Consider the following 117,985-nt stretch of genomic DNA (forward strand, 5'->3'; position numbering starts at 1 on the left):
CCTTGTGGTTGAAAGGTTTGACTAATAAATAGCTATATTGTAAGACATGTTTAGCTATGTTTTCCAGTGGGCTTGTAATTTGCATAATAGGCATCATAGCACACTTGAGAAGGTAGCCACAAAAACAAAAAAAAGCATTCCAATGGGGATCAGCCCACTGATGTTTCAGCAGAAGGTTCTTACAAACACAGTTGGGATTAAGTTTGTAGATGTGTGCCACGCCCAAAGCTTTGGTTTTCACCAAGCTTGCCAAACATTTGGGCTCCACAGGCGAGACTAGAAGCAGATGACAGAAACACAGAAATCCACCGAAGAGTGGTTTACAGTCGTAGACAAAGACGTTACTATTAAGATGTTTGCATTACATCCTGCTCTGTTTCAGCTTTCGCTAAAAGCTTGTCAATCTCACAGCAACACACATGTTTTATGTCATTCATCCGTGGAGCACATTAATCCTCATGTTGCTCGGTAGCTTCGTACAACTTCCCTGTCAAAGCCTCATGCATTTTCACTCTCTCTCTCTCTCTCTATATATATATATATATATATTTAATTTATATATATATATACCCTTAATGAAAATGCAATGAGTAGGCAGAGAAACTGTGATTTAATGAAGAGGTGCTGAAATAATCATATTAATGTAATGTAATTAGTGCATTAGCAAAGGCTGTTCAGCGTCACTCAGTGCTCCAGCTGCCTTTTTCTATGCCCAACTGCTCAACTGTCGCTCAGGTAACCTCGACAACAGCCATGATTAATGAAAGAGGAGCACCTAATTTAGAAGCTTTGGCAGAGAGCAGGCAACAAGTGTGTGAGCATATGTGTGTGAATATGTGCTTGTGTGTGTGTAAATGCATGCTTGTGTGTGTGTGTGTGTGTGTGTGTGTGTGTGTGTGTTTGTGCTTTATGATTCCACAGTGTCTCCCAGTTTGTCTTGTCCTCCTTTCCCGCAGCACCAGAGGTAAACACAAAAGTCTGTCAAAGTACACCACACTGTGCGTGGACGTGAATGGTGTGTGAATGTTTGTGCAGACTTGTCTGTGTGTTTGGAAAGATGCATACACTATGTGTGTGTTGCATATGTATGTTGGGCAGAAATACATAGACATGTGCTTGTGTATCTGTACATATAAATATGTATCTTCAGGAAAAAAAGTGTGGCAACAGTCTAGACAACACAGATGCACCCAATAGAAATTAGAGATCTGCAGAGCCATCGGCCAATTAGATGCTATTATGAAAGCTGTGTGATACTGGCACACTCATACACACAAACACACACAACTACAGGGCCTGTACTCCATCATCTGTATAATTAAGGTGCTTTTCTCCTGAATATTTTAGTAAAATGTCTCTGCAACAGCGCAGCAACAGACCAAGACTGCTGCTCTGGCTGAAACCATTAGAAAGACATGCACACACACATCATTCCACTGACTGATGCCTTTGTGCCATAGAACATGTAGAACTTCACATTTTGAGCTTTTATACAAATAAATAAATGCAAGTTTCAGACTGAATGCTACACATAAATGAACAAACTTCATTGTTTTCATGGGGATGGATTTTTTTTTTTTTATCCCTGTGCAATGACGACAGTAGCATTGCGTTCTTGAGTTATGTGTTCATCCCCTGAGCTGATTATATTTTGGTGGTCAAAGGTCAAGGTGATCTCACAAATCTGCTTTTTGGCTTAATGAACATGATATCTTCAGAGGACCTTGAGGAAATGTCTTCAGATTTGGTACAAATTTTAATTTGGACTTGAGGAGGCCTCAACAGAATTCTTTCAAATATGGCATTCATTTTTACTTAGACCCACAGATAAACTGGTTAGATTTGTGTGGTCTGAGGTCAAGGTCACTGTGGTATCAATGAACATGTTTTCATTTTTTGAACATGATATCTCAAGTCTGCCTTGACAGAATTTCATCAAATTCAGACCATTTGTCATTTGGACTGAAAGATTAGTTGATTAGATTCCAGTGGTCAGAGGTAAAGTGACCTCAACCACAACAGCGGTGAGGTATTTCTCCAATATATTTAGCTTTACTTTTTTTTATAAATAGTTCAGATGCCACATGCTGCCCTACTTCCATTTGACAATGTATGAATAAAAATGCAAAAACTTTAGAAGTCGCGTTCATTTCTGCCAAGGTCTTATTTGGCATTTAATGTTTTAAAACCAGAGTCTGTGTGTGTGTGTGTGTGTGTGCGTGCATGAATCTAATCCTATAGCAGATGGAGGAGGAATAGTATCCAAGACAATACTGGCAGAAGGAACAGCATATCGTGAGATGGGGTTAAGACACTGTCCCTCAAAGATTGATGAGAGTGGATTCTGTGACTGACGTCTTCCTGTATTAGGACAGCATTCCTTCCCAGAAAACACAATACGTTCATTCACTTTATCTAATTTCCTCCGGCAGCACTTGGCTGCTGCTCTAGTGTCGCAACACTATGAAATGAGTTGATTATTACAGACAAATTAGTGATCACATATTCTGCCTCCAACAATTGTTTTTCCACAATTAAAATGATTAATCTTTCACATTCCCACATACAAAATTACTGCCGATTTAAATTCTGCAGAGAGAGGTGAAAGAGCGAGGGAGTTTCTGTCTGCTTGTTTGCATATTTGTGTGTCTCCTTGTGACAAAAACCTCAGTGCCAGCCATCAAGGAGACCAAAAGTTGTTTCCACCCTCTCTAATTACCAGCTCTTATGGTTTAGCCTTGTTTAGTTGTCCTCCGGTAAATAAACCCTCACATCAGACTGCTTTGTTTCAGGACTTTCCATGGTTTGAGGCCTTGGTGGATGATTGTATTCCCAGGTAGGACAGAGTGATACACTGTTTTAGAGGGATAACCAACAACAGCCATGTATATATAGTAAAGTGTTTATTATACTTATACTTTTTTCATCATGAACTGTAGATGTAGCTGTAGTGGTGTAAACATCAGCAAGGTCATGAAGGCTGTGTTCCTCCTGGTCAGTATTTCCCAGGAAAGGATTGTCAGTGTTGTGGGAATTTGTTGTGTCTGTCATTTTACTGGTCAACTAGTTTAAATTGGTTGGTATGCATTAACAACAATGTCCACCCTGGCTGAATCTGGAAAGAAGGGAACACCAGCAGAAATGTCCAGTAATTCCCCAAAGAAATCCCTGTAATTCCTCACGGTGCTGGTTTGAGATACCAGTGAATAAATGTGGAGGAAAATGATGTTGAAACTGTCTATCAACTACTACTGTGCATGTTGTGGTTAAGAAAACTCCCTCATGTGATGTAATATGCAGCAACGCTGAGAAATTCCCCACTTTTTGCTCTGAAATTGTCTTGTAAAACAAAAACCCTGAATTAACTTTTCAAACGATCATTGTCAGACGAGGTAAAGTACAAATTTTGGAAGAACCTGGAGGTTGCTCTAATGTGCAACACAGAAAACACCACAGCAATAAAGACAAATGTGAGATTTCCTGGTTCCTTTATGTTGTGACTTTGGATTCTGCTGAAACTGATGTATTTTTTGGCTCTTATTTACACTAACTAATACTATTTATTTATTTATCAAATTCTATTTCTATTTTTTTATATCCATGATTTATTCTCATTGTTTCTTCCTTGTCAAGCACTTTTTAAAATAGTTAAGAAAAGAACTTTACAAATAAAGTTTAATATTATTATTGTTATTATTATTCATTGTTTCCCAGGGCAGAGTATTTTAAACAGAAGGTTCTTACACTATGCAATAATCCTATGTTTTGTATTAAAATAAGCCCAAAACATTTACTCCCATCATGCTTTACTCTCTCCTCCCTGCCAGCCACTGCAGCAGCAGTGTGATGGGACATGACTGAGGCTGAATGTGGACAGAGAGTTGTTGGCAGTGGGAAGGAGGCCCAGCTCGGTCTCACAGGACCCAGTTATGGCAGGACGGTCGGTCGTTCAGTCCTATCAGAGCAGCCTCCCGCTGCATGGCCTCTCTCTGGGTGAGAGGGACACTTTGCCACATGAACCATAACCCAATTAATCATTGGTGCACATACAGAATAGAGAGGGGCATGTGATTTCTTTGTTTAAACAGACACACTCAACTGGACCCAGTTAAGCATAAACATGATTTTAATGTCCAATTCGAGCTCAGTTTCTCTGCCTGATGCAAAATTAAAAACTTTGACCTGAAATTGGTTGCAGAAAAAATGTGTATGTAATCACAGGCACCGACTTTCACTGTTTTAAATCTATTTTATTGTATCACTAAATTCCTGTAATGGGGGTAACAGTGCAGTTTCTCCAAAAAATACGTAAAGTAAAGATAAGACATTTTGTTGTAATACACATGGGTGTAATGTAAATTTGAAATAAATAGTGCTGACCTGGCCTGTGCAGTTTTCGCCAGTTTGAGAATCCTCTGCAGTTCTGTAAGAAAATAAGAGGACAAGGGAAGAGGCTGGAGAGCAGTGGTGCTGGCAGTGGTAAGAAAGCGTCCCTGGTATGATGTTTGGTGTGGGGGGATAGTATTACATGCCAGGGGCCTGCTGGCTTCTCCTCCTTCCGTGCGCTGTGAGTACGGTGGAATGTGCCGTCTCAGAACCACAGGGAGGAAGAGTGTACTGACAGCGTGCGGTAAACACACTCAGCCTATCTGCCTGTTTGTTTGTTTGTTGGTGTGTTACTGTGCAAGAGGGGCCAGGCCTTGGCAGCTTCAAAGCTGCTCCCAAGCAACATCTGTGCCGCGAGTTCAGAGCGCTGCGCACAGCCATGTCGGGGACACATCACATCTTACAATTGCAGCTCTAAATCAATATTTTCCTCCCATCTCACACTGGATTGTTCCACTGGCTGGAGTTCAAGAATGGACAAGCGCTCATTGAGAAGAGGGAGGAAAAATGTTCGAGTGGATAGACGGGAGGGACCCATCGCGTTTTTTCCGATTCACCACAATCAGAAACACATTTTCAGCAATTAGTCTGAACTAACTTGCAGGTTTATTGACTAAAAACACAGTGACAGTGCCTCTCAGACAAGCATATGAAAACAATTACTACTGATTATGTTTGACTGTCAGAATTAGGTTCCTCATATGCCACATTATAATCACATTCACTGTGGACACTTGTAATCACTCTCTTCTTTGTTTGACTGTCATTCTTCTCTATTGTACTGGGGGAAATATTTTAATTTGTGAACACTCTTGTGCAACTTCTAACTATTTAGTTCTCTTGTAAAAGTGCATGTGAAGTGTACCGGAATTTATATCAAGATTAAACGATGCAAGTAATCCCTGAATGCCTGATTTCATTTGAAAATCCATTATATACAAAATCCTGTCAGTTTCCCAGTTGTTTGCTGAGAGAGCTCCTCACTGAAACTAAACCCTCGTGTGTGCAAACGGTGAGTCCAGAGCCAGCAGTCTTTGAATTGATTGTCAGCAGTGGGGCCCTCAGTATTAATCTATTTCAGTGTGTAATAAGTGAATTAGTGGGATGTAGGAGATGATGTATGATGGAGGCTGGCACGTCTAAAACCTGCTGTAAATCCACATGCCACAGCCACTTAATAATGTGGCCAGAGACCTCCTGGCATCATTCTTCACTGTATCCATTGACGACCCAAATCTCATAAATCTCCTCCTGAGTACGTTGGAGCTGTGAGGTTGCAGTTAAGTCATTTGTTCTAAAAATATGAACATTAAATGCACTGTAAAAAACACACATACACACCAGTTAATTTTAAAAGGACTTCTGAGCACATTTCCCTCCACATAATATACTGAGTATGACAAATGATGAAAAAACAGTACTCCTGAAAATGCAGTAGCTCGTGAAACCAGTGTTGTAACCGTGAAAGTGTTTTTTTTTTTTTTTGCAGTATAATTTGTAGCCTCGACACATTTCCCCAAGTGTGTCATTCTGTGTTCCTGAAATTATTCTAAAACAAACAATATATATTTATATATGAAGCGAGGCCTATTGTGTTGACAAATTGCATTCAGGAAATTCAAAATTAAATATTTTTTTTGTAACCATCTCTTCAAATGTGAATATAGCTGTGTTGTTGGCCTCCGTGTGCGCCGCTGCGTTGTTTAACTTTTCCCATACGTCAGATGCCTTCCCAACCTCCAGCCTCCAACCCCCCACCACAACAGCTGGCCTCTCAGCGAGGGCCCTGACATTACACTGCCACCCTTTCAGTGTGGATCAAGTATTGTGGTGTCAGGACAGACCCAAATAGACCCAAATATGAGCACATCACATGTCCATTCACACAGCGGTAAATATAACTCTGGCCTTCAGTTGGCAATCATTACAACATGGAAAACAGTATTTCAAAGTTTTTTTTCCCCTTATTTTCTGAAGACACTGCAGGCTATTCATTGTATCTTGTATGATACTGTAAATTACATTTGACTTATTTTATTAAAATGAAAAAATAAGCATAAAAATAAGTTTAAAATGACCTCACTCTCTGGCTTTTATATTAAAAATAAAGGCAAAATTTCCTCCGTTACTTTTTCTGTGTGCCTTTCAAAAACTCACCGTAAAATAGAAAACAAACAACTGGCTTCTATTTGTTCCAAAATAAGGTTATAAACATGTTTTGTTTATAACGTCCCAGCAACAGTCCAAACTCTGGATTAAAACTGACAGGATCCCGTTGGCTGCTCCAGTTTTTTAGATTTAAAGCAAATGGGCTGTGCTGGTCGTTCCGCAGTCCAAATAAAACCGAGTCTTTCCTCGTGTTTGAACCAAAATCACAGAGCACTTTTTGCCTGTTTTATTAAAAACATCAGGTTCTTGTTGGCCCTTCTACTTCACTGTTTAAAAAAGGGAAATGGGGAAAAAAGTGAATTTGATTTACACTCACTATGTTGGAATAAAAAGCCTGTAGGTCCTGCCTCCATGTGCTGCACTTTAAATAAAGCCTATAAGTGACACGCTGCTGTACCAGCAGGTCACATATTTCCTTTTAACAACCAGAACCTATAACTTTATTATTTAACCAACTTCCTGGGAGAATAAAACAGAGGAATACAGCCAGTGGAAAGAGTGGAGGTCAACCTGATTGAATTATTAGAGTTGCAGGGACACATGGCGTTTCCCTTCTTGTTCCCAGATAGATCTCTGATATTTTTCTTAGCCTCCATAACAGTGATTATAGTGACTCAGATTACAGCTCTTGGTTTGACTTTTGCTGTAAAAAATGCTGGAAAGGCTGAGTTTTATTGTTCGCGTCAGGAAGACAGGACCGAAGCTGACCTGTGGTGAACTTGCGCGCTGTGTTTTTCAGACTCTGTAGGACCCAGCGGAAAACTGCTCCAGCCGGAGGGAGACGGGAGCGAGAGAGAGGGAGAGAGGCTGAGTGGGGAGAAGACGCTCTCAGATCAGTCAGTGGCTTCATGGAGTTATGTACCTCTGATCCGCCGCCATGGATTGCAATCCGCGATCACTCCTCTTCTTTTTACCTCTTTTGTTGTCCTGCGTTGTTCCTGCGTTCCCCATCATCTACCCCCCCAATGAAGGTAAGGGCAACTCTCCGGCTGCGGACATGTGCGTGTTTATTTGTGTGTGTTTGTGTGTGTGCGCTCCTGTGCACTAAGGCACACGTCGGGTCCAGCGGTGCGCAGACTTGCTACTGTCCAAAATTTAAGTGATAACAATAACAAGACGATCCAGAGCGCACGGAGGAGAGACTAAGAACCACCGGGAGCCGGAGTGTGATCAGTGCCAGACAATAACAAGACATGAAACTTGACAGCAGCTCCAGACACGGTAGCCTAATTTCGGATTATGTCGCGAACGCGGGGTTATTAGTTGTTTAAAATCGGAACTGAGCTTTTGGCGAAGCAGCCACCAACGCACACATGCATTGTTGAAGAGGATGTAAAGATGTAGAGAAACTCCGCTGTCTTGTGTTTCCACGAGAGGTTCATGCTGATGTGATTCATCCAAGAATCCGTTTGGGGTAGACGCCCCAGTTACGCTCACAGTCGCGCCGATTTAAAGGCAATAAATAGAAGATGAGCGCCCTCGCATAGTGCGTAAAAACGCGGATGGTTCTTTTTTTTATGGTTTTGACCTGAATAAACCCAAAGCGGAAGACTGTGCCACATGGCGATCTTGCAAACACACGATCCTATTTAAACCTGTAATGGTTGTATTTTATATATAACACAGATATGAAACCGATGTTTTATTTAAAAATAACTGTCGTACGGGTGATTTCAGTTCCCGTTTTTTCCCAGAGCAAGTTTCGCTCACTTCTTTATGTGGAGACCCGGCCGAATAAAGTCCACTCTCAGGACAGTCACTGCTTGAAACACGTGAAACTGTGCCGGAAACAAGTGAAACAACAGCATCCTATAAATTATGATTTGCTCAACTTTATTAAAAATAAATAAATAAACAGTACCACTTTCTTACGTGCAGTAAATACGTGTTGAGGCTTATAGGTGTTTTGTTGTGAGGTCAAAGTGGAGATAAATTAAATATATTAAAATACAAGTGAAATGTTGGCCCAAGTGACCCACACTGTAGGGTCACCGGGGAAATAATGAATACACAAAGTATGATAGAAGCAATCTACTCTCAGGTAATTAAATGAGTGGAAGCGATAGAAGACAAACAGACGAGAAAACCATGAAGTCACTGATGGTTTCGGAAGAGTTTGAAAAGTTTTGGCCTCATCACAACAGTTCAGTTCTAATCTAACACAATCGATTGTGTTGTTTGCCGTCGAGATATATTTTTTCTAATCCACACTCACCCGTGTTGACCAATAACCGAATATCTTGAACTTATTTTCTTTATTTTTTTATTTGAGAACCTAGTCTGTACTTTCACCGAAACTTTTAAATTACCTTGGGAAGTGTAAATAAAAACTTTGGTGATGTCCTCTGAACGAAAAGTTTGGTTGCATGTAAAATTCATCCAAAAAATAACAATACAAACTCAAGGGCTGTGTGTTTGTGCCATGGAGAGAGTGCTGCTCGCTGCCTGCTCGTTATGGAGCAACACATCACTGGTTTCCATCTGTCCTGGACAAGAAATGGATCGGGTGGTAAAAAAAAAAGTAAAAAAATAATAAAACATAATAAATAAATACGGATTAAGTCAAGGTCAACCAGTCCTGTGCTGCAAAATGTCTCCCTTTGCTCTGGGAAACTTTATTTCTTTACTTTGTAATAGCCGAGGTGTAAGTAGCTTATTGAAATATAAGGCTGATGGACGCAGAGCGGCTTATCAACGCGTTCAGCGCTGAGAAATAAACAAGAGCACATCAAATACACAACACTCTCAGAAAATATACAGTCATCCACTGGTGGGGAGTGTGTGTAGGCCTGAGTGTGCGTCTGAGAGGGACCCAGAGTGTGACAGAGGGAGAAAGAGCTAGAAATGGATAAATCGTCTCACCAGCTTTTAAGAATTAATTGTGTCAATATTTCATTATAAAAAAAAAAAAATCGCACAATTCGCATTTATTCCAGCACATACATCTGCCAGAGAGTGTCAGTATCGAGCTGCTCCGTCTCTACACACACAAATGTATACAGGATTTACAATAACCACCATCAGCTCTCGCTCTCTTCTCCAGCTCAGTGGTGGTGTCAATGCGTCCTCTTGCTTTGTTATTAGACAGATCCGCAGTTTTCATTAGCAAATATTAATTTAAGCTCAAGAGCAGAACAAAAAACTAACGTAAAGTGACTGCAGGAGTGAAGCCACCATACACGTGTACTTGCCCCTGATGGAACAAAGTAAATAAACTTAAATGTGATTACACGTTTAATAAACTGAGTGAAATCACAGTGAAAACACTCTGAAAATGGGAAAGTAGCAGATTATTTCTCTTACTGGTTTTATTAAAGTCACTTTTAAAGGCACCAAACACGAGGTCTTTAAATAAATAATATATATAATCACATATATAATTAGACACAGTGACAAGGTTGACAAATCACGAAACCTGAGTCTCTCTCTTTGCCCCCCCCCCTCTCTCTGTTATCCACGTAAAACGACGTGTGCAAGGTAAAATAGAGAGAGAGAGAGAGAGAGAGAGAGAATGAGCAGGTCAGTGTTCACATAGGTTTAGTTTTTGCTGATGAAATAATGAAATGACACTGGGAACTGAGCACAAAGAACATTTTTGCAAACTTTAAACCCCGTGGTCACAAAAAAGATTCGATAACACACTCGTTATTTTGTAGTTTATACGAAAGACGTATGTATAAATCACCAAATAAGCTGTTTGGCATATAAAGAAAAATTAATGGAAAACAAACTTCAACAGTATGACGGGATGATGGCATATTATTATTTTATTATTATTTTCCTTTCTATTCATAAGGACACCAGAAGTATGTATGTCTTCGCCAAACTCGGCTCTGTGCCTCGACCATTTTAAAAAGAAATAATATAACGTTTAATGTTTGGTTTTCATAAGGTCGCAATAAAACTGTGAAACTTCTGGGAAAGTTTGGGGAAATACAGAAAAAAATCGCTGCGAAAATCTTGTATTGATTAATCCCAAGTTTGGAGATATTATTACATTGTTTTCCAGATATAGTCGAAGAAAAAAACAAACAAACAAGTTGCGAGTGGTTTTTGGTGCTGTGCTGCAGTGTGTCTGTTTGCGTGGTGTGACACCGGCCCGCTGCGGGGCGTCCGGGAGGCCTCTGGTATTTTTAGCCGGCGGTGGGGAGGCTTGGCCCGGGGAGCCTGGCCCAGCGGTCCCGCTGGGACGAGCGGGGGTTTGTGAGCGATGGCACCTTTCAGAGGTGCTGGAAATGTGCTTACACACGCCTATCTTTAAAACCACCTCCTCTGCTCTGTTTCTACGTATACTGTATATTCACGTTTGTGTCTTCAACAAACCCTGAGGATGGAGGGATGACATCCTCAGTTTAACAGCAGGTGGTTTAAGATTCAGAGTCTGATAAAGACAAGGTGTGTGTGTGTGTCTTTGTTAGTGTGTGTATGTACTGCATGTGTGTAGAAATGTAGAATTATAGAGTCTGTGTGCAAGAGTGCTTTTATGTGAGTGCTCAAGTGTTTGCGTAGGTTAAGATAAAGAAAGAAGGAAAGAAAGAAAGAAAGAACGAGGAATGGGGGCAGAGGGGCTGGGCAGGCAGCAGCAGCAGCAACATCAGACAGAGCGACTCTGCACTTGAATAATTCATAATGGGAGGTGAACACTTCACCCTTTAACACAGACACAAGTCGCCTTACTTTGCCTGCACTGCGGCCTGCCAACCTTCACATGCACAGAGGCTGCACAGACACAGCCCATCCACTTATCACACACCAGAAATCAGAGGTTGTCTGTTCTATTCTATTCTACTCTATTCTGTTCTGTTCTCTTCTATTCCAGCATCTCTGACTGACGGCTCCTCCACTAATCCACTAAACATTTTAATTGTGTCTATAAGGCTGAGGATTAAATTTCCCTGTGCATCTGTTGGGAACCACTTTCTTTCATCGTGTTTTACTGGGGCTGTGTCAGTAAGTGGCACAGAGTCAGGGGGTGAAATAATTAAGGGTCCATCAGTTTTAAGTCTGTGCCAAACAGGACAGTCATTCAATGCCAGCCGTTACATTACGAGAACATAGACATGGAAACAGCCGCCCTGTGGATCTCTGCTGCAATGATTCATGTTAATATTTCAACACGTGCTTTGCCAAATGATACTAGGTCACTGTAGCAATTGACAAGACGAGAATTAATGCCACATGGCCGTGGACTTTAACTGCGTTTGGAAGGTGCCCATTGGGTTTAATGGACAGTTTATATGCAGTCCAATCAGTTTATTACTAAAAAAAAAGCTCTCTGGTTTGCCGTTTTGTTTTCTACCCTCCATTTTGTGGGGTTGTTTTGTGTGATTGTGTGTGTGCGATGGTGGCCTATAGGTATGTGTTATGTATTGATTCACCTGTTTCTACCTCTATGATGTTTTGCTCCCTCCCAGACAGGCTGACTCAGTTTGCTATTAATACTCCGAGTTCCCGTTTAGAGGCACTCCCTGATGGGGCAGGGACTATATGCTTGGCTGACGCTAGCTTGCTAACTGACTGTGTACGTGTGTGTTTCTGTTTGTGTGTGTGTGTGTGTGTGTGAGAGAGAGAGAGAACACAAGAAAAAGAAACAGCGAATGTGTCTTATTCTGCGCCTGATACAGTGCGCATGTGTGGGAGTATGTGCATGTTTTGGTGAGCATCTCAAGAGTGCATGCAGTACAAGTGGGTGTGTGCATAGCCTCTATATGTGTGTGTGTGTAATTATGTGTGTGTGTGAATGCTTTTCTCTCTAAGTGTGGAAGTGTTTGCATCATTTCGGGAGATGTGTCTCAATTTTTGTTCATGTTTTGTTTCTTGGTGTAATTTTGTATGATTCTGTGTCTTTTTGAAACCGTGCGCAGTCTGAGTATCCATGCATGTATTTGTGAGCATGCGTGTGTGCGTGCACGCGTGTGTGGGGGCTGACTTTCCCCAGCCAAGTGCAGCTGGAGGGGGCTTTTTCCTCCCGCGATATGAGAGCCATCTAATTTTCTGCTCTCAAATTCCCCCGCTCAGCTCAATTTGAGTGGTGGGCTCGGCTCGTTGAGAAATGTAAATTGGAAGCAATGGCCCTGGATGCTGAGCTGCTATTATCTGACATGAACAGATAGCTTCATTAGACTCTAATAGGAATGTGTCTACTGCCACTCAACTGGCTGAATGGCTTTAGCACGGCTACAGCTCAGGTGAGCCTCAATTTAGTCAGCTTTTGGAGCCTGGAATTTGATAATAAGTCTGTGTGTGTGTGTCTTATTTTCCCTGCTTCCATCTCAGGCAGTTTTTTTTGCCACGCTGGGTGATAGTTATCAAACTTGCCTGAAGAAAAGGATGATTTCCATCTCAACCTTTGTTCTGGTATGAAACAACAATTAGCTCATGTAGAGCGGTGAAATCACAGCTCTGTGCAAATGTAGTTCTTGCTGCTCGTGGGGAGTAAAAAATATCTTGACTTAAACAGTTTCCACGGTGCCACATTGGTCTTTCATGACCCACAACTCCTCTCTTTGACACTCTTCAGACATGTGTACGCTCTTGCTTACTGAAGCTTTGGATGGGGGAATACAGGGTGAATGGAGATACAGCTGCAGGGCCTTACCGCACCGCTGCTTCCTTTTGCTGTGTGTATGCTTTCATGGGTATGTGTGGGTCTTTTTTTGATTGTGTGTGTGTGTGTCATGAGCTGTGGACTGACTCCCGGCAGGATGAGGAGGAAGAGGCTGAGTCAGTCTCAAGTTCTATCTTAAAGGGGGAGACCGGAAAAGTGAAACATCATTGCAACTCATCCAGTTTATATTAGCTGATTATTTATCCTGTGCAGGCTCATGACGACATGTTTAGTCACTAAAAACACATTTTATGTTTTCACCCCTGTCCATTATTTTTTTTTCCGTTGGTTTGCTAGTTTGTAAGAAAGACTACACAAAAACAACAGAACTGATTTTCACGAAACTTGGTGGAAGGATGCTGCACAGGTCAAGGAAGAACCTAAAAAATGTAGCTGCGGGTCCAGATTAACGGACAGATCCAGGATTTATTTTTATTACTTTCTTTTACATTGCAAAAAAGAGCGTTTTTCAGACTTTTTTTTCCCATTTTCCAGGGAATAATTCATGCATCTTGATGAAAAAAGATCTGGCACATTTAGAAAACTGATATCCATGACAGTGTGAAATCTGGTGCAGCTTGATTGAATTTAAGGGGACTTTTGGGCCTTGCCTGGGGTACACACTCTACTGAGTGCCGTTCTGGTTAAGATATGTATCCACAAAGAGGCGTGGAAAAAAGCTCTTACACAAAGTTGAGTCAATTTCTTTTACTTAATAATAAAAAGGAAACGTGTTAAAACAAACATGAATATAAAAAAATGTACAACACATATTTACGGCGGTTGTATTACAACTTCTCACTGGGTAAGTTAGTTTCATCCTACAGTCACTTCTTATTCACAATACAGCAATTCATTATATTATTATTCTCAGTTTTCTCTTCATGAAATCTAGCGAGAAAGGATTAAACATTCATCTTAATTTACTTAAAAAATTATCAAAATTATTCCCAATACTTAAGTATTCAATTGTTTTACTAGAAGTGAAAGTATTGTCTAGTATTTGTACTAACCATTGCAGGAGAGGTGGAGGAATCCATGGAGCATAAGGCTGCCTCCACTTTCCCCACTCCCCACTCACAGTGTCGTGGTCCGTACTGACAGGTGTATTCGATGACAATCATTCACACCACAGCCATGTGTATATACTAAAAATAGAACATGTTGTAGCTTATGTTTTGTTTTCTTTGCTCGAGGAAGACACTATATGTCAGAGTAGATTTAACTGACATATCACGAGTTGGATCTCCTCACATGTGCACAAAAGTCGCCTTCACTCTCCACTGTGCACATGAGACTCTCGCCTGAGGACGTGGGCAACAATGGTGCAATTACCAGTATGGACACAAAAATATACCACTGACATGGCTGCTACTTTGGCACCGTGCCGTTCACCATATGAAACCCCTCTTTTTGTGAACCCCAAAGCTCCAGCTTGCACGATGTGTCACGCCATTCCTTGTCTTATTCGGTTCTGTTTCAGATTGCTTGTATTAGACATGGATTTCCTTCTCCGCTGCCTGGCTTCTGCTTAAAAAAGAGAGTTCTTGGCAGGACATACATGTAAAATTGTATTTCCATTCATTATAAATGGATTTAGTTTTTATTTTCACAGTGCCCAATTGAATTTCTGACCACCTCTGAAACTGGCAGCATGTGTCGAAAATTTTGATCCGGTGCTGTTTTGCTTCACCTGGGTGCAGTCCAGTCATCACGTGTGTGTGTGTGTGTGTGTGTGTGTGTGTTTGTGTGTGTGTTTGGCAACATGCAGCGGGGGTCAAGATGGGTCAAAAGTATGAAAAATAAACTGTGAAAAAACACTTCTCCTTGTGGTTTTTGAAATGTGGGCTCCACTTTAGATCAATACCTCCTCAGGATATCTGTGTTGTAGCCAACGTCCGGCTTTGATGCTTTACACAGCAAAACGGGAAGCCCTCGCTGTTGGTTAACATAGGATGTATGCTGTGTGTGTGTGTGTGTGTGGCAGCTGAGTAAACAGAGTCATGATCATTGCTCAAAGTTGGTGCTCCCTCCTGCGGGATTAGATAAGGGCTAATTGGGGCTAACAAGGACTAGACACTTATATGTTCTCTTTGTTTCCCCCTCTCTCTCTCTCTTCTCTGTCTCTCCCTCACTACAGTCAACCTGTTAGACTCTAAAGCAAGCCAGGGGGAGTTAGGATGGATTTCCTACCCATCGCATGGGGTGAGTATATTTTCCACCACTTCATCTTTTAATGTGCTCATACATTTGGGAGACGGAGCCACCTACACCGAGAGGAGGTGGGCTTCTTCATCCCCACTCCAGGATTTTTTAAAACTCCTGTGGGTCTCACCGTGTCAGGACGACCCAACAAGCCAAGTGCAGATTAACCCACTTTTTCTTTAGACATTTCTTTTGTGCATTCTCCATCTCACAGGTTAAAGGTTAAGCATTTGGCACTCGCCATATGGTCGACATGCTTAAGGGAAAATGTACTTCTGTGCCTGTTTATTTGAGTGTGTGTGTGTTTAAAGAAAGATTAAGGCATTAACGGATTTTGGGGTTGCGGGCACAAAAGCATCCACATATAAATGTCGATAAGCTTAGCCCCCTTTTTTATAAGTAAACATCACATCAACAACAGAGATGGCATTTTACTGCTGTTTTACTTGTTAATCCATTTGTTCCTAATGTGCATCACCTCATTCTGTCTATCACATGAACACAATCTCATCAACTTTTAACGTGACCTATTCTTTCATTTAAAAACATACAGTATATCAATTACATTCAAAGATTGTTTTTTTTGGTCAAATTTTATAGAATCCTTTATTAAAACACCTTTCATTATAAAACTAAAGCTGCAGCAACATCCTCCCATACATTTTGAAAAAAAAAAAAAAACCTATGCAGCCTCATCTATCAGCGTCTCTCTGCTACTCCCTCCAGTGGGCTCTCACTCAGTGTTTATTTGTTTAAGTATTTGGACTACTGTGCCTTGGGGCAGGCCCACTGACACACACACACACACACACATTCACATACAGCACACTTCCTTGTTTTTCCTTTATTAAGTGTTAGAATTACTCCTTGGCAGTGGCTTAAGGTAATCCAGTCATTTGTTCCGTGGGGCTGCCAAACCTTGTTTCCCTCGGCCATGTACAGAACTGGCACCGTCAAAACGCTCAGAGTTTCTTCACGAAGTTGAACCACAGATAAAAAAAAATTTGAAAGAAGAGAGAGGGCTCCATAGGAAAAACTGCAGGCAAAATGCATTTAGTCAAAAAACAATTGCAGGCTACAGGACAACTGCATGAGCGATTGAATGGAGAGATTGATGTCGTGCTGATAGATGTTTTTCACGTGTGAGCGAGTAGGAAAATAAACATCGATATCGGGGACATGATCCAGCGCTGGACAGTGGAATGTGTGCTGGAGGTTATGCAGCGAGGTCTGCTTTATTTCAAGTAATTTGCTTTGAACAAGTTCTGAAGAGAAAAAGCGTGTGATTGTACAGTTCATGAAAAAGCTGCCGGAATCGGAGCCAATGTCACTGTTGGATGAAAATGACTTCAGAGGGGAAAGAGAGAGAGAGAAGAGGACAGGATCAAAAGGATAAAAGGGATGAAAAGTGAGTGAGAACAGAGGAGAGAGAGAGAAGGAATAGAAAGGATGATTGAGAGACAGAGAGAGGGAGAGATATTGCTGATGATCAAGTCCTCAAGGTGAATCATCTGTAATTACTCACGTCATCCACTGACTGTGCTCCGATAAGCAGCCTGCCCTGGGAGACTGCTGCTCACAAATGATTTCTCATAATGTGGCAGCCCTCACACACACACACACACACACACACAAAGGGTCATTCACGTTGATGGTGAGGCTGCTGCTATTGGCCTACTGAGACACAACGTGCTCTGGTCAGAACAAATTAAGAGCTTAGCCTCCCCAGGACGTTCACTCCGGAGCCACCGACTGGCCTGTTTGTGTGTGTGCGATCCAGATATACTTTTATCTGTCTGGGAGGCAGCCTGATTGCTGAGCAGTGTCCAGGGGGCTTAGTCCTTCACTAAAGACTAAAGAGTGTTAAAGATTACATTCTTGCGTGCTTTGAAAGCATTCTTCAGCAACAAGCCAACACCCCAGACACTGGCTCTGCATACAAAATAGAATTAATGGGCACAAACAAAGTGAAGTCCATTTTTCATATAGGACCCAAGAGGGGATACAACGACATAACTGTTTTTGCCAGGACTGTTGTGTATTGACGTGATTCTTTATCTGGCGTTATTATTTAACATGTGTAAATATTAGACAGGCTATTGTTATTGTGGAAAGTTTAAAATAGTGATTAGAAACCACTTCAGTTCAAGTCTTAACCCCACATATTTCCAACATTTCCAACAGTTTTTTATTTTAAAGTAAAATGAGTTCATGCCAATGTTATAAAGCAAAGTGTTACTTTATTGACAAAATTAAGTTTTTATTTATTTGTTAATTTGACAATGACAATGCAGAGAACCCTTGTAACATGTTGCAGGAACTTTATACACATTTACTGCATGTATAGGATTTCTAGCTGAGGCTAATTTGCTATCTCTGTCCCTTGTAAAAGGGTATAATACATTGTTACATTATATGTTAAACCAATTGGTAGTGTCAGTGGGACTGCTCAATCAACATCCCAAGGAAAACCATATACAGAATTTGCTTTGTATTTCACTGTAATAGTAATATTTAACATGTTTAGGTTTATACTCTCCACAGGATTGTAAAAGTATTTTCTAAGCTATGTAACAATGGCACCCACTGAACTTTTGTGTTATGGTAAAGAAGCTTGACATCCATAGAGCAAAAAACACCAGCAGTCACAGTGTGTGAACTCTGCATATACAGTTGGGAACAATGAGAAATATTTAATACACACCCACACACATCCACATCTCACATTCCAATCCTCAGGTCTGGAAGAGGAGGGTGGGGGCACATGTGTATAGTTTTTGAGTCCATCTTTAGTCTGCCAGCTTTACTTCTGCTGCTCTTACAGACTACGTTTTCAACTTCTTTAGTCACCCAAGAGCTCTTAAAGCTTTCAGTGCTGTGCTGCCACCCTGTCTGTGAAATCAGCCTGACCAGCATATTCCCTCCTAACACCACACACACACATAGAGCGAGAGAACAGAGAGGTTCATCCACAAGGTTTAGCTGGCCAAGGCGAGAGGCTATAGAGAGGAGGAAGAGGAGGAGGAAACTCAAAGTGTGTTATAGATGCTTTCTTCTTAGTAAGACCACTTCTAACTCTGACTGACAACAAACGCATACACCACGAAATGATGTCCAACATTATATTAAATGTACCCTGTAGTACAAGAATATCCCAATCCATCCATCCATTATCTGTTCTGCTTTCCTTTGAGCGCTGCGGGGGGAGCTGGAGCTCATCCCTGGTCAGGTCTCCACCGTATCGCAGCCAACGTACAGAGACAAACAATAATTCACACTCACTTTGCCACTTTCACTTTTCACATCCCAGTTGTTCTTAATTACTCCTCAAACAATGAAAATGTTAGTTGTTATTACTAAAAAACAACCTAAGCAAATATACAGATATACTATGGATGTCCTATATGTGTACGTCGAATATGGAGCTAATTTGGAGCTCATGGAAAATACATAAAAGTGAATGAATTAATGAACAAGCTGGCCAATGGCCTTAAAGACACATTAAAAAACCATGTGAATTACAGTGCAGAGATGCTCCTCCTACACATCAGGAGGCTCTCATGCTTCCATCGTCCTTCAACAATTGCTGTTGACGTGTCCTTGAGCAAAGCATAAACAATGATTAGCGCTGGTGAGGCTCGGGGCCTGTTGGAAAACAGGAGGAGTGAGGCCGATGGGGAGGAATGAAGTGTGTGTTCAGGTTTCCCTTTGGTAAGACCGGCTGGTGAAATGTCCTCTGACTGATATGCTGCAGTTGTCGCGTCTGTGACCACCATGACCTCCGCGGAACCCGAAGCGTATAAGCTGCATGGCTGCATACTTGTTGTGGACACTCCAGTTTTTTAGTTCCAGCCCTCCTCTCCAGCTCTAGAGCTCTAATGGACAATTGTGAATTCATTGCATAACTATTTATTCATTTAATGCCTAAAAAAACTTACATGTAAGACAAAAAATATTAGGCTGTTACCAAAATCCCATCATTGAAATAAAGCCATTATTGTTAAACCTTAGAATCGATGGGTGATTTTTTAAATCTTATTCCCTAAAACACAACCAGTCAAATGCATTGTTAACCTAAACTGGTCCAAGAACTTAACTCCCATTGACCTTCATGTCTTTGAAGTGGGTGGACTGGCATGCTGACTCTGTGATTCTGAGACGTGCCTGTTGCAGTTAGTTTTTAACGTCCCGGGCGGATCGAGTTACCACAGTCCATTTTACTGTCCCTTTAGCTGACGCACTTACCTACAGCACAGATCAGAGAAAGGAGCTCACACCAAACTGTGCCCCAGCTGTGACCATCAGGCGGAGGGTTTAGGGGGGTGGGGTCAGAGGTTACAAGGACCGGTGTAGGGTCCCAGTGTTGTTATATATCAATTAGAGGGCAGGGAGAGGTGAGTTACGCCCCCCTGGAGAGAGACAAGGGGGTGGCTGCTCACTTTTAGACCTTTATTTATTCTGGTTGACACACAAACACTTCCGGACATTCCCAGCGGGAGTTGACTCTGCTGGCGGCAGAGATTCCATATATTTTGCTGAAAGCGAGGAGTAGAGGTCATAAAAGTTGGCTCTGGATTGTTTTTTGCTCTTTTAAGCGTTGTTGACTATCATTGTGAATCGATTAACATTGTGGCTTTTGTCCGGCAATCTGGATTCTTATGAAATACATGAGCAGACTAAAATTCTGATCTTGTGTCTGTGGTTTTTCATCAAATTCCTTGAAGTGGAGACTCATGGGTCCCATAGAATTTCCAGTCTACTTCCGGATCTTGAGATAGCTATGGTGGATATAGGATTTTTCTAAATCCATGACCATTAAGGGGCCACAAGATACACGGGGGGGGCAATTATATGTCCAACATTCGTTTATAATTCCGGATCCAGTAAGGTTCACAATTAAATCATTCCTTGATTTCTGGTAGATCAATATCTTTGATTCAAAGCCAGACATCGTTGTCACATATATATTATAAGTGTTCAGAAAAAGATTTCAGCTGGGGCCAGTGCCCCCCTCTCCCTGGATCCACCCCTGGGAGTTAGGAAATGATGTTAAGGCATTATCCCTTTTTTTTCCTCACACTCTTTTTCTCTTCAAGCGAAGGGCAGTTAGAAAAAACAAGCCCTGCCTAACTAAACCCAGGAAAGTGATTCAAGGTTGGAGGACTTCATTCTTATGATGTAATATTTGGCGGATGTGGGCGAGAAGGGTAACTCCATGTAATAGATGCTATCCTCCAGAGTGAGATCCTCACATCGTAGCGGAGGTCTCGTTTACTTTGGCTGAAACTTGCTCAAGTCGAGTCATCTTCTCTGGAAAAGGATGTAGCATACTTTAGACACACACATACACACACACACATGCATACACACACACACACACACCTGGGTTTGATTTTGAACCCTGTGTGTGTTTGCACTTGGTAAACTTCAGACCCCTCCCGAAGACGGCTGAAAAGTAGAGACCCATCACTTCTAGTCATTTTATATTTAGTCCGGTTGGCATCATTATGCTTGACATGAAAGTCACAAAGGAATAACACATTATAGCGGCTCACAAAGACATCTGCATATAATAGAATACACACATACATTCACATACATTCACAAACACCAAAGCAAACATACAACATTCTCACAGGGAACTGCACTATGAGGCCCCCTTTTCAGGGAAAATGCATGTTTATGCTGCATTTACATACAAAAAGGGATACGTCCGTTTCAAACGACAACTCTCACTGCCCACGAACTTCTATTAGTTCTTTGCATTGTCAAGTAATACATCCACTAAAGGGCAGTGCAGGTCCAAGAGTTTCTGACAACAACAAACGTGGCAATAGTGGAGAAAGTTTTGACAATTTACCTTTGTGCCACCATTGTTGAAACCATTTCCTCATGTCTAGTGTCGTCTCGCTTGAACTATTGGTTACACTGCCACCCGTGATTTCATTCGGTACGGCTCCATTTCGTCTGTTTTGTATTGGTAAGCTTTAAAAAGACGAGCACCAATACGGATTAGGCAAAAGCAGAATATGTACAGTTTGCATTTATGTATCTAATGTTGAGCATAAATGAACCTAAAGAGGAAACCAGTGAAATATTACAATACGTCGCTCACTAAGTGGAGAAGCTCTTGAAATAATGAGACAAAGTGCAGACACAACCCAGAGCAGACACTTCAGCCTGCTCCACTTTTTCTATGCTAGCTCTTATACATCATAGAATCCTGGATCACAAAACTTATACAATCAATTAAGTTTTTTCAGAGACATAAAAAATGTGCTGACAAACCCCAATGATTCTCAGAAGTTATTTTTAACAAATTTTATTTGCCTAATTCTCTTTTAAAGTAACTGTTATTGAAGTTTTAGACGGTGAAGTGGTGCATTTTTGTACAAAGTGCCAGACTCTAAAGACATTTGGCTTGGGTCAGGGAAAAGACTGTACTTCTGCTTGGAAATAGAAAATGTCCCCAGACCAAGATCTTTCCACAACCCAAGTTCTAAAACAAAACTGTAAAATGTGAACCATGCTTTAATGCTACAATGCCATGAATGAAATACAAACCTTTTGTCACTTTACTTTTAAATTTGTTCAGGAAGTTAATTCATATTTCTCATTTAACACACTTATTATGCATGCTTGCAAATACATATGTAAGAGTTGCAACAAACGTGATGCTTAATACTGTGACGTCCCAACATTATTTTACACACATTTCAACTTTCTGTGTCAACACCTTCATCACCATGAGTGTCCTATTTTATGTGTTTTTGCACCAAATGTGAACCTTTCTATTTCTGTATAGTCTTTTTTTAGCAGGTAATATTTCCATGGGTCACATCTGCACAAAAAGGTTACATCTCTGGTTGTGCTGCTTCCTATCCTGGAAGAAAAATATTTAATTTTAACAAAGAATAATAGACTGTATATGAAGCTGCAGCAGAGAATAGGAAACATTGTTTTCATTATGCTCAAGTAAGTACATTATCTTATCAAACATAATGTCAACAGCATCACTGGAGTCAGTGGGAGATCTTGTCTTGCCTCTCTGTTGTGTCAGATTCTGTCAGTTTACCTTTTTGCATGTCATCACATCATTTTTATATTTACATGTAACGCCGAGTGGTTTCACGTCTTAGCCGAGCGAGGTGAAAATGTTAAGTTCAGCTCCGCCTCTCTATATTTAGCCCCACTCAGCTCTGTCCACTCACCCCTGTTATTGTTAGCCCCACAGAGAGCTTGGACTACACTCCTGATGAATGAGGTGACGCTAAGCAAAGCATGACGGGGGAGACTAAACACCAACGGAATCACTCACCCCTCAAGTTTCCTCTCACTTTGTCTCTCCCTCCTTTCCTTGTTTTCCCGACTCGCTCTCTTTCACTTTTCTCTTGCCTCCTCCCAGGGGTGTTTCATTAACTTGGCTGTGAGATGAAAAGCAAGTGGCCATCCTTCAGCCTGAGAGCTCCTTGAAACACCGGACGCTCATAGATACGCTTTACTCCCACACACACACACACACACACACACACACACACACACACACACACACACACACACATACACACACATGTAATAGAGAACCAAGTCCTTCTTAGCTCGTCATTAATTTCCGTGTTCAGGCTGAAAGCACCTGCTGTGCCCGCCCGCTATGAGCCTCTAAACACTTCACATGAGCCTATGTGAATGTATATGTGTACTTGGGTTATGTTTCCATTAATTCCTGTGTGAAAGCGTTATTTCAGTCTATACCTCTCTAAAAGGTTCCCTTTCTCCCTCTTTCAGGCCTATACATCCATTCTGACTTTCACAGAAAGAAAATAGTAAAGGATCCATTTCCACTTCTAGACCCATTTCTTTGTCCTAATGTCAGTTTTAACAACAATGAGCCCAGTGTTTCAGGTGTTTGCCCATTCATCATCGCTCCGATTCACTGTTGATTTGCCTGGACACAGAAAGCCAAAGCGTATGATCAATGAGTCTTCCCGCTGTGTTGAATTCAAAAGGAATGACCCCAGCTTTCTTTTTTTTTTCTCCTCTCCTCTCTCATTGCTTTCTCCCAGTGGAGGGAAAATGTAAGATAGACACGAACGTTCCTGGTATACACTCACATCTGTCTATACGTCGTAGTTCCTTTTTTTTTATTTTGTTCCATAGTGGATTGAGCACGTTTCCTTCAGTAGCAGTAGTACTGTGATGCAAATAACCAAGACTGCAGCTTGAGAGTCCTCACTCGTAGAGAAAAAACATGTTAGTTAAAAGGGTGAAGAAAAAACGAGACGCTATGAGATTTTGTTAATTTTTAACAGTAATTAAGCAGCTTCACACACATTTAGCAGGATTGAGATGGTATTTTGTCTCTGAGATATTTTCACAGAGCCCTAATCTAGAAAATTTGGCTAAGGCAGCAAGTTTGCTTTTAATTAATTGGAGTAATTTATAAGAGATCTCGTAGTGTGCTTTTTCTTTTTTACCCTTAAATGTTTATTAGATGCTTAGTATTCAGCAAGAATCTGAATCTAAATAATTCATATGTAAATGCTTACAGGGTGGATATAACTTTATTTCTCTCTCTGTTATCTTCCCCTCTTTTCCTTGTATTCCTCCTTCTCTGACTCCAAATTCCCTCCTTCTTACTCACTCTTCTACTTTTCTCGACTTTCCTTCCTCGCCTTTCTATTCACCCAAAACAACTCTTTACCTTTCCTACACATTTTTAAATTGCTTCCCCCCTTTTATTCTTCTTTTGCCTTGACCCTCCTATAATTTCTGAAAATTTTGCTCTTACAACTCTGCCTTCTTCCTTGACAATCCTTTGCTGTGCTACTCCCCGTTTTCCCTTTAATCTGCCCTCTTTATTTCTCTTGTATTGGTTTTCTCTATCTCTTTTCTGTTTCTGTTGCTCCGACTCTCTGTCTCTCTTCTACACCTCTCCCTCTCTCCTTCTTTTTCAGTGGGAAGAGATCAGTGGGGTGGACGAGCACTACACTCCGATCAGGACCTTCCAGGTCTGCAACGTGATGGAGTACAGCCAGAACAACTGGCTCCGCACCAACTGGATCCCTCGCCAGTCTGCCCAGAAGATCTACGTGGAGCTGAAGTTCACCCTGAGGGACTGCAACTCCATCCCGCTGGTCCTGGGCACCTGCAAGGAGACCTTCAACCTCCTCTACCTGGAGGCGGACGACGACCAGGGCAGCCACTTCAGGGAGCACCAGTTCTCCAAGATCGACACCATCGCCGCTGACGAGAGCTTCACCCAAATGGATCTCGGCGACCGCATCCTCAAGCTCAACACTGAGGTGCGCGAGGTGGGTCCCATGACCAAGAAGGGCTTCTACCTGGCGTTCCAGGACGTGGGCGCCTGCGTAGCTTTGGTTTCGGTGAGGGTTTACTTCAAGAAGTGCCCATTCACTGTGAGGAATCTGGCCTCCTTCCCCGACACTGTGCCCATGGACTCGCAGTCGCTGGTGGAGGTCAAAGGCTTGTGTGTCAATCACTCCAAAGAGGAGGAGCCTCCACGAATGTACTGCAGCACAGATGGGGAGTGGCTCGTGCCTATTGGGAAGTGTCTGTGCAACCCAGGGTTCGAGGAGCGAAGCAACACCTGCCAAAGTAAGACTTGCCTTCTTCTAGCCATGTTTTTCATTTCTCTGCAACTTTCCTTGTCTTCTGCTCATTCTGTCTGTTGTCTACCTTTCTTAATGTGTGAACCTCATTTCTCTTTCACATCTATAACTACAGCCTGCATTTCTGTCCTTATTTATTACACCGTGTGTGATACATTGCAAGGTTTGCCAAGGCTGCAGAAGTGTTTGATGTAAAAACTGTCACACTTCATATCTGTCAACTGAGAACCTTTGATCTCAAATGTCCAACCTTTATGCAGCATGCATGTGTGTATGGGTATGTTTGTGAGTGCATTGGCGTATTGTGTGTGTGTGTGTGTGTGTGTGTGTGTGTGTGTGTGTGTGTGTGTGTGTGTGTGTGTGTGTGTGCCTTCAAACGAAGCCCAAAATCCCCAGAGTGATTGCGGAGAAGTTTGCGGTTGTACGTTTATATTTATCAGTGTTATCTGGGTCTTTGAGTTATAGGTCGCAGGCTTTGGTAGTTCAGTTGTAATCTTCTCTAGTGACACATCATTAGCTCTGGGAAGATCTTAACCAGAGGAGCAAGGATGGGACTGATAATGCAGAAGAAAGGAGCAGGGGCCGGAGTGGATGGTGAATAATGGAATAGTTGTGGCGATGGTTGCGGGTGTCAGTGGAGGCATGAGTGGGTTGACACTGGAGTCTGCAGATACTCAAGTCTCACCCCCAAAAGTATTTTGTTGCCTCGGAGGTGGTTGAAAAAGTCAAACAGTATTTGTCTGACGGTCTTTAATTTTCAGCCCATCCTGACTCTTAACCTTCTTTCCATCTGCTATATGATCATCACAAAATCTTTGCAGAGGATTCAAGGTTTCGACAGCTGATTGTTGGAGAGAATCTAAATGTTGCAATCATTGAAATCTCTGAGGAATGAACTCTGGCGCTTAATCTATGGACTCACACTGCTCCACCTCAAGGTTTTGCAATACACTTTGACTTTTCCTGTTTCTCTTCAACAACCTTTATATCCCCTTTGGGATCAAGCAACCGGTGGGCTCAGAGGTTAACCGTCACGCCATGTCAGTTTTAAAAACACAGTATAATGGGTTATAAACTTCCTAAATGTGTAAAGATATTTCATCAGGGCTTCACAAGACCATTTCTTTAAGACACTTCCTTCGTAACGGGACACAAACACTACAGAGCAAAATAAAACTATTCCACTTAAGAAAAACTAAATTTGCTTAGTGTGGCTTCTGTGGATGACAGCTTTCATCAAGTACACTCATTTCATCAGTGTAAGTATTTTCACATCTGTCCCACACAGCCAGTTTTCACAGAGCTCTGCATTCATTTTATATTTAAATACCACTGTGCATATGGTATGTTGCATAAAATGACAATAGATGCATGAATATATATATGTTTGCTTACTTCATGCTCTTCTGGTTTGTGTTTATGTATACTCTGTTTGATCATGTCCGAACTGCTCCCCGCAGCTTTGGCAGAGGACACCGAAGCACCAGCTGCATGTGCCATGAAACCCTCACTTTCTCTTTGTTGTGGCAGGATGCTGCGGTCCACTTCGTTCTATATGCGCCCCTCTTTTCTCAGTCTCAGCAAGCTCCACGCTAGAAGGCAAGAAATTAAAGAAGCCAAGATACAGCGTCTATTTGAAAACGGCACCTCTGCTGTTCTGCCGCAGCACAAAGTTAAAACTACGTTGCGTGTCGTTCCGTCTTTAGCTCTCTCTGTCCTAGTTACGGTAGCTGCTCCCAAATGCTCCTGTGTTCATCAACTGTCTTCTGTACAGAGCCGTGCCCGGTGTTAATTAAAGATCAAAGTGTGTCTCGCAGGTCAAGCCCCTGCTGTCAGGGCCGAGGGAAGCTCTTTTTCTGGGGCTGTGAACTCCAGACGAGCCTGTCGCACTGTCCAGATGTGAGGGGAAACTCAGGGGCAGCTGTGTCTCAAAAATCTCGTATGTACAAAATGTAAACTGGTTAGGTGAAATATTGCATTATAGACAAACAATGGCAACAAGGATTAGACTACACTACTCCATTGTTAGTTTTAAAATGCATCACAGCTTGTAGACCAGCAGTGAAAGCAAAGGATTACAAACACTTTCAGTAACAGGTCCATGTCATTGTCGGTCCAGGAGGAGAATTCCTCATCTTAGACGGTCTGGTTCCTGTTTACATGCCAAGTGTGAATGGGTAATATGAATGGTCATGTGATTTTAAGGTGCGTTAGTATAGAAGGGGATTTTTACTGATCTAGAGCTAAAAGGCTCATGTGGACAGAGTTTTATAATTATGTTAAGTGAAGATGTGATTTAAGATATTCTCTTTTATAAACAGACACCTCCATAGGGGAGCTAAACACCTTTAATCATTAGAATAGTAATAATAACTGTAGTGTCATATGTCCACATTCCATTTCACTCTTAATACAAAATATATTAAGAATATCTCGCAATTGAAAAGAAAGAATTGAGTGTTATTGCCTTGGCCCAAAAATTGGTTCTGTACTTTTTGTGTAATCCTGCTAAAAAAAACAGACACATTCCAGCAAGATAGGGAAATGGACAAATACAATATTTTGTTAAATCCCATGAATAAAAAATGTCACAACTTCAAGGCACAAATACTGCCATTACCCCTAAGAATGGGGCATTATGTAGACAAATGGCAGACCCCTGTCCCCCGTCCAATACCACCCTCCTTTTGCTTCCTGTCTCTTTGTGAATTGTGTGAATGTTTGGATGTATTTGACAATCTCTTATTAGTTTCAGAGAGGTCTAATGGACTCTAATAAGGTCTTATGTTACCCTGGAATGGGACAGCTGCACCAACAGGCCCCCACAGTCACCGCGTGCAGCCGCCGGGGGCCCCAGCACGCAGCTTGCTCTGCAGGCCCTCTATGTTAACAGATAGATGACTGCATGGGGTTAGGTCACCGTACAGGCAGGCGGCGAGAGAGATGAAAACATATTTACGGCGCTAAAACAGATAGAGGCAGGTGTCTAAACCACGGTTTCTCAAGTGGTTACATGGAGCAAGACCCACACACAGTGAGCCCCAAACCCATTGGGAAAGATTGAAACCAGATTCATACAAAAGGACTTCCTCAGGATACTAAGATAAAGCTGTTGTTTCACAAAAATAGTCAAACATATTTTAAAATTAATCTCAAACCACAAATGAATATTGAAGTGATTAAACATACATGCTGTCAGGCAGCAGCAGTAGAGGGTGTGGTGAGAGAGGTGTTTGGATTGAGTGTCGTTCGCTCTGAAGTCAGATGAAGATGGAGCACCTTTGCTGGATTTTTCATGTTTTGTTTTCTTTGATGAGACGTCTTCCACTCAGCTAAGTCTCTGTTCTGTGTGTGTGTGTGTGTTTGTGTGTGTGTGTGTGTGTGTGTGTGTGTTTGAGAGAGAGAGAGAGAGAGCATGAGAGCAGTTTCCTATGTTTATACAGACTCCAAAGTGTGTTTAAGGGCTTTAATAGAGTACACTCTAGTATTAGACTGTCATTATCTTGCTGGGTTGTGTATGTGTGTGTATGTTTGTGTGGTTGTGTGTACTGCAAGAATGTTGTTTTTTCTGTGGCGCCTTCAAACAAGCCCATGAATTCTGTCTGGCTTTGGCAATGGGTCACCATGTGTGAGCTGCCGTCATGGGAGTGTGTGTGTGTGTGTGGCTGATGTCTGCCATGTATATATATGTCATTAGATAGTTCACAGGACCAGGAGTATATTGCTGTGAACACATTTTGATATTTCATCATCCATATCGGAGCAGAACATGTCATCAGATCTTTTTTTCCAGGGCTGGACTCTGGACTTTTTCAGTTTTTCACACTGCTCGATGTGAATTCACGTGTCACTCATCGTCTGGATTACAGTATGTTTTGTGAGCGGGCTTCGGCCTTTCCGCGGAGAATGTGGGGCCAGATCTAATCTCGCTAAGCCGGTCTTTCATCTGTCATTAGAACGGACTGCAGCAGGTGAACTAGCTCCTATCTACCATCAGTGTGAAATTCCTGCAACCATAATTTGATCCTAAAACAGCAAACGGATGTCTGTCTGTCGAGTTTCTCTCTCTTTCGCTCTCTCTCTCTCGCACTTTCTCTCTGTGTGTGTGTTTGAGTGTGTGTGCATGTGCGTGTGCGTTTTGCAAATGCAAGCAGCTGTTCTGGTGTACGTTCAAGGAGAGAACCCAGGTTTACATTCCTGCTTGATTTATCAAGACACACAATCCCCGAACTTGCCAGCACCATAATGTTTATTGAAATTACACACATGTAGTAAATTTGTACACAAATGTTGGTCTTGCTTGGATATTTTGATATAAATAGAGGAAAACAGAGAATCACTTTTGATAATAGAATAAACTTATTTTTTCAAGGGTTAAAGAAAAATGTGAATTCTAATAATTTCTGCTCTAAAGATACGTGTTCTAAAATGATTTGCTCTTGACGACCACATCAACCTCAGAGCTTCCAAATAAGCGTCTCCTTTTTTTCTTCCTTGTTTGCTTCCTTCACTTCTTCCCTCCTTCTCTGCTCTACCCGATGGCCCGACGGTCTTGGACGCCGGTTCAAAGCCCGCCGCCCATCTCATGTCGAATGTTTTATATCACTCTCCACTCTCCTGCTTAAGTGATTTAGCTGCTGCCCTCATGCACAGACATGCTTGGCTCTCGCGCAGACATGCTGGACTCACATTATACATCTTTCATTGGGTTTGTCACGCAAGCCTCCATCAAGTTGGACCAATCGAATACTCGAGCGCAGCACGCCGAAAAAAGATCCAGCGTCTAGTTTATAATTTGATTTTATGAAAAGCTCTATTCAGCTTCAACAATATTCTTATGTCCCTGTAATGTCATTAGGATCGCTCGTATTGCCAATACCGCTGAATCTCTATCTCTATTTCATCTCATTGTTCTGGTTTGCTCGTCTCCCGGTGTGACGCAAAATCCACAGACATCCAACGTGGCTGGTGAAGGAACTCGTTTTAGCATGGAGCTCGCCAAAAGGGTCACACATACTTGTGTGATGAAGCCAAACCAAAGCTGAGATGCCTGAGAATATTGAGTTGGATTCATTACAGAGGACCACTGTTGCTCTGTTTCTGTCAGTCACCTAGTCTCTTTGTACCGTTTCAATAAATCCATCAATGCAGTTTATCACAGGAAGTGGAAACCAAAGATTTATTTATCCGTTAGTTTTTGTATTTAAGTTACAATGTTTTTAAGTGATCCAAATCATTTCTGTGCACCATTTCTGTGACCTAAGCCGTTTTCAGACATGAACTCTGAAAGTTTGCACAATGGGGTCTGGACTTTGTCTGAGGCGTTAAGGTGGGGGGTGGCACTGCATCCAGGAGGCAGGAAATAACAAATCAATCCCACTACAGAAACCACGTTTGTGGCATTATGACACAAGCGTCGGCCCATATCACCAAAAGCTCTTGAATCTCGTCGTCTTTCCAAGTTGCCATCTTCGTTCGGGTTATCTACCTGTATGGCTCCTCTTCATCCTGAGATATTTGTATTCTTTTAGTTTTTATCAGTTAGAAAGTTCACAAGTAGCACACTCAGACATTTGCGTTCTCACATGTAGATAATTTCGGTAAATCAACCGGTGTTCAGTGGATGTTTGAAAGCAGCTATACAGTCTAGATAATAAGCATCATAGCAAAAATGTTTTGGCTTTGTTTCCTTTCAATATGTATTGATCAAAAACCCATAAGCATTTCATCAACCCTGTACAAATGCCATTGTTGTGTTTATAGATTTTCTTTCTCTTTTTTCCTCATCCCTCGTTGTTTTCTGTGTTTGCTTGTGTATTGTTACTGCCAGACTGTTGCGGCTGAGTGCTGTGAAGTCATGGGGCTATTGGCTCCACTCTGGTCTCTTGGAAGGATTCTGTTTGTTTGTGTTGGCCATTATATAACTGTCCGGCTCTCCAGAAGAACATGTCAGTCCTACACACACACACACACACACACACACACACACACACACACACACACACACACACACACACACTCACATACACATTGAGATACATGCACACACACCACATCTCCACAATTGCAAAGACAGAACTTCTAATCTAGCAACAAGCAGACAGACACTACATCACTGCTCCTGATCTTGTCCTCTGTTGTTGCCAAATGTGTTTGCAAGTATTGTTTGCGTTTCTGTGTGTGTGAGTGCATCTCTGTATTGTAGCCTTTATTTATCTGCATCCTCGGAGCCATTGTTCCTTGTTCCAGCTGCACCCTGCTTCACATCTAGCTCCTCACATTCACAATGCAGAGCTGCACACTACAGAGGAGTGCAACAATGGCCTGTTACTGTTGAGCACCTTCATGGATGTTGTTGAGAGCAGGTGTTTCTAATAAACGTCCAGCACACATTTTCAAAACCAGTCCAAGTGAATCAATTCATGCTGACCTGTGTGTAAGTACGTGTTTGTTTGGGTGAATGAAGTGTTATACTGTACATTGCTGCGCTCTAGCTCTTGCATTTCATTGCACCAGTCTCCTCCTCTCTTGTCAGTTCAGCTTAGTGTGGAGGCTTTCTCTGCAGCAGCCCTTTGGCTGTGGGCTGCCTCCTATTTAGTCTTTTTGGAGCTGAAACGGGGAGGAGAGGCTGGGAGGAAGGACAGGGCCTGGATTGAATGCTTCACTGAGAAAGGTCTTGATTCATGGTGTCAACACGACAGTATATAAATTCCACAAATTAAAATTTCTCCTTTTCGTGAAATCACAACCCAACTTGAAAAACACATATTCTTACACAAATTCAAATGATTAAAACATATCTCTCTTAAATGGAATATGAGCAAAAGAACAGAGATATAGGCTAACATTATGATACAGTATCACTATATATTATGCAAGAAAAAGAAACAAAATTAAACAAGCAGCAAGGACAACCTGTGCACACCAGAGTTCTGCTCCTTCTAGATCCAAAATCTCGATTACCCATCTCATTGTTTCTTGAGAAACTGAAAACCCTTTTGATTATCACACAGATGTAACCAATGACCGCGCTGCAGTTGACCAAAACTTTGAACATTTCCTCCAAGTTTGTGTGGTTCTTCCTTCAGAATGGTTGGTTTCTTGCACAATATTCTCAAAGTCATGATAGTGGTGAGCCAAAAGATAAAGTATTTCATTATTTGTGAAACTTATACTAAAATATTGTTTAACAAAATGTCCCATATTCTTCATGTTGTTCCCATAATATCACTTTATTCATCATAATATGTTTTCAATTTCAACATTTCTGACTTTTTTCCCTTAAGCGACCTTTATACTCTATTGTACTGTCCTGAGAAAGAAAAACTTTTTGGGGAGATTTCATCAGAGACATCACCTCCTGTGTGTCAACTTGTATCAGATCTTGCTCTGTTCACCCACTTGACCTATAAGTTACCGTATTGTGCATGCAGTAATGTACAGCATGACTCACTTGGTGTGGTCCATCCCAAGTTCAAACTGACGTTTGTGTGTGTGGGTGTGTGTTTCCACTGCTGTCTAGATTTTTAGCACCTCCAGTGCTGTTTGACTTTTTGAGGATCCTCCATAACCTTGATGTGCAAAATAAAACGGAGCTAATTAAAACATGCTGAGAAAGCCCACAGCAACTCATACTGACTCAGAATTCACCACACTGCACCCGGGAGGGAAAAAAGACGTATGACTGGAGGGAGGGAGGGAGGGGGAGAGAGAGAGAGAGAGAGAGAGAAATGTTGAGCATAGCATTAATTAAAGACACCATTCAGCTGTAGTCTGAAGGCAGAATTTAAGTAAGGAATCATCCCGCATGTGCTCATATATAGTGTATGTTGTACACACATCTGTGTGTGTGTGTGTGTGTGTGTTATTCTGGCTTGCGAGGCCAAAGAGGAGGCCGTAGCCAAGGATGCGGGGAAGGTTTCTTCATTCAGGGTAATATTGCCTGTTTGCTTTTCTCTTTATGGGCCATCCAGAGTGGGCTGGGGGTTCTGGGTAAGCCTGTCACCCCTTGGCCCTGGTGCTGCTGGGACTTCAAAGCTGTTGGTAACCACAGGCTCAGGAATTCTCCTCAACTTTTCAACACACAAACACACAAATATGGGCACACACACACACACACACACACACACACACACACACACACACACACGTCTCAATGACTCTACTGACTGACTTACATTCAGTTCCTTCACAATAAGTTAACTACTGTTACTTGTCTTCATCTTAATGATTTACAATATGTGGACTTACTATTGTTGAAATAAGGAAGGGAAGTCCACATTATGTGATTATTGCAAAGACATTTTCCACCCCATAACATGAGTTATCAGTAGACCTTACACACACACACACACACACATAGATAGAAAGATGGGTCTTTATTTGTTAAAGAGGCCCTTGACAACTTCACAGTAGTGAGTCTTTCTGTAAGTGTGTTTGTGTGCACAGATGTGTGTCCATCTGTTCATATCCACATTCAGCCTACAGGTGTGGCTCAACACTGATGGATGATCTCTGTGGAACTACTTACTTTTGTGTGTGTGTGTGTGTGTGTGTCTGTGTGTGTGTGTGTGTGCGTGTGTGTGTTTGCGCGCATGCACATGTGTGTGCCTGTGAAAGTGTGTGTCTGTGTTTGTTAGTGTGTCAGTGGACAGACAAGGACAGAGGAGGATGGGCTCAGCTGGAAACGTCCTGTTTGACAGACACACTGAATGTTTGGATACACATGTAATGCAACAGGGGAGGGAAAGGAGGAGTGGGACTGGGGAGTCACTCCATCATGCCTGATAGATGAGAAGGAGCAAGCTGGAGAGGGAGCAGAAAGGGGCGTGGGGGCCGGGGGGATGGATGGAAAGACAGGAAGAAAGCAAGCTGACACTGTGATATGGACCCCTGATGAGTGCTTTTTTGCACAGAATGCCTGTTTTTTTTGATTTGTGTTACTACGATCATTTCAACATCCATTGGGTCCCCCTCTTTGTTTCAAGCATTGCTCCTCTAATTGTTTCCTTCATGCATTACTTTCAAATGCTCCACTAAGTTGTGGAACACATTGACTGAAATGCATTTCACCGTTTTCATTTATCTACATTCATATGCAGATAGCTGTTGATTGAGATAAGAACCAAAACCCAGACCCCAAACACCAACAAAAAATATCGCTGTTTGTGTTTTGTCTGGAGAAAAGAAGCTCTGTAGACTGTGACGGTGTACGTTGAACAGAAGGCGTGTTTTCGCAGGTCTACAGTGGAAGCCCCAAAATATTATCCGTCATCAGGTGTTAGCCGATGTCCTCAGAGATTGAGTTGAGACTGGCTGAGTATTGGTGTTTCACATCATAAATCTCTAACTTCTGGTGTTCTTGCATTGTTGTAAAGTCTGTTGACGGTCAGCAGTCATATCCTGCCAAAGAGCTTAACCAGTATAAGAATACCACTATTCATGATATGCCAACTGCTTCACTGATACATATATATGTATGTATTCAGCGTAAGCTTGTTTCACATTTTGAATCCAACACACGAATGGACATGTAACTGTAAACCCATTGTGTATAATGTCAGCTCTCCTTGGTGCTGAAGATGTGGTGACGGTGCCCTCAGCCGCAACCTCCCTCATATCTCGGGGCTGCGGCTGTCAAGTGTCTCACTTATCTGAACACGTCCTGCAGGCGTGCATATTGAACCCGTGAGCGGTTGTCAGACGCATCATCTGATTGTACAGCTGCGATGCGTTCAGTAAAGAGAGGCCTCTCGGTGTCTCTTCAGTTTTGAAACACCCGAGCGCCACCGCATAAATGTCTGTCTTCCAGCAGCTGTCTGATCTCGCTGTGTTGCCACATCACAGATGTCAGCGTAACCACCTTTCCGTCTCAACAAACACGGCGCTCTTTTAATGACAGCCGAGCAAAGGCAGCAGAGTCTCTCTTAACACTTTTGAGAGCAAGGCACAGCATGCAAATCTTGTGGCAATTCTGCAGTTAAATCTTGGCCATACAGACACTGATGTAATGACAGGTTAGAACTGCTGCACTCAACCGTCCAAGTGTTTTGTCACCACAGAAGCGCACAGTCACTCAGATGTCTTCACTTTCTCAGCAGCAGCCTGTCACTGCGACTCTTCTTTCATGTTAAATTATGTGACACTCATCAATACAACAGAACCGAGCCCAAACTGTCATTCACAAACTGAACATGCTGAGAGACTGACTTACTGGGAGGAGTGTAGGGTGAAAGTGTTGCATGGATTTCCATCCATTGTCTATCCTGCTTATCCTTTGATGGTCACAGGGGGGGTTGCTAGATCCAATCCCAGCTGACATTGGGCAAGAGAAGGGGTATGCTGACCAAAATTCACCAAGTCACCAAATAACCCCACCACCTGTGGACTGTGGGAGGAAGCCAGGGTGCCTGGGAAAATTCCATACAAAGACAGGGAGGCCATGCAAACCCCCAGCCAAACTGGGATTCCAGCTCTGAACCTCCCTTGCTGTGAGGCACTTTACCACCGTGCCCCCATGTATTTGAAGTCTTTTGTCCGTTTATCTTTTTGCTGATTAACATAATATTGGTGATTATATGGCACCACTGTTCGTATTGACCAGAATAACCGTCTCCTAATGCAGACCTGATTGTAAATGAACTCAGTGATAAAGGTTATATGATATACAAGCGACCAGACATCAGCAATTTATCTTCATACCCATCTTTCAATTTGTAAATGAATAGACAATGTATTAATAATATATGCTAACAGATATTTATTGCAGCTGCCTTCAGGAGCCGTGATCAAAACAAATAGCTGTGAACTAACCTGTGCAAAATTGATCAGTATAACCCACCTGCTCTGTGTTGCTGAATGTGTTTATATTCTGCTGGTTTGTTGTTGACCTTGCAACAGGAACCTTGGTGTTTTTATTGTTTGTGTCGTCCATCTTAATCAGGTTTGCAGGAAGTGAGGCATTGCAACTCCTGTGGGAATTGTGTGTGTGTGTGTGTGTGTGTGTGTGACAGACCGATAGCGAGAATGAGTGCTCTACATAAGTGTGGGAGACATGTCTATCAATATATATACAGGTCATTAGTAAAACCAAAAGTGAGCAGAGGTGAAGAGAGGAAGACAAAGTGCTTACCACAGCAAAAAGAGCTTCTCACTGACAGACACACCCACACGTTTTGAAATTTAATTTAAATATGCGTTAACCTGCGGAGTGCATTTATTTATGTCTATGTACTTCATTGTCTTTTCATTTTCTCCACAACGTCATGCACTGAAACATCCTACTTTCTACTTCTATAGATTAAGACATAATTTTCCAGAGTTTTCAGACTGTCTCCATTTTTCATGACACAGCCGTGGGATGGACTGATCTGCCTGTCAAGAGTGTTTCTCTGCTTTTGACTCAGGATATTGTGAAATGGATCAAAGGGACCTGGTCAAAGGCAAATTTTCACAAGTCTTGCATTTCTCGCATTAGAATGAAACGCTTTGAAAAGGCACCACTTGAGTTTTCAGATCCAGTTTCTATTGAACTATTTAATGCAGACAATGACAGAGCTTTCCCAGGTATCCTGTGCAATACCTTCCGACAGTAAAGGGCACTATTTGGCCTTTATACAGTGAAAGTATAGTGATGTTTTGTTTAAGGTGAGATTCATCTTCAAAACTGAAGAAAAGAAACTGCTCGGCTCTGGGGAAGCACCTGCTATAGGTGGGGTTCAGTTGTTTGTTACTATTGCTCAGAGGTGTTGGTTTTAAATTGATGAATGGTTTGTTGCAGCAGCTAAAGTATACTGGGAAAACCACAGTAAAAATGAGTTGACCCAAAAAAATCTCAAAAGCTCTATGCGTAATAGGTCAGTTGTTGTTTGTGACCCTAAAATATGACCTCAGCTGCCAGCATAAGCTTGAGCATGTGCCTGGAAAAATGATGCTGTGGAGAGAAACATCTGGAAAAAGCTTTTTGTTAATGGATGTTTGCCTCATTCTTTTTAGTTTTTTACTGAGAAGAACCATTTGAGGACGTAGCAGAAGCGGTAAAGACGTCTCATCTGGTGGCAGAAATGTTCGGGTCTCCAGGGCAGATGGGACCAAAAATATGGATCTACCGTGAATGCTGCAGAATTTAGAAATTAACAATCAAGTTTAAGTGGACTTCATTCTTGCGTAAATGCACAGGAAATACAGTTACTCAGTTCAAGTTATTTCTCAGCCGAGTCACTGATGTTACTGACAGCCCTGTCTCTTTCAAAATGATCCATAGACTCAGAATCCAGGCATCCCTGACTCCCACTACATCCAAATTCGATAGAGATAAAGGAAACGGTCTCTGCAGTTGTTTATTGCTCACTCTATCCATCCCTTCCCACGCCCAGGAAGCAGCAAGAGTGATGGCGTTTTACCATCAGCAATGGCAGCTGACTTAGACATAGTGTCTGATGGAATGACGCCCCCTCTGCAGTGTGTATGTGTGGGAATGTGTGCATCTGTGAGGGAGGAGGGGTTGGGTCCGTTTGCGTGTGAGACGTGCTCTAACGTTGCGTATGCATATGAGTGTGTGTCAGTTTGGGTGTGCTGATTAAAGGCGGTCAGGCCTCAGTGCTCAGGCCTTTAGCTGTCCCTGCACGCTGAATGCCAAACACAACAGAGCATGCCCAGAGCAACCAAGCATGGAGACTGCAACGCTAAAGCACACGGGACAAACTTAAAGGCCTGCAGCTGTGTGTGTGTTTGTGTGTGCGTGTTTCTTCTCATCTTTGTGTTTGACTTTATGTTTTTCATCGACCGTGTCAAGCAATCTAGATGAAAGCGGTTAATATTTAATACACTCGTTTTACTTCCCTGGCTTCAGGTGTGAAGTTGATTGTATTGCTTAAAATCTTTCACAATAATTGTCAGTGTCAATCTACCTTCTTTAAATCATTGGTTTTGCTCAGCCAAAGTTTCTGCAACTAAAAGGATCCAATCAATCACATCTAGATGACTATAGCTATGACGGGCCCCATCTTAGTCCTGGCACATAGCAGCAGTTCAGATAGGATCCAAGCGCTGTGCAGGTCTCTTGGCAAGTTTCACACTGATGCAGTTGTCATTTTTCAGTACAGTACCAACGTTGTTTAAAAAGCAAATGCACTTGTGCCCATCTGAGCACCCATGGGCGTGTTGGTGTTAAAATGAGGCGTGGTCATGCACATTATTTTATTGCTATTTTAAGGTTGCTATGATATCAACATGTGCCCACAGAGGTGCTTGCACAATGCTAGTACACTCTGCTTGTTGTTTGCATGCTTTCACTGTCATGCAGAGGCAGATCTGTTTCCTCTGCAAAGACGCCTTCTCCATTACTACCAGGCAAATCTGCCCTTACAACAGCAATGAGCAATGGTGTAAGCACAACATGGTTTTAAAAGGGAATAGGAGATGGCACTCTGACTGGTTTATTGCACATTATACACCCACAACACAGACATGATTAATTAAAAGACTAAGTACTGTTTGTTAAACTGTGAGTTGATTTGGACACCATGGGATTAAGACTGCACACTTAGAAAGATGCAATAGAGCCCTATTAGTCTCAGAATATTAGGAAAAGTTGGATACAAATCTAGTGCAACAGAAATATTTAACACTGCAGTGCAAATGAAGAATATGTACTTTTGATCGTTGTAAAGATGTCATGTAAATGTATCATTAATTGTAAAAACAACTTTCTGATTTTCTAGAGATATTTCTCTTATTATACCTAACCAGTAATTGTATTTACATTCACATCCAAGTTATTAAGTAAACTACATATATAAAAGAAAGACGTCTGTATTTTAAATGCATTGCCTTTTGATTTCGAATGAGATTGGAGACTTCTTAGCCTCAATCTTTAGGTTAAAGTTAATGAGTATGAAATAGTATAATCTTATGTGAAGTGTCAAGCTGGGATAGTGGTTCATGACATAAATGATTGTAGTTGATGAAATTATGACAAATGCAGGGTAGGAGGTTAAATAAGCGGCACCATCCCGGACCCTCAGCGCTGACTTTACCTCCCAGGTAAGCCTCCCACTTTGTCTGTCTTTGTCTGACTCTCCTCTCACAGAGGCTGGAATTAAGTGTCACTTATACCAGGACAAAGGATCCAACCTTTAAAGGTTGTATGATACTGCAGAGATGAGCACTGACCTTTCTTACAAATTACACACACTCACATACCCCCCCACAAAAAATAAAAAAATAAATACACACATATACACACACACATACACACAAATATGCACAGGGCTTTCGATGCAGAATGAAGATGAGCAGAGAAAAATGTCAGACAGCAGTGTCCAACAAGATTATTGTACTCATCATCCACAGATTTCCCACCTCCTCTGATTCATTTCCCTTCATCTTTCCCTGTTCAAATGGATGGCACCAAGCATTTGTCAAGGTGAAGGCAGCACGGCCCACGCCTAGTGATACAACCGACCAATTTTTCCATTTCTTCCGCTCCGCTAGTCTTTTGCGATTAAATGTTCAATTTCAGCACCTGGAGGCGATGCCAAAGTGCAAAGCCTCAAGGAATGGTAGAGAAATCTAACTGATTAATGCAAGACCTCCACACTGACTCCTGCATAATGCCCTGCTCCCCTGGCCGCCTTTGTATTGCTGTTGATGCAAACTGCATATATCTAGATGTGTGGGGACTTAGTCTGACCTTTTACTAAAACCTGAATTTCAGTTTTTGACCTCTACTTCTGATTTCGATATTTCGTATTCATGATATGATATGACACAGTTTGATCAGATTCTGCAAGAGCAGTTGTGTTTTTTCGTGTCCTCTGACCTCAACACTAAACCTGCAAGTCTGGTCAATTCCACTATAAATAATGAATCATTTATATTCAGTACTCAGCACAATTAGGCATTTGGTCTGTTGCATAGACATAACACGTCCCTAAAAGTGAAGCCAAAACATCTCAATCCCCCCTGGTGGCTGGCTGAAGTATGGGTCATACAGCCTGCCTTTTCAAAGTTAGCAGATGGGACATGAACCAAAACAAAGCATGCATCAAATACATTTTTCTGCCATTTTAGATTGCTTTTGTCTCACTGTATGTTCTAGTGGTCATTTATTTTAGTATGTTGGGTGTAAATTCGCTTTAAATTAAGTATTTGAGGCTATAAAACAGGGTGAAATGTCATCATTGACTGCTGACTCCAATGCAGACTCCAAACCAGCAAAATGGTGGCTTTTGTACTGTATTTTAGCTCCATTTCTGAATAGTGTAAGGTCGTCGTCCATCTTAAATTTGAAAGTAGTAAAGTATTGAAGCACTCTAAATGATTGAAAAAACATTGGTTATTAGTAAAAAAAAAAAAAAAAAAAAAAATTACATAAATTAAGTCATTGGTGAATCATACGTTTACAGATCGAGAGGCTTCATTTACACCACTCTCTCTTGAGTGGGGGGGTTGGTGGGTTGGGGGATGAAGGCTCGGTGCCAGGGGCAATTGAGGTGTGTGGTATTGATGAGATACCACTCTAATGAGCTTTAGCCAATTAATCCATTGATTTACATGTAAATGGCTCCTGAAAGGTTACTGGCTGTGACTGCCATCTGCATGCACTTAACCATGCTAATGTCGTGCTGAGTGACACAAACACACCATCAACACATGTGCAGACATGTAAGGGTTTAAAGAAAGAACATGAGACAGAGAGAGAGAGGATTGCACCGCTTTACTTTGTGAGCAAAATAAGGTGTTAATTACAAAGACTATAAGAGGACACACACCTTTTAATAGTGGAACAAACACCATATCTGTATATCATTGTGTGTTAATTATTTTCTCTATACATATTGTTATATAGTTGTTTAGAAGATATTTGTGTCGTTCAGTTGTAATACATTGAAAGATCTCTAGCTATTACTACTCTATGTAGAGCAACGCTATATCTCAAAGATGTTCCAATACAGATACCAGCATTGGAAAGGCTGAAAATCAAACAGCAGTTGCACTGTACTGCCACTGGCAAGTTCTGCTATAAGTGGAAAGAAGATAATTTAGATTATTATTATTCTTGAGGTCGCTGTTGTTTTACTGTTACTCTGAAAGATACAGATAAAGGTATTTCATTTTTATAAAATATGGCTGCACATAGCTATTGAAAAGTTGTAATTGTTTTCTTTTTAAGTTATGATTGCCAAACTAGATAATGAAAGAAGCTCAATGTCATTCGCTTGATGGCATTCGCTCTATGGCATTCACTCTATGGCATTCACTCTATGGCTAGTGTTTAACCTGAGCCAGGTCATACAAGAGTGATATCAACCATCACTTCCATGCAAGGTTAACAGGATACAGCTGTTAAAATAAGTTGTTATATTTCTAAATGCACCGGTATTGGATTGATAACTACATTCCAGGTATCAGAATCAGTATCTTGAAGGGAAAAATAATATCGGCAAATGTCTATATAATATTATTATTAAACCAACAAAGTTAGTGACTTGATTCCAAATCTTAAGGAATTAGGAAGTTTGTATTAGACAAGCACCAATAGGAATTAAATCTCTGGGTCCGAGGGGGAGCTGACGAGCTGCTTAGCGTAGCCCTCTTGAAGTGTGTTCTAGTTTTACAGTAATTAGTCTTTCACTCCATATCAATTTTAAGTTCTCCTGCTGATGTGGAGATGCCACAGTGAAGAATGTATCATTCTGGTTTGTTTAAAATGGGCTCTGTAAAGTCTTTGCTATTAAAACAATGCAGCAATGCGGAGTAGTGCTGTCAGCGAGCTAACTGAGTGGGACTCAGCGTTAATTACCACTGTGCTCGGCTTAACTGAGATACCCAGTAAATTGTCCCCAGGTGGGGAAAGAATAGGCTCTATCTTCATTTCTCATAGCTGCAGTTGAGCTAATTATTATGATGGTGTGTGTGTGGAAGTGAAATGTGCTTGAATAGGGTTTTTGTGTGTGTATGCGTGTTTATCGGCCATTTAAGTGTTAGCTTCTGTACGCGTTTGTGTGTGCGTGACTTGGTGTTTATATAAAATTTGGATCATATGTCTCTGTACATGTTCATGCATATCTATTCAGGGCATGTGCACGTGTGAATGTGTGGCTTCAAAGTGCTTTGTTGGCCTCCCCACTTCGGTTGTGTGTGTACATGTGTCTTTTTGTGTTTGTACATTCAAGGAGAGCAAGCCTGGAATTGGCGCATGCTAAAACACGCAACATCCAAAGCCAACAGTTCTGTTAAGTGAGATGTGCTGCGTTATAATGATGCCATCTATCACTCCCTTCATCTTTCCATTCCTCTATCCCTCCTCACTCCTTCATCACCGTCTCTGTGGCCTCATTAATTTAGCCTGGACTATTTATGGGCCTGTAAAAACAATAAGGGAAGAGAAGAAGGGTTTTACTGGCACGACAAACCTCATCTTTTCAGTGCATGGGAAAAAAGATGAGGATGCCTGTTGAGTTAGAGGGAGCACACCACATCACTTTCAGTTAATTGCACTAGATTCTTAACATCTGGTTAACATTGGACAATGTTTTCATAAATGAAGTATGTTTTTTTGACATATTAGAGCTCGTCTGTTTGATATTGTAGAACATAAGTGAAAACCAAGTCACTATACTGCACTTTTAGAAAGACCAAATTGTATTTGTATACCCATATACATTGCAATAATTCGAATGTAGTGGTATAGTACAGTGGTTAGCAATCTTGTCTCATAGCAAGAAGGTTCCCAGTTTGAACTTCGTGTGGAGTTTGCGTGGGTTCTCCTCTGATAATCCAGCTTTCTCCAACAGTCCAAAGACATGCAGATTGAGGTTAAATTCATTGGAGACTCTAAATTGACCGTAAGTATGAGTGTGAATAGATAGAAATACAGAAATACATGTATTACTATTATTTTATTATTCTGGTTATTTGAAACAAATGCTTGAATAACAGTACAATAGATTATGAAACAAAATGTCTACATTCAAAGCAATCGAATCAAATCCTTTGAAATGTTATTACCAATTGTTGTGCAAGTGTAAATAATCTTGAGTTGAAAAGTATGTAGTCTAACCTTTTTTTTCTTAAATTGATCTTTTAATATTTTTTTCCTATTGCTTCGCAAATATATCTGTTTCTTAATGGTTGATGGTTCAGTTTCATTAAATATATCCATCTATATTGTGACTTTTATGTTTTTGACAACCTTAGCCCATACCTATTGATACTTATATCACTGTTTTTTGTTTGGGTTTCATTGTCATATTGCTTTATCTAATCGAATATAGTAGCAAGGTCATACCGCTGCTGTGCGTGGACATTTGTGTCTTTGACCTGTTGCCTGTTGGATTATCCTTCCTGCTACCAGAAGTTTGAGGTTCAAGGGTTTTTGACCCTCGAGACTATTGTCAGCCGGTGAACTATGGTAACCTGTGGCCGCTGTCAATGAAGAGTATGTAACACATACTATAGGCCAGTCTATATGGGCTTGTAACAGCCTTTGAGGCTTAAATCATGGGGCCGCATGAGCTGAGGGAGCTCAGGGTCCCATTCAATGGGAGGCCACTCATACATACATACGTGCATACTGTCCAATGAAGGGCAAGGTGGGTTAGTCTGTATGGGGAAGTGGAGATAGATAGATAGATAGATAGAATATGAGATGCAGTTGGCTTTTTGTGTGTTTGTGCATCATCTGGTGCAGTTAATCTGTAATTTTCATGGGAACAAGATTCAGTGCACGCACATGCTCGATGAACACAAACAGGAATCAGGAAAGATCAAGTCCAACATTCATATGTTTGCACACATGCAATCATCCTATGTTCTAATACTATGAGAATCCTTGAGCAGGTTTCTTTTTAATGATGGACTGTTCTGGGTGGCTGTTGTTGGTGAGAGTGGGGGGGAATCATCCTGCTGCAGAGCGAAATACCATGTGTGCGCCCAGCGGGAGAACATTCCTGCTGGCCCCATGATTTCCTCAGGTCATTCATGCAGTCCTTATCCCCACTGTAATGGCATTGTCCTGGGGCTCAGCCGCGCTGCCAGGCCCCCCACGCTTCAGCCTTTGGCCTCCCTGACAGCACTGTCCCTCAGCTGCCTGTCAACCACGCCAAGCCAGGGTGGTTGACTGGAGGGAGGGGATGAGGCCACCACTGGGGCGTACGCTGCTCTCAGGTTATATGGAGACGATGGTAAAAATGATAAAGAATGCTGTTTAAATATGACCTACGGGATTATCTGATCAAAACCACGTTTCTTACGGGTTCTTGGGTCCATTTTGTGCTTTATTTTAATGCTAAAGAAGAAAGATTCACCCTACAACCTGGCGGTGTTGAACTTATGTGCTGTAGCTGAACTGAATGTTTAAATTGCCTGCATTTGACAGGAACTATGTTTATGACTACCAGCATGCTTCTCACTCCTACTTTTTTAGCATTGACAGCACCTTGGCACTGAGAGCTGCAGCACGTATATTCGCGGAATTCCTATAATAAAGTGGCAGTCACATAACAAAGCAACACCCCATTCTAGCGTTTGCAGAGCTAAATTGGGACACTGCCACTGTCACTTTACTTTGTTGGTAAGCACACACAGATTATGATGTGTGAGCCAAGCAGAAAAACACAGCGTGGAGGAGAGGAATCTGCTGCATAGGCGAAGTGGGACGTATAGAGCGAAAGCAGAGGAGGGAGGGCATCTGCCACGACTTATGAATCCAACAAAGAGTTTGTGATGGACATCTTTTCTCAAAGCTTCTCCCTCTCGTCTGCATTTTGTGTGTAAAAAAAAAAAGGGGTGTTCATCATTATTCAAGGACGGAGCTGATTAAAGGTGATTAGGCCCTGCCCATCCATCACTCTCGCCTTTCAGCCTGTCACTGGCCCCAGTATTAAGGGGCCACGCCAGCGAATGTGTGTCTGTGTGTGTATGTGCGTGAGGGAGAGAAAGACTGTACAGCCAGCTTTGTGCAGTTTCCAAATATTCACCATTACCCTAATTGCAAATAATTTCTCAAATAGAAAGAAACAACATACTCAGGCTCCTTAATAACGCTGCTTAATACTGAAATAATACACAAAAGCTTTAAAACTGTGGTCTAAGCTTAAGTGGGCCATGGCAGCCCATTCTTTACTGAATTCTTTAGTGGCCCTATGATGAATGTCCACGTTCTGCCTTGATGAATGGCGGCAGTGAGAGCCTTTATTCCTCTTGCCATTGCTCATAACATTAAGCCACAATAACGGTAAGCAACAGAAAACAATGGGGTTTTCTTTAGCGGGAGTAAATGAATTGGTTTTGCTGGTGTCCTATGTGGGAAATCAGACAGTGAGTCTTTCATCAACTGATAGACTGTGGGAAAAGTTTGACTAAACCTTTATGTTATTTCTCGTATCTGATGGTTTGATATTGTTTTTCTTAATTTCAAATTTCAAATAGAAATCTAGTATTACTAGCGAATGTGGTTTTTCTCAGGGTGAGTAAAACTTGTGAAACAGCATTTAGATGTTAATGGGACACTATAACTCTAAAGTTGATTGAAATGGTGTGAGGCGGGTTTTCACTGCAGCTTTTACAGAGTGTTGAGTTCACTTTCACGAGCTGTGGTCAGGGAGGAGGACGGGGAAGACGCACACTGGTCACTATCTGATAAAAAGACCCATACTGTGTGTGTGTGCACTACTGCTGACAGACATATAGCTTAAAGCTATGGGAAATAGCAGAAGCAGTCACCCATTCACATACATTCATTCATGTACCGCGTATATGCATTCATTCACTGTCGGCACAGCCAACATGGGTAACTTGGGTTTTCAGTAACTTGCCCAAAGAAACTTTAGATGGGAATTGAACCACCAACTGTTGAGTGGACGAAGCTTTAGCAGACTAAAGCTTTGTAGTAGTTTTTGTTAACATGTTTTTTTATGCTGCCTCAGTGGTCCAAATAATAACTCCATGGGTTTGAGGAACTCTGATGGAACTCACACACACACACACACACACACGCACACACACACATCCTGCTTTACAAGAGGCAAGAATGATTAGAATAGACAAGGTAATGTGTGAGGTACTTTGAAATAGCCGTTTGGCCATAGTTCGTGTGTGTGTGAGCGAGAGAGAGAGAGCAAGACAGAGCAGAGAGAATTTGCACAGAACAACATTTGAACTTGTAAGAATTCCTTCAGGGAAGACGATGACTGGATTCTGCTTCTTTTTTTTATTGTGTTCCCCACTGCGATGAGCCAGGGCTCCACTGACTCCCATTATAATGTTAGCCTTGCAGGGTGCCACGCTGGAAATACACTTGTGCTGAACCTGCACTTTTTGCAAGTGTCGCAAACCCCACCACCGCAAAATACCTGCTCACAGACCTGAGGGTTTAGAGTCAGTCATGACTGAGTTAAGGTTTTAGATTAATGCTATGGGATTGTTACATTTGTGGGATTTTGTATGGATCTGTAGGTAATTCTGATGTTAAAACTAAAGAAAAACATGTCATTTAATCTCCTCTCATCAATTTATATTATTGTCTAAGGTACTAATTTACAGAAGAAGAAGGGTGAGGATAACAATCTGTAAAATAAAAGTACTACCTGAGACAATAATACACATTGAAGTGGCACAGGAAAGAGTGGTTTTATTTCAGTTTTGAATTAGGGAAATATCATTCAAGCGATACTACTTTACAGAAGAAGAAGGGTGAGGATAAAAATCTGTAAAATGAAAGTACTGATAAAATGATATTTCTCTAATGCAAAACTCAAACAAAACAGCACTGAGCCACTTCAATGCTGACTTCATCCACGCCTCCTGTGGTGCTTGGATGCTGCTCATTGTTCTACTTATATCACAGATATATTTACATTGCAGTTTGTTTTCTGTAGGAGTTGCTTAGAAATGTCTTTCATCATAAACAGACTACATATAGTTTTCATCCTGTAGTCATTTCTCTTATTCTAAATTGGTCCCTTGTTGTTGCACAGAGCACTAATGGATATCCTCAGCATGGTGGTTTTAATGTGTGTGTTCTAAGATTAGTACAGTAGGTTTGTTTTGAATGGACCCATGTGAATATTATCCATGCTGGGGGGGGTCATCAGTGATGACTCGTCACTCTACACACACACAAACACGATATGTGCACTGCACGCAACATGTTGTCTACACACTCCGCGTAACGTTGTGTCATATCTGTAGGCCACACAGTATGTATGAACAACACATTCATATGGACACTCACCTGTACTTGTAAAATAAGTGACCTCTGAAATATAAAAACGTTTCCATGTGAGGAAAATGAATGATGCTAATTAACAATTTGCATAAATAGTTGTTTGACCCCTAGTGTGTGTGTGTGTGTGTGTGTGTGTATGACATACACTGCGGCAGCTGAGGATGAGCAGAGAGCAGGGGAGCCAGAGGAGAGTTGGGGAGGAGGGGGGTAAGGCGAGAGTCTTGATGTGTACTTGGATCGTGCCAGGATGTCTGGCCCTGTCTGTAGTTCACCTGCGCTGGTCTGTCACACACACACACACACACACACACACACACACACACACACACACGTTCAATGTCTTCGCAGGAATGGTTACATGCAGGGCACAAAGTAACGTACACAACACACACACTTCCAAGGGCACAGCATGCACACGTGCATTCTCTATCTCTCACTCATGCATAGAAGCTAAATCACATGATGCTGATTTATTGAGAGGTTTATCTCTCTCTCTCTCTCTTGCTCGCTCACTCTTTCCCACACACACACACTCTCTCTCTCTGTCTCTCTCGCAAACACACACTCTCTCTCTCTCTCTCTCTCTCTTGCCCTCTATCGCAAACACACACTCTCTCTCGCTCTCTCTCTCTCTGACCCAGTAACTGCTCACCCGGTGTTTCTCTTGCTCCCTCTCTTTCTCTGGCTCGGCAGGAACACATGGCGGGACACCCCATGGTGAGGTGTGTCAGTTGAGGAGTGATTTAGTGTCGCTCTGCTCCAACCACTGCTAAGACACCTGCCCAAGGAATCCTGCTGCACACACACACACACACACATATTTGTATGGGTGCACACAGATGCAACGCTCATGACGGACACACACACACACACTCACACAGTAGTTTAGCATTACACTAATTGCAAATAATTCCTCATGCAGAAAGAAAGAATTTTAGGAATCTTGGACACTGTCCCAGCATGCATTGAGTTGACGGGAGGAAACCATCCATAATAGTGCAATCTGATGATATTTAAATCCAACCAGTAAGAGAAGAAGTTATATCATCAGCCAATATAGACACAATCAGCATCACACAAAGCCCAGAACTTTGGGCAAGACAAATAACGTCCTGCAAAGGATATGTCAGGTGTGTAGTCACCGGTACACACTCCTGTGTGTTAACTATTGGAACCATGACCATCATTGTGTGGTACGCCATGCTGCGGTGGCGTGCTATTTCAGGTGCTCCTACGGGTCAGGGACAAAAGTCTTATGCAGTCGTTCAGGTTGGAGGACTTCCATAGGCAGGGAACTGATATTTCTTCCATGTGTGGACAGTGCAGAGGTGGACTCAAGTTCAAATATGCAGCCAAATAATGTCTCTTCCATGGAAAAATACTTCTTTCACTTCCATCCAATCAATGACAATACTATAAAATATATTTGATGGATATTGTCTCAAAAACCACAATTTATTATTCACAAAAAGTTCTTTTGGATAAGAATATTATTCAGGCTAAGGGATGTCTTCTGAGCTTCCATTCCATTTTTTTGCTATTTTGTTTATTTGCTGTCACAAAAGACGGAGCAAGGAAAGTTAGGTTAGGAGCGTCACTTGGGAACGTAAGCAAGCATCAAATGAGATGGGGATAATTTGAATGCACAACACTGCAAATGGAAGGGGCTGCAGCGTCGGCATGGAGCCGTGAATGTGATTATTATTTGTTATACGAAACCTTGATCAAATTGCCCTCTCGTTTTATCCTCCGCGGCATGCGGGGGGAATCCCATTAGCCACCTCTGGCTTGGGTGGCACAGAGGAATTCTCAGACCTTAACGAATAGATTGTGACCTTCCCGTCTCTGTCAGAGATTCATGGAGCGACGTTCACTTTCAAGGTGAAAAGTAATGAGATACATGTGAAATATTTGGGTTGGTGGGATTTAATGAGGTAAGGTGACGTAATCTATTTTTGCGTTGTGGCATGCCATGGTTGGGGAAATGGATAATTTGATGTGCATTGTAACTTTAGCTGGAGGACGAGTGTTATATTCATTGACCCGTGCGATTACACCTTCGACTTTGTGATTACTGCTGTCCACATATGCATTATTCACAATTAATTTAATGTAAGAAAAGGTCAATATATCTTTAGAAGCTTATCTTCATACAGCAGAAACCAAAAATTGGATAATTTAATTTATGGATTATATTTGTGACAGAAACGAAACCATCTATACTGCACCCAGTAAATAAATAGAAATAAGATCCTGGATCTTGATTTCAAAATATAAACTTAAACCAAATGTCCCTGTTTTCTCTCAGTATTAGATTTGCCCCTGCATCCATTCTACAGTCTGTTGTGCACATCCATGTGGGACTAACCCTGTTGGCAATAAGAAAGCCAGAGTGTCATGTTGTCTGAAGTGAGTGGAGCCCAGGGACTCTTCAGCATATGGCAGCGGCTACGTTCTGAGGCCTGTGTGCAGGTGTCTGTCAGCATATGCATATGTGTGTGTCCTTCAGACGTCCTCAGGTGCTTCAGCAGTGGAAGCGGTCTTCCCTGGTGGGCTTTACCACAAATCTCTACACGGACCTCGGCAGGCTGGGTAGCTTCTCCAACCATATGGACGTCTGTTGATTTGCAGTTAGGGACTACCATTATAGAATTTATCTGTTTTATAGTAAACTACTTATGTATGAACACAAATTTTTAATCAGTAATGTTGTAGGTGAATAAAAGTGCAGTAGTTTGCATTTGTGTGCATCAGTGGGATTATAAAAGTGCCTAACATCATTTTCTTTGTTTAATTCTTGCTGATTGAGGACATTGAAATGGGTCACCGTCATTGAAGTGTGTGTGTGTGTGTGTGTGTGTGTGTGTGTGTGTGTGTGTGTGTGTGTGTGTGTGTGTGTGTGTGCGTGTGCGTGTGTGTGCGTGTATGTGTCCAACAGCATTGTAGATGACCTATTTTCTCTTAAAGTAGAGAGTGTGTCCTGTCTGGCACTGGTCAATAAAACTGCTCTGGTGTTGCTTGTCTCTGCAGAGGGACAAGCACCGGGTACAAACACACACACACACACACACACACATTATGTTTAAAGATGTTAATAGAATTGGAATAACCACCTAGAGCTTGCATACTGTTTTGCTGTCTCTTTCCTTATCCATCCATCCATTTACCATTCATTATTAATCAGTCAGCTATTTAATTAGCAAAATTAATAATAATCCTTCAAGCCAATGATTAAAACATATATTTAGAAATATAATATATAATATAAACTATTTAAACTACCTTAATTTAATGGATTATAGCTATATTAAATGTCTGTCCAGGTTTCATTGAGAGAATCAAGCAAAACAGAGCATACAATCTGAAATGGATTGTACCATAGCAACATGAAGTGATGGCACTTGATAATGAAATAAAGAGTTAAAGATTACTCATATAAAAGACTGTTGTTGCGAATTTCCTTTTAGCACTTGTCTCAATCCCCAACTTGCTAGCTGTAATGTGGTCAAAGAGACGGAATCTGTTTGCATCCACATCCCTGTTGTCACGTATCAGCTCTAACATGTCAACACGGTTGCCACTGGCTACTATTGTCCCACATGGGATAGTGGCACAATGGTGCGGCCAGCTAAATCACCCAGATGACGACAGTTTTTGTGTGAATGTGTGTTTGGTGTACATGGCTGGTTATCAGTGGTTTTCAGTGCAGCACAATAGTACGTAAAGGAAGGGGTAGAAGCAAATTGGTTTAAAAGACGGTTAGGATGTGCAGCGTGTGTTTCCAGGGAGCGCAACCAGGGAATGCGCATCTGTGGGTGTGTGTCTGTCTGTGTTTGGCCAAGTGAGAGGGCATTGAGAGGTCAGCGTCATCTTCAAACACAACACAATGCCTGCATATGCACACAGATATACACAGTTTACGGTTTGTGAAAATGTAAACAGTGGTAGCGGCATTTTGTGTGACGGGTCAAAGCAAATAGATTTATTGTTGGTGTGTGCGTGTGTGGGGGAATGTAGAGGACTGTGCGTGTGTGCATCACAGACACACAAAGACTCAAAGAGAAATATTTCTAAATGTTCTCATCCTTTAGACTGCAATTCTTAGTTATCTCTCTTTCTGTCTGTCCGTCTCTGTTCTCGCCCCCTTACAACACACACACACACACACACACACACACACGCACACACACACACACACACACACACACACACACACAGTTTAGGGTTACAAAGTGATCAATATAAAAGGGAGGGATATGTAATTGGGACAAATGAACTTGGAGTTTGTTACAAGGGTTTATGTGAGGGCTGGTGTCTTTGGAGAGCGTGTCTGCGCTGGCACGCTGGTTGTCCTGGATTTTCTTACTGACCTGGCTAATCTCTGGAGTGTGGAGGGCAAAGGAAAATGTTATTGCATCCTTGATGGATTCAGCAGGGAGTTGATCCATGCCTCTGCGTGTGTGGGGTTCGTACAGTACTTGTCCTGTTTTGCCCCAGTTTATTGTCCTTCACGTAACAGCAGCTTTGCACACACACTCAGACACACTATGCCATTCCTCTCCCGTGCTCTGTATGTATTCAGACACTAACCCTTACCCTGTAAAAATCACAGATCTAAGAATTTAATTAGAGGCAAACATAAAAGGTGATGCTTTATATGCAGTAGTATTTGTTGTTTTAGCTTAGTAATGCCCATACCCTAAAGCTTGTGATGTTGATTGTGATCATTTACCCTTGAACTGATGAGGCTTTTTCTGATCATACAAGAGAGCAGGATTAAAAGAGCAGAGAAAATTAAGTCTCTCGTTGTTTCAATCATCAAGGTTAGACTCATACACGAAGGCCAACATTTGCAAGTGTAAACATCTGATTCCGTGCAGTCAGCACACTGCGGCTATGCTGCTTGCTTGATTACATAACATTATCCCTGACTCAATATAATGTTGTGGGATTTTGATCTGACATTTTAGGCAAATCAGTTTGTTTTTTGGAAGATTTATCATTTCACAGTTCACAAACCAAGTAGGTTGCGTTAGGAAAAATAACTTGAAGCAAACACACACCCAGTATTTGTTTTTTTAGTATGAGAGTTTCTACTTCTTTTGGGCTACAATTATTGTACACCTTTGTCCCTTATACGCCTCTTCCTCCTCCTCTACCTCCCTGTCCTCTTCCTCTCTTTCACTTGACCTCATCCTCCTCCTTCATCTTCCTCAGCTTCCTTTTCATCCTCCTCTTATCCTGCTCATCAGGCTGCTTTATTATGCAAATCAGTGTTGGATCAAATCACTTAATTAAGCTTTACTGGGCCAATTTGTGCACACACGCACGCACACACACACACACGCACATGCCAACTTTCTTTCACACAGGCAGAAGCTGCTGGTGGTTATGTGGTTTAATGATCAGTATTCAGGCCACACACACACACACACACACACAGTGCATCTCGGCAGCAGAAGAGTCTCTTTGAGTGCATATAGATAAACAGACTTGAATAGCAGGGTCTCTCCAGGCCGTCAGTCTGCAGTTAGCCTCACAGGATCCACTCTGGCCCTCCATTGCTCAGCTTATGAAGCTGAGACATCCATTTCTATGGATGCTGAAAATGCAGCTTATGAGGTCATGGTGGAGCTAAACCTGAACACAGGGGTCAGAAATTGATCTAGTGGCCATTTTGAGGTCCTCATTGAAAGCTAAATGAGCACAGTTTATATATTCTCACACAGAGTTTCTTCATTGGTTCATTTTAGTGATAAATGTGAACATTAATGCCACACAGAAAAGATAGGATTAGATAATTTTTCACATATGTCAGTAAGGAGCTCATTCTGTGAAACAGTGCAATCCTTTTGTACTTTATCATTTAACCTTGATATAGAGATGGAGTCCATCCCAACATATTGCAGCCAGAAGTGATGCCTTTGAGTTGAAACTATACAGAAACGCAGATCTCCAACAAATCAACAAAGAAAGCATTATACTGCTGATTTGCTGGTGTATCCCACCTGACCCTTCTTCCAACTCCTGCAGTTCGAGTCCATGACTGAAACTGCTACAATTTAAACTCATCAGTAATTAGGACCTGAGGAGCTGCGGGCCTATTACAGGCCTTTGTTATGTTCTGATTAACTTTGGCAGCTCTCATCCGAATCGCCTGAGCTGGATTTTTTCTAAAGGTTGAGTTTGGACAGTTAATGTGTCATCCAGTTGATGGATACTGGCTCCAGAGGCTCAGGAGACTCACAGATGTAGAGACCGATGGGCAAAAAAAAAAGAGAAGCACATCGGTTTGCTGACTCATGAATAAATTCCCATATGGTCCCGATGTGATTATCATGGCAAATGACGGAATAATTGAACATAAGAGAGATGGAATGCGTAGCAATTTGCCCCAAGACACAGCCTATCAATTCTGATGATTGCTTTCATTTACATTTCTGACAAAAAAAATGAGTTCATTTTATCGGGTTAAGACGTATTAGCTTCAACAAATTGATTGTAATTCTGCATAATGAATGTCCGTGTCACTTTGTGTGTACTAGTCCTGATTTACAGCCTTCACTATCTCAATGTCTCTTTCCATGACATGTGAGCTTGTTGTTGTTATTTCTTGCAGGATTTTGAAAGGTTTTGCAGACAACATTCGTCCTTTCAGTAGTCTTTACTTTAATAAACTAATCACGTACTGAGAAGACTAACGACAAATATTACATTTTGTTCAGAACTTTTTTTCGAAGTATACAATATGCTTGGACAAGGAACAATATATTACGTCATGTGTGGCTTCGAATCAAAGCCATAGAGCTAACAGTAAACAAGGACTGACCTAAATGTGCACCTTACAGAATTAATTGTGCATGGATGTTGGACATTTACTGTAAGTGGCCCCTTTGTGTAAATTGTGGCCCCCTTTAGGGCCCCTGATTTACAAAAATCCTGATGTTGAATAATTTGTGTCTAGATTTCAACTTGAAATGAATATTTACGACATGAACTGTTGATGTTCATGTAACAGCATTGTTGGAAATGTAGACATGCTTAAATATTTCATCATTAGTCAACAAAATGCCCACAATATATTTGTACACAAACACATATAAATTTCCCACCAAACTGTGGCATGGCTCTGTAAAAGACTTTGACCTTTTTCACATTTCTGTAACTTGTTACTGGTTGGCCTTAGGGGGAATTCATGGCAGGGGGCGAGATGTTTACTGTTGCCATGTTTCCACTAACATTACAAGTGGCTCCGGATAAGACCGCTAGCCAAATGCCTGAGCTGTCAAAGTAAATAACTTTTCCATTTCAAAGAGCGCTATTCCAATTAAAGAAAAAGAAGGATGGAGCAACAGAAAGGGAAGGGAAAAGCCACAGAAAAGAAGTGAGGGAGGGAGGGCAGGATGGAGGGGGAGGAGAGAGGGAGTGAAAGTCATTGCAATCTTGTCCGATTTCAAAAGAAAAGAGGCAGAGGTGGTATGGAAACAGGAAATCAATTGTTAGGTCATTTTAATCCGGCCCTGTTTGTAACAAGAATGAACCTTGAAAACATGTGTGTGCGTGTGTGTGTATGTGTGTGTGTGTGCGTGTGTGTGTGTGTGTGTGCGTGTGTGTGTGTGTGTTTATGTAATGGAGAGAGAAGCCTTGAATTAGGCTGACACACAGAAAGAGGTCAAGGGCAGAGGTACTTTCCCACTTCCACAATGTGACACCGATCAATTTGCAAGTTACGAGTAAGGTCAGAGGTCAAGAGGATGCAAGTCGTGTGAGACGTATTGCTGCTGAGTTGAATCTTTTTGATCTGATGATTACTGTATATTCAAATCAATCTGAGATTCAGAGAATTTGATTCTGCAATGGCTTTGTGAGTATAAAGTTCCTTCAAAGTAAAGTTTCCACACACTGTAAGCATGGACATGTACTTAAAGTAGTTTAAATCATTGTGTGTAACTTCTACCAAAGCATTCTATACGTTAAAATAACTCTTGTCAAACAGTGAAATATGTTTGTTTTAGAATCACACATTTGGAAAAAACTATAATTTCCCTTGTCATAAAATTATTTGAAAGTCATTTGGAAAATACTTTTTCGATTATCAATGTTTTTCTTTGTAATTGGCTCGGTTTAGAAGAAGCATATAAAAATCTTATATCACAAAGGTCAGGTCAGCTTTTCCACTATCACATTCTAAAACGAGGGGCTGCATGGGACCACGAGACCATCCAGCAGTCACCTTAATTATTGATGAGGGTCTCCTATGACCTAGACTATTGATTGAGCAAATTGCAGCCCCAGTTATTTTACAACCAACATATCATGTGGCGACTGGAGTTGCATGTGTGTATTCGTGTGTCTGTGCACGTGTGTAAATGTTATTGTGTAGCGCTGTTTTAAAGTGAATGGAGATATCGTGTTTCAGCCATCATTATGTAGAGAGTAGCTAGATATTGTGTTGTGCAACACAAAGGGATGTAACAATTTCTCAATTTTACGGTTTGGTTCAGACCTTGATTTATGACAGTGTCTTAACACTGATATTATTTTTATTTTCTGGTAGGGTTTTTATTTATCTTGAGATAATTACACTAGCACATTACACACGTTTACCACGGGTGTGATCTTTTGATCATGATCGGACCAAAACAGCCATGTGCCACATGCAATTGGAAAACAATATAATATGTCTAATGTGTAATATTTACACAGTATACAGTGTGATAAAATAATAACTCATGATTAAACAAGAGTTATTGTGTTAACTTTGAAGTGTAAAGTGATTTTTGCTGTTGGTTGTTGTATCCTGCATGGTTCTATTGTCTTACTATCACAATTTGAGATTGTGGACGCTTAATGTAATGCTCTAGTGAAAATGTGTGTGTGTGTTAGTGCACATTTGTGAAATCAACACATACAGGAACACACACGTCATTTAATTAATCACACATACACTGTCATCTCAAGAGGTGATGTGTTTCCTCTCCTGCAGGACACACACTTATACACACGTTACTGCCTCTGCACACACTGCTGCTCAATGTCAGTGTAACACATCCCGGTTCGGCTCAAGATGAGGAGTTAACCTCCTGCGAGCCAAATCTGATTTTACCATCAGCCTCTGTCAGAGCTGCTTTTTATCCTGGCAGACACACAAGGAAGAAAAATGACCATTTTATCCATTTCCAGCTGTTATAAAAATATTTTAAACGGCTGGGGTCATGAAAATACAACTTATCACTACTTTGTCGTGTGAAAAGCTCGTGCCGTAAGTGCAGCTTTGGTTATTCATTTTTACATTGAATGTTTATGAGATCCACTCTGAGCCTGATAAGTTTCACAGCTGTGTTATGCACTGAGAAGTTCATGTGTACTTCTGACTTTCAAGGAGAAATATTGCTGTTTGTGGAGTGTTGACTTGTGAGAATCATTCATCCAAGAGTAGTAAAATGTTCAGTTCATCCAGCAGGTGCAAAGAGGTCCTGCTTTAAGGACAACCCTGGTGACTTTCTCTTTTTTCGTAATACCAACAAATTCATCCAACTAACGGAAATCGCTAAATATCCCAAAACAAATGTGGACTTTTTTTGGGGGCAAACATGTGGATCTATAGGCAAAGTGTAATCTGGATGTGAACCTTAAGTGGCCATTGTGGTAAATGGTGAATTTGGACCAAACTCAGTCACCTTTGGTTGACATGTGGTGTTGCTCTGGATTACTTGTAGCCTGATCTGGCAAACAGTAGCAGACAGGAGAAAAACACTGACACAGCTAATTCCTCATTATGAACACATCGGTTAGCTTAACAGTTGCATGACATGTCCCCCTCATTGCAATCAAAGTGCATTGTAATTTATTAGTCTGCATTCTCCATTTCCTCCCCTCCCTGTGAAGAACGTTTGCTAAAAACCGCGATGCCCAGCTATTGAAGGAAAGCTTTCCTTCAAAATGAAAATACAAACTGTAGGCTATTTGTGACCCATTTACAGTTTGTCTTCAATATGAAACTAACGGGCTTGGAGCTGTGTGCTTCAGGCAGATACAGGCCGTCCACACTTTATTATTCACATTACTATCATTTTTAGATAAATCAATTACTTCGATATTCTAACTATTCAAAATAAAAAATGAAAATGACTTGAAAATTGAAATGAAAATTCTTGGCAACAAATATCCTGTGCATATATCATGTATCTCTCCATAATTGATTAGTTTCTAATCCTCAATGAGAGCGATGCCTGGAGTTAGTACATACTCCAGCTAAAGGGAAACAGATCCAGTTGGACCTGAGCCCAGTGGTTTAACAACTGTCCAATGCATACACTGACAGCATCTTTGTTTGGGGTTATAGAGGTGAACTGCTCTCTGTCAAAGTTATATATGAATGGAAGGATCAGATGAAGACTCACTCAGTCACTGTTATGAGATTAATATAATAAACGTTCGTCTGTTAATCCACATTTCTGCTTTATGCTGTTCTGCTGACCGAGCGGTTATCTCGCCGCCTCTTTCACCCCATTGGCTGGGGCGCTTGCTGTCACCTCTAATTTCCTGGTGTGTCCTCCAATCAGGGTGGTCTGTTTTGTGTGTGTCAGCACAGTGTTGTGGTTGTCGTTCCATCAGTGGGATCATACAGGGCTGTTTAAACCCCGCTTCACATTCTATTACTCTCACATGCGCACGCACGCTCACGTACACAATGCGGAGTGGAGGAGGTATAGCGGAGTATTTAGTGCAGCGCTGGGACCTTGGTGTGCCAGTGTCAGTGATGGATAGGGCCGTAGTATCAGCAGTGTTGGCTCGTACAGGAGTGTGCTGTCCACCACTGGGATCTGTCAGAGCTGTTCTGCTGAGCCCACACATTCTGCTGGGCTGCCGCGTAGCTGCGAGCCATTTTTTAAAAATCTAGTGTGTGTGTGTATATATATATGTGTGTGTGTGTGAGAGAGAGAGAGAGAGAGAGAGGTTTGTGCAAGATTCAGATTCCAGTAAATATTCATGTTGCATGGATCATTTGTATCTATTTTAATAGAATAAATATTTCTAATATGTATTGGTCGTCCACATATTCATGAATGTTGAATTATATACAAAACATTTGACTGAATACTGAAATTCTGTCAAACTTTCATTAACATGGCGAGATAGAGAGTTAGTCTTGGTGGAGGTATTCTCTGAGTACCCTTTTAGGTTGAAATTGCTGTTACCATAGACTTTATATAAAGATGGACACTGCACCTCCATTTCTTCCCTTTAACATTGTGATAAGAACTTCTTAAAATGTCTGCAAAGATCTTTCAAAAAAGATAATGTAGTATTTAAAACGTGTACTTTGACTTTTTAACTCCCATCAATTAATATTGAAGCAGTAGGGATTCTGTTCTAGACTACAGCCTGCCACCAGGGGGCAAACTAGACACTTTGGCTTCACTTTTGTGGAGTCGTCATGTCGTCTATCTTCAGACATGCTCAATGGCTGTTGCATTTTGCCTGCATTAGAAATAGTGCATCTAGTGCTTGAAACTTCTGTACAGTTAAAATGACTTCAGCATTATTAGAAAAGGCTTTTATTGATTTAAGTGTTATCAAACGTAGATTAGATAACAAGGGATTCAACCTGGGATACAACAAAAGAAAAGAGCAGTTGGAATTAAATGGAAAGACAAATTAATTCTGGAGTCAAAAACGTGAAGTCTTTTTTTCTCCTCATCACCTCCTCCTTGATCTTCCTCCTCGCAGAGACACACACACACTCACACGTGCGATGTACGTCTTATAGGTGGAGTGTCACCCTAGTCGCACAGATTGCAACAGATTTGTGGTGAGTAGGAGTTAAAAGAGCTGCTGAGTGCAGATTTAATACCACAGATATTTAAAGAGAACATCCCTTTTATCTGAGGGGACAATTTGCATTATTCATGTTCTGAGAGATGAAGAGAGAGAGAAATAGAGACAAAGAGATTCCAGAGAATTATTGTTTTTTACCGGCAGTCAATGGATTCTTGTAACACAGACAGCAGATTTACATTCAGGCCTCTTCTTGCGGTTTGTGTTTGTATGTGTGTGAGAGTGGGTGATTAAATACCACCCATATTTCGTCCTTTTCTCGCTCTCATTGTAGGTGCTGTGAAGAGAGATGCAGCTATTAGGTGGCTGTCGATGTGCTGCTTCAGCATGATGCTCATGTATCCGTCTGTGTCCCTTTGTCTCCAGTGTGCAGGGCGGGCTTCTACAAATCAACGCTCGGGAACATGGAGTGTTCCAAGTGTCCGCCTCATAGCGTCTCTCACCACGAGGGGTCGCTGCACTGCGGCTGCGAGAAAAACTACTTCCGCGCCGAGGGAGACCCCGCCGCCATGGCCTGTACCCGTAAGTATAAGCGTGCATGTGCCATGTGTGTAATTGCATTGTGATTATCAATTGATTAAATCTTATTAATATAGGATCTTCCATAAACTATTAAAAAGCATTTCAAAGTGAAAAGAAAAAAAATTTAGATTTAAAAGAAATCAATGATAGAAAAGACATTACTAAAAGAAAGTTAAGATAACAAATATACATATCAACACTAAAATGTTATCTTTGTTAAAACAAAATAGAATAAGATACACAACAATGATCAAATTAAGAAATAAAGAAAATAAAACCATACAATTATAAACCACTTCACAAAAGCTGGACTTAATTGGTGGTTTTTAATTCTTGTTAATAAAATATCAACATTTTCATCCTTTTGAAGGTTGTTCCAGCAGAACAACAGTAGTCCACTGTAAGTCCATGCTGTGCATTGTAAACTAAATTAAGTGTAGTTAGAAAAGTTTCATCAGTCTCTCAGTGCTAGCTCAACATTATTGGTTGAGGAGACAGCGGCACTCATGATGCAGGCTTCTCCTTGACCTCAGCTTCTCATGTACTTGTTTCTATCAGAGACCTGACCAGAGAAACCTTCTTATATGGTGTTGAAACGTTTTTCTCAGTAGCCCATAAAACATGCACTGAAACCTGTCTTATCACCTCATTAAAGAGCTGCTTAGCTTCTTGTATTCTAAATGCTTTCCAATGTGTTTCTCTTCTTGTAGACAAATACTGTTTGTCCTTGCAATTCCTATAAAACATAAATGTATACTTATATTACATACAGACAGTGTCTACCTTGCATTGCATTTACAGTTGGTTTCAACATATAATACAATTGAAGACTTTTTTCATGTGAAATAGCTCAATAATAGACAAAGGGGTTAACATTCCTTATTTATTTTAAGGTCACTGAAGCGACTGCTGCCTGGGAACTCTTTATCACTTTTTCTACTCCCTACACGATTCTCCTTTGTCTCCATCTGATGCAAATGGATTGCAGATGCAGATGCCTCCTGCAATCCTTCCAAGATGCATCCCCCCGTAAAACTATAAATCACCGCATTCCCTGATGTCAGATTATGGATACATCCGTTACTAAAGGGTCTAGGGAGGAAAAGAAAAAATGTCTTTGACTGTGCGAAGAACAGTCAAAAATACAAATTGACGCCCAGAGCCATTGACAGAATCGTAATTAGAAAGACAGTCGTGGCAGGTCTCTGTCGTGATAATCTCAAAACCATCTTGTCAACGAGGCACATTTCCCCTCATTGGGACAGATTGAGCGACGCAGGGGCTGCAAATGAATAGATAAGTTGTTAGAAGATAATGATCATGATTATCTCAGAGGAGGGATTTTACTGTTCGCCGTGTGACAGAGGTTGTTTAGAGTTGACTGCATATTTTGAAAATCTTGGCAGAAAAATCTATAAGGCCAGGAAAATGAGAATACTAAAGTCAGAGAAAATGGAAAATGCTTTTATCCACAATGATTTTCCTGCTGCATTTATCATTAGGTGTTCCTTTAACAGCTGTCTTAACACTGGATAAAGTTTGTCTGCTCCCCAAGAAATAATTCCCAGCAATTAAAACTGCATTAATGCATTCCCCTACTTCCCACAGCACCGCCTCCAAATTATCACAAAAATGTACAAAACGTGCTGGTCCGCCCCGCTGATCACCACCATTACAGTACCTCCCTGAAACACAATCACTGCTTCTTTCGAAATGTAACGTTTCGGTGTCTGCAGAGATCTCCAGTGATAAGCAGGAGGCTGGAAATTGTCAATTACCTTAAGTCCCTTTGTGTGCAAATTGAGATTTCAGGTGCATCTACGTCAGACTTTACTCTCTGGGTCTATGCATTATTTTGACAGTTGGAATGAGTTTGTGATTGCCTGCATGTGTACATGTGCATGCATCTGCAGTGCAGGTAATATCTGATGTGGATTACTGGTCCAAAAAAACCTTGACGTGATCAGTGGAGGTAGATGTGTTTTCGAGCCAGAGGACTGTCAGGGGGAGATTACCATGAAAGAAAATGCAGTCACTCTTAACAGTTCACAGATTGTGGTTGACATATGGATTTTCTGAATATTAGATATAGTCCCTGATTTAATACACGGTTTCTTTTGAAAAGGCTTTTCCCTATGTGCGCTTATCAAAGGAATGAAAACGAGTCATATGAGGAATAAGCAACAACACTGATCTTGATCTTAACATTATTTTTGATGTGTATTACTGAAGTCAAATGCTGATCTTGAGTAAACGGTTAAGAAAGATGTTATGATAACCAGGAGATAGGTTTTATGCTTTGTGTGCTTCAGATCAGATGCTTGTTCTTAATCAAATCTTATTGACAGTAACAGGATGTCAGATTCTTCTTCTTGATTTGGGAACTTCTGATGTGGCTGGGAGATTTTTTTTTTTTAAACAGGCAAATGCATGTTTTCTTGAGGTTGTTTTGTGATTATACTGTTTTCCTCTCCTGTGTGCCAAACATTTTTTGACTCTCACGCAATGAAATATGTCATGTGTGCTTAGTTTCAACTAAATACATTATTGAATCATATTTGTAATGGTGCCTGGTTATTTAATAATATATAGAAACAAGGTTTCCTCAGTAGAATTTTTTTTTTAACATAAAAATAAGCAAAAAAAACCCCTCCATTAATAACCTGCCATATCTGCCATCCCCCATGAGAGAGATTGATGCATCTGCATATGGAGAATTGGTGAGTGAGTGTTCTATGGTTAATATATATAAATCGCAGGATCTGTAGTTTACTTATAAAAGTTGAAACCAAATGGCATCAACAAGAACAGGAGGACAGCACTCTTTCCCTCTCTCTCTCCCACACAAGCAGATTTACCATCAGCAACACAAAGAGACATCCTATCTGCATCAGTAGCTGTTAAAATATCCATAAATATATCACCGTCCTCTGCAGGCAAGACTGATGACTGCCACCCTGTTAAAATTAACAAATTGCTCTCTGTGTTTCCTGCCCTTAGTAGTACATTTCTTCTAAAGCAGTCTTAAATTAAGATTTGCTCAAATTGAGACTTGTGTGTTTTTCTTTGGATTTCTCTCCGACACAAACACAGTCAAAGGATGTGATGCTGATTACAATGGATACATAATAAGGATAATAAATTCTTGTCAAGTCAAACAAACTAAACAAAGCACTTTATCTCAAAGCACAATTCGGTAAGCAAGTTTCACTCTCTTTCCCTCATACTCCTGCTCAAGCTCGCAGCAGAGTTATTTGGCAGTTTTGTTTTGTCCTCTATGTAATTACAGTCATAGCTTTGATATAAAATCTGGAAATATTCAGAGGGATCTGTTTGTAATTTTTACTTTTATATGTTGGTCTGACTTTGACAGAGTCTCTTTTCTTCTCTGGAAGAGGATGTCATTTTCTTACTGATCCAAAAAGAGAGGAGGAGTCATATTGTCTATTACTTTACATATACAGACTTTATCTCAACCCTGATATTACCATAATCAAACCAGGATGACAGGATTGTATGTACATTGTGCAGCATTCAGTAGGACACGTTTTTAATGCAAATCTCCAAATAGGTACACTACTTTTTGTATTTTCAAGCGACTGTTATTTCCTGTTATTTATTTTCCTCCCATCCAATACTCTTTCCTCCTATGCATCAAATCACCCTCTCATTTTCTCAACTCCCCCTCACCACATCTTCCTCTCTTCTCTGTCTACCAGGTCCTCCTTCAGCTCCTCGAAACGTGATCTCCTCCATTAATGAGACGTCGGTTATCTTGGACTGGAGCTGGCCGGAGGACACCGGTGGCCGCAGGGACATCACCTTTACTGTTCTCTGCAAACGCTGCCGTGCTGTCACTGCCAATGGTAGCAACGGCGGAACCATGCGCTGTGAGCCGTGTCGTAGCAACGTTCGCTTTCTACCAAGAGCCACGGGCCTCCACAACACCACAGTGACGGTGGGCGACCTGCTCGCTCACACAAACTACACTTTTGAGATTGAAGCGCTGAACGGGGTGTCACCGTTAGCACCCAAGATGAGGCAGTACGCCGCTGTCACGATCACCACCAACCAAGCTGGTAAGATGGCTAATCGTACATGTAATAGCACATAATAGTACATAATACTTCAAAAAATCAATACACCAAGTAAACAATTTAAATGGCTCATTTAAGTACAAAAAATATACTCTTTTGCCTTTGAGGCCTCGGTGCACTTGGAAGCCTGTACCACTTTAAACCAGTCAGTAAGCCGAGATGTCTATGATGTTCTATACTCTGACTTTGACGATCATGACCATTAAGAGACACAAATGCAGGAGTGACCTTATTCGACCAAAGAAAATTGAAATCAGGAAACAGATGAAATTGATCCTGTTTAGCTTATGAAGGTTTAGTAGTGCCTGGACAATCTCCTGCTGCCTCCTTCATATGTGAAAAGATTATGAAAGGGTACTTGTGCACGAAAAAAGGGTTTTTCCTTCTCCCTCACCCTCTAATATCCTTTTTATATAGAACGCTGACCTATAGTTTACATGCTCCAAACATATGCACCCCAACCATCAGCCCTGGACATTTACAAGCCGATCCCAGTCCACTAATCTCTTGTTTAACGACAAGGATCGAATGTCTTCTTCCTTCATGCAAAATAAAAAAAATCTCATCTTTTTAACTGACACTTTTAATGCGAGGATCGGCTTCTGAAACACCCATCCAACTTTTATTCAAATATCTGTGCACACATTCGGTCCTTGAAAGAATCCAAAAGCAAAGGATAGTGGTGATGTGAAATTCCAAGAGTGAAATATATCTCGCTGCAAAAGAAAGAGCCAAACCTCAGAAATACCTGACTCCAGCAAGGAATTCACAAAAGTCTCGCTGTAGTTCATCAGTTCATTCCCTCTTCCTTCATGTACTCTTACACAGTTTGTCTTTGTGTGTCGGCAGCTCACCATTTTCTTCTGTTTTCTTTTAAATCATTATCTCTACCTTTGGTCTTCTTTTTCCATTTCTCTCTGTGCTTGGACACAGGCCCCATTATTTCCACTTGTCGCTGTCCAAACCCAAACAACAGCCAGTCTCTCTTAATGCGTCTCCACATTTCCTTTGTAGGACTTGATGTTGGAAGGGGATTTAGCACTGGGAAGGTTGTTTATTGAACAAAGTGAACAGATGTAGGGTTCTCTCCGATGAGTTGTCAACAGCAAGGTCAGACTTACACGATCCATCATCAATGATGATAGGCACATGGCACGAAAGTGATTCTGGCTCTACATTCTCTGATTTGAATGCAATGCTGTGACCCCGATGCTTATTTCATTTTCATGTAGAAGCAGAGAGGCAGGGTAGAGCATTTTCAGAGATCAAGATAAAAAGCCTGAGAGAATGAATCGCCCATAAATCCCAGAACCAACCAAATATACTGTATATTAAAATTGTAGAGGTTCAAACTCCAGTAACACTTGCAGTAGGAGAACTTTGTCATTCATTATAGTCCTGTAGAGCTAACACACACAATGCAAGGATACACATACTTCATCATACATTTGTCAACCTGCTAAAGATGAAACCTGTCATGTGATGAATATGCAAATGTTAAAGGTTGCGTGTACACACAAACAGATGTCTCCTGTGTTTACACTGGTGTCACCCATGGGCTGTACTGTAAGTGACAGGGACCAGACATGACCTCTTTAAAGTGACAAGATGAGAACAAGTCGTAAATATAGATTGTGTGCGTGTGTGTCTTCATATATATATATATATATATATATATATATATATAAATACATATATATAACCTCACGTGTCAGGCCTCAAGGTAAGTCAGGACTCATTTTGTCTTATGAGTAGAAACGTCAATGAGGATTTAAATAAGTGTTTCAAATTAAACAATTGAAAATGTAAAAAAAAGACACAAATTCTGCCGTGAGTCAGCATTAAGATCTGCGTGTGACTAGGCATTGTGACTGAATATACAGTATATTAGACCTGAAGACAGCTTATCAACACGAAGAGGCCTGCGTGTGCTCAGAATTATGCAAACCATCTGTTTTGCTGGGATCTTGGTCTTTCCATATCATAGATCAATCATACAGACACACACAGACACACATTAAAGCACAAAAAACACACACCTTAACATTATGACCCACCTCTGTAACCACACACATTCACAGTTCTCTCTCTGACAAATATCTATAGCCTGCAGCTGCACACTCTCCATCAGCTCTGAGAGTTTACAAGGATTATGTCAGTGAGCGAGCCCCACCCAACTTTGCACATTCTCTCTCTCTCTCTCTCAAACACGTACACACACACTCGCACACATACAGGTACTGATGCCAAAGCTGGTAAAAGCTGGATTAAGTATTTCCCAGGGAAGGAGCGCTGTGTCCTGGCACCGCTGTCAAGGTGCTGTCTGATAGCAGTCGTCCTCTCTCCTCCTTTGCCCTCCACTCTTTGTCATAACTATGCTAACAAGCAGATAACAATGTTCTACATCGAAGAGTATGGTCTAATATCAACAGGCTGAACTGGAGCTGTACTTGCCAGAGAGGAGATTGTCAGGAGAAAACGCAGGCACATGCAATGCAGGCAGCCGCAAATCCCTTCTCTCACCTGCTTCCACCTGCTTATTGATGGAACTGTCGGGTTTACGGTGGCCATGTAGAGAGAGAGAGGAGCATTCGTCTAGTTTCTGCCACCTCATCAATATTTTATCCCACGTATCAATAATGTATTCCCACAAAGTCTGGAGGTGGTGATGGTCAATAGCTGTAAAGTCCAAGAATATGTTCAAAGAAATGTTCGAGTTTGGGAGATGGGAAAGACGAGGATAACGCTCAACAGAGGATTGAGTAGAAATTAGGTTTTGGCATGGTTTTGTCATTTTCCATCATACTGCAGTCACTTCAAATAGTCAACCAGTGTTGGAGAAATAGATGCGTGCCAACAGCTGTATCATGCCGCTCACGTCACAGGTGAATGACGCTGAAGGCCAGTTTTTAAGGGCATTATGGCTCTGGTGTACTGCATCAGTTTTATAGTGAAACTATGGACAGGGAGAGAGAGAGTGACAGCAAATGAAGTGCTCGCCCATAGACATGCACAGAGAGAGAGAGAGGGGGGAGGCAAGAAGAAGGAACGGGAGGAGGAGAGGAACTTGAAGCTGCCTCCGAGCAGCCCAGACACAGTAAATCATTACCACCATAAACCACAGAGCCAATAAAAAGCACAGCCTCACCCGGCTATCAGAACCAGAGGGAGAGGAGGAGAGGAGGAGAGGAGGAGCAGGGGGTATAGAAACAGATTCTCCCCATCTGGATTCATTACAGAAGAAAAAATAACTTCCCGCGGAAATACGCACACGGGTGTATGCACGAAAAGTCGCAAAAACACACACGCACATCCACAGACGCAGTATGCAGCCATATAATCACAATCAAGTAAGGCTCGAACATTTCAAAGACAAACATGTTTTTTCCTGTGGTCTAATAAAATTAAAAGTCGATGCCTCAGATGCCGGGTTGGCCCCGGAGCTGCCTGGCAATTAGAGAGCAGTAAAAAAGGGAAATGAGAAAGGGAGTGAAGAGCGAGAGACAGAACGGAGGGAGGGGTACCGGGCTTGATGGAGGGAGGGATGTGCTGTATTACTAGATTGGGACCATGTGAACTCCCCGAGGCTAAGCAACGCATGGATGAAGGATTGGCGAGGAAGATTGGCAAGGGAGAGCGCACCAAACCGAAAGGGATGGGAACCGGGGAGAGAGAGAGAGAGAGAGAGAGAGAAGGAAAGAGACGGCATGCAGGGTTTCAAATTGAAAAGAAAGCACTTTTTCAAAATGCAGTGGAACAATGGTCACTATACAGTAGCGGACAAACCACTGACCTCTGGTGAGAAATTGCTTCGTAAGGAATAAAATCGGGAACTAATGTGATGTTTTTTGTGAAACTGACTAAATCAATGAATGGGAGTTTCATATTCTCAACAGCTCTACAGAGAGTTAACGTGGTAACCAAGCACAACCTTGTTTTCTTTTATTTTGATGAAATTGGCCACTGCTTGCTGCCAGAGATTACCTCTCAAATTTGACCTGGCAGACTTTACTGTGACTGTTCAGCAGTGCTGTTTATTACTGCTTACTCTATTTACTCTCCTGTAGTCTGTGAAAAAAAGCTAAATTATCTTTCCTTCAGATAACTTGTCTCTCCAGAAACAAAGTTGCCCGGACTCGCAGGATAATAAAGTTTGAATTTACCGCATTCAAACCAGTGTCGAGTACTGCACCATGAATATGACAATGATATGAATGAAAGAAACCAATCAATATCAAGTTAAAGTAGACCCAGCCCATGTAGGCGATGACTACAGGACACGTGTATGTCACGCAGAGTCTGTAGTGTGCTCCTCAAATTGCAATGTGAAACAAAAACTAAAAGTAACAAAGATGAACATGATTTTAACATTCAGCTGTTAAAACTGGATTCACACATTTCTTTTCTTTTGATGAATTAAAGCTGAAGCCTCTGGCCTGAGCACTGTTCGCTGTGTTTTTCAAACAGTGGTGAAGTGCAGATATCTGTGACGCTGTGTGAGTATTGTATGTATTTTCAGCCTGTGTGAGTGGATGTAGACTCAAGCCAGTGTTTGCATTAGTGTACATTGTCTTGTCCCAAGCAGCAACCCAGGCCCACAGTCTTTAATGTGGCCCCACTGGGCTTCAGCTAAATAAATTAGGCTTACAGGAACCATAGACAATTGCCAGGATGCAACACCGGGGCCTGAACTTCCACTGAACCTCAGTATAAAGGAGCTCACACTCTTTCTCCCTCTCTTTCTCCCGCTCTCATCCAGCGCCATCTCCGGTAACAGTGATCAGAAAGGAAAAGACGTCTCGAAACAGTGTGTCTCTGTCCTGGCAGGAACCAGAAAGACCCAACGGCATCATCCTGGACTATGAGATCAAATACTATGAAAAGGTTGGTGCAGAATCTAATCAGTGATAAAATGCACATGCGCATTTGAGCAAGGCAGTGTCATAACCTGCACAAGTTTGATGAGAAGGCTGCACTATATATCTTGTATAAATAAGGCTACTGCCAGCATTTTTATCACATATAACATGTTAATTAGTGAGCTTTAGACTTGTTATCTTTGGACAGAGCAAGGCTAGCTGTTCTCACTCATGGATATCTAAGGAGAACCAGTTACTTTGTTCCAAAGATGGTGATGCATTTGTTCCTATGAAAAATGCTCAATGGGCGGAAAAAGTCTTGGCAGGCTTCCTCACGTTTTTGGTTCTTGACCCCATAGCAGGTGCTCGGTGGAGTCTGTCCCCAGCTGAGCCAGGTGACAATATACATGTCCAAAGTTTCCCTCTGGCCGATCATTCTGGCTTCCTGTCGCCTCCCAACACATGAATGTGATAAAGTAGTCAAAATCTTTTCATCAAATTCTTGCCAGACAAAAAAAGAGAATATGCTTTATTACTTTCAGATCAGAGTTTCCTTTTTGTTTTCCATGTGTTTTATGTTTGAAGCCAAAAGTCACACTGCAACGACATATGTTGATCCGCTGGATTAGGACATGTTAAAAACTCTGCTCCAGTCAGAGTGTAAAAAATTTTGGCTTTAGTTAAAAAGTATTTGGTTGGAAATTGGGTTTCTCACTTTGAGATGCCAGGACATAGTGGTCTGATGCCACTTTTATGTGTTCACTCTTAAAAAAGCCCACGTTACTTAGTTATTGGGGCTTGCTTTAGTATGGGTAGGTAGTATGACATTAATGTCAGTCTTCAAATGGAATTAAATTAAAACTGGTGCAATAGCCTCACATCATATTTTTATTCTTTCTTTTACACTTTCATTTTGTGTCCTTTTTTAAAATTTCCTTTCCTATTATCCTCCTCTCTCTCCTTGTTTCTTTACCGCCATCCTCTTCTTTTTTCCTCTTGTATATCTTCCATCCATTCCTCTGCTGCTGCCTCCCGTCCCTTATTTTTTTTTTTACCTCTCATCTCCCCTCTCCACCTCTCCCTCTATCTTTCATCCTGTCCTCCTCTCCCCTCTTCTCCTTAATGGAGACAAGTTTTATGGCAGACAGTAAATGCGTCTGTGGGGTCTCTCATTCCTCTGTGAGGGAAATTAGTGCAGAACGAATTACACTGGCTTTCAGCACTGACGCTGTGCTATGGCTGACATTTGATGGTGAAATTAGCCGTGGATGCAAGTTTAATCACTCTGGCAGATTCACTGTGTGTGTGTGTGTGTGTGTGTGTGTGTCCAGGATCACAGTTTGCTTGAATGCCAACAGTGGCCCCTAATCTCTTGATTAGTAGGCCGACAGAAGCGGTTTCCTCTCTAAACTCTGTTCCCTGCTCAGCCATCCTTACCTAAGATGTTAAAACAAGGCCGGAAAACAGCGACAGGAGAAGTGAATGGCTGATACCAGGTCAGAACTCACTGCAGGTCTCATTCTCAAGTGTGGTTTCCTGATCACACACACACGCTCACCCATCAGGATTGTGTGTTCATTCATAGAGTCTCTGTGACAAAACGATGGGCATTTGTACTGATCCCTGTTGATCACATCACATCTTTTAGGAATTACTGGAGACCTACACACACACACACACACACACACACACACACAAACCAGGTTCCCAGACGATTCTCCACAGCAGCCATACATACCCCGGGATTTCAAATCCCAGACAAAGGGCTCTTCCATGCAGAAGAATAAACTGGGACAACCAGGGGAGACCCCCATCCCAACCCAGGGCAGCGGCCTCTTCGTGTGGCAGGCAGAGGGACGCTGACGGCCTCTAGCATGCCAACGATCAAGGCCATAGGAGGACAAGAGTTTCAGACCACACCATTACTCACTTATGAGACAGAAAGAGGCTTACACATACACACAGGCAGAATTGCAAGCACACATGAGCAGGATGGTGAAACAGTGCACAGAAACAGACCGACCAAGATTAAAAGACAGAGCTTTTAGTAAGATGTTCAGATTTGCAGCATCAGCAGGGCTAAGCTTTTCTGTGTTTGTGGTTTTCTCCATCTGTATTTACACAAGTTCAACACAGACATACACAGTGTGTATTATCACGTAATCCAATCGCAATTTACCAATAACTCTGGCTCCTCTTAAAGTAGAGAAGTGAATATTTTGCCAACAACCACACAACATCGCTCAATTAAAAGTACTTTCATCTTAAATGGAAAACTCAGTGGACTAGATGCATCTCAGTATTGAGCAAAAAACAGGAGAAACTAAATATTTTGAGGGACATTTTAAAAGTTGAGAACAATAATATTATTTAATAATTTTTATGCAAATATTCCAGCAATGAAAGCCCAGAGGTCTGTGAACACAATGTACACTCACAGCCGAGCCCATAATATGTTGAGCTTTTGGAGGCCACGTGATGATTTTTAAGTTTTAAAAAGTTAGCATCATGAATAACATGTCATGGCAGCCATTGTTTGTAAGTTCTTTAAATACTGAAAAATGTTCAAAGTTTCCATTGAAAGCAGGAAGTTTGTTTATTATACCACAGAACTCTGAGTGAATGCACATGGAACTAGAATGGCACTCAGTAAAGTGCATACCTCCCCTTATGAAACCACATTTAAATTCACTCGATCCCTATTTCTATTTTGATCTGCTCCAAAGTGCACACACTCATAAATATCTGTCCATTAAACATGCCTTATTATTTTTCTTCAACAATGTCCATGAATAATTCTCTGAGAAATCAATAAAAATGTTTGGCAATGTTAAAGATATTAAAAAAAAACATGATCTGCACCAAAATTGGATGTAGTTCTTCCTTGCATAATGCCCCACCCCTCTCCTACTTTTCATGGAGATAGAGTAATTGTTTTAGTTATTCTGCTAGAATCTGGTCTTCTGGAATCATCACATTGCTGATGACAGATTTGTAGCACACTAAAAGGAAATGTGTTTGTAACCATATCATAAGTTCACTGTTGCAAAGTAAAACTAAGGTTAACTTGGATTAAGTCCACATAAATAAATACAGTGCTACTAACAGAAAAAAACAATAAGTTATAGTTAGAAACATTTTAAATAGTATAGTGACTTAAATAGAAGAATGTAAGGTATGTTACAATAATATCACTGCAGTTATTAAATACCCTCTAAACTGTTCTCTAAATAGATATGGTGCATGGATTCTGACATTTTTTAACACTTAAGTAATTCATAAAATCTTTTCCATTTACTATTGTTAGTAATGCATTTCAGCAGTATTCAACTCACAGGTATAATAGTATAACAATTTAACATTTAAGCTGGAGCTGTTAAGAAATACTGATTTCCCTTTTTTTTTCCCCAGTGGTTGATGGATGCATGTGTAGAGCTGAAATTTTGCAGATGTCTACTGAAGTTATGGTTCTGGTAACTATGAGGAGATTCATGGTATCAGTAGCTGGGATGAGACGTGCCAGGAAAACCCACTGCAGCTCTTTTTCTTTTCTAAATGAAACCCACCTAACCATGTGTTTTGGCTCCGACTTTGCCCACACAGCTCTTTTCCGCCAGCACATACCGCCATGCCACACGGTCATGAAACCAAAGGCCTGAGTGTCTAAACTGTTCGGGCTGTGCACTTCCTACGCGTCCTATATATGGGAATTCTTATAGGGAACGTTTGCTTATATTCCTGGGAATTCCAAACCAGAAAAGATTCTTAGAAGATGAAGAAGAAGAAGAGAAGTGTTTCATCTCTGAAAATCCCAGGCCAACTATATGATCTTCTCACCATTTTAATTGGCTAAAGGTTGCTGTGCAGTCGATAAGACATTTAAGAGCACTTTGTGGGAATACACTTCTAGATTGTTTTTGCATGTTTTATCACCTTAATCTAAAAAGCAGAGAGACAGAGAGAGAGAGAGCTTCAAATCCACTTTAATTTGGGCTGTTTATTTAGTCTTACATGGAAGGAATGCTTTGCTGAAACACTGTATTTACAAGACTTCTGCTGCACATCTCCTGTTTGTGGGTCCGTGTGCGTTTTCATCTGTGACTGTGTGTGAATGTGTCTGTAATACAAACTATAATTTTCTCCAGCCTTGTTTACATTATCAAAGCAGAACGCAGCACAGAGGCCATATTAAATTCTAGCCGTGTTCTGGTGAGACACACACACACACACACACAAGTGGATATTCCACAATCACACGGCTTGTCGGGCTGCAGCGTTCATAGAGGAGAGGTGTCTGACCTGTGTGTCGGTCTCCGTGTCTCTGTATCTCCCTCGCACACAAATGCTTGTGCCGTAACACCTGTGTGAGATCTTCAGGGGGCTCGCACACCGTCCTGTGCGCCGAACTGCAACAAGTCACAAGCAGATTTATAGTTGCGATGGAGAGTCGTCTCAGAGCAGGTCTGGTGTATCGGTTACCTCCTCACACACATACCAGTTTTAAAAAAGCTTTGTGCACCATAAAACTCTGATCCACTCCATTAGTGGGCGTGAAGTTTCTCTTGGACGCTGCCTGTGCATGTGTGCATGTCCGTGAGTGTTTATGCCGTAGCCTTTAACAATGAGCGCCTGTTAATAACCGGGGTCTATAAAATGAGGATTTCACTCTGCCCGGACATGGCAAACATCGGCCTTGAATGATTTTTATGAGCTTGGCTGTGTTGCAAAACATGTAGCTCATTTTTAGGATTGTTGGAGTCATCCCTAGTAGGTTGCCATTAAGATTTAAGATCAGCCTTGTCCTATTTTCTCTCTTGTCTGACAGTTGGTTTCATAGCACTGAGCGTAGCATTAATACGACTGCAGGCCTGCAGGGCACGGATGGGCACGGAAAATTTAGCTGTGGACAGTTCAAATGGGCTGTGAGGCTCAGACAGAGGAACGTGACATTTGTTGACATTTGTGTTCAAGCCATAAATTAGCCTCTAAATGGTGAGTTTTATTCCCCTGCAGATTTATCTTACACAGTTCAGCTGTAACACTGTCACATCTTTATTTTATTTTATTTTATTTCATTTTATTTTACGTGCAAGTGCCTCATTATGTTACCCAATCCACCGCAATGTGAATCTTCTTGACAGTGATGGGTTACCTTTATCTGTTTTAACTGTATTTTTACGATTAACATTTTTTTTGCACATGTCAAATCCATGTTGATTGAAATTGTTCTCTTACACGTATAGGAAAAGAAACAAAAAAGTAATGCATGCATAAATTAAATATAGCATAATATATGTATTTGTAGTATTATGTAAAGCAAAATATTTGTTGTGTGGATGAATGGTGGGTAATTCACCAACTAGTGTGTAATTTGCATAATTGTTGATATGCATGAGCAGATCCAGGGGTGGGGCTGGGGGGCACTGACCCCAGCTGAAATCTGATTGGCCCCTGAAGTGCCTTATAGTTTTTTTTTCATAAACTCAAATCACTTACTAACAATACATATTACAGTTTACACAATGTGCTTGAACAAGGAATGACTAAAATGTTACTGAATCAGGAATTTTGCTTTGTGGCCTTTATGGCCCCTGATTTTAAAAATCCAACATCTGCCACTGTTAATATGCAAATGTATTGACACTATTAGCGTCTCTGATTTAATTTCTTTTTATTCCATTAAATGTACTTCTCAAGCAGATGATACTGTACAATATATATTCAAAATTCCAACAACATGACCTGATTGCATCCTCCTATTTTTCTAACTAAAAACTTGTAGGGCTACTTTCTGTCTGCTCTCCTCTGCATCGACCTACTGCCCTCTCGTCTTTTCTTCACTGCTTTTTCTTCCTTCCACATCTGGAAGCAATGTGCCAAATGCAGACCTGGTGTGTAAATCCTGCAGTTGCTTTATCAGTGGAGATCAGTAGGAGAGAAGTCATAAAATATAAAGGGCATAACTCTTTAGATTGGGAGAGAGAGCTGCCAAACGGGCTGGTGTTGTTGGTGTGTGTGTGTGTGTGTGTGTGTTATATTCAATGATTGTTTCAACCTGGACAAAATTACAACACAGCTTTTTCACAAATATAATCCCTCTCTTTGTCCGTCTTCGTCTTTGTCCGTCTTGTCTTACAGGAGGAGCATGAGACCAGCTACACCATCCTCCGTGCACGTGGTTGTAATGTGAGTTTAAACGGGCTGAAGCCTAACACCGCCTACCTGCTGCAGATCAGAGCTCGCACCGCCGCAGGATACGGAGCCAGCAGCCCCAGCTTCCAGTTCGAGACCAGCCCTGACTGTAAGCTCAGAGCACATATGCTGCGGCAGTTGAAAATATGTTCGGTTTGCCGATTAGATATGAGGCCAATACTGTCCTTTCATATAAAATATCTAATAAAGAATGGTGAGATGCTGTTACCATTATGAAACCACGTGAAGTTTTGGCTCTGCAGAGTTTTAGGGAAGAGTCTCTGTGTCCGGTGGTCTAATAATTGTTTCAAAGTTTTTGTTCTCCGTACAGCAAAAACACCGGTGGGATCATTTTTCCATGAAACTGGCGCAAAACATCAGCCGTGGTGGCAACATAGTATAACTTCTACAGCAGTGCTGCATCCATAGTTTTTAAACTTCTAAGTTAAATAAACTTCTCATGTGTTCTTTATTGATTGAATACTGTTACAGGCATTTACAAAAACCTTCTCAGAGATTGTGTGTCTACTTAAGTATGTCCAGATCAACTTTAATGTGCTTTAATACTGAAATTAAAAATAGTGTTTCATTAAACGAATATTTGATGTTGATGTTTTACCACATATGGCGAAGGTAGATTGTAAAGTAGCTAATAATTGTAAGTTAATGGATTTATTTGCTTATGACGTTTTGCTCTCTGTCTTTCCAGCAGCCTTCTCTATCTCCAGTGAGAGCAGCCAGGTGGTTCTGATCGCCATTTCCTCAGCCGTGGCCATCATCCTGCTCACTGTGCTGCTCTACGTCCTCATCGGCAGGTCGGTCCACCTCTCACTTGACTCCAGTCTAAGTTTTAAATGACGTCTCTTCCAATCACAGCAATCGTTCTGCTCTCTGCCATATTTTGTTAAATTACAATGTACCTGTTAACATCACATAGAACTGAAGATGTGTCATTTAGCCAGTATGTGTTATGCAGTTGCTGTTAGACAAATTGTAAGCGATGTATTAAGGAGTGTGTTCAGATGATAAAACAAAGAAGTGTGTGTGTGTGTGTGTGTGTGTGTGTGTGTCTGTGTCTGTGCTTCTGCTTGCCGTTGTGTGTGGCTGAAGTTGGCATTCAGTACTGTTCAGAGAGAGTATAAATCCATGGCTCATTATAAGATTTACTGATCCTCTCTTGGCTTATATGAGCTGGGATTACACACACACACACACACACACACATACAGAGTCCTCGCTCGCCTCGAGGCAGGGCCACATCTTATTGGGATATATGGCACTATTACTGACCTTTCTCTGTTTGGATTGGCAGGTTTTGTTGCCACAGCAAATCCAAACATCCTGATGAGAAAAGACTTCACTTTGGCAACGGTCACTGTAAGTATTAGACTCTGCTCTCCCCAGGCCTGCTTCACCCTCTGCTTTCTATACTGTTCACTGAGTAAAAGAGTAGAGGTATAGCTTTTGAGTGACGTTCAGGGGAGATGTCGCTCTCAGAACATTTCTCACACCACTACACCAACGTTGGTTGTTTTAAAGCTGATCCTTCCACGCTTGAAGTGGTTTCCCCTTTACTTCGGCTGGTTTGGCCATATGAGAAGACTGCAATCGGACCGAGACCATATTGAGAAGGAGGTTTCTCGGTCCATTTGCAAAACAATCCAGGAGGCTTCATTCGGAAAGGCAACAAGTTCAGATGGTTTTTGTAGCCAGCTGCAGCCAGTGCTGAGATTTAAGGTTTACATGACCCCTAATTATGGGGTTTACCCCGGAGAAAAGTCAATTCAGCTGATGCATTTTTGACCAGTGATGAAAAAGCTTTACTCACGTGATAATGTCAAGTTAGTTTTCAGTGTGTGAAAGAGCCAAGGAAACAGCGTGATAGCCTGATATGGGCCAACACAGGCAAGCAACAGGTTTAAAAAATGTTCCTCACACTCTCTCTTTGTATCAGCATTACTCCTTTTTTTGCTTGTTCTGTTGTATTCATATATGAAGTTTTATTTATTAGGAATTCTTCCACCTTTAACCTTGACCTAGCCCAACAACTCCCCAGGCACCGCACAGCATCTGTCTACTCCTTCATGAATAGTTAGGATGGGTCAGAGGCAGAGCATAAAAAACCCCACGGGGGGATAATAAAGCACAACTTTATTACTTAAAGAATAGGTTCGCATTTTTCAAGTCTGTCTATAAACATTACTCACGTGGCCACATTTACTTTTTGGTCTGATTGTTCCAACTGTAAAGCGGCAAAAGCCATAGTCTTCTTTGTTAGTATCAATGAATAATAATAGACATGTCACATGGGTTGAGTATTTTGAGTACAAACATACTTATGTTTGTGTTCATCACAGATTGGCTGTGTATAAACGTGTGTGCATATACGTAACCTTGATTTTTAAAACTGAGATTTACTTAACAAAGTAAAAACTGTTCTACTCGGGCACAGGCCATATTGTTCCACTCACCAGCACCTGAGAGCTGCTGTGTATCTAACACGTGATTTACTGCGTCAGCTGCTTCCTGTTGAAAGCCCATCACGATCCATTCTACTCCAACACTCACTAATTCAGACTGAGGAGGAATTTTATGCAAGTGGACACTTGTTAGCAATATGTCATGACTCCTAATATTAATTGCAAAGGTGCCGAAGGTGATGTCCTTATAAAGTTTAAAGTCAATAATGGATGTACAGACATACGTGCACAGAGACAGAGAGTTTAAATGTTCATTAACCTTCAATTCTTCTGCTGCTGCAGTGCGTCTGCCGGGTATCAGGACCTACGTGGACCCCCACACATACGAGGACCCGAGCCAGGCCGTGCACGAGTTTGCCAAAGAGCTGGACGCTTCCTGTATCGCCATAGATAAAGTTGTGGGAGCAGGTGAGACCTTGCTTCATACTCATACCAAAATGCCAAGTAGAGATTGCATTTTCATGGCAGCAGGCTAGTTTAACTGTATGACATACACCGCACAGCTGGGAATGAGAAAGCATTTTAGGCCCCAGCTTGAGGTCTCTTCTTTCCAGTCCTGTACATTGGAGAGGGAGAGATCTTGATTTGTGAACCTCAATTTCCCCCCCTTCCTTCTTTCTTCCTTCATTTTCCTGCCTCTCTCTCATCTCTTTTTTGCCTGATGCTCTAATCTTAAACTAAATCTAATTATCAGAACAGTAAAGCAAACCTCTCCTCTGCGCTCCTCTCCTCTCCTCCCTGATAAGTTGAGTGGGAGTGCATGGTAATGCATTGTGATTCATGTCGAGCGCTGAGGCAGAATAGATGAGACCAAAGCACACAGCGCATAACAGCAGGCCAGTCTCCAGAGTCCCTGCAGCTCTCCACACTGTAAAGCTGTCAGGACGGCTGAGAGTCTAATACCTGAGTCCACACTGGACTCTGCTACACTCCACTATGCATATTTCATCATACACATCAGAGACCAGTCTATGCTTATCTCTATAGCGTTGGATTTACACATGGTTATTGGCTTTTTTTAATTAGAAGAATCAGATATGGAAATTTGACTTCTCATGTGAAATATTTGTGAATTGCTATAGATTCAATACCGCACCAGTTTTCTGTGGAAATGTTCTATAATTAACATGCATGTCAGGTTAGAAAAGTAGTATAGAATTTTGCTTTATGGAAAAGGTTTAAAGCTTTCAATAATTTCAAATTAATATGTAATGCAATTAAAATATAATTAGTGATCATTTTAAATTAGTTCAAAAGTATCTTTTCAATTATCCATTTCAAAAACAAATTAAGCCTGAGCCTTTGCGCACACACACGTCCATATTGAAGAACGTTACTATACAATTTCAATGCGCACACTGCAAAGCTTTCTTTGCAATTTCTCTAAAAACTTCACTGTAATATTGAAAAACTTTCTATCTCAAACTGTTAAAAAAAGTGAAAAAGAAGATCCTGGATCTGCCCCCTGATCCAGATCTGCACCAACATGTATTGGGTTGTTCCCTGACACATAAAACATCCTTCCAAGTTTGGAAGTAAGCTGTTCAGTAGTGTTTGTGTAATGCTGCCAACTAACAAGTGCAGGAGAAAACATAACCTCCGTGGTGGAAGTAATAAGTTTACTTTTGTCTGCTCTGTGATGTAACTGTGAAATCCAAGGAAGTACATATCACATATAAAGATGACAATTTGCCTTAACACAAACTCTGTGTGTGTGGTTAAAATACCAAAGTAATGAAATCTTACACACCAGCCGACATCGAGGAATCTTATCTTATCTATATGAACAGAAAACCCTGGGAACATTTTGATGTGTGTTGGAGCAATGATAAAATGAAAACAACAAGAAGAAGTTTTGGCAAGAAAATAATTTTTTAAGAAAAGAAAATTTCACTAGAGGTGGACATTAAAGCTAAAGCCATTATGAAAGGTTTGTCCATCATCTTCAATGCAAGTATGGGCAGTCTGTCTATATATGTGATTTTAACAAAGCTATACATGCACATGAACAATATACGACACACTTTTTTTTTTCTCCGTCCCTGCATCGGCCTCCATCTGTCTTCATTAAACCAGACTTTGATCTGCTTGCCAATCTGTGATTGTTTGTTAAAAGACAGAACACATGCGCAACGCTCTTACATGGGTCAGACTTTCAGATCAAAGTGGGATATCTACCTCTGTTCAGAAAAGGAAAGGAGAGAGTCTCCCTAATCAAGCCTCATTAGACCGAGATCTTCTTTCTTGGAGTCACCACGTATAGATATATATATATAAAAAGAGCATTGGTCTGGCCTCGTCCGTCTGTCCACCGCTGAGGGTCAGGAGAACGGGGCAGAGCAGGAGGGACAGACGTGCTTTTGGTGTTTGGACAGGCTGTAATTATTCTGGATAACTTCTTCCAGACGCCGTACCTTCAAGTCCAAGATTTGACCTGTGCTCTCTGATCCAGAGCTGCTATGGGAAATGATTGTATGGGACGGAGGGAGATCTGCACATGTCTCAGCGCTGACATCACCACGCATGAGCGCACTCAATATGCATTTACACTGTGGAGTAACACACACAAACACATACGCATTGATACATAAACACACTGCGCTCATCTTCTGCAGTCCGGCCAAATCCCTGTCACCAGCTGCAGCATGGCTGGCTGGCTTTGAAGTGGCTGGAGCCTGAGCTCACAGTGCACACACACAAGTAGGAGTTGAAATAAACACACACATCTTCACACACTGGTGACAAATCCAAATTGATCAGAGTGGATATCAAGTCGCACTGTTTTTTTTTATTTGACTAGTTGAAAGGTCACCGTGCCGTCAGATCACTTGGACTGTGGAATCGGGTGGAATTGATTCCAAATTTGATTAAACCGCCTAATGTTTAACTATAGTTAGTGTTCCTAACATTTGATTATATAATTATTTCTCTCCATTTAATACATTTCCTGATTAATTTGAGTTAAGTTATGACTTTAAGTCTTCTAAGCATTAGTTTTGTTCTTGTTCTTGTTCCCTGAACAATGGAGGCAACTAGTCTGTAGTGTGCTCAGTCAGAAAGGACTTAGTTATGAAAATAAGAGCTGGTTTAAAACATTTCCTTTTCTTCGAATTGAGTCACTTCCATGTCAAATAACTATTTAATCAAATTCAAAATCAAAAAAGGTCTATGGAGAATTAATAATTGAGTTTTCAATAATTGTATTCTCACAACAGAAATCTTTTTATATTCAACCAGTCCTTGCTGTTTGACTATCGTATCAAATCATTAACCCAAAATAGTTAATTCCACCCAAGACTCATTGCCAAACTCAGGTTCACTGTGTCACAGGCAGAGCTGTAGTTGATCATTTACGCCTTAATTTCTTCCCCTACAATTCTCTTTCCACCTACCCCCACCTACTTTCTGGTGTTATTTCACTCATGTGAAGCCTTTGTGACTTGTGCAGATATACCATCAGACTTGAGGCTCTTCATCTCTCCTGTTGCATCCTTTATGTTTTATCTTTAGGTGAGTTTGGCGAGGTGTGCAGTGGTCGCCTGAAGCTGCCCAGCAAGAAGGAGATCTGTGTGGCCATCAAGACTCTTAAAGGAGGATACACAGACAAGCAGAGACGGGACTTTCTTGCTGAGGCATCGATCATGGGACAGTTTGACCACCCCAACATCATCAGGCTGGAGGGGGTGGTGACGCGCAGTAAGTGCATGCACGACTCATGACACACGATGGCGAGGGGGGGTGTTACTTTGCAAAAAGTTATGTAAGTGGCTTACATTTTCAAAATACTTCAGATTAATTTGCCTCACAAGTTTAAACTCAAAAATAGGAATAGAATAGAGTAGAATAGAATAGAGATATGATTTGTATTCACATTCCATCACTGATCCAACATCTCCAGAGAGACTTTTGTACCGATTCCGGATTTACAATTGTCTTTGACAAATGGCTCTAAAGCGGCTGACACTTCTGTGAAAGAGCGGAGGAGTTTTATTGAGTTGCCATGGTGTAAATCTCCGCAGATCAATGTGCTTTGATCAAAGCCTGTGTCCAAAGCGGGCATAAATCCATAAATCCATATCTCCGACTGGCTCCCCTCTGGGCCTCTTTATAAGACTATCATTAGCACACAGAAGGCCTCTTTAAAAAGAACTGAGTGCAGAAAAAGGGAAATAATGAGTCTGAACTTTGTCGCTGAGGAACGGGCCTGGCCTCTATCTCTCCCTGCGGCACTGGGCTTGTTAAGTAGCTCTGCCATGTTTTTCTAAAGAGTAGAATAAAATACCTGGAGAACTTCCTCTCACTTCATTGTCCTTGATTTTTCCTCTTATTTTGTCTTTTTTCCTCTGTTTCTTTTTTCCCTCTTCTCATGTGTTTTCTCGGTACCTTAATTGCTTCCTGACTCTGAATTTTGCATTCAGTGACTTACTGCCATGACTTCTTTGAATCAAAAGCAGTATTACTAACATAGGATCTCAAAGTGTGCGGTGAAAATAGACACAGATGGATATTTCAACTAAATATAGTCCTTCTTTCTGTTTCACTTGCAAAAAGCTGAGTGTTTCACTGACAGAGCTGAAAGTTATTGCTTATTCTCAGGAGCAAAGTTAATCAACGAATTATGGAATTTTTTTTCTTGAAGGTATTAGATACTTTTTCTTAGCGAATCGTGAAATTGAATACAGTGAAAAAGGCAGCCAGTGGTCTTCTACTGAGTCTTCTTTAGGAGACATTTTGCATTAGAATATTCAAGTAAAAATATAACTGTAGTCTTTGTGAAGGACATTTAGACATATCGGTATTCTGTGTGTGTGTGTCTGTGTGTGTGTGTGTTTGTTTGTGTGTTTGTGTATATGTTACATCTAGAGGGATAACCTGAACACGTGCGTGAGTTTGATCAGTACGAGTGCAGGACAAAGTTTTAGGGGGACTATTGGATTTGCTGACACACACACACACACACACACACACACACACACACACACACATTGTGTTGGGGTGATTTATTAAGCTGCTCCAGTTAATTCTTAATAATCCTGAGACTTTCACACCCCATTTACCTAGCTGCTGCTTTTGGCTGATCCACTGGCTGCATATTTGTAGGCACACACACACACACACACACACACACACACACACACACACACACACACACTCTTTCTTTCACAGTCATACACACTCATGCATTTTTGCATTCACAGAACAAAGCGGCTTGGGGGTCTGTATCTTTTCTGCCAATGTTGGGAACAGAGAAGGGAAGAAAGGGAGGGCCGTGTGTGTGTTCCCGTCTACAACTATAAAAGCTGTCCCCTGGTAAACGGAGCAATCCATTGCAGCCAAACTGGATCTATTACTGTGGTAAAATACTGCAGTTCGGAGAGTGACATCTTTTTTACAGCAGTAATATATATACATAACATTTACTTTCAGCTATTTGCTGGCACAAAGAGGACTTTTTGTCAAACTCTGATTGACTCATAGGGACTTTTTCAACTCTATGTCTAGTAGGTCACTAGATCTGTATTGACTGCATTAAAGACAATGAGTCTAACTTCCATCATTGTTCATAGATTGTTTTTCCAGTGAGAATGATAGATTGGGTTCTCTTCACAATGGATTCCATCACACTTTCCACTCAGCCCATGTTACTCCTAAAAAAACAAAAAGTCTGTCTCACCAGATGTGTGAGTAAGGGAGAGATAGGGTGATGCGGAAAGCAAGGTAGGGTTGATAGAGAAAGGATAGGTTGAGAAGGAAAGAAGGGAGGAGGAGGGCACTTTAATCAGAATAAAATGGAGATGCAGCATATGGCTGGTGGTACAGTAACAGTGCAGCAGGGAGAACAAAGCCATCTGGGACAAAAACAAGTTCTGACACCGATGCTGCTCTTTTAACAATGGCTGATTTAAAGGTTTCTTAAAGAGAGGTTTTCTTTTTTTTTTCTCAGTAGTAAACCTTGAGTCTGCTGCAGTCTGATCAGGTACAGATGATAGCAGGCGGCGTGGATTTACAGCCAGGTCTTCCACAGAAATAAAGATGTCACACTTTGACAGCTGACCTGCCGAGGCCCTAAAACTATGACTAAGATCATTTCATTTTGCTGTGTGTGTGTGTGTGTGTGTGTGTGTGTGTGTGTGTGACAGACAGAAAAGAGAATAAGTTCAACCTGGCCCCTTCAGGGTCCGTGTACATGCACAGTACTGTATATCTGCTTTAAGTCAAGTTACAGCCCTCCCTAGTTACTCCCAGTTTCAGTGAATAAATCTCAGTGTAGTATGATATTTGAGCATGAGAGTCTTTGGTTTGGTCGTTAGTTCTGCAGTGAGTTAAACAGAAGTCGTTGCCCTTATTTTGTGAGAGATACCGCTGATATCATGTGACCATAAATGGAAATCTTCTCGGTTACAGGTAAACCTGTGATGATTGTCACAGAATACATGGAGAATGGATCCCTGGACAGCTTCTTGAGGGTAAGTAATGACAAACACTCAGGACTACACCCACACACACTCGAGGAAGAAGTGTATGTTCATGCATCATAGAGATATGCACCCAGAGGCAGCTGGATGGGAACACGTACTTGGCTGCTGGTTGAGGATTAAGTCCCTCACACCAGGGAACCACCTAAATGCAGAGTGAAAAAATGTCATGCACCTGTCCAACACACAATCTAAAGGCAGCGTCACACATACGCAAATGCAGAGGCGAATATCGCGGATCAAAGTTCACCAAAGTTGAACTCCACATGAAGCCACGCTGCGGATTTGCTTCGCCACAGGAAGCAAATACTTTATATGCCCCCCTACCTCGCACACAGATTGAAAGTGAAAGAGAGGCAAAGTTCTGCCACATGTCCCCTAATGTTGTGTTGAACGTCACCAGAGAGCAGCACAGTAAATCTTTGCTCCTTTGTTTTGAATGAAACCATGAAAATACAGTACTAAAAAAAACATTGTGTAAAAGTCTCACCAGGGTAAAAAAAATTAAATAGCTGTTTCTGAACATCATCAAATAAATCTTTCTGGGTTCTATTAACTAACAGATGTGCCCCGGTCAGTAAAATAAAAAAAATCATGTTGTCATCATTGTTGCATTTTACAGGGGCCATGCACAACACAACAGTTGAGCCAGAGTTAGATATAAAACTGCCCCGGTCGAGAAAGTTGTGTTTTTACCCCTGTTTGTTTGATTGTTTGTTAGCAAGAAGAATTACAGGACTTATTATCACGAAACGTGGTGGAAGGATGCAAACCCATTATATTTAGTTGGGCATCTGGGGGAAGATCATAAACATTTTTCCACTTTGGCATTTTTATACATTTTAAATAATTTCTCAAAGAATGATTCTTGGATCTCGATTTAAAAAAAATCAGGCATGTTTAGGAAACTGATAGTTATGATCCAAATATAAATGCAGATTTACTGAATTTAAATGTGGTTTCAGAAGGAGCCAGCTGTGCATTGGCAGAGGTATAGTTTGCATCTGCAGCAGGATAATAAAAAGCCAAAACAGTAAAATACAACATTTAACAGCGAACAACTGACCAAAGACAACCCATGTATAATGTAATATGACATGTTAGAAAATCCATATGACATGACTGATTTGTCTTGAACCATGTGTTAAGTGTGGTTGTTAAATACTGAAGCTTGTGCATTCTCTGATGTAGATGCTGCTCTGACACAGAATGCTGATTGTCCAAAAGCAGTTCTCATGACCCGAAACCCCCGAATCTTTCACACAGCTTAAACATTCTCCTAAAATATTATACTTCCTGTCAGTAAATTAAGTTCCAGAGATTGGCAGATTTTGACTCATTTAGCATTTAGCTGTACTCTCCATTCAGGGCTTATCATTTGATCAAGGACTTATGTTCTGCCATGAGTGAATTTGATTCTTGCCACGCCAATTGACCTGGTTCATTGAAATTACCCAAAAAGACAACAGCCAAGTCACAACACCAGAATGAAAGCACGTGTACCGAGGCCTGTTTTTGCCCTTTTATTCCATATGTGCATTCCCAGCATCCACACACATCCAGGAGGAGTAGCTGTTGATTCTTGACATGCTCTCAGAGGCCTGCACTTTATCACTGAAAATGTGTGCAAACACACTCACGCAAATTCATAGCATATGCACCGCGCCTTATGTCCATGTTCTGAATCTGCAGAGCTTTGTAGTGACTAAGCCAGGTGGTCTGGCCACTAATTGCTCTGGACGGAATGGGATGTGAGGTGGACCCGGCTGGTTTTCAAAGGAAAACACACTCAGCTCACGCTCATCTCACAAATGACGTGGCACATGGACAAAGGCAAATAGCCTTCCAGATGAAACACTGATCCACATGCTTTCTGTCTGGTGTGAAGCTGGAGCGGAAACTACCAGAGACATCCAGACATCAGCATCATAGACGGCTTCCTCGTAAACACTTACTATTATAATCCAGTGTAAACACTCCAGCTCGCCACTGAACACAGTAGAAAAAGTGTTTAGGTTTATATCTTGTCCAATTTTGTTAATGAATGTTGAATCTTACCACTTTGAACTATTTAAAAACGGATTTCTCACTAATTTGATTTAGTGTTGTATGGAAAGATGACACATCAATTATGGTTTGCAATGCAAGGTTATTAACAACCACCTGCTTTTATATACCACTGTGACCGTCTTTTATACCTTTTAAATGTAACTGTTTGTAGTCGTGAAAAACTATATTTATACTCTAAGACTCTTAATCCTAATATTATAGAGATAAGGGATACTTTTGATTAATTCAACGAAATCGTTATATAAATATAGTGGGTTATCCAAAAATAGAAAAATTGGTGCCTTTGTTAGACTGGGCAATAAAACAATATCTCTAATTATCACAATAAACTGTAATTCTCATCAGTAGCAACTAAACAAAAGTCCAATATATGTTGATAAATTGTTTACATTTTGCGAGATGTGAGATATGTTATTTACCTCAGACATGTGTGAAATGTTTATTATTCTCTGTCCATAAAGAAGAGTTAAAACCACCAAAGATAATTTCAGATTTGTATTGGTCTGATCCTAATATTCATTCATTACTGTGTCACTGGCTTTGGGATTTCACAGTTGAGCTGCAGATGAGGTACAGAATGTCAAAGGTGGTTTCTAAAGGTTAATGAAAATGCTTTGGATAGTAATGTAGAAATGCTTCATCTTATGCAAATAGTCAGAAAGGTCAGACTCCCTTTGTGTTCTTTACCATACCTACAATAAAAGTCTGCCATTAACAGCACATGCCTTTCTTCATTCCTCTCTCTCATTCCTGTAGAAACATGATGCCCAGTTTACAGGAATCCAGTTGGTCGGCATGCTGCGCGGCATCGCCTCCGGTATGAAGTACCTGTCAGACATGGGCTACGTTCACCGAGACCTGGCAGCTCGAAACATCCTGGTCAACAGCAACCTGGTGTGTAAAGTGTCAGACTTTGGCCTTTCCCGGGTGCTGGAGGACGACCCGGAGGCTGCGTACACCACCAGGGTGAGCTGGAGCATACACACAAAGCAAACACATAAATGGCAGCATGTTGGGCACTGTCCAAGGAAACAGGTTTTTCAGTAATAAGTTACTTAAAATGTGATTATTATATAAAATGGTTACAGGATTTATACCGCTCTGAACGTGGGCGGTCACTGTTACTCTCTACTGTATTGTATACTGGATTAATCCAAGCACACGCAGTAGATCCCTCTGCCATGGGAAAAAGAAATTAAAACCAACATAAATCCACAAAGTTTGCCCTCCCTGGACCACTGCACAGAAATTACAACATACACCAACTGGGAGGCTGTGGAGAGCAGCACTCCAAGCACCATGTGCCATGAAGGAATGTATCACATTGATAAGACGTTTTGTGTTTGTGCGGTCAAATGCTTTCTTGACCTGTCCACCCCCTAAACATTAGCGTCAGTGCTTCATTCCAAACTGTATATTATTGCTTTGTAGAAACAGCAAGAAAAAGACATCTCAACACAAACACCACAAAGACGATCAGATAGTAATGTGGGATCATTTGCTTTTTGAAAAACAGATAATAACTTGAAATATACAGCAATAAGGAAATGATAATAATGGAAAAAGTGTTCTTATTTGTTTCACTTCTTGATGCTCGTGTCACAAACTGAAACAGCATGTTTGTGTGTGTGTGTGTGTGTGTGTGTGTGTGTGTGTGTGTGTGTGTGTGTGTGTGTGTGTGTGTGTGTGTGTGTGTGTGTGCGTGTGTGGGGGTGTGTGGTCATTTTCATCCTTGGACTTTGTGGTCTAGCCCATGCGTGCAGCCCCTTTAAACAGTATAATTCACTGGGAATTGCTTGTCAAATAAACAGTCAGTGTACCATTTGCCTTTCTCCCAGATATAAATGATCTAAAATCACAAGACAGAATAATAAACTCTGACATGTAAAAGTTACTGACAGCGCTCCACACGTGCTGACAGATCCACATCCAGCTCTCAGTGAAATACTTTTTTTCTTACCTATTTTTGAGGCAGAATTTATAGTTCAGGTTCATTTTTGTGCATTTATGTGTATGTATGTCCAATGTAAGGTGTGTTCATGCCATTGTTTCTTCATATGACAATTTTAAAATCCAACATATATAGATATATATATATATATATGATGTTTATTCTTGCAAGTGAAAATAATTACTCAATGAGACATTAAGAGTAAAACACCTCAAATACTTTCAATGTCACTGCAGATCTTCAACACCACACAGGGAATAATAACATGAGGTTGAGATTGACATGCTCAGTCCAAACCACAGAGCCCATATGGGTTAACAGATGTGCCTTTGAATGTGACAGACACATGTGTCTTTATATTTCATTTCACTGGAATGCAGCTATTCCCAATATGAGGAGCATGTCTCAACTTGCAATAAATATGTAATATTCAAATCATCCCGTTTATACAACATTTTAACACATCTCTGTGCTGATTGTCTTTTTCAAGATATGCCTCTGTGATCAGTAGGTCTGGTATCTGTTGTGAATTTCATGTATTATGTAAACCTGAACACCCACTATACATGAAAATATCAGGTAGAAAGACTGAGCTGCTCAAGCTTATTGATTTTTTGAATATCTGATAGACTGAAGAACTGTTTGACTGATTATGTTTTTCCTTCTCTCCCTCTGTCAGGGAGGTAAGATCCCTATTCGGTGGACAGCACCAGAGGCTATCGCCTACAGGAAGTTTACATCAGCCAGTGATGCTTGGAGTTATGGCATCGTGCTCTGGGAAGTGATGTCATATGGGGAGCGGCCGTATTGGGAGATGTCCAATCAGGATGTAAGTACTGCAGAGTTATAACGTTTTGATTAAATGTTAAGTTCATGTACAGAGTTGTGTAAATGGACTTAAAGCTGAAGTTATGCTTGACGATTTGGTCATTCCGCGCAGCCGCAGTGATGTCACCACAATGCCTTCCCCTTATTCAGAGACACAAGTGACTCAGGGCAGTCCTCTAAATGATAGTTATCAATAGCAAAAAGCAAAAGAACCACACCAGCTTGTTTCCTACAGGAGTGCTGCTTTGGCATTTCTTTTCCCTTGTGTAGGTTTTCCTTAGTTTCATGCAGAATGTCTCGTCTTTACCAACAGTCTCTGCATCTTTATCCAGGAGCAACTTTTAAATCCCAATGCTCCCTCAATAATGACATTTATGAGAGGTCATACAGATATCTGTTGAGATGGACCTGTTTGCAGTCTCTTGCCCCCAGCTCAATCGATGTTGCACTTGATGCAACCCATGCGCCAAGATATAGAACTTTTGCAAGGTTTGCGAGTAGCTGAAATGATGCTGCCAATGGGGAGCACCAGCAGAAATGACATGATTTCTGGCAAGCAAGTACAAACTAGGCTGAAGAGAGAAGAAAGGAATGCAGTCTCACAGAGCCAGTAGCTAGCTAGACACTCACTGGAGCTGTGCCAGTCAGGCCAAGGTGTTTGGATAGGTGGTTGAGGAAGATGGCATCGAAGGCAGCAGAGAGGTTTGAAGGATGAGGACACTGATGTGTATACTGAAGGGGTTCATAGAGCACATGGTTGGACATGTGCTGGTGGAGTTGGGCAACGACTGCTCTTTCCAGGATTTTGCTGAGGAAAGGAAGGTTGAAGGCAGGTAGTTGTGAGATTAACTTCATTAGGTGTAAACTATGTCTGTACGATTATAGAGCCATAGATGCCATTTTATTTTTTAATAAATCTCATCCAGCATTTCTCCCATCTTGTGTTTCCTTGATACATCAAGGTAATAAAGGCTGTGGATGAGGGTTACCGCCTCCCCCCGCCCATGGACTGCCCCGCCACTCTCTACCAGCTGATGTTGGACTGCTGGCAGAAGGAGAGAAATAACCGGCCGAAGTTTGAACAGATTGTCAGCATCCTGGATAAACTCATCCGCAATCCTGGTAGCCTCAAAATCACGGCCAACACCACGTCCAGGTAAACCTTGAATACTCTGAGACTGAGAGACATTTATGTCTTGTGCATTCCAGTGTTTGTGGGGCTCTGTATTTTTGGATCGCACAAATAACACAACCACCAAAACTGTTATCACCTGGATCCATGAATTTTAACACTAGAGATGGTTTGCATTATACATTTCACACACTGCCTTTTCGGTTATTGCAGGTCATAGCACTTTCTGCTGTCATTATAATGCACGGGGATACTAATGACTGCTGCAGTTTTAATTTTCAGGAATGGAGCTCAATTCCCCAGTATTAATGTAATAGCCAATAAGAAGACAAAGGCTTACAGAAAGAGGATATTAGATTTACATGTCTTTCTCGCTTGGTGAACTCCTGTTTGTCTTTGGAATGAGGCGGTGCAGGAACTCAACATAAGCATCGCCTCCTTGCTTCCTGTCATTGCAAGGTGAAAATTAGCTCCACTCATCGCCACCCTCCTCCCCATCTATTTACCTTAAACCATTACCATGAATATTTCTTGTGCAGGCCAATGAAATATTCCTCACTACTTTTTTCCTTCATTATTACCCCCACTCCCTGCCTTGGCACTTCTCTCCTTTGTTGGGACAACTATTCTCTCCCAGGGGGCCACAGGGAACCAGGGCAGCCCATGTACAGTTGTCACTTCTGAGCAGGGAGGGGGACAAGCGTTGGGTCTGAGCAGACGACCGTGGTATTATGGAGACGTCAAAGCTCATAACATTGACTAATGATTTCTTAAGAAAGTGAAAATAGGTCCCTTGGAGTTTGCATGTAATTTTCCTGATTGCCTTTTAACACTGAGCGAGCACAGGCTGGCCGGCAGAGGCGGCTCTAGTGATTTATGAGAATGGTGTATGTATGTGTGTATCTGCATATGTGTGTGTGGCGACGGCAGTTGCACAGCAGGAGCAGCTGCACTCAGCTCCACACACCTCGTTTGTCTCAGGCTGGCGGGTGGACCAAGCCCCCTCCTCTGCAAAAGCCTCTAGACCAAAGCCTGGGATCGGAGGAGAGCATCTGGAGAGTTTAGGGGTGGGACCTGGTCAGAGTTTAGTGTCCCTGGGTGGATGAAGAGGGACTTGAGTCAGTGTGCCAAGGTTGGCCATCAGAGACTAATTATGGGGCCAACAGGAGTCAAGTCAGGGTTAGAGGCCACTGTCAATACCATTGACTTTACAGGGTGTCTAAAACATATGAGATCACAGGTTATCCTGTTTTCAAAGTGAGGAAGTGTCTTCCTTCATGTTCAACAACTTATTACTGCAACTGCAGTGCTTAAATTCTAGTACACATTATAAATACATGTCAGTGATCAGTAATGCACTGCCACATATCCAGTCGGGTAAAAGGAATAATCAAAAGCCTGAATTTGTAACAACAAATCCATTTTATATTATAACTCCTCACTGTAATGTCAAAAAACAAAAAAGAAGGTCTTCAGTTCATGTTCAGTAGTTAGGGTCGAATTGGAAAATAGGTTGAAAACAAGAGCTAACCAGTTTCCTGGTAAACGACTTCAGACAAAAAAATAAGGGATTGGGGCTGTGGGCCATAGCTGGAGATGGAACTAGGCTGAGGTCTGTGTTGTGGTGTATCTTGGCCTGTGGAGTGAGGTTGGGACTTGGAATAGAAAAAATGGGAAAAGAAGGTTTCAATTGGTGATAGGAAACCAGCTAAGGGTACTAAAAAACACAGATATTCATGCAAAGCTGTGAGGATATAAAAAGGCACGGAACGAGGTGACATGGGAGGTATAGGAAACACATGGTTGATACCAAGCACTGAATATCAATACTTTTGAAAAGTCTTAAAAAATCTAAAGAGTAAAAAAATATTATGTACATAGCTTTTAACTATTATTAAGTGAGTATTATTTATGTTCATTTTTAAGAGAAATGTTTTGGCGGAATGCATAGTTTTGCAATGTCTCTGCATGTTGAAGTTGTTTCTCAATGATACAGATAGCAGCGTGTTGTAATAAAACTACAGATCAACATGGAACTCATACCCGAGGCTATAAACACCCTGGTGAGAATTCACAGTACACTTGGCTTAGCTCTAGGAAATGATATGATATCTATTGTCTCTAAATGTAGATAAAATGGTGTTTCAAGGGTTATTCGCTACGTGGCTACTTCACCGAAGTAATTCTCCTACATATCTCTCATACTTGACTTAGGTCTTACATTTTCTTTACTTTTCTCCCAAAGAGCTCTTAAAATGATAATTTTTTACTAATAATTAACTTGTTGAATCCTGCAGAAACCCTGATTTGGCTAAATAACAAAAATCCATGTATTACATTTTCAATTAAATCTCATTTTACACAAAGTCAAAAACTCTCTTTAACAGCATTGAAAGTCTACAGTGAAACTCAGGCCTCTCATGTAAATCAAGCCTCCATATTAAGAATCATGCATTGTTGAGTGGAATCAAATTCAAAATGTCACACTTGAATAAATTTAGGTTAATAGCATCGTTCAGACCACCTGAGTAGCATTGATTAAAACTACATCATATTCATCACATCCAGCAGAGGCAGAAGATACCTAATGTCCTGGTATCAGATTTTCAATTAAAAGGCCAGACGTTGGCCCGTGTGTATCAGGCTAACCTCTCCCAAGCAGCGACGCCCTGGGAGTTGTGCTGGTAACACAGTGAGAAATGAATTCCTCCCACACTGTCCTACCAACATGAATCTGCTCGTGCTCTGCTCCTCATCCACCTCTACTCCTCCCTCGAGAGCTTTAAAAAAAAGAGACTACACAGGCCTGGTTATTTAGAGGTCAAACAAATGAAAGATTGAGCAAAAGAAGGGAAGGGAAATGAAAACGAGAAGAGGGGTAGAGTTTTTTCTTTTTCCAGTGTATTTATACTTCCCCGTGTTCGAGCAGTTGTTTTCTGCGATGCTTTATGGTGTTAAGTCCATGAGGGGTTCTCGAAAATCCCCCCCTCTGCCGCCAGACAGATGCTTTCTCTGCTCTTTATTTTCCCCTTCATCACATCCCTCTGTTTCCTCTCCAATCATCTTGTCTCTTGAGCTGCAGCAAGATGTTGCCGAAAATGTAACAACAAAGGAGACAAAAGAAAATGATAAGGGAGGGGAAACAAGGTCATTTGCAGTTTACCTCTCGGAGGAGACGAGGAGAGGGGTAAAGAAAGCAGAGGATGACGGGGGAGAGATCAGAGAATGGAGCAGAAGAGGAGAGGATCAATAATCCAGTAAAAACAAATCCTGACAGATATGAAGTTAATATTCAAGACTTTTTGGGTGTAATTTTTGTCCAAATTGTACAATTTAAAACTGTTATCTTTTGCCAAATGTATATCTGTAAACCATCAGTTATAATCCTCCCAATCATTCCTTCACTTTACATTAAAAACACATCATAAAAAAATTATAAACAAAATCATTTTTTTTCCCTTTCAGTGAGATTTACACACTCCCCCTCACCCTCCACCACCATGCAATCTATCCCCGTCTAGCTCTCAATTCCCTCCTTTTTCTACAAACCAGTCTCTCCAGGGGGTCCTGGGGGGCCCCAGCATTTTGACAGTCCTCTGATCTGGCAGGAAAAGACTCAATAATTTTAACAACACCCACTCCACCATCTTTTTTTCCCTCTTCTTTTATCTTCCCCTTTTCCCTGCCTCTGTTTGAGATGTCATCTCACTTTTCGTTGGCTTACTGTGGTGGGGTTTTTGACATTGCTGCTTGATGGGAGCTTGATGATTTTCTATTGTAACATCTGTTTGATTGAAAAAAAGAGAGTAATTGTTGTACAAGTCCAACATGGTACATCTGAGCTCCAATCATACTCTGAACATTTAAAAGAAAACTAAAAAGGTTAATAAGGAGCTTTTATGCATATAGCCTATTTGACTTAAATAAATAAAGATACATACATTGCCTTGAATCAAATAAAATAGAATCAAATTAAAATGCCAAATCGAAAAAAATACTAAAATGTTTAAGACACACATTTGTCTTTCACTAACCGTAACCCTTATTGATTTACATGTTCCTAATTGTCTCTGGATATCCTAAGCCTGGGTAATACTTTCAGATTTTCACACATACAAACACACACACTGGCTCCAGACCTCCCTGCTAATCTAAATCAGTCAGGCAAAGGTGGACTTCCTGGTATTCTAAAAAATTAATTTATAAAACTATGAATAGTATTCCCCTAAGAAAAAACTACCCTGCTCTGTCCTGGCCGGTCCTGCCTTGTTCACAAAGCGCTATTTCCCTTGTGTGCATGTGTGCACTTGCATATGTGTGTGTGTGTCCTAACGCAGGTGCCTTTGTCTGATCTGCAAGATTGGTGCAGTTTTAACTCATAAAAAAATAGTACCTTTTCACAGTTTTAAGGGCCACTCACAATGTTGGCAATACATACACAAAGTGTTGAAATCATTATTGTTTGATTGATTATGTTTTGAGTTTGACCTAATGTGCTTTGACCTAGATTTCTATTTCCTGCTTTCATGTGGTCAGGTTTCACAACAGCACAACGAGCATTAATTGTATAAACACAGCATCAGTTCTGACACAGCTCTCTTTGTTGTCTCCAGCTTCTCCACCACTCTCCAGCGCTCTTTCTGCCTCTCTCGTCCTTCCCCCAATCCTTGGCAAACATCAGTCAGCGCCAGTCAGAACTGTGCCTGCAGCCTTTCCTTCACCCTCTACTGTTGACTGAGCACTCTAAAGCCCAACGCAGTGCATTTAATTTGATTTGATCCAATTGAAACCATCAAGCCTAATCAAATCTAATATTGCATTTTGCCGCATGGTACTGTAATGAAATTAGACAGAAACCGATGCTGCTTTTGTTGGTAATGTTGTTCTTGAATATGGTTAAAATATTATTGATGTTTTGTGTGGTGGGTTGATTCCCACTGTACTTAAAGCCCAAAGGCATTATGCAGGTTTACTGTATGCAACAGACATGTAAGGCCAATGTGTGTGTGTGTGTGTGTGTGTGTGTGAGAATGATACAATACATAAACTCTTCATTAAAATACTAATGTATTGTAATTACTCCAAAAATAAGTAATTATGCAGAAATGGTGTCACAATAATCTTGCTGCTCATCTAGCCTTTCATAAACCTTGTTTCCATCCTGCTGTCCACCTGGAGGCTGTAGCAGAAGTTTTATTTTTGTCTCTTTTGTCCTCATTTGGTTTATATGTTTTCGGGACAAAGTCAGTGCAAGGTCACTAAATATCAACAATGTGCAAACTCAGTACATACTCTTAATCCAAAGAGTCCTCTCCACAAGTTGTGATTGCCTGAAAGTTTAGCAGCAGCAGCAATAAAATTAGACTCTCAGCTGGTGATCTGCGTAGCGCTAATAGCCTTATGTTCCTGAAACTACGCTATGATCTCCATTGTCAGTGTTACAGGTCATTACTCAGAGAAATGTGTCTTTGACAAGTCATTTATCTTCGTCCTTCCTTTGTCTTGCCTCAGGCCGGCTAACTTGTTGCTGGACAGGAGTAGTGCGGAGGTTCCCTCGATGGGGACGATGAGTGACTGGATGGATGGAATGAGGACCTTGCCCTGCAAAGAGGCCTTCTCTGGGGTCAGCTACAGCTCCTGTGACACCCTGGCCAAGACTTCCACAGAGTAAGCAACAAGACACTCCGACAGACACACACACACACACACACACACACACACACACACACACACACACACACACAGACACATTAGGCTTCTCTGCCTATTCATGTCACCTAGTGTTTACAGGGCCCCAGTACCCGTGGCAAGGCCTCTGTATTTGAAGAGGCTCTTGGTTAAGAACACACACACACACACACACACACACACACACACACACACACACACACAAAACCTCTTTTTTCCTCAGAAAGTAAAAAAAGCTATAGAGCAATTACTAAAAGTGTCCAGATGAGACTCATGGTAACTCATAATGACAGGCCTTTAGCCACGCTCTCAATGTTGTAAGTATGACCACAGAGGTAGAAGGTGAGAGGATGAAAAGCAAGAGAAAGACAGAGATGAATAGAGACACAAAAAGCAGAAAGAGTGAGAGAGAGAGAATTGAGTTTTCCAGGAGGGTACAATAGTGAATCTGTTGAGGGTATTAGAGTTGAGATTTGACAAGATGAAATACTGGAGAGAAAGAAAGGCCTTTGAAAGAAAAAATAAGGATGTAGCTGTCAAAAACTTTCTCAGAAGATTACTTGGAAGCCAAATTTAGAGAAATCTAATTTTGGGAGCTGCAGGACCTAGATTGTGTTTTCCCCATTGTCCTGGATCACAGTGACCATATAATAACATCTAGTCAGTGACTGTTCAATCCCCAGGTATGGCCACTTAAAGGTTAGATACAATATTCCCTGACCACTAGATGTCTCACTAGCACCAACATCTTAGACAAAAAATCTATTTTACTTATATAGCACTAAATCAGAACATACATTATAACAAGGCACTTTAAATATTAAAAATATAGAAACCCAACAGTTCCTACACTGATCAAGCACTTTGGTGATCGTGGAGAGAAAAGACGAAAGAAGAAACCTCTCGAAGAACCAGACTCAATGTGGGAGGCCATCTGCCTCGACCTCTTGGGGTACAAATAAGGTGTGGTTTGGTGTTTCTTGTTTTACAGCACAGCGGTGGCAGAGTGACTGGTGTGTATTTATACAATTTGTCTACTCTGAAAGATGCACGGTGCAGAAATTAGGCGATGAGCGTATTCACCCAGGTGTCATGTTCACATCACTGCTGATCGTAGAAGGAGCGATTTCTTGTATCAATGTGGGGTGGTCCAAGAGTTGCGCTCACATGCACTCACATGATGTGCACACTCACTTCAACGTGCACCCGGACCAGCTACCAGAACAAAGAATGGAGAAGCTCGGATCATAACTCACACAGAGGGAGCATGACCTCATTCCCTGCACAGAACTTCCGTATGTTTACGTGGAAAATAATTGCTGGTTGCTATATTAATGTTTAAAATCTTGTGGTAAATATCTTATTTCCAATAGCAATTATTTTTTGTCATAAATCTAATGCCACCCACATTTTTTAACTTAAGAAGAATATATGTAAAAAATACAGTAACAGTAGAGAGACTGATCTGCAAAGTGTCCATGGTCAGTGAATCTAATTTGTTTTCCCTATAACATCTGCTCCCGTTAAGTAAAGCATGGTTGATTTTTTTCCATGGCTGACAAGTCTGGTTTCCTAAACAACCATGTGGCTGTGGTTCCTGTAAAAACATTGAAGTCATCTGACTTAAAGCATGAGGTGAGTCATGTTCACTCATCCTTAATGTCAAAATAGACGACAGATATGTAGTTCAACAACTATTGTTTATCAGATTCATATTTGGTAATCTAATAAGTAATTAACTAATTATTTATAAGGCTGAGGCTGAGGATTAATACCAATTTATAGAATTAAACATTTTGTTCGGAAATGGTATACAGTAGATGCAGGGTATTTGGGGATAGTGAATCAAAGTCTCTCAGTAAAAGGAAGATGGTACCACAGTTAGAGATCTGTCTGGCTCTGCTGACAGGATCATCAGAGTGACAAAAGGTTCTGAGATAGGGGATCAGATTTTGGCCAGGCAGAGTCCTGTGGTGACAGACTGAAAGGAATAATGAATCCCAAGCACAGTCATAACAGACTGAGAGATTATAATGATGAACAAACCTCCAGACTTACAGTTCAAGTGCAGCTGCTTGAGTATATCAAGGACAGCAACAGACTATCGACTCTACGTGACTCTATTTATTATAACTTTAGTTGTTTTTCTATTTTTGCCAGTGGAAAGTGCAGAAATATTCTCTCTTTCCTCTCGCCTCTCTGGCTCTGTTGGCCTGCTGCTGCTTTAACCGATGTGGAATGTGAGTGGGTAAATAATTGGACATTTCTAATTATTGTGATCAAAGCATCCGTTCACTGTGGTGATGGCAGCAGCTGGGGCACTGGGGAAAGGGCGGTCGGTGCTGCAGCTAGATATTACTGCTGTCTATGAATTACCTAACCTGCAGCCATTAAAAGTGTCGGCTGAAAGAAGCAACTTGAAGTGTGTGTCCTTTTGAATAATGATGAATCGTGGAATTGATTTCAGTTCAGAGGATGTGAAGGATAAAGAATTTGATACTTTCACCCAAGGCAACTTCCCACACCTGTATCTCTGTACTGATTGTTAAATTTATTCTAATATGGCTGCTATTTCAAAAGTCCTAAATGGCGACTAACACCAAAGACACCATAGAAACATTAGGAAAAGTGCAGCTTTTGGATTACACTTTTCATGGATTCTAGCAATTATATGGTGTAAGACTAATTTTTTTCCCAGTTTATGTAAGCTCCAGTTAATTAAAACCTCTCCTCTCACAATATGAAAAGAAATTCTGTAAACTTTTCTCATGCAAATTATTCAATTAACATGTGAAATCTATCTTAGGTCAACTCAAACAATCTAAACAAAAAGAAGCTTACATGGCAAGAATAGTTGGTAATCCACATTCTGTATTGACCGAGTACACCACAGATGAACTGCACCGGCGTAACCTTGTACTGCAGTAATCATATCGGTCTACAATGCCTTTTCTGTAACTCGATGCTAAATTGGATCACTGCAGTATTAATCCACTGAAGGCTGAAGCAGAGGCACACAAGGCTAGCTCAGCTACAAGGCTAGCAGCCTTGGCGGAGGCGATGCATCGCTCAATATGGATTGCTCTATTGATTCGTACAGTCTTAATCTAGTCCTTGATATTCAGCACAAGGCTTGGCAACGCTCTGACCTCTGAGGAACAGTAATCATACTTGGCTGCAGCATGCTGACTCATCAGCTGGAGTATTTGAAGTTCTTTTCTGAGACAGGATAGAGGCCGACGAGGAAATACCCCATTTTCCCCCATTTTCCCCCATTTTCTTCATGTGGACAGGGTCATTGCAAAGTTCATTCCAGGTATTTCATTGAGGAAGTGATAGATTTGATCTAATCTGCTGCACAAAGTTGGTGACTCCTTCTTCAAACAGCTGTTTGTTTCCAGTTGACAAATTTTATTCCAAATCATGATTATTCCCTAAACATATTCAAGTAGTTTTTATGCATAAACCTGTTATGCTCCGGGTTTATTTCCATCATGACAAAAGTCTGAGCCAACCAGAAGGTGGAGTTGGACCCTTCCAGCCCACATGTTAATATCCCCGATGGCAACTGATAACGGCCATTTAATGGGGTGATAAAATTTGAAGCAGGTGGTACAGTACGGTCTATATGTATTCACAGTCTTCAGGCTTTGCAGTCCTTTGTAAATGAAGGTAAACACATCAACGCTTTCTGGTGCAGACTCCAAGAAACACTTATACCCCACAATCATTTAGTATCCACAGTCTCTCAGCAGCTCGACATAGTGACACCACAAAAGAGCATATTACTTGCACCCCTGTAAAATGGTTTTACACCATGGTTCACTGTTAACTGAACTGGAAAGAGAAAAAGACCACGCAGAGGTATTGCTGAGGAATGATGGGGATTGTTGAGTCAACAGTGTGACACACTGTAGAGAGAAGCGTTCAACTGCTAATCTGTCTCATGTGACTATGAGTGTTTGTGTCTCTGGTTCTGATTTATAATCATGTCTCATGTTTTTTCAACTTGTAGACATGTGTTTCTTGTTCATTTTTTTGTTATTTTGTTATCATTGTCTGCTGTTCAGATAATTTATTAGGGCTTCGCTGACATTAAAAATCATTAACACTCATTGCTACTCGTGTCATGAGGACAGTTGAGTGGTTTAAAATACATATGAAAAATAATTTTAAAAAAGATGACAACACAACTGTTTGGACTCTCAACAGTTCTGCTCAGTTTTTTTTTTTGTTCTTTTCAAATGTCACTGCACTTTTGTTCAGCCTGCAGGTCCCCTCCTCTTTCTGTTTCCACTCAATAGTTATAAAAAACTGTATTTACAGTCTTTCAGTGATTAATGATTATTTCCCAAAAGCATAGATCTTATGGTCTACATTGCTACACCAGTGACATCCAAAATCTATGACCTTTGCAGTAATAAATGTGTGCTTTTGTATTCTTATTTATTATATCTCGTGTATTCTGGATGGATTTATGATACACTTTGGCTGAGAGTTTTTCTTTTTTCAATAAATATGGGACTTTCTGTATATTTTGAGGTCATAAAAGTTTTGCTACCATGTTCAGAAACACAAGAGTTACTGTCCATAACATTTTTGTTGTCAGTTATGTTTATCCTCTTCTCTCAAAATAACATAAATGTTCGATTTATATGCCTGATTTATAACCATTTATTTATTATTATGAGCTAAATGTGCTTTAATGAGCATCCGTGAGATGAGGCATATTGATGGCATCCAGTTTAATGTGTTAATGTTGGTGGGCCTGGCTGTGTCTCAGTAGAGTGGTTCTGACGGAGGTCCACGTCACACCTGCCACTTGCCCAGAATGGGAGCCGTCCATGGGGATCACCACTCTTTAACGCCCAGCTCCTCTCCGCCTCCTCAGGCTCTGGATGGTGGGTGGTGGACGCCTGGGAGCAGTAGCCTACCTCCAGAAGCACTGATGGGCTTTCACTTGTCTGATCTGTAAAGGGATAGTATCTGTAGTAACATTCTGTGACAGCTCAATAGCTTTGTTTCCATACCACTGTAAACAGAAAATGAAGTAAAGGACACAAATTGCTACAGGTCCTATTAGCTCAGGCTGCCAACAGACAAAGGATTATTGGAATATCTTATGGAAAAAATAACTTAATTATATTTCTAGGAATGTTGCTGATAGTGGCATTGTATGATAAGCATATGATGTAGGATTATTATACTACAGGTTTAGAGGAAATAATTCGTTCGGGTGGGTGATGGGCGGATGAGTCAAGCACGGACTCGGATGTCGTCAGAGCTGATCCTCTAGTGTGGATGGAAACCAAGCTATTGTCTTCTTTCATAATGCTGTCCTTTGTTACAGCTACAAAACATTTTTTTTCTTTTATTGAAGAAAATAGGAACAATAAATTGTACAGTTTACATTTTTTATATCCCTATCCCTTTATATCATAACACAAAGTGAAGCCAAGTCTGTGATTCTCTGGTGTTTTCTTTGTTGCTGAATTTCTGCAGTTCTGGCAAACTAAATCTCCTGCTTGCAAATAATAAGTGATATTTATTTAACAACGTAAAATACCTTGATCTGTCTCACTGAGCGTTTGTTGTAGAAATGCCACAACTCCAACTGCAACCCCACTGCTGCTACTAATACTATGTTATTTATATTAGATGGGCAAAAGACATATGTCTTAATATATGCTGTGACTGTTGTGTTATCAACAATGCTGTGTATATACATTAGAGAGTTTAAGATTATTGTGACTGTGTGTGTTGACTGGCTTGACATTTTGACTCCAGACTAACTGCTGTGCATTTGTATTATGTATGATGCATAACACGTGTGACACATCTTTTCTTACACAGAATGCATGAACAGTAACTAATCTTTAAGAGCTTTTAACATGTTGCCAGATGGATCTGAATAACACTGTTGTATCCTTGGAACCAGTGCTGCTCCTCTCCCCAAACTTAAATCTGCCCTGTCAAGAAAATGCAGTTCCATGTAGGAAACTAGGTCTTTTCTACCAGCGAGGCCTCTGCATGCCATAGTTTCCTCCACTGGCAGAGTCATAATAGCAGCTGTCAGTGCAGCCCCACAGGCCCACCTCCCTGTTTGTTAGTGATGGAGAGTGAGACCAAACACACCTCCCTCAGAGATGTGGCAGCCCTGTGGCCTTCAGGGAAATGCAGTCCTATGTGAATGACAGCTGCATTGGGAAAGTGAAAGGAGCAGCACTGGGAGCATGTTATTAAATACCACGTGGTTGTCACAGCCTCCATCACTGATGCACACTTTGTATTTTTTTTTCTTCCCCATCTTCCACATCTCTCTCTCTCTCTCTCTCCGTCTGTCTCTCTCTCTCTCTCTGTACTTCACTAACCAGAGATCTGAAAAAGGTTGGAGTGACCATTGTAGGACCACAGAAGAAGATCGTGAGCAGCCTCAAAGCCCTAGATTCCCACACCAAGGACGGCCCAGTACCTGTTTAATAATAAAGAAAAAACAACCTGTCTTTCAGTCTGTGTTAACAGACCATGGTTGCTAATCGCACTCTAACACAGTGGCTGCGTATCCAAACTAGAAACGGATGGAAGTGGAGGAAAAATATATGATTCAGGCGAGGGGCTTTGATTGTTTTGTTGAGAGACGATATCAAGTCCTGACAAGTGGAACAGGAGAGAGATCAGCCACTGAACCGGTTGACTCTTCATCCCTCTGTCCCTCCATGCCCAAGTTGAGATGCCTTACAGACTAACCAGAGGGTGGGAAGAGCCAAGGAGGTGAGTGAGACCTGGTCAGGGATTCAAACTGGGTCTGGACTTGGATACAGGGCAAGGACTAGACTAGCGTTGAAGCCAGAGCACTCCAATACTGGCAAAGCTGGGTGGCATAGCCTTCCCTTTATGGCTCAAAGGGGGCCAGGCAATGCTCACAGTCTCTTCCCACCAGCCTGTGGAACGAGGCGGTGAAATGTCTGAGAGGCCTCATGTAGAGGAGCAATGGCAGACAACAGCAGCTCACCCGGATGTGGAACCTCTCTGGACTAATGAAGCCTGAGGTGTGAGGTGTTGACGTGAACTACCTACATTTACTGTCTCTATCCATGAGAGAGCTGGGCTGGCATTTACACCAAGACAATAACCAAACCATTTTACTCTGTAGCTCTAACCTATAACATTTGCATTCAATAGAAATGTCACATAAAAGCAATAATGATGATAATCCGTTTAATAGTGTCATCATGGAAGCCATGAGTCCGTCACATGTACAATGTAGTGAACGCTGTGCTTTGAAGGCACAGAGGCCATAATACACTTCACACACATAATTTTATACGTTCTATGTGCTTACGAGCAGATTCTGTACAGTTTTTAGTGCTGTTCCCTCAACCGAACGCCCTTTGTGTGAAATCTCAGGATGTATTCATTCATTTTTTTTGTTCTAACACGGAGAAACAGAGCGGACGAGGGGGAGCATTGCCAGGAATTGAGATTGCAGGTTAGGAAAGATGGGAGCCAGAAAAGGTTGAAGTGGAGGAAAAAGACTGAGAACTTTAATCATGCCTGCTGCACAGATGATTATAAGCCTGATTTTGGGTCTGAGTCCATCCTCCCGACGTCTATCCATTGAAGATTTGAGCCTCATCTAAAACAGATTATCTGGCGAAAAACCTTAAAGACATAGTGTTAATGTCACTGACTGCTTCCCTGATTTCAAAATCGGGGAGGCCAGTCATGTAAGGCCTCTCCAAGGGAAAATTGGGGAGACCCATTTAGTGTGATGAGAACGACAGTTTGGCGAGTAAGGGGGGGCTGGCGAGGAATGGTCACCAACCAGATGATGCGTACCTGTGTTTAGAAACAAAACGTGGTGGCCCATACCAGGTGGATAGTAGAATAGGAGGACAAACTTGTGTCCTATTGTTTGTGCGAAACGTCACTCATGATGGCCTCCATGTTCGTCTAAATTCAGAAGTCATTTGGTCTTGAGTTTCTGTGAGGTCCCAGAATGTCCGGAATCACCACTCAGAGATGGTTTGTTTAAGCGCTAAGTTTGTGCTCCTGCATCTCGACTGGATTTATCTAGCCTTCTTGATTAAATGATCAAAAATCTGTTACATCTGTCGATAAGTCTTAATTCTGTCATGTCAGTTAAGATTTGAAAATCCTCTAGTGTGCAGCAGGCATTAGATGAAGCAGTGTCATCTATCCAGGCCTCCGCTTCAGATGCTGTTGTGTTGTGGAAGTGTTTAAAACTAGACGTGAGTTTGAACTTGAGTTTCTTCCTCAGGTGTTAGAGGATTGGCATCATCAGCCCCACACAACACCAGGTGTATTCTATGTCACTTTAGATCACGCTGCTTCTCTGAAAGTGTTGTTTGCTTTGGTCTGAATCCATAACGTATTAACAAAAGCCGCGGGGGATCTGTCATTCACTTCTTTAATCAGAACTGTGCTGTAAAAAAAACCTTTGTTCTACTTAAAAAATTGCTCTTAATCCATAAATCCTGGTGTGTAAAATGCAAAACATAGAATTCTGCTTTATTTTAAACCCACGTGGGATCTGTCATTTGCTTTGATCAGAAAATTGTTGTAAAAGAAAAAAAAAGTACTGTGTTCTTGCTTAAATTTAGCTCTTAATCCTTAAATCCCAGCGTGTTAAATGCAAAAAGTATAGTGCCTCCTGTTGCTGGGTTCAGGGTTGGTTCATGGTGGGATCACCAAGCAAAAAGCTCCAGTTTGTCTTTGTTTTCAACGAAGTCTTGGTGTATTTTCTGTGTTCTCACGAGGCCGTTGTGGTTTACGGTCACTGCTGTAAACCAACAGCAAGGTGTGGAAATACCCTGAAAGAGACGTAACACTTCCAGTAGATTCTTTTTCCTGGGTCGTCATACCTCCAGGATGGGATTTCCTAAGGGCACCTTAGAACTTAAATGATATGTTTAAAGATGCCTCCTGCTTCAATGTCACCCAGTCAACACACACCCAGTATTTATAAACTGGCACTTGGTACTTTGTGCTGTTGGTTGGGTCGTATTTAACCACGAGGGTGCTTCTTTGAGCCTGTTCCAAGCACTTAGTACACGGTATTTGAGCACTTTGAGTGGAAATGTAACTGCCTTGGCTATCGACTTAAGCTTATCTCATGGACAGGGGGTGATTCTGGTGCCCTTTGGGAAACCCAGCCCTGTTCAGTGTCATCGGTCGCTCCTCTGTTACTCGGTCTACCTGTGGATGCTGCTGTTGCTGCTATGTGTTCCAATTAGCATGTACATACTGTAAACCATCATAACGATAGCAACTAGCACTACAGATCCCACTATTTGTACATGGCCATCCCTCTTTGTAAAAATGTTTGTATGTATAAAAGAATAAATAAAAAAAATTGTGCAACATTTTAATTAAAAAAAGAGACAAAAATCATCTGTATTATATTTTATCTTGTTTTGAGTTATAATTGTGAGCTTTGTTTTTTTTCTACAATAAAAAGGCGATTATGATTACGTTATTATTTATTTGTTAACATTATAAAGCGCAATGTTTTTTTCTTTTGTAGCATACAGTAAATTATGTGCCAGTGCTATCTGTGTTTTTGGTTTTTTGACTTACTTTATAAACCTGGGACATCTGAGAGAGCAATACTGTTATAATGCACCCCTATATCCAGATTCCTCATCTTCTGTCTCAAGACTGACTCGTGTGTCTGTGTGAGAGTTTCCGTGTGCAAATGTAGATGGCCTTGTCTACTAATGTAAAATGATTTGTAGTGGAAACATTTATATTTTTATAATAAATATTGGCAAAATATTTTCCAAAAAATGGACGATGATTGACCCGCTCCTGTGTTTTTATTTGATGGCTTCAGAACGCCGCATGAATTTTGACTTCTCCTTTCAAGCATGAGCATATTCCCACATGTTTAAAAGATCACAAGTGGAAGTGGGACGCTCGTAACTCAGATGTCATCTTTTCATTTTACATTCCATAGATCAATCTTTTAGCACATCTTGCTTTCTTCAGAATAAAAGCCACCAATCATCCGGCTGACATATATAGTGTACGGGACAGGTGCTTCAAATCACGGAGTTCACAGGGCAATGAGCTCGAACAGAAGAGTCCATAGAAAGTTCAGTCACAGCCAAGAAGTGTCTTCTCCACCAAAGTGTAAAATAAAAAGAAATAGTGAATTCAAACTGCATTAAAACTTCTAAAGTAGTAAAATATATTCAAATTGAGCAACATAGCAAATGTCATCCCCAATATCTCTTATGTCAGTGTGTGAAAAAGAGCAGAATAATATAATATACTGGACGTACTACACTTTGTCCACATCTGTTAACAGGCTTTCTGAACCACCTCAGCCTCTGGTTCTAATCCCGTCCACCGTGCACGCTGCTGGCTCCTCACTTCCTCGGCCACATCTAATAAAGTGTCTTGTATTTGAGCGTGCACGGTCAGAGATGATTTGTCGTATCATTTGAATGCGGAGGATCTGCTTTTCCTCTCTCCTTGCTGACTGGGAGGAGATGAGATGTGTCAGACAGGGGAGGGAGTGATGGTCGCTCTGCTCAGCGTTGAAAGGTTGACACTATCCAGATGTTCCAAAGGCAGATGTGCAAGCAGAGAAAACAGGACGCTGCCCTCCCCGTGTCAGGAAACAATGAGCACAGTATGCTCGACAGCACCACCAATTTGGTCTTTGTTTTATCTGTAAAAAAACCTCTTTGGTCCTGAAATCCCCGGCATGATGGGAAAGAGAGCGGAGGAGGAGGGAGTGAAAGCTGAGGGGAGATGAAACCATAGAGAGGAGGAGTAGAAGGCAGGTGTGCTGGATCTACAAAGCTTCTGTCAGTTCTGTCCAAGTAGATCGAAACTTTGCGAACAGTGGCATACGATAATGCAATAACGCAGGAGAAGATTAAGCAGCACCATTCATCATCCCACTTGGCAGCAGTGTTGAAATGTACTCCCCTGGCTGCTGCAGATACAGAAAGGCCAGTTCCACTTGGAGAGTAATGATAATGAGAAAACAACGTCTTGTGCAAAATTCATTCCCCACTTTGAACAGAAATCTTTTAAACTTAGAGCTCTGCAATAAGACACAGCACCTTTTACCAGATTTATGACCGCAAGCATTTTTTTCTATTTAGGCATCAATAGGACAGAATCATCACTGACAGTTTTAGCACTGTGATTTTCAACCTGAACTTTACCGTCATCATCTCCCCCCTGCCTGTGAACTATAGACTTTATAAGAAGATGGAGATCGTGGCTGTTCCCCATATGTGAAGCCAAAACATCTTGATTGCCACCTGGAGGCTGGCTGCAATGTAGGTCATAACTCCCACCTCCTTCATGTTAGTGGATGGGACATGGACCAAACTAGAACTTCATATTAATTAGAGAGATGTTTTTTGTAATTTAAGGGAGGCTAGTAATTATAACACTGATATACGTTTTTGTTAAGTTTGGTTTTAATTAGTTATTCAATGCCACAAAAGCAAGGTAAAACATAATGATTGACAGCTGAGACTGACTCGGGATTGGAAAAATGTGTGTAAGATATACACATATTTATTTTTCTTTAATTTTTCTCTCGATGTGTCAGCCATTCCCTTCATCATGTTTGTGGGTCCATAGTTTGTGCATGTGCATCTGTTTTTTTCATTTTTAAACATCAGGATTATTTTCCACCAAAGAAGTTTTAAAATGTATCCAGCAGCTCTGAGAAGATGTTTTTTACTTTCTGCTGTCTGTATTTTTGAAATCATGTTGTCACTTCAACACAGCTGATAGAATTACACCTGATGGTTCACCGCCAAAATCCCATCCCCTCTGTCTGGATTTGTCTCCTCCCTTTGAAGCCTGCTCTGTTGCCACATCACTCCGTCTCCCCTCTCCCTTCCCTCATGGTTCCTGCTTAAAACTGGCCTCCAGCTGTGTGCAGCTGCTTTGAAGGGCCTGACGCCATATTGCAAACTCATAGCGGCCCGTTCAGCCCTGCCTCTGCGGACTGTTGTGGTGGGTGTTATCCTCATAAGCTCAATTACTAGGTTCATAGTTCACCAATAAATTACCAGGAAGTCATGTGTTGATTATATTTTGGCGAAGACCGTATTTATCTGTGTGGAGTGATAGACTTTGGAGGAATTAAGTGTTGTATAGAACAGACATGAAGCAAGGCAGTGCTGAAAATAAGAGGTTATTTATGCGCGGTGCAGGGAGCACTACACTTTCACAATATGCTGGACACAAAATGAACAAACTACTTTTCTACTGTTTTTATGAAGCATTCTACCTTCAGGTCTCATACTCTCAAAAGAAAAGTTTGGTATGTCCTCTTCCACCTGCTCAACTTTGACACGTTACAAAACTAACTGACATTAATAGAAGCAATATCACAAATATAATTACAGCTTGTGGGCTTCTGAACTCTCGAGGGTCTTTTACAGACCAGAGTCAGACAGTGGATTCACTCCTGTGGATTTTACTCCTGATTCCTGCTGCCTGTGGACTTCAGCCAGACTCACTGCTGCAGTTTTGCAGTAAAAGTTAACATTAAAGTACACTCACCATTAGTTGCTTATTGGGAACAAATTTTGCAATATTGACTATGATAATACACGTGGGGTCTCAAGATATTCATCACAGTAAGTGAACACACACACACACATGTACAAAGATAGATGGTGTAAGTTGTTGGCTTTGTACTCTCTGAGCTCTCTATGGAGCCCAAGCACACACTGACTCCTCAATCATGTTTTTACCAAAGTATACGTGAAATGTTACCATCACAGCACACGCACAAGCTCAGGTCCCAGGACTGCGAGTGCTCAGACCACTTCTGTCACTTTGACAAACGATGCCATCACAAAGGGAAGTGAGGCTAACCCTGCCACCACCTCCTCACCAGAGGCAGTATAAAGAGAACAAATCCAGGATTTATCTTCCTGCACTGAAAATAGAAAAAATGTTGGACCAACTTAAAATAATTGCTTCAATTGGTAACAAGCAGTTTTTCAACTTAAAGTTAGCAAGTTATGTTCACTCAATTGCTTTAAGTCAGACCTACTTAATAATCAGATTGATTTTCCAATCAACAATTTGCATGAATGCAACTTAAATTTAAAGCAAGTCAGCTTAAATTTTTAAAAATGTTCCAACCCAGTTATTTGCTTTAGCCTGAAATAAACCTCTGAGGCTTCACAAAAGTTTGTGTAGTCACCTTAGTGGTTCATTTCAGTTTGTTAGTGCTAATTCTAATTCTGAGGTTGAATTTAGAAGATACAATATTTTATTTTATTCTTTTATTTTAGTTACTGGTTCACAGATAAATGGTTGACGAGCTTCTAACAGTTATACCCATGTTGGCAAGAGGCAACACTAAACTCTTACATTGGTGCATGAGGCGAAACAAGACAAAACATTATGATTTTTTTTTCCCCCTCAAATTGGTAATACAACCACTAGGGTGGAAAATCATAAGAAAGGGACAGCTTATGCTGTAGGATCATTAAAATGCTATAACACTGCAAAATCCTTTTTAATATGTATTAAAAAAGCTATAGTCGTTAGTACATTTCACACACATTATTTCTGGTAACATATGGAGACAAATAAAGTTTTAATGCTTATAAGAACTGGTGGTATTTCATTATATTCAATATGAGTAAAATTTTAATTCCACAAAAAGTTGTCATTTCATTACATTGCCATTAGTCTGGATCCCAGCCCAGAACACGATTAGAAGAACAGAATGGCTGGATTGATACCTGAAGAGACAGAGCTATTACTGCTCTGTCTCATAATGTTAATGGCTAAAGTCAGACTATAGAGCTGCTGGTCCTGCCCGCTGTCGACACCGTCCTCCGTACCAGGGAGAATTGATTTTCCATGAAAGCTGAGTGATGTGGAGGGACTGCTGCTCCTCTGATGTCAGCACTATGTCATCCCTCTCTCTCCCTCCATCATTTCTCTCTCTTTCTGGTCTTTTTTTTCCTTTTCCTCCTCTTAAAATTTTTCCTCATTTTCCTCTCAGCTCTCTATCTTTTTTCACCCTTCACCTTTCTGCCCTCTGTCATTCCCTGGTCTGCTTCTTTACCTTCTCTGACCTTCTCATCTCTCTCTCCTCCTTTGACTCAGTTCTGCTTTTATTGGCATTACATATTCATTCAGGTCATTTTATAATCATTAACAGCTCATTAGTATTAACTGAATAGAAGTTGATAGGCATCTCTTGCTTTGTGTCTCCCTCTCTCCTCTCATAGCAGCAGGCAGAACGATAACACGATGAGATGATGCTAAACAAGAGCCTGATTTCCACTGCTGTGCCTCTCTTTGCATCATTCACAAGAATGGATTTTACACAGTCGAGTGTGATAATTTTTATTTATTTGTCACATTCATCTGAGGATTAGAGTTTGAGGAAAATTTGGGAATTAAAGAAAGCAAATCAAAAGACCTCCTGTTTTAATCTCCTGGATTTCATAACAAATAATTCAGTGAAGAGGATAGAAGCAACACACATACACTGATAGGAACAATCATGCAAATGCTGTAATAAAAGATCAGCATCTTTGTTTACCATTTTAATTTTCTTGAAATGCAGATGGTCAGGGTAATTTTTCTCATATACTGCCGTCAAACAAACTGATTGGCCACAGTTTAGCCAATAGTATTTCAAAATCAGTTAAATGCCTTCAGGATAACTTATAAAAATAGAACTGCACTCACAGTATAGTGCATATATGCCAAGGCCCAACAGGCCCCTTGAATTCAAGTCACCAAAATTTGCTCGATTGATTCTCATCAAGATCTATGAAATATTATCTGGGAATTCAGTGAAAATGTCAATAACAAAAAAAAAAAAAAAACACCCTCTCTTGCAAAGTTACAGAAAACAAAATAATAATCTTGGACCCGCCTCTGTCCAGATCTACCCCAAAACTAAATAGGTTATTTCTTGGCCCATGTCCCATTCTTAAACCGAGTTTCGAGGAAATATTCAAAAATATTTCCTCCAGAAACAACAAATGAACAAAGATGACAATTCTGAACAAAATGTTTTGTTAATAGATAGATATTATATTTACAGCTATCATCGTCAGTTTCACACATGCTGAAACGATACAATCGGTAAAAGTCGGCTTGAATTTCACCTGCAGTTTGAACTTTATATACAATGCATGCATGTACACTTTATCTAAAATCATTGTGTTCTCTCTGAAGACTGAAATAGCTCTGTATTCTCTACACACATATTTAACAGCAAGTTCAGTTCCTTTTTGGTTTTCATCTTACTGACATTGTTTTGATCAGCCCACACTACGATTATTTGATTCATCATCAAATGTATCATCACATATCATGGTTTTATTATTTTATGAAACTTACATTTTTTCCTGATGTGCTCACACACCTTCGCTCACTTTCACAAACTGAAAAGTCACTTTTATGTTTCATAAACCCCCCCTCCCCAGTCTGTGTCTCACATCCTCTCCACTTCTCCATCTTTCCATTCACATATTAAAGCCATATATCACTGGGATCAAACCCGGTGTGTCAGAGCCAGTGACAAGCTGATTTACTGGTGGGTTTCCTCTGTGTCTGTGAGTTTTATGATTGGGGTCGGGGGCCATGGGCACAGGGATACATTTCTGACAAGGTCTCTCTTTGACTACTGGTGTTTCTAGCAGTTTTCATGCCTTCCCGCTGAGCTTGACCTCCGTGAATTGCAAGGCCACATGTTAATGCCACTTTTGACTTAAACAGCTGAGTTCCAGAAGATGTTACAGCCAGAACTCAGCAGCTGCTGCAGTGGTTAAGGCATCGGTCGTATTTTTTACGGGGCACTGACATATATTTTTGGGAGAAAAAATCGAAAAAAAAATTGGATGTAGTCCAACGTCAACGAACATTATTGATGACTGGGTGATATATAGTTTGGATGAAATCAAAGTGTACTTTTACTTACTACTGCCTGTATCATTAATACAGTATGAGCTACATTTCAACATCATTTTTATGTTTTGTATCATATAACTATAGATCCTGGTGCAGTGACCTCATTCTCTCCACAGGTATCAGTGATATGTCAGTCACATAATTCAATTTAATTTAATACAACTCAATTCAGTTCAATTCAATTGTATTTAATTTAATTTAATATTCTTTATTCCTCCCTCAAGGGCCAGTGGGTTTGCCAACAAAAGCATCCATAGACAATTGTATTACGCTCAAAACAATCCGAATATAAAATTATTAGGAAAAAGAACCATCTATAGCAACAATATCAAATACCTTTAAGGCATATGCAGGAGTCACAAGTTAAAATGTATTTATATTACTATACACCAGTGGTGGAGGAAGTACTCAAATATTTTAAAATAACTAAACTAATTTATTATTTTAGGACAAACAATTGTAAAAATAAAAATACTGCAATAACTTTCCTACTTAAGTTAACATGATTAAGTACTTGCTTTCAAATATGCTTAAAGCATTAAAACATCATCACTCATGGCTGAGTCTTGTTGAAGGAGGCAGGGTCTAATGTTATCTGCCTTCTCTGATTGGATCAGTGGATGGATTCCCCCCATTTTATTGACTACAAAATATAAAAAACTATTAGAACATGTAACACAATGCATTGTGGGAAAAGTGGAGTAGAAAGTACAGATATTTGTTAGTATATTTAGTGGAAAATTCACCTAAAAATAAATCTACTTAAATACAAATACAGAGAACAACTTGTGAATAAGTAAGTAAATGTATTTTGTTACATCCCACCACTGCTACACACAAGGGAAACTTTCTCTGACTCACTATATTCACAAATCCTAAGGCTTTCAAACTTCGTTGGAGGAAATGCAGGAAATTTAAAATGCATTCCTGACATAGAATTAGCTTATTCAGGCATATTTTAAATAAAGTGATCTCACCCTGAGTTTCATTCTGATGCCCCAAGTTATAATTTTCTTCTCAAGTTGATGTCTGAGTTGGTTCTGGGAACGTTGCAGATGGAGCTGCTGTGAGTGCAGCCCATCCCAGAACAATCATAAGCTAATCCACACACCCGCTCCAGAAGGGCTCAGGCCAGGAACCATGACATAACTAGTGAACACAACACCAGGTCTGTGCCTGCACACATAAATACAGAGTGCTGGGCGAGCGGGACAAAACACAGTGAAGTGACATGGGCCAAGTTACTGTCGAGGCCATGAGGCGCACATGAATGACTGCCACCACATAGTGCGTAAAGCGAGATTCCTATCTATCTCACAGTTTCTGTCTGTTCCCCACACCCACCCGTCCACCCACCCACCCTTTGTTCCTCTTTCCTCTCGTGTGTTTCCATGTCAGCGGAGGAGACATGACAAGTTCTTTCCGGCCTTTTTCCCCTCCCGAGTGTTCCAGTTCAGATTCTACCGCAGTCTGTCTGTTAGCCGGCCAACCAGTCAATCAGTCATACCACACTCGTCCTGCAGGAATGTGGAGGAAGAGTCCAGCGCTGGGGTTCGTCCTTTCATCGTCAGTCATTTCATTTGCAATGCGATCGGTGCAGAGGAGAATATGGGAAAAACACATATGAATTCAACGGCGTGGTGAACTTGTTGCGTTGAAAAGCCATAAATGTTACATGGTTCACATGTGTGTAATCTGTTTATACAGTCAAAATGTATAATTTGATTCCTTTGAGCATGGATCATATTCCTTTAAAGATCAGAATACTAGCTATGTAGCTATAGCTGATGACTGACTTGTGTGAGGTTGCGTCTCAGGGCTCTGCTGTTATGTTCTCTCTCATATATACACATAAGGAAAGTTAAGCTATTTATTTTTGTGTTAATTCTGCCTGACATTTACAATTACCGCTGTGTTTGGTTGCAGCGGGGCCTGCTTTAATGGGGCTGTTGATTGTCAAACTTGGTTACGTCTCTTCAGATCTCAGCCCTCCTTTCATGGGGACCTTATTGTTTGTGTGTGCATAAGTGAGCGTGCGCAGAGGAGGGAGGTGCCGCATGTGTGTGTGGAAATCCTTGCTGACACATAGGCCTCCATTGCACATTTCATAAAGGAATGTAAGCGTGTGCAGTGGAGAGCATGGCAAAGCCTGGTTGTCATGGATGGGAACTTTCTTCTCCGTGTTCTCCTGCTCTTGCAACATGTGCACCTGTGTCAGAGTTTTGCAGTCCCGCTGAGGGCATTCAGGAACCAGATGGAGCTTATTGCTGTACAATGAGAAATGATAAAACCTTCCTACTTCCGATCATTGTCGTCAGAGGCGAAACGACATTAACAAGCCAGGGCGGCTTCGGCTGACTTTACATGCTCTCTGATTCTGACTTCCTCTCCAGTTACAGCCGTCCAAACATTTCAGGGAAGTGGCTGCTGTAATTCACTAATGACATAAACAGTTAGCAGGGGACAGATAGACGGACAGACAGACTCGTGGGGACTGTCAGACATGTCCATATTGATTTGGTAAGATGACACTTTGTCCTAATGGAGGCATTATGCTGTTAATACAATAACACAACCCAACATTTAGGGGCAATGAAAGCCTTTTGTTTTATTGATCATATGTCCGACTACATATATACTTTACATATAGTGCATGCACTGAATGTATGGAGAGCATTTAAGTCATGAAGTATTAGTATGAGTATTGTGCTTGAAAAAAATCGAAGGTAGTGCTACTAAATATAACCGTAGCCAGGCTTTGGAACTGATAGATACAAAGAAATATTGGAATGAAACTATGTTAAAAAATATTTTCAAAAATACAGTGTTGTTGTTTGTATTTACATGTCACCACACTTTTAAATTATGGCGTCTTCACACAAAGCACGCAAAGTTTGCACAAGACCATGCTTGTGCAATCCTAAAGTGAGTTAAAGTCCACCTTGCCTTATAGTTGCAGCGATATTTGAGCACACATTATTTTAATGTCACATCTCCTGCTTTAAAGGCTCAGTGTGGAGACAAATACCCCTCACCTCACCCTCCCCTTCCAAACATGAAAGAGAACCTGTGGTAGCTGCAGTTGTCATAAAAACTCATAAAGTGTTTGTCCAGTTTGGGCTACTGTAAACATGGCGGCCTCCTTAGAGAGGACCTGATCCCTGTGTAAATATAAAGTATTTAAATATTAAGGGCTCATTCGAGGGTAAAGAAAACAATTCCTACAATTTAGATGAAACACACTAGGGGAAACATCACTAGCGACCATAAGGAGTGACTGTGACGATGACATCAGATGATCAAATGAAAAGAAGCAATTAATACTATAATGAGTAAAGGTTAAAAATGTGAGTATAAGGTAGATTATTTTCTGTAGTTTACAAATTTACAGATGTTCGTTAAATGCATCGCCTGAAGCTATTTGTAGTTTACGTAGCTTGCAGAAGTCCCCTAAATGCATCACCTGCAGACTATCAGCAGGTGCTGTAAAATGGCTGCACGCAGAGAAACTAAATCTTTGTAATAAGTAGTAGAAGAGTTGAAGTGTGACTGACAGACTTGACAGAGGAGGAAGTCCACTACTCTGCCAACCTGCTGTGAGAGAGACGTTAACATCTGGTGAAACGTCACTGTGTTTTCTCCAAAAGCCGAGGATTACCCAGGTGAGTCAGCTGCTTGACTTAGTTGATAAGCATTGAAATGAAGTTTAAAAAAAAGAGTTTAGTTGCATGTTACTTTGTTTCAGGAAGTCAGTGCAAACCCAGTCAGTATGTTGTGTGTGATGTGAATATACTATAATCGATGTGAACTGGTGCAGTGTCTGTTCTAAACCTGCCTGTTTGGAACAGGCCGTGTGTTTGTCCTGCGTTTAAGAAATATTCTTTGTCACTAGTGAGTCCTCCGCAAACAGTTCTATACTGTCACTTTTTAGTTTGTTTGTTGGATGTCATGTGCTGAGCTATTTTATAAACAGTGCATGCTGCAATGTAGAAAACTGTGTTCATCCTACCTGGCTTATCTGCAGTGAACATTTTAAAGTAAGGGGTTTTCATAAAATGAAACTGAATTGAATTTAGTACTGTTCACATGTTTGGTTTTCATGAAGTTTGAATGATTCACTTTTAAAGGCTCAGTAATCCAGTGCTTTAACTTGGAAGACAAATTGTTAAAGACGAAATTGTTATGTGAATGTGGTGCCATGATGGAGATTAGCCTGATTAGTCCGATACGGTGAAATAAAATAAGATAAATCATCAAAATGGTTAGGTATTACTGCCTGCAGGCTGCCAGTTGCTGACCACTGGTGTAGTTTATGCGAGGATGTAGAAAAAAAACATGCTGCCCTCGTCGCCACTGACGGCTGGTCGCATGTTTATTCAAATTTTGTTGATATTGAACATATCGCATTTCCACATTGCACCAAAACCAGCACTGCACTTCCCAGGAGAAACAATACACATGCCAAGTATGAAGCCGATTAAATTAATTGTTCATGGTCCACATAGAGACAGAAAGACATTTGTGGAATTAGTTGCTAGATGAGCTGATGAGCTGTTCCCCCGCCAACTTCTCTTGGTTCGATTGTAGCCTTGAAGCTAAACGTAGCTAAGCGCTACGTTCATAGCTGCTACTATAGCTCAAGTAAAACTAACGAGGTGATTTGTGTTTACTTACATTGTGTTGAATCTGATGCACTGTAAAATCTGAGTGTATAATGTTTTATTTTGACAGTTCACAATGTTTTATTATAGTCATTGTAAGCCTTGTAATGTGAAGGGAAAAGACATATCTGAATATAACTGCTCTGCACACTTGTCTCCTGGCTGGTTTTGTTAAAGGTTGAACTGTGAGCTTCTTCGTCTACTGCTACATCATCATCATCATCGCACATGTGGATCCCTCTTTCACCTGGACGCTGATGTGTGGATGTCTGTGCTGTTTAAATAACGGTAAGAGGCTACTCACATGGAATTTTACTGAGGAGAATTATACTTCATTTGCTCTTTCTGTTTTTACTCCATTTATTTAAAAAAGTATTTCGACTGATACCTTAAAGTGACCTAAGAATAACTTCTAACCTTTCAAAGTAAAATAACTCAACTGAATAAACCTACAAACTTAAAAGAGAAACATGTCAATTAATTATTTCAGAGGACACATTTCATTTTATTGTATTGAGTTAATCCCTCTGGTTGTAATTAAATTGATCTCATTCGATCATTGATCGCATTTATGTTATGAATTGGGTCAAGAGGAACAGTTTATCTTTAAAGGAAATGTGCACAGAGAAATGACGTTGAACAGAATAATTAGCAAATATGTTTTTTTCTATTTCCATAAATTCTCTTATGTGCTGTGGGCTGGAGGTCTTACTGCTCTTAACAGAGCACCACTGCCAGTCTTCTTCACACTATCACACTGAATCCAGTGATCCAAGAAAACCTGTAACAAACTAACCTCAAGATCCTGTGTCTAATATATTTTATAGAACCACATATCTTGATATTTAAGATACTAACCCCAGGATTGGTGGCATAGAAAGATGACCTTTTTCACGTGTTACATGAGTAATTTTGAATCCCACAGTCTGAGTTGAGAAAGACTGAGTTTAAACGTAACCTTATCCTGAATGTGTCATGGTTATATTGCGTAGTTTGTGCTCAATCCGAAAATGTATTTGATTCTAGTTTCTGCCCTAGTTCACTTTAAGTAGCTCTTAATATGAGGGTGTTTATTTTTTCACATCAAAGTTTGATCTAGCACACTGTTGCTCCTATACAGGTGCAAAGATTCTGTGTTCTCTCGTTGTATTCAGCCTTATGAATATTAAATATGACAAATTCTACAACCCATCACTATAAGGGTGTATTATGTGTGACAAAATAGAAAAAATGTAGGGTATAAACAAACCACATAGCATACAGACAGTATGGTTTGGATTATTTCAAAGGGTTGCTGAGAAACAGCCCGAAAAATAGTTCAAGTCCGGGAGCAGGGGAACAGAATGAAAAACGAAAATGCAAGACAAATGTTAGATGTTGACAAAATATTATATTTCAGCTCGGACCACAACTTGGCAGACTGAAATGCTGTGAACTGGCAGATGAGACAAAGACAGCCACACTCACACAGACAGACTCACACAGACACAGGGCACCTTGCCTACTTTCCCCTATAACAGAGGTATGGCTATCAAAGCCCTTGTAATGATGTGATGGTCTGCTAGCGCCCCAGCCTCTTTGGATGGAAAATGTGAGGAGAGATCCTAGTAAAGGTCCAGTTTGATCAAATGCAATCCACACAAACCTTCCAAATCCACCCCCCTCCTCCCCTGTCTCCCATCTGAGACGCAAGGTGGAGAGATCGGGAGGAATATTTTCATTGTATTAAGTAGCTTCTTCTGGATACTCTGGTCCTCGTCAAGCTTGTAAGCTCTAAGAGCAGAATACCTAAAGGGATGATCACTTCATCCCACTTGGAAAGTCCTTCTTCCTCCCTCATTCCTCGTCCTCAGAATATGACTGTTCTCAGACTGACATCATGAGATGGAAGAATATCGTCAGCGTATGAGGAATGTGGAGGAAGGTGGGCAGTGTGGGTAAAGGTCAAGGATGTAAGGCTGAGCCCTGCACAGTATTTGCTAAGTGGAGGATACTTGCACTTGTTTT

General features: G+C 41.1%; 1 protein-coding gene across 4 annotated transcripts; it reads left to right on the forward strand.

Moving 5' to 3' along the window:
• The first annotated feature begins 7,347 nt into the window (after nucleotides 1-7,347).
• Nucleotides 7,348-103,898, forward strand: epha3 (eph receptor A3). Of its 4 annotated transcripts, none has more exons than XM_069532931.1 (18): nucleotides 7,348-7,526; nucleotides 15,303-15,367; nucleotides 24,322-24,982; nucleotides 59,435-59,590; nucleotides 63,310-63,669; nucleotides 68,447-68,571; nucleotides 74,685-74,847; nucleotides 75,448-75,553; nucleotides 76,051-76,115; nucleotides 77,501-77,626; nucleotides 80,729-80,914; nucleotides 83,624-83,685; nucleotides 86,521-86,730; nucleotides 88,395-88,544; nucleotides 89,506-89,699; nucleotides 95,187-95,342; nucleotides 100,150-100,264; nucleotides 101,738-103,136. In XM_069532931.1, the coding sequence occupies exons 1-17, from the start codon at nucleotides 7,433-7,435 to the stop codon at nucleotides 100,226-100,228; spliced, it is 2,958 nt and encodes a 985-aa protein (XP_069389032.1). In that variant the 5' UTR covers nucleotides 7,348-7,432; the 3' UTR covers nucleotides 100,229-100,264; nucleotides 101,738-103,136. The 4 variants fall into 4 exon arrangements, with proteins under 4 accessions (XP_069389032.1, XP_069389029.1, XP_069389031.1 ...); XM_069532930.1 differs by having other exon boundaries at nucleotides 7,349-7,526; nucleotides 100,147-100,264; nucleotides 101,738-103,883; XM_069532928.1 differs by lacking the exon at nucleotides 100,150-100,264 and having other exon boundaries at nucleotides 75,451-75,553; nucleotides 101,738-101,988.
• The last annotated feature ends 14,087 nt before the right edge of the window (nucleotides 103,899-117,985 follow it).

Source organism: Paralichthys olivaceus, chromosome 10 (assembly GCF_024713975.1).
Source record: "Paralichthys olivaceus isolate ysfri-2021 chromosome 10, ASM2471397v2, whole genome shotgun sequence".
Taxonomy (NCBI): domain Eukaryota; kingdom Metazoa; phylum Chordata; class Actinopteri; order Pleuronectiformes; family Paralichthyidae; genus Paralichthys; species Paralichthys olivaceus.

What these genes read in the sequence shown, in the direction of transcription:
- epha3 (XM_069532927.1), top strand. Translation starts at nt 7,433, where the DNA reads ATGGATTGCAATCCGCGATCACTCCTCTTCTTTTTACCTCTTTTGTTG. An exon ending in TTTCCTACCCATCGCATGGG is followed by an intron (nt 15,368 to 24,321) that starts GTGAGTATATTT and finishes CTTCTTTTTCAG; the next exon opens with TGGGAAGAGATCAGTGGGGT. An exon ending in GGAGGGGGTGGTGACGCGCA is followed by an intron (nt 80,915 to 83,623) that starts GTAAGTGCATGC and finishes TCTCGGTTACAG; the next exon opens with GTAAACCTGTGATGATTGTC.